Source organism: Erithacus rubecula, assembly GCF_903797595.1.
Source record: "Erithacus rubecula genome assembly, chromosome: 3".
Classification (NCBI taxonomy): domain Eukaryota; kingdom Metazoa; phylum Chordata; class Aves; order Passeriformes; family Muscicapidae; genus Erithacus; species Erithacus rubecula.
In genome coordinates, this window is record NC_136689.1 from 68,789,799 (window position 1) to 68,933,977 (window position 144,179).

At 41.3% G+C, this 144,179-nt stretch overlaps 1 protein-coding gene across 1 annotated transcript; it reads right to left on the minus strand.

Annotated features, from left to right (window-relative positions):
* Positions 1–3,688: 3,688 nt before the first annotated feature.
* On the minus strand, positions 3,689–120,909 carry CDH20 (cadherin 20). Its single transcript, XM_079302451.1, is given in 17 exon segments — positions 3,689–5,305; positions 6,640–6,891; positions 14,043–14,160; positions 16,076–16,197; positions 18,701–18,837; positions 22,197–22,450; positions 27,090–27,277; positions 29,110–29,277; positions 32,381–32,500; positions 34,184–34,313; positions 34,315–34,347; positions 34,349–34,381; positions 34,383–34,406; positions 34,408–34,448; positions 34,451–34,484; positions 40,816–41,183; positions 120,824–120,909. Coding segments are annotated over 16 exon segments (2,397 nt in total). The 5' UTR covers positions 41,059–41,183; positions 120,824–120,909; the 3' UTR covers positions 3,689–4,805.
* Between the last annotated feature and the right edge of the window lie 23,270 nt (positions 120,910–144,179).

Genomic DNA, 144,179 nt, shown 5'->3' on the forward strand with positions numbered 1-144,179 from the left:
ACACACAGGAGGAAGGAGAGCAGCAACATAACTAGCTTGCAACAGTACAGATTTCCTCAAGTGCCATTCTCACTGGTTATTGAGCCCACCTGCTCTCCTGAGCTTGATCTAACTGATAGCTAAGCTGGCATAAACAAAGGTGATCTTAGTGATAAGACCCTGGCAGCACAAATGCAAGAGCAACTGAATCTCCTCAACTTTGAATTTCTTCTGGTCAGAACTCTTCTGGAATCTGTGAGGTATCACCTTGTGCCTGTTTTATATGCCTCATTTCTCTTACTTATGGCCAGAACAAGTAAGATGTGGTGCATATGTAGGACAGACTTCTGGGACATATCCATCCCTCAGTTTGTTGGCTCCTGGGAGCTGAGCTCAGACAGCAGGTTCTAGCTTGTGCTATATGAAAGTTGCATCAAAGAAAATACTGGCATGGGCTAATAAATCATATTTCAAGGTGACCAAAATATAACTCCGGGTCCCCCAAGGATTTGTGTCACTATTTGGCTTTAATGAATTGTCTAAAATGAAATTTTAGGCAACAAATGTGATGGTAGCATAAAATGATTAAGAGCAATAAAAGCTGGAGGAGAAATGACAAAATCAGAAGGGGTCTAATAAAGCTGGATAAATGGGCAATGCAGCAGCAAATGAAAGGCAGTGTTGCAAGAAGATTTACGCTAGAAAAAATGATGTTAACTCTTTTCATGCATTCTTGAGTTCTGTATTTTGCTCTGAAGAGATCTGAAGTCCTTGACAGATGGTTTAAAGAACACTGATACTCAGAGCCTAGGTGTGATGACTAGTGCACAGTAAGAGTGCCAGGTCATGCAATCTACCTAAACAAGACAGAGATGAGTGGTAGGAAAAGGAAAGGAAAACATCAGAGGCAGTGGTGTTTGCCCATGATCACTTGTAAAACCAAATGTAGAGCAGCAGGCTTGGGAATGTCATGCCCAGGGCCAGACTGAGCAGCAGGGATGAATCCCTAGAGGCCAGGCCATTAACTGAGAGGCATACAGCTCCAGGGGGCCATAGCATCATACAGATGGCCAGGACGAGGGGAATGAATCACTCTTTGTCTAACTCTGTTTGGTAGAGAGAGAGTTGAGATGGAGTGCTTAGCCCATATGCTCAATTTTTAAGTGGCTGAAATTAGTAAAATGACTTGCATGCTCTGTTATTTTTTCCTCTGAACCACTGATCTGCAGCCACGGCTGAGACTAGGGGATTGTTGCTAGATGGCAAGTCCTTTTGTTTTCCCTGAGAACTAGCAGCTGTGGAAAAAATGTCATCAGAGGAAAAAAATGAAATAAATAGTAGTAAAAGCTCTGTGCACTCAGACCAACTTGGAGCACAAGGGGACTGGGGACACTGATGAGGGCATGTAGGACCTTGTCCTGGCCCTCTGACATGTCTGCCCTTTCAGCAGGGCAGTGGATAGAGTGGGGTGCCATGCAGAACTGGGACTGTCCCTTGGTTTGCCATAGCCCTGTCCCTCCACCATGGTAGCCTGAACTCCCTGACTGTAAACCATGGGCAGGTTTTATGTAGTGCTGAAAATGTTCATACAGCTGGCCAGGCCTGCCCTTGAGCAGGAGGCTGAGGACCTGTGTGAGGACCAGTGTGCTGGTTTCACTGACAGTCTGTGGGCACCCTGCATTTCCTTTGAGCTTGGAGTCTACTCTTTCTACTCTAGGCCTGCTGAGGCCTGATGTGTCTGAAAATGGATCCTTTTCTTATCTCATAAACAAAACCAGAGGGTTCTTCAGTTTTGTTTTTGGCAGTGTGATAGATGCAAGTGTTGGTTGTTGGCATAGAGATTTCACAGACTGCAGAAACACTGTCACCTGTTCCATAAAATGAAAAAAAATAAAGTGCCAGGCTGCCAAGTGCCTACTAAACACCAGCTGGTAAGTGTCACAACACCAAGCTGTGGAGCTATTGACTGTGATCACAAGTTGAGGCAAACCTGAGGACAATCAGAGAGCCTAATGCTGACATGCAGCTTAAGAAGGTGGGCTACGAATTCCCCTGTGGCATGATTGCAAGCCCCTAGCAAAAGGGCTGCTGGGAAGCTGCTCCTGGCTGCTGCATAGCCTGTTAGCAGAGGCTACGTCTGGGGGCTTCTGTGGAGTCAAAGCAGACTATGAGGCAGCTCATCCTGGGAAAACTCTCTGTGCATCCAGAAGGTTGAAGGCAATATGATGCTGGACTGTACTTTTACACCCCATCCTCCCACTCTGCCTACAATAGGAGATTTAAACCATCATGGTTTCAGGATAGGAAGAACAATCTAGAGGCTTTTCTGTTACTGCAGACTGTGACTACTGGGAGAGGTAGTAATGGTCTGAAAATACCAAATCATAGCTCTGTGGAGGGACAAAGCCATTGCTGTGCATTTCAGGCTTGTATGGCTGCAAGGGGTATATACTTATACTTCCCCTGGAAGGCTTTCAGCAATGAGTGTACTGATGCTGTGGAGGACAGCCTAGAAAGCTACAGAGCTTTAACAGCTGGGGCTTTAAGAAGAAAGAGGCATCTGCTTAAAATATGTAAAATTAATGTTTAGATCAGACAGGGAAGTGGTGGATGTCCTCCTGTCCATGTGCTGTGGTATCTGTGGTGGCAGGAGGCAAGGAAGCTCTCAGCCTTCCAACAGCAGCTTTGTGTCCTTTACACTACTTCCTTGAGCATAATGGCTGCAGTTCTAGTTTAATGTTTTAAAATCAATATGACATGTGAGGGTGAGTACTATGGTATAAGTAAAAGAATCACCATCAAATAATTATCAGTGCTCTTTGTGCAATGGTGTAAAGTATGCTCAGGTGAACAACCAGAACCCTTGGCATATTACGTTTCTGAAGGCCCAGATTTTCATTGCATCAGATTAGCAAGCAAGAAGTCACTAAAACCTTTTATTCTTGGTGGGTGCATGGCTCTCAGGATGCATGACTTTATATGAGTCTATGGAAACCAGGCTCCTGTCTTAAACTGGAACAACCTAAGATTAGGCAAAGGAGATGCTGCAATGTTTTGTGCACATCTACAACAGGAACTGAGCACGGCATGCCCACAGTAAAAGTGGTAACTGGGTGGTTATGTGTGCACATCTATTTTCTGGGCAATTGGAGGTGCAGAGAGTCCTTAGCTAGAAATAAACCTGCAATTTCCATTGCAGACTCTTCTGCCTTCAGAGGCCTTTCACCATTTTCCATTAAACTTGTGTTAGTGTAATTTCCCTAGCTCTTCTCATTTACACAGGCAAACAAGAGACAATCCAGGTGAAAAAACTGACTGCAGAGTAAGAATAAATGGATATTTTATCTTAGTCTGTCATGTCTCTGAAGTCATGAGGCTCTATCAGGGCTGTGTAAGTGGTTTCCAAGCCTATCAATGCCCCAGCCTTAATGTTTCAAAAACATCAGGCAAGACTTTCTTTTGACCTCAGCGTGATTCGATTAGAAAAGTATCTAGTTTGGTGGGCTGTATTGGGCTGATTCACTGCTAGGGGCAATGTCCAAGTGAACAATGATAAAAGAAGCAGACAATCTGCTCGATTCTGCAAACTGAAGCCTTGTCTCCTTGACATGATGCTGATGAACCATTTTTTCTTGATGCTCAAGGCGCATAAAGCTGCAGATAAGCACTAACTGCTGTGTGCAAAGCAGTCAATAAATTGCCATCAGACTTTCCCTTCTGTTTAACTTTTATTAAAAGAGGTGCTAAGGTACTGTACTGTATGCAGTACATCATATTTATTACCAAAATTAACAAATATACAAAACTTATACATGTAATTTTCTTACATCCATTTATTGGTCTATAATACTGCATTTGTTCAAGTAGGTTATCTACAGTATGTAAACATCCCTTGGATTGACCTCACACAGATTAGGAAAGCCCATCTAACCCATGTAGTTACCAAATATAGCTTTTTCTTATTTTAAAATTTATTTGGCTTTCATTGGTAGAATCTAATCTTCACATTTGGCACATGGAAGAGACATCTACAGTGCAAAAGAGGCAGATTTTCTGGTTCTGTTCTGAGCAGTTTAGCGGAGTCAGGTTTTAAAGAGTCAAGAATAAATTTACACAAACTTGATAGGAGATGGATTAGTGTTAACGCCAATGACTCACAGATCAGCCATTAAACTAGAGCAGAAATTCAAAGCCTCTTCCCCAGCCCTCTCAGTCACATGGAAAAAAACCCCCAACCTCAGCCTTGTTTCTAAAGGATTAAAAAAGAACTCTGTTAGCAACAGAGGGAGGAGTTTAGTTTACAAGGAGCCCTCTGAAATTCCAGCTTCAATTTTCTGCTTTGTGAATTGTTTTTCTTTTGTTAGCAAGCAATTATTTTCTGTTTTAATGGGGAAAAAAAGACCGCTAGGAAGCAACTCTTCTGTGGTGACAATTTCTCAGTGAGTTGGAGATTACAGCTGAAGTTTACAGATCTTTGAACCCTGATGTATAGAGTTCAGTAAGCTGCCGTGTACAAAGGAGAGAGAAAGGAAGAGAGAGAGAGAGAGCAATGCCATATTCTAGGTGTGGAGCTCTCCAATTTTGCTGTAAGAACCAGGAAAAAAACTTCCTTCCTTCTGTTTCTCAAAGTTTCAAAAATGTGACTTAATTTAACTGAGTAAAGCTGATCCAGAGAGACCTTCATTCGCACCCTTCTTCCCATTCTCATCCAAGCACTGTATTGCTATTTTTTAATGAGGCCTCACCCACGTCCATGGAAGCATCTGATGAGAATGGACCGAGCTGGACACCGTTTGACATGGAAAGCCCTCTGCCATTCCTGGCCATTACCACAGCGCCCCGCTGCTGTCCGTGGCCCCGTACATCTCGGCCAGCTTCTTGAAGCGCGGCCCCCAGTCCGTCAGGTAGTCGTAGCTCTGGTCTGAGTCTGTGGTCACGGACTGTAGGGAGCTGAGCGACTCCGCCACCGAGCCGCTCCCCTCAAACATGTAGGTCTGCAGGGAGTCGAAGGGAGGCGCCCACAGGTCCATGTCAGCTTCGTAGAGCTTGGCCAGCACGTAGTTGTGGACGTTGTTGTCCATGACGCAGGCCTGAGGCACGTAGCGGGAGAGGCTCTCTATCTCGGGGAGCATGTCCTGCCGGCTCCTCACCACCAGCTGGGCCTCCCGCGGGTTCCACATGGCGGCGATGTCGAAGGCCTCCGTGTCCTCCTCGCCGCCGCCCTCGTCGTCGTACCTGACGATGTTCTCGTGGATGTTCTCCTCCTCGTCGATGATGTACGGCTGCTTCCGCTGGCGCCGCATGGAGAGGATGAGGAGCACCAGCACTGCGGGAGCCAAGTGAGACACGGGGCTGTCAGCAAGGAGCAGATCTTGCCAGGCTTCCCACTTTTCCCTAGGTGAGCCCAACTAGCCCGCCTTGGATTTAAAGAGCTGCGGTGTTTGTAGGCTGAGGGGTGTAGAAATATCCCTCTCTCACTCCCCAGTCAAAACTGGTACTTGAGGTCCTGCTAATCTGTCCCCTTTCCCACCTGAATTCTTGACTCTTGGTGACACTTAGGACATGTATATCCAGTGGTGCTTGCCACTGTTAAGCTATCCAGCTCAGAGGTCAGTAACAGTTTATCTGCAGCAGCATAGCCACGGAGATATTCTGTTCCCTGCTCTGCGGGTGAGTTTTGCAGCCTGCCTTGGGCTGGCCACTGCCTGTGACAGAGATGGATGGTGCTAAGGCACCACAGTGATATGTCTGCCTACACAGCAAAATGCAGAGCTACCCCCCTTTAGTCTGCTGCAAAGAATTTTTTTTTTATCTGCAAGCTTCCTGCAATGCTGCAGTGCTGGTGCCCCTCGCCCTTGCTGGGCTTATTAGCTTGGGGAGAAGTGGTCATACCAGCACCAAAGCCTTTTGCTACTGAAAATGTGCCATCACTTGGTGACTCTTTCCAGAGTTAGAACTTAGCAAAGATTTTGGATACTGAAATTTTGAACTGAGCCAGAATTTTTGAAGAGCCAGAACTGAGGCACTTTTAAAGAATTTTTCCTTATCTTACTGCACTGTTCCTCAAACTAGATCCCCTAAATTTCAGGGAGTGTGTGTTTTGAACTAGTATCTCATGATTTGAGAGTGAACAAGGGAACTTTTGATACCAGCAGCTAACAGGGGACATAGGATGTCTGGGCAAGGAAAGCATGAAATTTAATTGTGGAGACAGAACTCGTGCAAGACACTCAGCCCCTTTACTACAGCACAGAAACCATTTAAATTTGAGTCTCAAGGAAAAAGGATGGAGGTGGGGATATCACTCACCAAGACAAAAAATGGAACTGAGCTTACCATTACTGTTTCCTGTGGAGTAGGATGAGAAACTAACCTGCCCCAAGCCACAACTCTGAATACTTCCCACTTCCATACCCTTGCAGAAAGCACGGCCATATCAGATACCTTAGAACACTTGGCATCCAACAGAAATATTTGCAGGCCATAGTTTTCCCCATTCCTACAGTCCAGAGCCTGAAGCCATACGCAGCTGACTACACCACGGGCTCCTTGATTTGGCCCTTCAGGCATGCGTGTGTCCACATGCACATGTATAGACAGATGTGTGTGTTTGGGTCCTGCACCGGAGTCTGTCCCCCCAGGACGCAGGGAAGGCTTTACCCAGCAGGACAAAGACGCAGGCGAGGATGGCGATGAGGGCCCCTCGGCTCAGGCTGACGGGGAGCACGTAGGCCTCGGCGCTGCAGGACATGACGGCGCCCTCGTCGTCGCAGCTGCACACGTGCAGGGTCAGCGTGCCCGTGCTGCTCCGCGCCGGGCGCCCACCATCGCTCAGCACGACCGGCAGGTGAAAGGTGCTCTGCTCGTGCTGCCGGAAGCCGGAGCGCCTCGTCAGAATCCACGCCGTGTTGTCTGGGGGCAGGAAATCAACACAGAGAACAGCTTACGTGCACAGCAAATGCATTCGGCTCAGAAACAATGAAAATAGTCAGTCCTAGACCCACAGCCCGTTTTTTTCTCTCTTCTTTTTTTTGATCAGTTCCTTACTAGTAATTTTGCCTCTGCTTCCCTGTTTCAGTCCTTCTCACCTTAGGAGGTGCCTTTACCCCTTCTGATATAACATGCCCGGAGCAAACTCATAGTGCTCAGATTTAGCTAAGAGAGCTTTCAGAGGGCAAGACAGAAATGAGCAGTTAAAGGCAACTTGTTGTCTCTGCTTGTTTATGCTCAGCAGCTTTTCTAGATCTCAGATGCTGCCACCATTTTGGAGATGCTGGCATGTAACCCTTGTGGACATGTTATGGCACTCTGTGGTTGTTGATACATGGCGTGGTCATCTGCTTGAGGCAACAAGGGAACAAAGGAAAAAACCCAGCTTGCTATCCTAAAGCAGCAGTGAGTTGAAAATTTGCAACTAAGCATTTTTTTCTGTGAAATACGTGCAATTTTATTAGTACTTCTGCCATAGAAAGAAGTCAGAATGCTTCATGTCATCATTGTCAGAATTATTCTGCTTTGATTTGACCATTCTGCTTCATTTAGTGTGACTGCCTGTTTTTTATAAGAACTTAAATCAAAAGGAATCAAAATGATGCTGCTGACAAAAATAGTAAAAGAGTGACCTAACAGCAAGTTGCTGTTGGCCATTTCAAGGGAAATTCCTACCTTTGGGGCTTTTTCCTTCATATTCATAAAAATCACATTCAGCATGATTTTTTAAATGTCAAAATTTACCAGTGGCATTTGAATTCCTATCTCCTCCCTCAAATTACTCAGAATGTGCACCAAGTTTCCTAATTAAAAAAAAGTGGAAAAAAAGGTGGAAAGTGGATTCAGGAAGCTGTTCTCAATTCTCATCTCAGGATGCCAAAGCAAAACTCTTTGGAGATGAGTGTTGATTTTGTCAGTGGTGACTTTGAGCCTTGTATCTTCAGAGACTTTTGGAAATTTGAAGATTGAATGTCTCCAATGTGATCTGGCTCACCAAGGAGTCTAAAGGAACTTGCATAAAAATTGTCTTTTACATGTCTTCAAGGCTTGAGCTAGGAAAGATTAATGGGGAACACAGGTACTTTTTCACTTTGGCCGACCTACAAGCTCTGATTCTGTGCACTGATGCTGTGACACTTTTTGGGAGATGATCTTAATGCAGTTTCTTTTATTATTTAGTTTTGTTTCCTGTTCTCTTGGTTCAAAAGAGGTCATACAGTCTGGTCATCTGCATCTCCTAGTTGTTACCAATATACATTTGCTGTACTTGAAAATACAGGATGCTGATCGGCTATCCCCAGGTGGATTAGCACAATGGGACTGCTGCCTGGGAATGGCAAGATATCTGATCACAAGTAGACTGTGAAAAAACCTAAAATATAAACACAGAAGTTTTCTATTTTCTTATTATTTCTGTGTTCATTCACTGCTAAAGATTTAAATTATAGGTAAGTTTTTTTCAGTGTAGAGACTCAGGTTACATGTAGATAAATTGAGCTATATTATCTACTGTAGCCTGGACACCAAAAATGATTTGATGGCTTTTTGAAGGGAAATTGGGAGCATCATATACAGCCAACTATGTAATATAGGCAAACTCAAGCTAGACTAGTCAGACTTGTCTCGTGGACTTAAACTGTGGTCCAAGTTACAAACTCTGTGCTGCAAATCTTATGGCATCAAAGAGTAAAGGCACACCTAAGTATTGAGATGTCAGGTTCCACAATTTGTAAGATTAATTTAAATCTGTGACATGTTTTTAAAAAGAATCTCAGGGTCTTTTTATTGTACGTCAATGATATTTCAAGCTTTTACTCCAAAAATATAAAAGTGTGCTGCATGTCTGCATGCAAACATACAGTGAAATTGTAGTGTCTTGTTAAATTGTGTGATCCCAAGAGCTGGAGCTTTGAGGAAAACCCACCAGGTGCAAGATGAAATCCCAAAGTTTGATATGCAACGCAGCTCTGAGTATGTGCAGTGGGTATGGAGACATAGGTAGGTCTCTTCCTAGAAACAAACAATAGGACAAGAGGAAATGGCCTCAAATTGTGCCAGGGGAGGCTTGGGTATTAGGAAAAAATTTCTTCACTGAATGGATGGTCAGTAATTGGAAAGGGCTATCCAGGGAAATGTTTGAGTCACCACCCTGGAGACACTCAAAAGGTGTGAAGATGGGGCACTTGGAGCCACGTCTAGTGATGGACTTGGCAGCATTAGATTAACAATTGAACTCAATGATTTTGGAGGCCTTTTCCAACCTAAATGACTCTATGATTCTGGAATGTGTCCCAAAACCCATCAGGGAGCAGTACCCTGTGTCTCCCATGGCTCCTGGGCAAGGGGAATGCTGTGGACAGGTGCCCTTGCCTGCTCAAACCTTTCCCTTCTCTCTCCTGGGGCACATACAAGTGCTTTCTCTCCCTTGGGCTGTTTATGTGCCCTCTATATGTGCTCCACAGCTATTAACATCACATCTGTTCATCACTGGGCCTGTTTTGGCATGAGGAAAAGAATCCCAAAGGCAGAAAGTGGTAAAGTGCCTACATTTATGCTCTGTAATGAAAATACTTGAGTCACCCTAACTGTAGTAATTCGGTTGTTTCTCCATTTCCTGGGTGAAAGATTCACTTTCTTTAAACTGACTTACAATAGCAGTCACAACTTCTATTCAGGTGACAGCAAACCTTAATTTCATGTAAAATTGCTCTTTGTGAGGGGAAAAAGAATTAATTATTCTGAGTTGGTCATACTTAGCCTGTAAAAGAAGTCATGGCAGAGAACCTGACAGAAGTTGTGCAAAATCAGCTAGTGAGAGATCTCAAGGGTTTTTAATAATTCTTTTCTCAGGCCAAAACAAAATTTCTGTAATCTAATATTGAAAGATATATATGTATATATACCTTCTGCTGTGATGCACTGACCATATCATCCAAGTCTTAAATGTTCTTGGTGATTGAATTCTCTTTGTAAGTCCCAGCTCTACATTTTGGGCCTTTTGTTTCATTTGCTTTGTACTAGGCAGGCATCCAAATCATCCCTAAAGAATTGTTCTACCTGTTACTCTCCAGCTGAAATACATTGATGCCAAAGCTTATTGTGTGACTCATCAAAAGTCAATGTGATTTGACGTGCTAGTGCAGTGCGAAGGACACGCTGGAATGTGATGCAGCATGGCACAAACTGGAATACACAATTTTATTCCAAATTTGATGTCTGCTAAGCCCTAGCCATCAAGTAAGAGAAGAGTGCTTGTGAGGACATGAAAGCCCCATTATATTGAAAAAAAAAAAAATAAAAGCAGGCATGATAAGAATGCACAATATTTTCCTCCCATCTTCCAACACAGCATCTTTGGCTCCTAGAGGGCAAGCACTAAGCTCCAACACTGAGCAGAGATGCTGAAAATTGCAGCATGGCTGGTTCCACATTTATGTGAAAACTAGTTTCCCACAGGCATGCAGGCTGGTGTCTTTGTGTGGTTATGAGAACAAGCCATGGAGCACCATTTTCCTGCAGTTTTCTGCCTCACTGGAAATTATGTACCTCTCTGGAGAGGTCAGGGGAATGAACCACAGTGCAGGTCCCAACCTTGAGATCAGAGCTAACCACTGCTCTTCTCACAAGAAAGACTTGGTTTCTTTCTGCACACACCTGCAGAAGAACTGGGGATGATTAGCCTGACAATTCTGTTAGATTTTAAAAATGGATTGTAATAATTATGAAGAGTTAGGAATAATATAAAGAAATATTCCACCAGGAGTGGGAGAAAGAACACAAGGAAGCAGGCAATCTAGACATGACTGGGTTGGGGAAAGAGTCACACCTTTCCCTGAGGATTTTCAGCTCACTGCTTACATGTGTGAAGTAGACCACAGCTTTAGGGAAGGCAGAAATAGCTAAAAATTTTCCCAGGACAAATTTAATTGTAATGCAAAGGACTGCCAGAGGCTTCCAGTGACAGACCTGGTGGGGGTATGACTGATCCTGATCCTGCATCTATTAAAAAGGCTTCTCTCTTCAACAGTTCCTGGTTCTCAAAGACAGAGGGCAGTGATTAAGGTTCAAGAGAAGATCAGCTCAGAATTTAATCTGGAAATGCAATAAGCTTATTTTGTTGCTCATTCTTGCAACAAACCTCTAACTTTTTCCCAGCATAGTCTTACCTGGAAGAAGGTGGAGAGGGGATGGCTTGCTAATGCCCTACAGCAGACACCAGAGAGATGGGAGAATCAGCTTAATTCCCTGCTTCATCACATTTATCCTTTAAGGCCTTGAGAAGCCATTTGTGCCCAGATTGTTGCAGCTACTTAACATGTCTATTTCTGATTTTACTGAACTCAAAGAGAACCCAGCGTGTAAGTAGCTTAATTTCTCCTTGCCCCAGATCCCCATCTATATAGGATTTCTCTGTCTGTAGAAGATATGCAAAGAATGAATGGACTGAAGAAGTTCTCAGAGACTAAAATTACAAGGGCCAAAAAAATATGTAAAACAGCTCATCAGAATGCAAACCGTGATCTATCTGTTGCTCAGTATAAATCAAGGTTTTAACTGTTGCCAAGAAGGCTACACATCTTGCAGTTTCTCTTACTGCTATACTGGACAACCAAGTAATCAGCACAATTGCTAATCTTAACAGTGCCTTCCCACAGCCTGGGAAGCATTCCTGCCTTGTGTTTATGGGCACAGGCTGTGACTAGCAAAGTGTGTTCTGTTTCTTGTCTAGCCACCCTGTGACAAATGGTATAGTTACCCCCTCTGTGCCTAAGTGATATGATTTATATAGTTCTCAGTGGCCCCTAGATGAAAATATAAGCATAAATTATTTTTACTGAAATGACTACTGCACTCCAAATAGCTGAGGCAGTAAATAAACCCTTAATCATAGAATAGGCTGAGTTGTAGGGGACTCATCAGGATAATTGAGTCCAACTCCTGGCCCTGCAGAGGATACCCCAGGAGTCACACTGTGTGCCTGAGACCTTTGCCCAAATGTTTCTTGAGCTGAGACAGGTTTGGTGCTGTGACCACTTCCCTGGAGAGCCTTTCCAGTGCTCATACAGCCTCTGGGTGGAAAACCTCTTCCTCATATACAGCCTAAACGTTCCCTGACTCAGTTTCATGCTGTTTTGTCGAGTTCTGTCACTGGTCACCAGAGAGAAGAGATGAGTACCTGCCCCTCTGCTTTCCCTCACAAGGAAATTATAGACTGCAATGAGATCTCCCCTCAGTCTCCTCCAGGCTGAACAGACCAAGTGACTCCAGCTGCATCCCATACATCTTCCCCTCAAACCCTTCACCATCCTCATGCCCCTTCCTTGGATGCTCTCTAAAAGCTTAATATTCTTCTTAAGCTTAATATTCTTCTTATACTATGGCTTACTATGTGGATTGTTCAACTAGTCAGTGGTTTGATACTTAATATTTTTATTTCAAATTAGTAAATAATAGTACCCTAAGCTTCTTGTGAGATATATAGCTATACATACACATATCTATCTATCTATCTATCTATCTATCTATCTATCTATCTATCTATCTATCTATCTATCTATCTATCTATCTATCTGTCTATCTATCTGGAAAACTGGTATTTTATAGAGAGTGGGAAACACAGCCATTCAGTCACTGCTGTCACTATAAATTATTGCAAGTATGGCCTTAGACAGAAAAAGTGCATCTGATGCTGGGAGTTTTGTGAGTTTCTTTTTTTAGAGCAATGCCTTGAGGATGAAATGAGCTTGCTTTACCAAATGCTTTAGCAATTGTTGTGTTATATTTGTTCATTTATTTTGGCAATATATACTCACAAATAAAAAAGACGTGGAGAGAAAGAAGGAGATAAAAATGCAAGAAATTGTGTGGGGAGGCTTCAGGGGCACTACAGAAAAAAATTTTTTTGGATGAAACAGCATTAGCGTGCTGTGAAGGACAGCTCCAGACATTGCAAGTAGCATGTTTTAAGACATGTTGGTTAGTGAAAGCATGGGATTCTTTATAAGACTTTCTGTTGCTCTTCGATATGCCTGGAGAGGCTCAGATAGGGGCTTATGGAAGCAGGTGTGACAAGTAGGCATGCGTGGGGAGCAAGGCTAGGCTTGGAGGCTGGCCATGGATGCTGCAGGTGGCCAGTCTTTCTCCCCATCTATTCTGGAATTGCTTGCTGATTTGTGGTATTTTATGGACTAAACTCACACTGAAACCCAGCCCCTCAATACTGACTTTCAAAACTCTGCACCAGGTCACTCAAGGTCATCCCTCTTTCCTAATGAAGGCTAGTGTGGACCTGATTTTAGACCTTGTTGGCCCATGGAGATCATCTATCAACAACAGACGTGCAAAGGCCTGCTATGGCAGGACTTTCCTGCAGGCTTCAAAACCACCAAAGCTTTCCCAAAAGAATAAAATTCCACTGGTTAGAATATTCAAATGCCAGTGATTTTCCATGAATCTTTCCACTGCTGTTTCAGTTTCTACTTAGGTCATCTTACACAGACCTTTAGCTGTACACCAAGTTACCTCCCTAAGGGTCTGTGAGTCCTCCCTACATCCCTCTTTCTCTAGGGAGATGAGGATGTGCAAGGAGAAAGAAAAAAAAATGCTTGGGGAAAAAGACTGGAACAGTACAAAAACCTTCCCTTTTTCTGTGCCTGGGAGAAAACATGAAGAATACAAAAAAAGAGCAATGTAATTCCCTTCAGATTTGTCTTCTAGTTCCAGTTACTATCCTACCTTTAAGCGTCTCCTTTTGAGCAAATGCAATTTCCACTCCGATAATCCGAGATGCCTGCAGCCTGACCAAAAGACCTGAATTTGCACAAAACACTGGCACATTTCCTTGAAAAAGAAAAAGGGGCCTATTGCTAGAGAATATTTATAGAGAAGAAAATATCATATAACCTTCAGGTGTATTAAATAGTATGTCATTTTATGATTGCCTGTAAGGACCAGGTGTCACTTGGTATTATTTGAAATGGCAGTCTTATCACCCACTGTAAGTCACAGCTTCTCAAATCCAACTCAGGCATTAGAAATTAGAGTAGCTAACTGTCTGTGTCCACTCTGATTACCTTGATTGTCCCTTAGAGTAAAGTTGGGGTTGTTGGCTGCCTCTGGAGCCAGGCTGTAGTAGAAGTGCTGACCCTCCTGTGGGTCATCCCTGTCGATGGCACTCACTGTCTGAATCAGCTACAGAGCACAAAAGAAAAGTAGAAACAGGTGAGAAGCAAGATATTTATAATATAAACAAGCAAACAAACAGATAACGTGTATATATATATATGTATAAATATAAGCAACTGGAGCATTTGAATAAAATTGCCTTCCAGAAGTACAATCTTCTCTCGAGAAGAGACTCAAAAGCTTGCAGAGGTCATCTGTTTTGCTATGGTCATGCACATCACTTTTAAACAAAGGAGGAGATACTCAGTTTACCTCAAATAACAGATGCTTTCCTCTCATGCATCCCTATCTTCTGTTGCACATTTCTTTTTGTCTTTTGGGGGCCCAGGTTTTTCAGAAGATTCATTGTGCATTAGAGAGCTTGTAAGAAAGATCATACTTACTTTCAGCTTCATTATGTGGGTAGAAATGGACTTCAGGTTGATTATTTTGCCACTCTTTTAGTTTTAAATCAATAAAATTCTTCCCAAGATGTCAGTGAAAATGAGAGAAAAGCCAACCATGCAGAATGCATATGCAATAAATAACACCAAACTAAAGAAACGAAGACAATGCGAAATCCAGAAAGAGGATTTGTTACTTCACTTATAGAGGCTTTGTAAAGTAGGTCTAACAGCTTAAAGCACAATGAGCACTGTCTGAATAAACATGCTGGCATCTTTTTGAACAAGGAATAAATCTTCCTACTTTGTTTTTTTTTTTTTTTAACTTGAAAGTTATTTTGGGACTCAAAGGCAAATGTCAGGCCCATAAAGGCTCTTCCACCACCTTAAAACTGATTTCAGAACTTTTTTGAAATGTGGCAATAAAATCTAGCATTCTCTGCTGGAGGAAGCAGTCCAGATTAGCATTCATAATAATATTGAACTTAGCTTATTACCTAGGACACTCACCCTTCAAAACCAGGAAAAAAGGTCTAGGCAATGATTTCTATTGTCTGTATTATTAAGGACCTCTGTAAATTGATGAGACAAAGATATCCTATATTTGATAGTTGTAAGGACAGTTACCCCAGCAGTGAGCAGCGATTTCATTCTGCTTCACACAACTGGGAGAAGCTTCAGCAAACACACAGTAATATTACTTGCATAATTTTTCATTCACAGATCATGAGAAGTGTGTGTATGTGTTTAAATGCTATTAAAGCTAGTCAGCTTTGCATGAGGAGGAACCAGTCCCCACTGTGGACCCTGGTGCTGGAGCAAGAAGTGGCTCCCAACAATCAATCAGCAGCAGAGCTTGCAGCAGGTCCAGAAAGGGAGAGCTCATGTCTGTCTCTGGCACTGGTGACCTTGTTCAAGGGCTTTGATGGGGTTTTGGAAGGGAGAGAAGCAGAGTCTTCACTGCTTGCTTGAAGGTGCTGGTTTAGTGTTTGCAATGGGAAGTCTTGTGTTGCTTTAGACTCTCTGTCATCTTCAGTTCACACCAGAACATATTTTGCTTTGCACCCCTTTGAACCTGATGTAGTAAGTTATGTCCAGCTCCCCTAAGTCCAGGTGTGCTTAAGGTTCTTAAAACATTTAGTAGTAGATCTTGTCTGTCACACGTGGCCTGGGCTGATTCTGTGGCACTTCTCATAACACTTCTCCTCTCTTTGATCCTGCTACAGGACACACTGGCTGTTCGCCTGCTGGCACATGCCTTAGGGAAGGCTTTATTTCAGCTATAAAATGCAGTGAGCCTAGAATCTACTTTGGGAGAATAAAAGAAATGCAGGAGAAACAAAAGAGGTGCTATATGTGGTGCTCCTTCCAGTGCAAGATGCTTGTTTTTGGAATGAAGCACAGACGGCTGCTGTTAGGAGTTCAGATGAAATGTGTGAGTAGCTGAGCCCTCTTTCCAACACTCACCTTCCTGGCATGCTGTCTCCATGTAGGACAGCATGCCCTTCCCAACCCCTGGTGTTACAAGCATTTCTCACCTGGCCTGCTTTGGCATTTTCACAAACAAAAGTTTCGTAAAATCTTGCAAACTCTGGTGCATTGTCATTCACATCCAGGACTTTCACTGTCACAGAGACACTGCCCACCTGTGAGGGGTTATCTGGAAGAAGAAGGTTTAATGTAAAGAAAGGCAACAAATGGCAAGGGGAACAGGCTGCTCCTCAGTCTGCTCAAGAGGTAAAGCAGGTTTTCCACTACTAGCTTGTGTTCAGTCACATTTTCCCATGGGGAGCTGTGGTGGCTTGAGTATTGTGTGACTCAGAGTGAAGCTGCAAATGCTGCTCTCTGTCTAGCCTGCCTTCCCATCTAATCACATATTTTACAAACAAATCCTGTAAAAATCTTCAACCTGGTTCAGTTCAATGAACTATTTATTGAGCAAAGGTTTTAGACAATGTCCCTTATTTTTTTTACTGCCCTTCAGCTGGGCAATACTGTTTGTTGAGCTTCCCTACTGGCAGCATGAATTAGGAAGGTACCGTTTTAAGGATAGACTTGTTATTTAGAACCTGTTAAAAATGGCAGTTTCTATCACCAGTTCAGATATGCTTTTGCTCAGAATTTATGTTCCTTGAACTCAAAAATAGTGTCAAGTCTTTGATACTTTGTACAGAAGGGTTTAAAATGTAATAACACATGAAATTGTACAGAAAAGCTTTCAGTGAAGCTTAAAATTGCAATGAAAATTTTACATTCTGCATGACATCATTTGTGATGTTTCTGTCCCACTGGTGCATTAGGTTTCTTTGCCAGTAAATCCATATATCTTTTCACATATCTTCACAAATTCCAAACTAAGTGGCTACAGAATAATTTGCTTTTCTTGCTGTGCTTGTCTGCCTGAAATCATCTTCTCCCCCTGCCCCAATTTAATGATAAAATGAAACTGTTATCAGAAAGAAAAAAAATTAAGGGATCAGAAGAGGTGCAAACAACAAGAACATTCTTTAATATTAGTATTCTCATCTTCTTTTCAGCTGTAGCACTTTTTACATTTATCTCCAAATATATCTCCCTTTATAGCAAGAAATTATATATTCATACAAACAATAGAGAGTTTACATAAACTCTGGAATTTTCTTAAATGTTCACTGTACTGTATTCCACAATGTGTCACATTGTGTCGTTGAGATAATACTCAAACTATGTTGTTTCTCCCTGATTTGTAATGTAATCCCTTCAGCTTCCCACATATGCATACATACCTCTTACTAACACACCTGTTCTTGTGGCAGATGAATACCTGCATTTACACTCTTAGAAATAATTGATCTAACCTTTAGCACTAGGGCCCCTATTCAGGAGTGCACAGCTATGACATTTTTGAAGCTATTCACTAAATTAAAACATTGTGCTGCACACATACAGAGCAAAACTGACAGAGGATTGATGGAAAGGGAACCAAAGGAAGACTTGCCTTCCTATTGCCCTCACCGTCAAGTGCTGCTACAGGGGAAGCTTTTACAAACTCATGGAATTGCAATGGCCATTGGTGGCTGGAAATATAAGTAGTGTCAAAATAGATGGGGGTGAAATCCCATCATCTCAACCCTTCTCACTACTTAAAAGGGCAGAGAAAGGCATAATGTGCTGTAATAGCTTGCAAACATGTGGCAGAGTCACTCCAGCTTTTATGAAATATTCCCCCTGCTTTCAAACTGGTCGACTGCAATTGGGGCAAGCTTGTTGAAACTTTTTTCCTCTCAAAGTGCCCCATACCTCTGGCACAGCCTAGCAGGAAGCTTTCTGAGACACAAGGAATGACTCAGCTATTGGCACCAAGCTGCAGAAAAGCTGCTGCCCCTCATAGATGAACTGAGATCCTGAGCAAAAGCTATGTGAACTGAAGGAATTTCAGGTGAAGACTAGGCAAACCTTTTATTTGCATATATATCTGATGCTCCTTTATGAAGCTCACATCTGTCAGTATTTCAAACTCAGCTAAAATTTCATACTGACACTATGAAATGAGCATCTTCTTCTTCTCACAGCCTTGAGAAGTACCTGGCACAGATGAATCCTGAGTTGAGTTTTAGCTCACTGTAAAACCCAAAAGCATAATGAGTTCAGCACACTCAAAGATCCCACAGCACTCTGCCCCAAATTATTTATGTAGCAAGCAGATGGCGATGTCATTTACTTGCTGCTGAACCAGAGCAGATTTCAACTAGTGACCTAGCAGTGTGTAGGATCACTGCTGCCTACCAGTCCCTGCACCCCTCAATCCTCCCAGGCAGGACTGGGAGCTCTTGCAGCTGTGCAGCTTTTGCATTATTTGCTTTAGCTGCCTAGCCCTTCAGAAGTGAGGGTACTCTGCCACAAACACACCAGGAAGAATTTTAAATAAATCTCTGAGATGCTAATGAATTGAAAAAAAAGGACTCTGCATTTAATTCCCATCCTCTATGCCTCCCACCACCCTGTGAAAATGAGCATGAAAAATAAATAAAATGCAGCATTCACTTGTTGATGTCAGGGGAGCAATTCACTTAATGCGCCCTCCCACTCAGTGCATAACAATATGTGAACTTTGAATTCAGGTCTCTCAGCCTGCTTTGTCTACTGTATCTCTTTAATCTATGCACAGTCTGCATTCTCCTTACTCAGCTCCATGGCCAGCACAGTGATGTTGTGCCAAGAAATGTCCTCCCGGTCAAGAGGTCTTGCAGTCATCAGTGCTCCCGATGTAATGTCAACATAAAAGAACCGTCCCGGATCACTGCTCCTGTCAATCGAGTATCTGCAAGAGCACATAGGAAAAATATTATGCAACCCTTGTGAAAACTGTGTGTTATAGCCAACAAAGTATCCCAGCAATGGGGATAGTGTTCTACAAGGCAGATCCACATTCTTCCACAACACAGTTATGTGCTCCTTTGACTTGCATAGGTCCAGAGTGAGATGTTGGAAAAAGTTCAGTGGCTAATGGCATTAAACAGTGAGTACTATTTGAAAGGAGCTGGAATACAGGAAGATTTTGAGGAAGAGGCCTCAAAATAAGGCACAGATCAGTGCAGGAACATCTGCTTTACAGAGAAAATTTGCCAGTGAGGAGTGTAATTTCTTTTTCTAGGAGAAATAATAATTATGTCCTGTCCCTAGGCAAATTCAGACAGGATGAAGAGGGCTCCAGATCAGTTCATTCTCTGAGCACCTAGGCTGATAAGGAGGAACCATTCCCTTCCTTGTTCTTCTGTACTCTCTCCTTCTTCAGAGGAATAAACTCCACTCACATCCTGAAGCATGCTACTGATGGAGCTCTGTCAGCATAAGGGGGATGATGCGTGGTTTGCTCATAGCACCCAGTCAGAAAACCAGCTCCCTCTGTGAGGCTGATTCATCATAATTACTGAACCTGCCTGACCAATGTCATGTCAGTTCAGTGCTGGGAATCAGCTTCCTGCACCAGTGAATGGGGGATTGTGGTGGTGCCTGCAGGCCATAAAACCTGGGAAGAGAGGCAGCTGATTGACAGAGGTCAGAGCAGTACTGGTCAGAGGGAGGATTTCGCAGGGTGTATGAAATACTCAGTATCCTTCACAGGCATCACCTTGCTCTTAAAGGCATTTGTGCAAGCTGCCTTCCCAGCTGACTGTTAGCATGGTAAGGGATATTTTGGCCAAAACCACACACAGGCCTAGGTAAATGTCACAGCCTAGAGCAGAGCCCAGACTTACTGTCCTTTTTGTTGGTTCTTTTATCAGAGTGAGTGGGAATTGAAAGCATTAGTCACAACAGACAGGATGAACTGAACAGGGCTCATTCTTCCAAATTTTCTCCTTTCAGCATGAATGTGTTCACTGGAACAAGCATGACAGCCTTATCTTTATATAGGCACTTATTAAACCAGGATATAAAACACTATTGAGATATGTTGTTGGGAAATTCTTTTATACTCTTTTTCAGAACAATCAAAGAGGAAGGGATGGCAGGTTTGTATCCCTTTCCTTCCCAGTCCTTTCTATCTCTTCTTAAATAAAGAGGATTCTCAGGCATTTGATTTATTTAGACAATGACTCTTCCTATATTTTAGTATAATAATTATTCTTGTATGAGGGTTATAAAAAGAATTTCTCTTTGACATTTTAAGGCCAACAAGTATCTGAAATTGAATAAAGCCTTATGATTAGTGGTTCAGAATTAAGCACCGGTATCAAGGTGGATCTTTTTCTATATTCTCCAGCTAAGTTCTCTTGTTAATAGTACCTGCTCCTGCACAGGAGTACTTGTTTCCACTTAGATAATCTTCCTGAATCATTTAACAGCAATCATGGCATATTTCCAGCCATCAGAATTTCACAGTGTGGGAGCCAGGTACTGAATGCTGGGAAAGTGAGGATTTGAGCCCAATCACAGTTTAAATTTCAGATGATTTTTAGCTTGTGCAACACAGTATGTATCTGGGATTATTGTCTTTCTTATCTTGCCTTGCCCTGTGTAAAGTGAATTCAGTGCAAGCTTAAAACATTGCCAGACAGATACTGCACTGAGTTGGAATGAATGGAGGAGCTACAGAAGAAGCAAGAACTATTTCTTAGTATCTGTATTTTAGATAGCATTACAAAGGGTATTTATACTTATTTTTAAAATTCGTTTCTTTACCTCAGCAAAGGGGAAAAGGAAGGAACAAATGAGGGAAGAAAGGGCAGCAGAAAAGGAGGATGGTGGGGAGAAAAGAAGAAGGAAGTTGTCAAGGAACAGAGTTACAAAATACTTGGTGGATGTTTACAACACTTTTTTTTTTTAATGTATCATTGTTGATGGATTCTGTGCTTTATAGAGTGTTGTTCATCAAGGGCAGTCACTGCAAAGTTCTGGAAAAAAACTAAGAAAAACCTCATTAAAAATAACAATGATCAATTCTGCCCTCTGATAGTCTTCAGAATTATTCTTATACTATTTTAAGCAGATTAGCAGAGAGCTGTTAGCATTGCAGGATTTGGATAATGCCAGACAGTAATCAGCAAAATAGGATGCGAGTGGAAAAAAATTTAGGGTAATGAAATTGCAATGCCGACAGTATAATAGTTTTACTGAGGAATTTGAGACAATTTCATGAGAAGTATGATAACCTTATCATAATGTAGGAAGAAAAGATAGGTATATTAAAGTAGCAGAGATGAAAAAAATAATTAGACCAGCAACACAGAGTGCAATACCATTAAGAACAGGCTTTGTATCTGCTCAGATGTCCTAGCTGAAGCCCACAGAATTGCTCATTTAGATTTTACTTTTTAAAAAACATACTAATACTCAATGTTTCAACTCCCTCATGTATTTCCCAGGACTGTTCCTGAACACAGGTATCTCAGAAGCTGGACCAATGCATGGGTAGTGAAACAGCAGCTCAACTCCCAAAACCCTCAGACGAGAGGAGCAGCCAACCTGCTGGGATAATCAATGTGCAGTCACTAGTTGCTTCTGCAGGTAGCGAAAATTTCTGTGTGGGCTGGCCTTGGAGAAGAACAGCCTCCTCTGCTAAATGAGGCTGGCAGTGGCTGGCAGCCACTATGCAAAAGAGTGCTATGAACACAAATCTGCTCCTTTGGCTCCTTGCTGAGTTGCAGCTATGAACCCCCATGACTGTAAATACACCTTTACCTTTCTTACCACCTTATGGGAATATCTAGCTCTGCATTTTTGACCAGACACTAGATAATTTAGCAGTTCTTGAATATTTATTAGCATGTATTCAATCTACTCCAAAAGTACTTGTGTGTTTGAGCTTGTTGACAAAGGCAAGCTTTGAAAGAGAAGAGAGAGAAAGGATGAGCAAGTTGATCACCTTGCCATCAGGATGGCAGTGGGTTCTCAGCAATGCTGTCAGGTTTTGTGCCAGCAAAGGCAAGATTCTGGGGTTTATTTTTCATGTAGACTATCAGGACATGCCTGACTGGCTCATTGCAAGGCTTGATGCTGATGAACAGGGAGAGCTCCTGCATTGCTTTGACAGAGCCCTCAGTGTGTGAGGTGTGGTTTGCTAAACCTACTGACCACTGCTACAGGCTGGAAATAGAGAGTCCCTCTCACTTATCAGTGCCCCACCAACCAAACGTACTAAGGAGTGCTCGTGGGGCAACACACAAAGAGAGGACAGACCTGATGGAGTTGTTGGTCACATCTGGGTCCTTGGCAGAAATGATCTGTATGGTGGTCCCAATCTCCACATCCTCGGGCACTTCCACGAAGTAGATGCTGGGCTCGAACACAGGAGGCTCATCCACATCCTCCACACTGATGTGGACGGTGGTGGTGTCACGGAAGGGACCCAGGTTCAGGAACCGCATTTCCAGGTGAGGGTTGGCACCCTCTACTTTCAAGGTGTAACTTTTCTTGCTCTCAAAACTTAAAGGCTGAGGAGGAAAAAAATGTATCTATCATCAGGCACACTGAGCCATATCATTATTACTTTTAATTTCAAGTGCAACAAAGATAAATATTTGCAGATGCAGAAAAAGCATTTCAAGACAGTAACATTAGAAATGGTACTGTCCACTTTTTCATTTGATAGTTTAGCTGAAAAGGCCAGGAGAAATACTTGTAGATCACTTCAAAATGCATATTCTTTCGTTCTTCTTGCTAAATGAAAATATAAGCAGCCACTACATCATTGTGCTGTGATTCATACAACCTATTTTATGCCACTTTGCAGAAAATGCATGAAGACACACACAGTAATGGGAGTACCTGAAAATAAGGTAAGATAGTTGGTCCCTCAAAAATGGGCCTAGTGGCAGGAACAAGGATGCTCACGTGGGAGACAGAGGTCCCAGTTAGCATATTTTTTTCCCTGAGGATACTGGAGTCTTGTCTCCAAGACCCCATGTGCCAAGCTGATAAAGGGCTCCAGTGGGAGCAGGGAACATGGTCAGCCTCTCTTGCAAGTTCTTGTTCCAGTTCTTATCCATGTTCCATCCTTCCTAGAAGTGAGGTTTTTTTTCACCTCTTCCTTTCAGTAAGTATCCTAAATATGGGTTCATCCTCCAGGTATAATGAGTGCTAGGATTTGAATCTGCTCCTTGCCCAGAGAACAGTTTCATTTCAAAGCAGTTTAATTATGAACTATCCCTGAAATCTTCCTGTGGGAACTCTTTCACTTCATATGAAATGTGAAATATTAAAAACTCAAGTATTGTTTGAAGCAGGGAGTGAGAATGGTTACCTTTTCCCTCTTCCCTTTTCCCTTCTCCCTTTATTTTCCTTCTTGAGACAATGGATAAAGGAGGCCATCTTCCTCTGTTAGTATTACATAAATTTGATTTCCTATTTAGATAAAACTACTTATTTGGCATACATGGATATAGAAATAACTAATGCTGACACTGAATCTCTCAATAAATTATTTTTTAATCTCCCATCTTGTTTTCATAGACCCCTGAAGAAAATAAGGTGTCTCCAAAACCTTCTTAGAACTGAATGAAAAATTCCATATTTAATGTGCTTCTTACCAGACTTGGTAAGAGATAACTGTAAGGATTTGATGAACTAGAATAACAGTATGGAAGAATCAGTCCAAAATACAAAAAAAAGGGTCACCACATGAAGTACAGCTCCCAGAGGACAGAGTCACATTTCTCAAGTTACAGTCACAAGTTGCAAGCAATTGTGCTGCAGTTAAATGATCATAACCTTTTACTTGAATAATCTGGGGAAGTCTGATGCTGAAAACCAGCAGAGATTAATTCCCTTAGCTTGCAGAGATTTTGAGCAAGACAAAGTTTGTGCCAGGAAAGAAATGGCTAATCTTCGGGTCACCCAGTGGGGCACATCCCTCTTTGCTATATGAATAGTTTTCAAAAAGAGTGTCTTTATTTGGACATAAGGCTTTGAGCCTCATGTGTGGAATCACCACACACAGCAGCAGTTCATCCAGACTGCAGTGAGATGTCTGCTGCTCCCATCTGACCCCTTTGCTTCTTCTATTCAGCTCTTTCTATTTGAAGAACAACCACCAGACTGACACATAGGAATGGGCAGCAAAACAAAAGAGAAGGAGAGTGCCAAAGTAATTGGAAGTCAAAGGTGCAAAGATCATTACGTGGCAATAAAGTTCTCCCTTGCCAGTCATAACCCATTTCTTTCCTGCCATGCTCAATGGGGCAGCTAGCCAGTTCTGCAGCCATGAGGTGTGTATTGGTTTACACAGCATCAGCAGAAGATTTCCATGCTCAGGCATGGCAGCAGTGTTTACTATGGGCCTCAAAACACCTCCTGAATTTAATCAAGTCTCCAGCACTTCCCTGCTGCTGCAACAGCTTCCTTCTTCAGAAGTGGGAACGTTGCAGTGACATATCAAAGCTCATGCTTTCACAATAAATTACCAGTACTGATATCCTGCACAGGAATGCCTGACTAAAGGCTGGCCTTCTTTAAAGTATAAAACTGAAAATCACTCAGCATTCAGTAAAATGAGAGTGAGGAATGAAGACTGGAATGGGAACTGGTTTCTTGTGCTGGGGATATGATGGTCCAGTGTTGCTGGAGATGCTATGTGACTGAGGCAGTACAAACTGTGCAGTCTGTGGCAGCAGCTGCAAACAGGTAATCTGAAACTTGCTCCTGCTGCCTTTAGTTCCACCTGGTACATCAGTGACTACTGCAGGCACAGCACTTGTCAGCAAGGGTTTGGTGAGGTCTACAGATGTAATATCTCTGGCTGCAGAGTCATTATTGTCTACCAGTTGAATATTTATGCACTGTAAAAGTAGCAGTAAGATATTCACAGGACCAAGCAACACTTATTGTCCATCTGCCAAGGAATGTGCAATGCAAAGGAGGCTAAGCATATACTAAGAAAGACGCCATTAGATTTATTTTTTTTCCCACGTAAAGAAAACTGCATGAGAAACACTGCATGTACACTACAAAGCTAAGTTATAAAAACAAGTATTTAAATCACAGACACACTTAACAGCTATAAAACCCAATTACATTATTAAAACACATGATCACCCTAGAAGTTTGAAAAATGAGAAAAATCAGACAAGTATGCTAGACTATCACATTTTTGATGTTCCTGTTTGCCTTCATTGTCAAAGATGACTTTCCCTCCCATTTCTCTCCTGTGCTAATGCAACACTACTGTCCCCCTCATCAGATTTGTCTCCCACAGGTGCATTCAAACTTCTTCCCAATGCTGGTCCCATGGGCAGGGCAGGCAAGCTGCTTTCGCCTGTGAACTTAGCATGCTGCAAAACACAGCCAAGAGGAGAGGCAGCCCATGGAAAGTGCTCCTTGTCCTTGTCCTTGTCCTTGTCCTTGTCCTTGTACTCATTCTCGTGCTGACACAGGCACTGAGAGGTGGCACCATGCAGGGGGGAATTTAGCAAGACCCACTGTGAGAAAGTGATTGATCAGGAAATGTCAGGGGAGGAAGGCAGGACAGAACAGGGCTCTCTTGTGAGCTGTGCTGTCTGGGTAACCCACTGCCCTGCCTTCCATGGGCAGTGCAAAAGGGAAGGCAGGGAGAAGAGAAAGGTAGGGTGAGCATCAGTCACCCAGGCAGGGAGCTTGGAAGGACTGTAAATCTTCAGGAGGTGCTCAACATTTTGTGGGATTAGTAGGCTGTGATAAGTAGCCACAACACCACAAGCAACAGTCTTGTAAGTAACTGCAAACTGTAAATTCTGGCTTTCTGGCACCTGTTAGAAGTCCTAATTATTTTGCTTGGGAAATCTGTCAATAAAAGTTAAAGGGAAAATTTTGCTTACTTTAAAATAGGATTTCATTCTTGTTTTAGAAATTCTCTCTCTCCCCATTTTGATATCCTTTTGTATCAACACCAGTTAAATGTTCTTTGTTTCTTGAGTAGATTCAAAGGACAACTTTCCCAGTGTTTGGCTATTGATAATCACAGCATAAAGGTAGAGACATACATAAAATATTACAAATGTTTATGTACAGCAGGCGGATTGAGCAATATGTACCTGATGCCAGTACATGTCTGGTATGATTGATACCATACATTTTATAACTCCTCTGGACATACATGAACATGTAGCAAAACTGTATTCATAATAACAAAGGTCAAGCTTATTGACACATTTTCTCCAAAGAAACTGTTTTCTTTCATTGATAAATGAGTGGAAAAATACATTAGAGTTTGCATTCAAGATCTATTTCATTTCAGAAGATATGCTTAACTTTGGGGACTAATATGCACAAAAAAAGAGCCAGGGAATGGTGACCATAAATACACGCTTAAATGCTTTGCTGTAGGGCATAGAGGCTTGCAAGGTCAAAGCTCTCCCCTGTATTGTTTCATTTTAGTGCACAATTTAATCCCAGGCTATTTAAATGGAAACTACACTTCCTTATTAGTACACTAGATATGCTTAGGCAGAAATATGGTTACAATTTCATACCCTAGAAACAGAGTTGAACTTCTAACATTTATGTAAGATTGTAGAATAAATATCCCATAGCAGGGAGCCTAAGCAAAATACTCCATGCCTTCCTGCATAGCCTGTGGTACAAAGTACCAGCAGTTTCACAGCTGCCATTTTAGAGACAGCTTCCTCTAGCCTAATTAGCATTTATGGATCTTCAAGCAGCAATTAAAAAAAATACCACTGCCTGGGTTTTATTGGTTTATAAATAATTCCTAGGCATGCTTTATTATTGTTTGTGGAACACCAGAGTGAAAAATATGTACAGTTCAAATGCAAATATTGATCTAATTTCTTGCATTGTAGGATAATTAAGCTACAGAGAATATTTAAATAGATAAATAGGGAATCAGAGCATTCCTCTGGTGGGAAAAGACATGTTTATGCTAATGCTGTTCCCACTTTATAAAAGTTGTTCCTAGGAATGCAGCCTGCTTTCATATTTTAGCAATAAATGTTAAAGATATTGTGTTTTACAGCTGGAAAGGGGCTACTGTCACATAATGGGAACCAAGTTGCTGCAGGCATAAGGGAATATTCCACACATAAAGTGTAATCAGGACAGTGAGTCATATAAATTACTATAAAAAGGAAACTTTTTTACCTTTCTCACAGTGATGATGCCAACTTGGTAATTAGGATCAGTGTTAATATCAAAGACATCCAATCCATCTCCATCCACAAGGCTGTATTTCATCTCTGCATTAATGCCTTCGTCCAGGTCTTTAGCAACCACACGGCCCACGGTGGAGCTGACAGGAGCAGACTCCAGCACACTCATCTGATAGTGCTCTGGCACAAGCAGCACAGAGGGAGAGAGGAGAAAAAACAGGCTGTGAAGAGGAGCCAAAACACTGCAAAGCAATGCAAAGAGCTGATCAGGGAGGCCATGACACTGGCCTACAGAGTCTGTAATACCTGTCCCAAAGCTGTGACAGCTGTGTGATTTCCTTTAAAAAGCCACAGCCCAGCCGAATTTCCTGGGGAAGTTTTATTTAGGCGTTTGTTATAGCAACAGGTTTGTTGAATGGGTTTTTTTTAAAAAACTGCATTACGCTTGAAGATACAAACTTCAACTAGAAAAGTAGGGCAATTAACACCAGTGATGCTGCAGCCACGATACAAAGCAGGATATGGAACAGATTTAATAGGACAGGCCTCTTTTTAGTAGATCAGTTTGTACACAGGAATAAACGTAAGTTTTGAGCACCACAAATCCTTCCTCAAGTCCCTGCAAACTTCTTTTCAGCCCTGAAGAAAGCTCAGGAGCTTGTCTGTTTCTTTCAGATTTACCAGTTATTCTATTAAAATGTATTGCCTCTCCCTATAAACACTGTCTTGAGCACATTTGTTGCATTCCTAATTTGCTTAGCCACAAGACTGGGGAAAGAACAACCTGCTGTTTTAAAAGTGTGTTTTGAAAATATAAATGTTGTAGCTAAAATACATCTCTGGCATCATGCTTTATTTTCAAACCTTCCTTGATGCACCCCTTCTGTTGACTGCACCAAATTTACAAGGCAGAATAACACCAAGGATGAGGTTTGATGAATTGTAATTTTTCTTAAGAGTCTGATATCAGTTGCAATTCATGCCACTTTCAAAACACAGTTGGCAATGGTGTGCTCATAAGTTGCTTTAACAGAAGAATAAAAGTGGAAGTTGAGATTTCTTGCTGATCTTAGTGGAACACTTTGATTTAGCAGTACAACATGCAAAAACAGATGGAGAAGAAGAATACCAACAAAAAGAACTGGAGGAGTTTGCATTACTGAGCTAAATGAGAAAACTGTCAGAAACAAAATGGCTTGAGATTGATTTGTACCACTAAAAGAATCAGTTTTCTTTAAAACCCCAAATTACATCCCTTGAAAGATTTAGTCCAATAAAAAACTGAAAAGCTTCTTTCAAAATTTTAATGACAATATAGAATTATGTAAATAAATGTGATAAAAAATTCTTATAAACAAAGAGCAAAATATTGCAAATCTTGTTTTGAAGTTCACTTTTGCAAACACAAAGTAGTGTTTCTGATAAGAGTGGAGTCGCCTATTTTTGCACCCATTAAGAATGGCTGTTACATATGTTAGGGTTTAACTGTATATTGCCAAGGTTTAGAGGAACCTTTCCCAGAGAACAGCCTGTGTGACAACCCACTCCACACTGGCAGCACAGCTCCCAGACGCTCCCCTGCTGTGGCCTGGCTGGAGGGTTGAATGAATTATCTTTCAACTTCCAGCACCACCACATGTCCCTGATTTGAGAGACATCCTCTGGAGATAGGATGAAAAGACAATCAGAGCAGCAATTAGTAGCCAAAGGCAATGGCCATGAGCAGTCTAAACACAACAGTTCTTCTTCTTTTTTCTGTAAATTAATTTCTCATCCTTTAAAAAAAGTGTTGTTTTTGATAATTTTGGAGGTCAGAAACTTTTTTCTGAAAGGCAAGGTGTTGAATAATTCCTTTTGACATTTTTCTGAAGGAGAGTTCTGCATCGAATCTGAAATTCTGCCCATCTCTGGTTGTCACAATCCTGAGTTTGAAAATGGCTGTCATGAGAGCAAACATCAGATATAAAACTCAGCTACCCCTTCTCGCCTGTCGTGGCACCACGGGTACTCACTCTGTGGAAATCTGGGTGGATTGTCGTTGACATCAGAGAGAGTGATGTTGACTGTGGTTGTTCCAGCTAATCCTCCCAGCTGTCCACCCATGTCCTTGGCCTGGATAATCACTTCATAATATTCTTTTGCTTCTCGGTCCATGTTCATTAGCGCTGTTCTAATTAAGCCTGAGATTGAGGGTGGAAAGGCGTTTGGGGAACAAAAGAGAACGGCAGTTAGAGAATACACAACGAGGGCGGAGGGCTCTTGTTACTGTGTCCCATTCCCTGTGTCAGGAATGAGACCAGGCTCTGCACTGGGTCCCACCTTTCCTGGCAGAGTAAAACTCACCCAAGTGGAATCTAGGTTAACAGAAGGTGTGAATTTTAAAGAAGCCAGTTAAAATGCATCAGCTCTGGGACAGGCTGCCTGTTCAAAATTAAAATGTTGCCTTCCAAGAAAAAGCTTTTTGGGAACAGCGCGCTACCTTGAATTACGGCCCTGCTGAGGATGAGTATCTCTGCACAAAAGCTGGAAGCGATGTGCTTTGCTAAAAGATCCACCAGGACAAGTTTTCCAGAGCGTTGCTGCGCACGCAGTCCTGGAGACCGCCTGGCATGAGCCCGCGGGCTTTGCTCGTGTCCTTCGGGACCCGGGCTGGAGCTGCGATGCAGAATGTGGGGAGACGCTCCGGAGGGGCCACCCTGCTTCCCCAGACCGCAGGGCGTCCCTTCCCTTCGGGGTAACACTACTGTGAGAGGACATGAGGTGGCAGCAACACTTCTCTTATGGAGGCTGCGAGCGCCGGCCGAGCAGCGCCGCCGGTGCCGCGGGATGCCAGGAGCTCCCGCTGCTCCCGGCTCTCCGTCCTGCAGCCTGCCAGCCCCTGCCAGCCCCTGCCAGCCCTCCAGAACCTCCAGAGTACTCCATCGAGCAGCCGGCAGTGCAGCCACGGGATGGATGCGCTGCCATAGGATAATCCCTTGCTAGAGACGTGTTTGGGATACCCTTCGAGGTGGGAGCAAATGTGTCAGCCCCAGGCACCATCCCAGTCACATCGCACTTGCACATCAGGACACTATTAACCTGATTGATCTGCATTTAGTCTTTATTTTTAGCAGGAATACAATGTATGGGTTTAATAAAAAAGCAGTAAAAAGATATTGCGTTGGTAATTATCACTGTGTGTAAAGGGAAGAAATAGTGACCGGTACGCAGCAACTCGCAGTGCGTTACTTTAATCTTCCTGCATGGAGTCCTTCTGAGTCCCATCCTGCAAAGCTGAGTGCCTCCTGTGAAATGCTGCAGTTCCTCAGCTCCCAGTGATATATAAATAAGGTATGAAAATACTTAGCATTTTGGGAAGTGTTTTGTCCATATATGAACACTTTGTAGGGAATTTCCACTCCTGCTTGACCTAAAAAAGACATCAGTGCCTAAACCCCAGACTCTGTCATGCCTATCTTTGGGACCTCCAGTCCCTAGAGGAGGGCTAGTACAGGACACCAAGAATCAGAGCCAGATCAGGTACCCTGAGGTGCAGCAATGCAGAGCATCTGATTCTGCTGCACACAGTCAGCAAAGAAATGCTAAGGATGGTGGTGAATATAAAACCCACCCTTAGGGCTATAGGAAAGGCTATGGGAAAGGTTAAGATCCTCAGATCTTCCAAAGAAATGTACTGGAACCATTTCTTTCACTAAACTGAGTGAGGTTTGTACTCTTCAGAAAATAGTAAAAGCAGAGGTGATGTCCTTTCTTTTCTGTAACAGCCAGATGGTTTCTTAGGAAGTGGGAGAGTTCTTTTATCTTCTAGGGGAATATGATTGTGGTCAGACTGTAAAAGTACTCTGGAAAAAGAGAGGAGGAGGCTCTCAACTTTGCTTTGAAGTTGTGCTTTCACATAGACACTTGTTCAGCACCTTGAGGACAGTGACAGAATAGGAATAGGAGCACACCTCTGGAACCAAGAGGCCGTGTTGGGAGGTAAATGGTAAGGACTCCAAGTGTTACTATAGGAGGACTGCACTGAAATGAGTTGCCCACTATTGGATGTTTTAATCAGTATATATCAACACAAAGGAGCTGCTGGTCACTTATGCTCTAGCTCTGTTTTAGGAGAATGTCAGAGTGACAATTGCATTTTGTGAGCTACCAAATCCCATAGGTGAGTTTGCACAGGGGAAGCTGATTACAGTTCTGTGCTTATGATAGGGAAATGGCTCCTGGCTCACAACAATGCTTACTCTAAATGTCAGTCCAGCTGCCTGAGGCAGCTAAAGACTGAGACATCTCTGAGCCTGTTCAGAGATGCAGATCTAAGTGACTGGGAAATTAATCAGAGGAGAAAAAGACTTTTTTGGAGTTAAGTACTGATAAAGTACATGATTTTGGACTTATGGGCCTATCTTCTGTATAAGCTGCATTCTAGTGGTTAAATCTGGACTGGATCTGACCCTGAATATTTCTTAGAAAAAATGTGGTACTCAGCAAATCTCATGATTATACCCTTATTTGCTGGTGGTTGATACCTGATTACAAAAGGAGAATGAGTAGTTTATTTATATCATAACTATGAACAAAGCTGAGAAAATAACATGCCACAGACAAGTTTGTCTTTGGCTAGAGCACCTATCCTGTAAACTGCTAACTTTAGAAGAAGTTTATTTAGTATTTTTCCTATGTCATCCCCTAGGGCTCTGCAGTGACTTGTCTCACGAGTTTCTGACCTTAGCACTGCAGATGCCCTTTAGAAACTGTCAAAATCTGTCAGATTCCACCTTTGAATATAAACCTTGGATATATAGAGAAAAGAGAGAGAGAAAGCAAGCAAAACAGAGAGGGTGTCCTATAGATAAATGTAAGGTTATTAACAAGGACACCCTTAGGTAAAACTACTTCAGATAACTGCATCCTTTAGCTTGCACTTTCCAGTCCTGACTGGTTCACAGATGGTTTTTCTCCCCGCTAAGTCTTGTTATCAACTAGATCTGTTGAAGACATTTTTCAGTGATAGAAGCCAGCAAGAGTATTTACAGCACCAAACCGATCCAGATCCTGAGTAGCAGAATATGGTCATTCAGAGGAATATATCACTGGAAAAAGCACGTTCTTCTTCTGGAGCTCACTGCCACAGCATTACTTTACTGCTTGCACAGTGCTGCTCTGTCTTGGCTCCACGCCACAGAAACACATTTCTCTGACCACAGCTATGATGCACTGCCCTTTTTTTCTGCTTGCAACTTTTTCTTTTGGTTTTCACACTGACTCTTTCCCTGTGAAATAACGTACCTGTCCGAGAGTCCACAGAGAAATATGGTTGTCCTTGGAGAATACTGTACACGACTCTCGCACTGTTCCCATAGGTTGGGTCATCAGCATCTGTCGCTGTCACCTGGATAACAGAGGTGCCTGAAAAAAAAACCATCAAGGTAAGACCTTGTGGGATAAAGAGCTGGCAGGAAAAGTACACAGTTCAAAGTACATTGAAATGGCTAACAAGAGCTTTCCCAAACCTAACTTTTTCACTTCATGCTCGTAGTGCTTGTACTTATTGCTCGTACTTGTACCTCATTAGCACTAAGGGAATTAGTAGGTATTAATTTATCATGCTTCTATAGGAAGCTATAAAAGAGCAAGTACTCTATGGACCACAGTTACAGAATTGCTGAACTAACAGTACTTTGTTATGGTTGGCAAAGAGATGGTAATTATATACTGCTTGCTTCTTTTCCCCTTGTCTGGATTTTAAATGTTATTAGGAGGCAGCTCAAAGAAGTTCCACAGCTCTGCTGACATAAATCATGAACTGTTGTAGCAGGCCCATAGGTGCTGTAAGTTGACTGAGGGATGGAAATTGTACACAAACAGTGAGCATGAAGGGATGTATCTCTAAGATAATCTCTCTGTTGGACTGCAGTTTACATTGCATGGCCTAGAGATTATACACTGCTGAAGTGCTTTTGCAACCCACACAGAGGCATATATATTTCTTTTTTCAATTGGTTTCCAAGGTCTGTTTCCTCTGAAGCTAGTAATGGCTTGCAGGTGATGTAATTTATCAAGAACAAGGAGAAAGCGAGGTACAACTGAAATATGTGTGGGTTTTGACTCCTAAAAGTGTCAGACAATGCCTTTATGAATGCATCTAGCCTTCTACATAATGTTTTGTGTTACAAACAAATCTGATGTTACTAGATAAGCACTTGAAGATAAATCCGAATTCAAGCTAGCCATTACCATTAAGAAACATTATTTCTGACTGAAACTTCTGTATTTGATGCCTCTCTCTAGCTTTATGTCAACATAATATTGAAGAATGAGAAGTTGAAGCATATATGTAACTTCAGGACATGAAATTTATATGGTATCTGCAGTGATGTCACAGAGCCAAAAGGCAATAAGCAAACAAAGACAACTCAAAAACAAAGAAAAGAAGTCCAGGAAAACCAATATTTTATGTGATTATTTCATTTCTTGTATGGAAATAATTTCTCCTGACTTGTGTAAGGATAGGAAGATAGGAAGGCTGCTGTTTGTCTTCTGCATCGCAATAACAGGAGTGACTTCTACATGATCCCATTTTGTAAAAGTGGACAGCAAATAGTACCAGAATCTCAGGATTCACTGAACTTTGTTTAGTGCAGGCTTACATGAATTAGAAGGAGTGAATGATTGTTTTCACGTCTCCACGTTTTCAAAAGCTCCTGGACAGTAAATGAGCAACCTGATTAGGCTGGAAACACTGTGTTATTTTCGGGATGGTAATGGCAGTCTAATGGACATTATTATTCTACCATCTGATGTCAGAGGAGAAGGGGCATTATGTTACTACAAATTGCCTGAACATGGCATGCTTGAATCACACCTTTTTTCAGCTCTCAGGCATGTTTGCTTTCAGAGGAGCTGATGCTGATATAAAGCCTGTTGTCTCTTTTCTACAGCAAGCAGGTACCCCAGGATAAGCTCCTCTGTCCTGCAGCTCCTGTGCAAGGGGCAGAAGCTGAGATCAAGGAGTCAGGGAGTTTGTGTTTTAGTAACCTGATAAGGTTAACCTGCTGATAAGGGAAAGAGACTCCACAAAATCTGTCTTACCCACAGGTGACATTTCTGGAACAGAGGCTACGTAAGGTCCATCCAGGAACTTGGGCTCATTGTCATTGATGTCTTGGATTTTGATGATGAACTCTGACTCTGGCTCCATGGGCCGGCCCGTTCGCAACTGTGTCCAGAGCCTGCGCTCTGAGCGTGTACTGGGACCCTTTCTTCCCGGTCCAGCCGCTGAATGGCATGGGATGTCCCCTGTCGTGTCGTCAATCGGTGAACACAATGCCACTCCCTCTCCCCGACAGGATGTATTGATAGAACCATCTCCCCTGTCCATGTCAGAGTGGAGCTGTGGGAAGGAGCAGGATTCAATTAGACCACGAGCTGGGAAAGCAGCTGCTGAGAAACACCAAGCACGTGATCATCCCGAGCACTCTGGTCTCACTGCTGGGACTCGCAAGCCGGTTCTAATGAACTCGCTTTCCTGAAAGAGGCAAATAGTAAAGTCTGTATCGCCTAGCTGCAATTAAAAACCCTCTCCTGTCTTCCTGTTTCTGCACCCACAGCTGTGCCAAAAGAAAAGGCAGAGGCACCCAAACAGGAACAGGCTCTGTGCCTTTCTGGAATCTCACTCAACACAATTATTATATTTTGCCTTGTCGCAATGGCCACTGAGAAGGTTTGGGATAAAGTGAGGTCAGCAAAGCTGCAGACTCTGATTGCTTACATGGCTTAAGAGGAGTCAAGTTCTACAGGAGTACCATAATATTTGGGCAAATATGGCAAATCTGTTTGGGATCAAGGGGAGAGCAGAACTGAAGAGCTACCCAGGAAGTGTTATGATTCAGGAATATATTTTAATATTTTCCCATTAACTTTTAGTAATAAAGTTGGTTTGGATCCTTACATCTTCAGGAAGGAGTATCGTCAAACAGTAGGTAAGGTAAGCAGCAAGAAACAGTTGCTTATGCCCATGGCAGGCTATAGAAATGGGAACCATCCCAGATTTTATAGGAAATTAGCAAATGTATTTATTGCATGACTGCTAATTAGTTCTGAGCAGCCACAGATAGCTGTGAATGCAACAGAACAGAGCAAGAGTAAATGCAGTACTAATTATAATCTAAAGCAGGGAAACAAATCATTCTGGGAACTACACTCTGTTAAACACCTGGTTCCCATGAAATACTGGAATGATTATCAAAAACAATCAAATGGCTTAATTTCACTCACACTATGAAAATCCACAATGGTATGCTCATACTTCCATGGTTTTGAGGAACAGAGCATAGAGACCAATGCCCAGTGGCAGTAATCATTCAGTACCAAAAGACAGGAAGGCAGTAGACTTGAGGTGCAATAATCAAAATGGTTCAGATATGAGTACTGTTTCCCAGTGTGATTATCACTGTGGGAAATGAATAAAGGAAAAATAATAATTTTTAAAAAGTAGTGAAAATGGGCTGGATTATATCAAGCACATTTAAAATGTATATATGAGCAAATAATCTTGGAAATATGGACTGAATTAGGTGTGTGCTTAATGATGTGATGAGCTTAAAGGACATATGGGAGTAATCTTGGGAGGATGGGGCAAAACATGGGTAAATATCTGTACTGGGGAGAAAAATCTTAGAATAACAAATTGAATATATGAACACAGGATTTGAAGAAAGAATCTGAACAGAAATGGAGAATTTGTCAAAAAGCAGAAGTTAAACTTTGTACAATTGATTACAGACTATTCTCTCAAGAAAGAAAGAAGAAATCTTGTCTCTGAGCTGTTTACAAACATAAAAAACCTATACAATAACTTATTACATAGGAAAAAGTTTAAGAGGAATGTGGACAAAATGTCACATCTGACTTAAGCAGTAGTGCTAATGAAGCAGCTCCTCAGCTGTTTTAGGGCATGAGATCCTGTTGCCTGGGAGAGGAAAGAGCTTTTTCCCAGTGAAGGGTCTGGTTTGGTCAGGAGAAGCTCATTCTCTGAAGGGTGTCTCCCTTACTTGCCTCCCAGGCAGGTCACACAACCTATGCAAAACTTGGACCCACTCCTGATTTTAGGGCAAGAATGCTTTCAGCTAAGGTGGTATCCACATGGCATATTCAGCCTGCAGACAGGTCTGTATGGAGGTGGCCCATGGACTCCAGGCAGCTGCAGGGACAGCAGCACTGCAATGTGGCTGTGAGAGCTTGTGCAGGTTGTGACACAATCTGTGTCAGACCACTGGTATTTCACTTCCTCCTCCTTTGCCTCCATCCCTGCAGTGGCTACTGCAACTGAGAAACAATGATATTTTGGAGAAAAGCTGACAGCTCTCAGGTAATGTATTAACTGCACAGTGGAAGAACAAGCCCAGAAAAAGTTGGCAGTGGTAAACAGTTAAATTTAGATGGCTGCCAGGTGTATTAATTCACATGCAGGCACCAAGACTGCAAACTGGCATATCTTCAGGGAACACCATCTTGTGATTAATTTAAAAAAAGACAGTGGTTGTCACTACTTACCCTAAACAGCCATAACTCAGAGATTATCACTGTAGGAGCTAGTAAACAGATACTTCCAGAAGGAGGACACTATTATAGCTTTTCAAATTGATTCAGAACCACTAAGCTACACCTTGGGCATTTGTTTCAGTGCATTAGTGCATCAGTGAAAGAATGCAGCTGCTGAGACAGATACAGATGTTAGACCTGACTGGGGAATTAGAGCTGGGCCTGATGGAAGAAAATGTGTTTTGGAACACCAACAAATCCTCATTAAATAAGGAAAAGAAAAAAAAGAAAAAGAGAAATAGGAAGTCAAAGTCAAGTTAGAAGTCAAAAGCCAAAAATTAAACAGAAAAGAAAAACAAAAAAGAAGTGAAACAAGGAAAAAAATGGAAAAGGGAAAAGGAACAGGAATAGGAACAGGAACAGGAAAGAATAAAGAAGAAGGGAGGAAAAAGAGAAAAAGGAAAAGAGAAAGAAAAAAGAAGTATTTTTGAAATAGCAGTAGGTGTTGTGGAATTTTCAGAATACTTAGAAGCAAATAATGAATCAAACTCATGGGTTAAATTACACCTTCTGTCCAAAGTCCTATTTGGAATAAATGCAGTTGTGAAGGGAGGCAAACAAGGCATGAACATGGCATGCTATTAGAATTTGGGAGTACAAGAGGATCTCTGTCTAACTGTGATTTGTTACAAACATTGGGTCTCAAGCAAGACCAGGCACTAAGAAATGCTAGCAGCACTTTTGCAGCTTCTTGTATAACCTGCTCTTTCTAGACAAAGCAAAAAAGAGTATAAAAGACATACCACTGCCAGACTGCAATAAATCTGAAAGAATTTGGTGTCTGGAGGGACTGAAGCTCTCACCAAACCTAATATCAGGATGCTGTAGTTTGGAGTGTCAAAGTCACTGTGTTGGAAAAGTGATCTAGTTTTAAGTTGGCTCCGTTTTATGGGTGGTGCAATAAATTGTGCTGCCATGTGGTTGATACAGAGTAGGAGGAATTAATTTGTACTTTCTCCTCCATATTAAGGAATGGATTATTGGAAGAATAAAGCTGATAATTCCTGAGAAATTTTTAACTGTGTCAACCCGCGTTGCTTCTTTTGATGAGAGGAGTACAAAAAAAAAAAAAGGATTTTACGTCTGCATTGGATTGACACATTTCCTGGCAAAGGGCATGTGGAAGAGAGTAGTGCTGCAGTGAGCAGCTCAGGGGAGAACCCACAGAGTTCTGCTAACCAGTCTGTGACACCATCCTTGATGTGCTTCTCCCTTCTCTGCTTCCAGGGAGGTAGCACCTGCAGGGGATTTTTATAAGGATGCATGAGTGAGTGTGGCTGATGTACATTGATAGTCTGTGAAGAGGTTGCATATTATTCATTAATTCAGCTGCTATGATTCAAATGCTTCATTGAAACAGGGGTAGGGACTCTCCAATATGGCAAAATGGTGAAGTGTGTCCCCAGTTCAATTACTGACAGAGTGTAGGCTGCTCATTGAATGTGGAAAATCCTGCTGTAGCAAATGAAGGGGTTTTTGTTTCCCTGGTTCACCCTATTAGCCAATAATGACCACCTCTAGGAAAACTGAAGCCTTGTATTTGTCTGTGACAGGACCAGGAACCCTCTGAAGCTGAAGTACTTTAAATCACTATCATGAGCACTGGAGAAAAGCAAAAATTGCACTGACTTCACATCAGGAAGTTTCTTGTCATTTCCCTGTCCCATAATGTTTTGCACCTTGCCTTAACAGCTGTCTAGGAACTTAACACGAATCATAACAGCCTTGGAAATCATATTAAGCTAGCCTGGACCTATGGTTCAAGTCAGGGTGCTTTTTTGGGTGCTCCAGTCGTGCAGACCCAGCCAGAACCAGCTGTACAGCTGGCTCCTTGCTGTGCATTCTTTCTCCTTCTGCCAGGGGCTCGGAGAGAGCAGATGGATGAAAGCAAGGCTGGCTGTGAGGACGTTTGGGATGTTGTGGGTGGTATCAGTTAGGAGAGGCCCTGCCGGGCTGGTGTGGGACCAGGGCTGGTGTGGAGGGCTGGTTGAGCAGCCAGCAGCAGACTGAAGCCCTGTTGCACCTCTGCCCCACTCAGAGCGAGCCTTTACAGAGCTATTTCTGAGCCAGCCTGGGGTGACTTGGGCTGCCAGAACGATTAATTCACCCCACGGTCTATTCCCTGCTGACCCCTTTCCTAAGGATCCGCTGTGAGCTGAGGGAGGCGCTGCCTCTCGGGAGTGCCTGTGCCTCGGGCCGGGTGAGCGAGGGAAGCCTTTCCCTCAGGGAGCCCCCAGCCATCACCACCGCTGGCCATGGAAGCCCTGGGCCCCACAGGCCCTTCCTGGAGCATAGCTCCCTGCCGAGTTTGGAGCCATTCCGGGGGATCCAGCCGTGTCAGCTCAGCAGTGCGTGGGACTAATTGGCCCTGTTAACTATGGGAGGTGATTAGCCCCAGTGGAGCACAGCCAGCGCCCAGGCAGCCTTGGAAAAGCGCCCTGACGGCTTTGGAGCCATGAGGAGCCATGTCCCTGCCCTGGGCACAGCTGAGTGTGGCAGGCTCAGGAGTGCTGCTGACTGTGCCCAGTGTGTGCGCTCCTAACCACACCATCAGCACTGAAACATGAGCTGCTTCCTCCCCATACTTGTTCTACCTACGTTTGGCTCATGAGTGGATGCCTGAAGTCATTTCAGATGTAACTGAGAATGTGAAATAATAAGCCTGGCCCTTGCTCCAAAGCTGGGAATTGCCTGAAAACAAATATTAATTTCTTTAATCAATAGAGATATCAAGAGCTGGAAAGCTACGTGCACAGATGAATGAAGACTAATGAGGTCTCATCTGGAGGCAATCACTAGTAATGCCATTGCTGTGGGAGGAAGGAGAGCATATCTTGCCGTCAGTCATGCAGGGATAAATCAGGAGGAGGTCTTCTAAAGCCCGTGGATTCATTTTGATTTATATTGGTGTGACTGAGAACACAGTTTAGCTCTATAGGGATGTAGAATGATAAATATGAGTCCAAACTGGGCCTCTGGATATGTAATTTTTTTTTTTTTTCCTGGAGACGCATAGCTTGTAAGGAGAAACGGAGCCTATATCAGATAAAAAAAAGCAATGAAATGTGAAGGAATTCTATTCTGACATCCTTTCTAAGTTATTTTTCATATATACCTATGTGTAGTCTCCACTTGTCATAGCTGCATCTGATATTCTAGGCACGTAAAAACTTGATTGTATTGTTCAAACACCTAAGCACATTAACTCTCCATATTTTTGTCCAGATTTGTCACCTTGGTGTAAAATAGAAGCAATGGATGCTGACCGTAAAACATTGAATAACAGGGTCAATACAGGGTCAGTGATTCAGGGTCTTTAAAAACAAAAAAAGGAGGATGGTTACAGTGAGACAGATTGTGACAGTAGATGTCACTGGATGGATTTCCATCAGCTTCTTCCTCAAAGAGACACAGAAAAGTAAATGTAAAATGATACCAAGTACAGGTATAAGATGAGCTCAGGAATACATTTTACATATATCTGTACTGATGGGTAGGTTCTTGGGGTATAAGGGATCCAAAAATAGGACCCTTCATAGTTGGAGTTAATGAGGTGTCCATCTACCCTTCTAGATCTGGATCGGCTTCTCTGTAGTCCACAAAATTAACCTGCAGTCAAGATGTGGTAAGCCAGAAGATACGACTCTGAAGATTTGCAGAAAACAAAACCTGAAATGTCAGTTTTCAAGGGAAACTGGCTATTTAATTTGATTTTGAAGTCAGCTTCTAGCTGACTTGTTCATGGACAGAAGCATGATCACAAACTCTTCCTTTCTTTCCTAATCCTTATATGTCAATATAACCTTGCTTTGCCTTGACATTGTAGGAGTCCCTGGAAAGAACACTGCAGATTTTCTAACACTACCTCAAATTGCAGATGATGATTGATGCAGCAGATCTCTCTGAAATAGGCAAATATATTGACAACCCCTTGAAACAGAAATTCTTCCCAAACAAAGGTGACATGGGGCAAAAGCTCTTGGGAGCAGAAGTGAAATTAATGCAGATGAAGTCACTGCCAGAAAGAAGGCAAAGGCACTTGAGGAAACATTCCACATTTCCCACAGTCTGCAGATAACAGATGGATGCACTCTTAGACATTCTCCCTCTGTGGGCCTTACCTTTCCAACGTAGAGAGGGTCAGTTCCTGTGTATTCCTCCAGAACAAAAAACTGGTTCCACACCCAGCTCCTCTTCATACGCTGATGCAGCTTGTCTGACAGGTTATCTTCTTGCCCTTCAGTGAGGGGCCTGGCACTTCCTAACAGCACAGGTGTAGTAAGGTCCATCAGTCCCCAAAAATACAAGGAGACACCAAGTCCAAACAAGTTCTTTGCATTGCTCATTCTACCTGAAGTCCACATCCGTATACTAGGACTGATTTAAAAGTCCAAACACAGTTACTTGGGTCCCTTGAGAAAAAGGAAGGTCCTCTGTGTAGTCCTTTGAAATGTCCAGGAGAGATTCTGGTTCTCAGAAATGCAGTATCCTGTAAAGTTAAAGGAAATTCATAAGAGGATGCCTTTTTCCTCAAGGCAAATGAGTTTTCTCCACAGGCAGATATGCTATAAAGTATTTAATCCATATAAAAATGTATGATCAGGATGCACACCTTTTGAAAACAGAAATACTATTACCATATAAGCTGCAGACACGGAGCCTTAGGTACAAGTAACATCAGGGTTTAGTCAATAAGCACGAGTTCTCTACTCTGCTAATTTAGCTGTAGGGTTGCTTTATGATATTGATTGGCATGAGTTAAGTGCACACTCTTTAGAAATATTTATGACCAAAAGCCCTTAGAGAATATTTAAAAACAGTTCAATCTGGAAAATTATCATAGCTGGAGAACAATATTTGGCAATCATATTTATGTTTGGAAACTATGCCATTGTCATTACACACATGTCCATGCACACGTCTACATAAATACAGATATTATTGCTATATTGCAAACCTTGAGTATAATTTCTAGAAGCTCCAACTTATTTCTTGTTTTAATTATTCTTTAAGCCTCTCTGCAGCTTGAATTCAGGTTTCACACTCTGTTGCCTCCTCTCTGAGGAGCTGATTGCTGCTACAAATGGAACATTTCTAGATTTTGAATGGCCAGTTAGTTATTTTATAATCCACAAAATGTTTCACAGTGCTGATGGCCACATACTGTATGTCCAAACAAGTCATGCTAACCAGTTTAGGCAAAGGAATGCTGACCTCTATCAGAGGACATTTTCTCATGAGTCTAGGGTCTTTTGTTGTCATAAAGTCAGTTTAGGTGGTGAGCTCACTCCAGGCTATGGATTATAGCAAACCTTTCCTTTGCCATTTTGTTGAACTTAATGATCTAGTGCTGCATGCAAGTTACTCTGTTGAGTTACTCCATTCATCCTCTGTTGGTCCAGTATTTTTGCTGTTCCTAAAAATAACACTTCTTTTCTCATGACAAACAGACTAATTAGGAAAGGCGTGTGGAGCTCTGAGTCTTAAGCCAATAGATAGTTCACTCTTCCTTTTACTGCTGTTCTACACTTAGGTGTTTAGGCTAAATTGATTGTTTTATCTTGTGGAAATAAATGTAGCAGGGGATGTCTGTCAAACATTTCCAACTGAAATCCTTGAAAGATTTCAAGATAATAAAAAGGATTTTATACAGGTGTATGACTTAGAGACAGACAATGCAATGTTTTTAACAGAGGAATGGGTTGTAAAGTCCCCAGCATCAAGGCTGGTACAGCTGGAGAACTGGGTACACTTAGAAACCTACTGAAACTGAAATACAAAAATTAATCCAAAAGTTGGCTGAAATGTGAAAACAGCAGTGTGTCTGGAAGTAATGTCCACAATGGGAGTAGAGACAAAATGATCATCTAAGACTAATTTCTACACAAAATAATATTTCCAAGTATAAAGTCCAGAAGTAGGACCAAACAGTGCTGCTAGCCTATAGAGCTGTGAAGTGTAGCAAACTAATGAGTCCTGTACCTTGAAAAAGTTAACAACCTAAGCCTGAATAGATACAACAAAGAAAGTCAAAACTATAAGCACAGAACATAGTAAAATTCTTCTAAGCAGAGCAATGTCCAGAACTGCTGGTTGTTTAGACACTGGCTACATTAAGTGTTTATTGTCTGCAGAGTTGAAGAAGGGGGATTTGCCTAAGCAGTACAAGCCCAGAAAGACCACAGGAATCTCTGCGCATCTGTCACTTTATGAAGAAGTTGGAAGCTGTTTGTGAGAGGCAGGGATGTGGCTCACAGTCCCTGCTGGATGCCCACAGTCAAAGGAGTCCAAGAACTCTGTGTGCAGAGCTTACCTCTCTGTCCTGTGACCCCTTTGCTCCAAACCTCCAATAAAACCTCTGCACTGGGGAAAGCAGGTTGAAGCCCTCCGCACATAAATACTCCCAACATGCTCTTGGCATGTTCTCAACAACAAGTTATTCTTGGCAAAGTCAGGGGGACATTATCTACAACCCATGTTTTGCTGGTGAGTAAATGTGGGGGAGAGCTTCCCACCACCCCCAATATAGTTTGAGGGAGCACACCACTGCCTCTGCCTGCAATGGGAAGAGAAACTGGGTGCAGAATATGATCCAGCAGCTAAGGTCCTACCTGTTCTTGCTTTAAGAAATTCCATCTACTGCACAGATCAGTTGCATTTTTGTTTATGTGGCAAAGAGGTGCTACAACGTGATGGATCAGTTCCTGTGGCAATCAGAATTGTGTTTGTAGGTGAATTCTCAAATCACAAATTCAAAACTAATGGTGCTAGATGTCTCCTGCAATTAAGTTCAGCCATCAAGGATCAACAGTGCTTAGGCAAGGTATCAAGACATTGTTAAATGAACTTGCAGAGTTACCAGTATACCTGTAATGAGGCAATAGCTAAAGAAATCTGATCAACAGGATGTTTTTCATCCACAGGTGCATTAAATCAGCAAGAAGAAAGGTAAGTAAAAGCAGTGAAAAAAGTTCAAGAGGAGTAACATAAATGTTTCCTTCTCTCTGTGAGAACACCTCTTGTCATGTGAATGTGCAGTTCCATGAGGAACCTTTCTTGAAAACACTGTACAACTCACTGGTCCCTGGCAGCAATATCCCTAAGAACATTTCTTATTCCCACTGCAGTCTTATTCTGGGGTATGGCAACTGTCAGGAAACTTGCCATTAAGTAATGTAAAGTCTCATAAAAAGATGTTCCTTCCTTGAGTACCAGCAATTTCCCCATTTAATGCCAGCCCATGGTGGCATGTTCATATATTTTTGTAGAAATGGTAGAAGGCAGTAGTACTGAAGTGGAACAGACTGTTTTTTTCCTTTGTTAATAGCAGAGTTTCTGGTTTCTCATGCCTTTCCAAAAACTATGAGCAAGCAGGCTCAAACTCATTGCATTTTGCTCCTCACCTAAAGGCAAATTGATACCATTAATAACAATGTTTAGTCCACAATGGTTCCTCTCTGAGGCTGAAAGAGAATGAATTTTTTTTTCTGTTTCAGATCCTTTGCTGGTGTTAAAGGGATTAAAAAGACCTTCCTTAACTCCTGGGCTGAGATGCTGCTGATATGTCTGGGTCTCTTTTCCTGCAGCATGACCAACCCCAGGTGTGTACTCTTGGCTTCTGCATCTGCAAGGCCTGCAGGCCAAGGAACACATTTCTCAGCAGCATACAAAGGCACTCATGGATATTTAGGGTTTGAACTGTGTGGTAGCACAAGTGATGGCTGAGCTACAGTTAAAGCCATGGGTAGCTGAATCTCTCAGAGGACCCATGCACATGGCTTCAGCAGCTGAGTGTGATGAATGAGTACAGGGTCACTTCAGCTGTAAACACAGCACTTAGTTAGGATAACAGCCAGATGCTTGGGGTGTATTAGCTTGGTGGGATTCTAGACTTAGATGATCCACAGTGGGTTTTTGCCACAGATGGATGGCTCAGGTTTCAAGGCAGAGTCTGTTCTTTGCAGGCAATCAGGCATAGGAAGGGCTAGTTGGCATTACTGAGTGAGGCAGAACTGAACTTTTAATGTTCCCTTAATGCAAATTGTTTCTTGGAGCCCTTCAAGATGCATTCTTAAGGAAATCTGCAAAGATGGAATGGATGAGCCTCAGCTTGCCATATGAAATATATTACAGAAACAAATGTCATGACTCAGTATGGGGATATGCAAGGAATTTGAAGGGGGTAAAGAGAAAGAGATCTTGTTTTCTGTGTTGAGACACAAAAATTACTGAGCTCAGGAAAACTACATGACCAAAATCTGTGAGATTTCTGCAGAGGGTGCGTAATTTTTCAAGAACAGCTGAAATGTTTCATTTTGTTTCTCAGATTTGTCTACTCCATTGTAAAACATTTAGGTATATCTGTACAGTTTATATACCTGATCCAAAGTGAATGCCTTTTTTGCCCCTGCTTTTGTGATGAATATTTAATTATCAGCTTGGTGGTTTAGGTTACTTTCCTTGCTCTTGCCTTGCAAACATTGCTGAAAATCCTTTTTGTTGTCAACAGTTACAATTATGACTTTTGGCTTCAGAAAGACCCACGAAGATCTGATTGATCTTTGTGCTACTTGTGGACTACATATGGTACAAAGAAGCTACCTAATTGTTCTACACAAAATGAGTGTGCCAATGAAAATACTATTTTCTCTTTTAGCCCATATTGCAAATTAAAGTAGGCATATTCCAAGTGTGAACTATTCTTCATGCTCCAATTCTACAGACATTCCCCCCCACCCCTGCCCAGCACATATTTGTTCTGTCATTAAGTTGTTCTTAATTGAATAGCTAATTCTGTGCAAAGATGAAAAGGAAAATGAAATAACTACCAGAACCAACTTCTGGCATTTATTGCAAGTGACCCTTTTATCTTGTTATTCTGAAGAGAACAAGACTTCCAACAAAGGATAAAAACATTAATAGTTTGGATGACCATATGAGCACCCAGAGAGTTCCACTGGGATTGAAATGTATTGTTCTCAGTACATATTTACATAAATGCCAAGGATTTTATAGTCAAAAAGCTCAGACTTGAAAAGCTTTACTGACATGCTTACTGTACTCATCACAATGAGCAAGTGGTCTCCCAGAAAGTAAAATTAATTGCATGCTTATATTTTTTATGCCTGGTCCTTGCAATGGATTTTGCTGTGTGGACTCAGCACTCTTGTAGAATGCTACAGACCTCAGTGGAACCTGTGCAAGCACATTGCTTGAGCAGAGGCAATTTATTTGGAGGGGATGTATTACACTGAGAAAGTGGGGAAGAGAGACAACCAGCTTTAAACTCTCCCTTCCATTTTCTCTGTATGTGGATACACAAATACATGTGACACTTCTTAAGTAAATGTTTCAAATATGTTTCTTAGCAGCATGTACACTGCACTATGAATATGCTAAGGAAAATGATTTCTGTGTTTAATGACATATTTAAAGATTTTTCCCACAGTATTTTGCAAAAGAAATTTAAAATATTGGTAATGACCACTGTAAGAAGAAATTAAATTTGACTGAAAGGACTTATTCAAATGAACTATTTACTTTGTTCCTTGAGTTTCTCAATTTTGATATTTTAAACCAAGGTGGAGGTAGGAATACTGTGCAGTTTTTTACCCACCATGAAATGGATTATTCTTTTATGTTTTCACAGATTAGTTCATAGGGCTCCTGTACCCTCATTTGCTGCTTTGATATAAGACACCTCTGCAAGAAGCCCACAGGAATACCAGTCAGTAAGCAGCTGTAGGCTCTATTCTGCACTGGACATACCACCACACACCAGGAATGGAGTCTCTGATGATCCATAAACTAAGCGTTCTTAAGAAATTAATGCCATAGTTGTCTCCTTTTCAGCCCTAGTGAGATTTTATCTTGGACTGTTGTTTCCAGTTCTGGGCTCCTCAGTACAAGAGAGACATGGAGCTCCTGGAGCAGGTCCAGCAGAGGGCAATCAAGATGATCAAAAGCATCTCTTTTACCAGGAAAGGCTGAGAGAGCTAGGCCTGCTCAGTCTCAAGAAGGACTGAGAGGACCTCATCAATGTCTATAAGTATCTGAAGGGAGGATGTCAAGAGAATGGGTCCAGGTTCTGCTCAGTGGTGCTGTGCAATAGGTGGCAGTGGGCAGAAACTGATGCACAGGAAATTCCACCTGAACACGAGGAGGAACTTCTTTACTGTGCAGATGACTGAGCACTGGAACAGACTTCCCAGAGAAGTTGTGGAGTCTCCCTCACTGGTGATATGCAAGAAATGTCTGGTCACAATTTTGTGCCATGTGCTCTAGGATGACTGCTGGAGCAGATGACCCACTGTGGTCCCTTCTGACCTGAGTGATTCTATGATTCTGTGATTATATTTTAGAAATCCTAATGCTTGCAGTACCTAAGTTAGTTATCTCTAAACAGCCTGCATAATTATAGTCCTAAATATTTCTGTACTGCTTCCAGAATTTCCTATCTCTGGCCCAGAACAGTCCTACTGTTACTGTTACCTGTTGTTACACTTTCTGGGCGAGTTTAAGTTAAAAGGAGAAATCTAGAGACACTCGTTACTTTTCTGGAAAACAGACTAGGCCTAAACATGTATTTTTACTTTTACTTCACTTTATTAAGTTCTTCAAAAATACAATGAAACTTGACAATGTACCATATGGTGCATAAACATTAACTCCAAATACAATCCATTGTCATAAAATCACATTTGCAGACTAGTCAACAATCTCTCCTGGGACACATCAGTGAACTCATTTTACTCAAGATCTGAAGTCCTTCAAAGCTTTGGAGTGTCTGCACAGTGAAAAATCCCACAGAACGACAGAGGGAGTCCCACTGTATAAATTCCAGCCCTATGGTTATAGATGCAGAAAAAGATCAAAAAGAATGAAAGACACACACAATCACAAAGTAAACATTTCCAAATAGAATTATGCTGATAACGTGCATCAGGGGAAGATTTGATTCCCAGCTCTTACTCAGTGTGAGGCACTGTAAGTACTACTGTAAAGAGCAGTACAGCACTACAGGATGGTTTCTAAAGTTCCATGTGTGTCTAACTCTGCTGAAGTCAACTTCAACAGGAACTAAGTGTAGCATTGCAAATACACTGCAAAATTCAAATAAATTTCAGATAAAACAACCCCTCTTTCATCAAGGATGTGCAAAGATACACAAAACCTATGAAAATCATACTAATTATGCTTTCATTATTAAGCAAAAATTCCTTTTAATTCTCACATCCTGACTATTTCTGCCATGCTGTCAAAAACCTTGTACAAATAACTCTAAATTGTGAATTGATGTTCATATAAAGTAGCACATATGATGATAAAGATGATTTTTTAAAAGAAACATAAAGGCCTTCCTCTCCTCAAAGTGTAACCTTTCTTTGCAGCTGTACCAGCAGCCTTTTGCTCAGACTTGTCTCAAGGCTCCTGAGCAATACAGGCATCTGCCATTCATCTGCTATGGGATAGAACCTGTTCCTATTGCACACCTGGAATGTATTTTGAACCTGAGGTGTGCCTGTCTGTGCTGCATGGTGGCTTCTGTAGCAGATCATGTTCTTTAGCTATAAAACATTACATTTTGTGTGTGACACAATATGACATATTTCCATGTAGCAGTGAAAAATGGTCTCTTTCTTATCCCACAGCTGCTGGATAGTTGACAAGGCTCTCTGATAACCCCAAATGCCAAAGGCAGAAAAGGTATTATCTCCTATCTGGTGGCAGATATGAGAAGCAGCTGTCTGCCTGCAGCAGGTAAAGGTAATATTTATTCCCGTGCATGAAGATCAAAACCAATGATTGGGAAGGGCCTATGTGCTGTTGCTGGTGAAGAGTACTTCCTAGTTTCATTGTGACTGTGTTCCTTGTTAATTTGGCATTTCATACAGCATTTTGTCAAACGAGAAATGGACCCCAACACATTTCCAAGAGGAAATGTTGAAGATGAAGTGAATGGGTTTTCTTTTCCTAACAAGAAATCAATATTTTGCCATCTCATAATTACTGCATGCACCCACTGGCACTTAGTGGGTAGTGGGCTTTTCTGTTGTTGTTTTTTGTTTGTCTGTTTGTGGTTTTTTATTGTTGTTGCTGTTGTTGTTATTTTATTGTGTCTTTTCATAGGGAAAATTAACTTAGAAAGTGGCTTAAGGTATTCTAAAGGTGAAAATCTTTTCTCTATTTCATGTTTCTTGACTCTGATGTTGTTCAGCATTACAACACTGGCACCTGCACCTCCCTGATCTCATTGATTGCCTTGTCTGAGCATGAGGACATATGCTACTAACCAACAACTTTCAAATCATCTCCTAGCTACAGTATATGAAACCAAACTAGCAAAAGAAAAAAAAGTCTTACAGCCTCCATCTCTGCCTGAAATACTGGAGCCTACCTTGTTTTTATCATCTACCTTCAAAGTATTTCTAGAAATACAGAATACGAGTGCTTAGTCTTCACAGGACACTTTCAAGCTGAAAGAATAAAGTATGAAACAATAAATATGTGCTGACCTCATTTATCCCAGTTCTAAGACAGCAAGCAAAAGGTTCATAAAGCCTGAAAAACAGCCTCACATGCTTTGCATGCCAGCCTCTAGGTTTTGCTCTTCAAACTCAACTGTTGCAGTTTCCACAGAGAGTGCATGTAATGTATTATCTAATTGTCCTCTATAAATGTGACATGCTCTAACAACACCAATCCCTCACAAAGAAGTATGTACTATATATTTTCCATCTTCTTAATAATCCACTGTTGGGACATGTTTCCAGCGTTCCCAGTGCCTCCCATTTCATAAAATGAGTATCCTAAATGAAGCAGTTCCTCTGCCTGGATTGCTTAATGGCTAAGAAGAACTAGCATTTACTAGAATATAAGGGATTTTTTTGTCTTGCTGGCAAACTCTTAGCTTGTCAGTTTGTTACAGGTGAATCGTTCAGAGAAGACTCCAAAACCCTGTGCTCCATCTGTTTTAGTATTCAGTTTGTAATGGTGATGTAATAGCAGCTTTTGTAAGAGCTGAGGTATTCTTGGCCAAAATTCCCATCCTTACATTATCTGCTGTGAGCCATCTGGTTGCTGTCCTTCAGAGGCAAGAGCCTTCTGCAGCTGTTTTGAGTCTGATTTCCCAAAGAAATGAGTTTATGTAGTGATATAATTGCACTGATATTCTACTGGCATTGTGAAAGTCAGAGACCCCAAGGATTACCGTGTTTCATAGAATCATAGAACCATTAATGTTGGAAAAGACCCTAAGATCATTGAGTCCAACTGTTTGCCCATCATTTCTGCTGCTGCCTGGGGATTAGCAGGTTTATTAGAGAAGGGAGAACCAGGTTACCTTTCCCATCCACTGAGGAAAGTAGGGGCAGTTATACAATCTCTTTCACTAAGGGATCATCTTGCATGCAGTTCTGGAATAGTAACTGAGGTATTTTAGCAGATGTAAGGAGCTGAAATTATTGTGTATGAAGGAAGAGATATGAGGGAAAGACAGCCATAATAAACCAGGCTTTGTAGCTCTTTTTGTCTTTACTTGTTTGTTAAAAGTCTTAGAGAAAAAAATTATTTCCATATAAATTCTAGGGGCCTTCCCACTGATCTAAAATCTCTTCAGTGATCCAGTAGAGCACAGCAGTGCAAAATATGGACCTGAAAGTAAGGTATATCTTCCATTCACTGTTACTGGTGGTCACTAATAGGTCATTTGGTGTCTCTTTAATATTTAGGCACACCTTCTCTTTAGTCAGGGAGATATTGGTGGTGTACAAAGAACTGATGACCCAGAACACAGCACATGAACACGGAGAAACCCTACAAGCAGCAACTGCAGGGTCATCAAGGCCCCTTTCTCCCACTGCTGGCAGCCACTTCATGTAACCCCTCAAATAATTTGAAGATCCTTTCTTAGATCTGTTGGTGTGCTTCAGCAAAAAAATTCTTATGTACTTTCTAAATATATTCCTTCTTACTTACGGATCTGCATTTTTATCAGCATGTTCTGTGCCACAATCTTTTGAGATACCAGGATGGGCTTGTCAAACTAGATCTCTGCTCTAGTGTTGAGATTTTTGCCCTTGGAAGTCGCCAGTAGCTGGTACTTCCACATAGTTAAGCTCTGTCTTCACATGCTTGGGAAGAGATACTTCAGAAATGAAAAAATTCTGACAAAAGAAACTTGACATCAGCTGTGATATTATCTGTGACTAATAGCAGCAAGGAGTATTACACCAGGAGGCTGGAAAGATGGTACATCCCAAGTGCAAATGCTGTGTTCTTCTAGTCTGACACAAGTGAAATCCTAATGAGAAAACATGTAAGACAAGGAGAAGTGGTATTTTTCTTGGATATTGAACTACAAATTGCTGGAAAAATGCATATGATGTGAAAGTACGCATGCATACTTAAATAATTTGCCTGAAAGATTGTTAAACAAGGAAATTTTGCTTCAAGTCAAAGCTGAAAGCTACACACTTGCTGTAATTTGTTTCTTCCTCCTTGTTGGGGAATCTTATTAATTAAATATTTTGTATTTGATGTTTCAGAGAGGGGAAGAAGAAGTGGAAAATAAAGAACAATGGGAATAAGCACCAGTGCTCAATGTTGAGGTCAATAATGTGAAACTGCTTGATACATAATCTTTAGTTAACCATAAAAAATAAGACTGTACTGCTGTGAGATGATAGAAATGGTGAGAACAATTCCTTGCTGACCCTTGTAATCAGTTTATGCACTGAAGCGTGAGTTTTGATTTCTTCCTTTTGACTGAAGAATCGTTTTTTTCTCTTTAAAAAATATTGCAGTAGAAATACTACCTTCAGTTTCTCCCACATTTTCAGCCTTTTTCTGAAACTTTTCAGCTTCTCTTTTAAATTTGGGGGAAGCATGAAGAAATAGATAGATCCATTTTTACTTCATCAACTTCATCTTAGCCAAAAGACAGGTACAGTGCCCAGTGAAAATTGATGGGATATTATATATTATGTTCTGTCTTCTCTCAAGTCATATAACCTACATTTTTGAAATCTCTTGTAAAATTAATCAGTCCACACTGAATTTTCCCTCAGGTACTTCAGAAACCAGCTAAAGCAATAGACAAAATTAGCGAATACCTTAATGTGATTACAGAAGATAAGTGAGTTCCTAGAGGATTGGCAGAGAAAAACTATTATACCTATATTTAAGGAGAAAGGAGCAGTGGGGAAGAGGAACTAGTGAATTACAGAACCTTCATTATAGCTTTAAAATGTGGAAAGTTACTGGAACCAACAACCAAATTTTCAGCATCTAGAGGATAATAAGGTGCTAGAGAATAGCAAACATGTATTTATGAAGAACAAGTTGACAATAAAACCAGCCTGATTTTCCTCTCTGGTTCAGATAACTGGCCTAGCCTATGTGAAATGAGAGAAACGCACTACATCCTGACCTTTGTAAAATGTTTCCCACAACTCCACAACTCATTGTCAAAGGCAGCATAGGGCAGGAAGACCCAGGTGAAATGACAGTGACAGGCTGGAAAACAACCTGAAGAACCACTGTCAGCATCTCTGTGTTAAACTGAGAGTCAGCATCAAGTGGTCCTGCAGGATTTTGCTTCATGACCAGAACACTGATTGGTTATGCTAACAGTTACGAAATGTGGGAAGGACATCAGGCTGGGAGATTTTGAAAGCACTGGGAAGACGGGGGTAGAATTCAAAATGATCTTGGTAAACTGGACAAATGTTTGGAAATCAATACCAGAAAATTCAATAAGGACAAGAGAAAAACACAAGCCTTGGAACAGCAAAATCAAGTGCCCAGGCACAGAGAGGTGAGTAACAGCCTATGAGTCAGCATTGTAGGAAAGGAGATGATCACAAAATGAATAAGAGCCAACAGAATTGCATGGGTTGTTCCAAAGGACGAAAATGCCACTGTGTACTTTGTCCACAGGATGCTGGGCAGGCTGCTTGTGTCACATCTGTGGAGCATTTTTACTAGCAACCTCAGCATAAAAAAGCAGCACCTCACAGCTGGAAAGGAGACATGGACAGACTCCCAAACTGCTGCCAAGAAAACAGCAAGAAATTTTAGCAGAGGTCTAGAAAAACACAGGACTGGTAAAAAGGTTAAAAATTTGTATTTTCTAAGTCTGGAGAAACAAGATTTGAGTGAGGGCGTAAAAAGAGATTTTTATAAAAGTAATGCTTATTAACAGATATAATAAGAAGAGTGAAATAGGCCTACTTTGAAGCAAGAGGAATTTAGGTTACAAGGAAGCCAAACCTGTAAGATGGGTAGAAATTGGAATGGTGACTGATAGAAATGGTGAAATATCATTTTTTTTTTTAGCTTTTAAGAAAAGGGGCTTGAGAGTAATCTTGGAAGTTGTTCAGGTGATCTTTGATCTTGCATCAGAAACAAAAGACAGAAGTAATTTTAAAAAGTCCTACACTTCTATAACCCTGAAATGCAAATAAAAATCACATCCTATAATGTAAAATAAAAGGTCTGAGGACTCATTATGTCTAATCTACTCTATCACTTCTTTGGGTCTTTCTACCTCTTTGTCTCCTCCTCTGCTAGGTTGAATCCACATGTTCCAATTGTGTTTAGTGCATAAGTACTCAAAAAAACCAGCTGATTGTACTGTGTGGTAGAGAGAAACCTCATCAGGCATGGATAATAGGGTTATGTGAACATACCAAATGAATCCTGGAATGATCAGTGTCTCTCATGATAATTAGGAAAAAAGATGAAGAAAAAAAATCCCTCATGCTTTTCTTGATCATCATAAGAAACGGATCTTTCCAGGAAAGAGATGATCAGAAGGTGTTTGTCCAGGATTGCCATTCTGTGGGGCTAATGGGGAATAAAGCATTCACTCCACCTGTACTTTGTTTGGTCTGGAGGGTCCCCACTTCTGTAACAGCATTAATTTCATGACAGACAAATCAGATCCAGAGCTTTGTATGCTCAAATGGTGTTTCTTTTAGACTATCCTGTCAAGCAGGAGGTACAAGCAGGAGGTTGTACCCTTGATCCCAGCATAAGGACTTTTGTGTTGCAAGCTACTCTGTAATCTCCCTAACCACACTGAAGTGCTGCCTTACTTCATAAAATGACCATCAAATGATGTTCTATTGATTCAGAAGGGATTCTGATTCACACTCAGATTCTGCATGTGCTAATTGATACTTTATTAAAGTCTAAGTTAGCATACAAAAGTGCTAACTAGGCCAAACTCCCCACAGCTTTGTAAAAGACCATTATTCCCCATTGCCTTTTAAATCCCGATATGAGAAGATAAGGACTATCTACTCATTTTTCTCATTGATTCCCACCTCTGAGAATAGGTTCACAGTCCATATATCCAAGCAAAAATAATTAACTGACCCCTCCTATTAAGTACAATGTATTTTCAATAAAACAAAGTTCACGTGCTAGTGACTCCATCCTAGCTTGCTGTACAGCATCACGGGGCACAGCAAGAAATGCTTCTTTGCTTTAGGTGGTTAACATACAAAAGAGACTCTAGGTATCTCTGCCTTTTAAAAATTGATTGATGCATTCGGTAAGAGTACAAATGTTCTTTGTCATCTCTTCTAAACTCACTTTTCTGTTTATTTAAATCCACTTGAAGCTGACATTGATTGTCTTACTTTTGGCCTATGTCTTACAGTGATGCTCTCTACATCACTGCATTTGATCTTGGTCTTGCCATGTTTCCATGTGAAGGGTTTCAATATGTACAGGAGCCAAAATTCCCTCCCCAACCAATTTTTTTTTTTCCCCAAAAAAGCTTCTGTCCAGGTCTCTACATTTTTACAGACTTTGCTCAGGGTAAATCCTACTTGCTTGGCTCATTTGCACCTCCCAGGGTACTTCAGTAAAAATATTCAGTAGAGCCATGAAGATATGACCTATAGTTCTGCAGAGGCATTTAAAAGACATAAAAAAATTACAACACCTACTTATATACTTTGTAGGTACACCTGTAGGATTTGCATTGAAATGGCAGAATTAAATGCCTGTATTATATCATTAGCCTATTAATTGTCTCATTATCAACAATGAATAATGGCAGGCACAAAATATGTCTGAAGAAACTAAAATTTTATTCAGATACTATTTATACTACTGTGACATTCCTGGGGATGGATGTGCAATATAAATTCATAGTATTACCTGTCAAAAATCTATCACCTCTTCTCCAGCCCCTAGAATATCTTTCCTTCAAGAAATATTCTTCTTGCCAATCGCATGATAATAAGCAAAATGCAGCCTAAATGAGATTTTCTACTTTTTAGTGCCAGAATGATCTCCAATTCCATAATATAAGGGGACTGAGTTTCTAAATATTTCACTGAAGTAGAATTAAATAGTATCATATAATGCTATATAATATAGTATAAAGTGATATAATATAATGAAATATAATATGACACGTATGGAAAGCACAGTGTCCATTTTACCTAGCAGATATGTCATGCTTATGAAATTGCATCACTTGATAATACCAGGAAGGGCAAACCCAAGATGCATTCAGCTCACGTCCTTAAGTGCTTGGACAGCTCTAAGGCAGGGGCATATGAAACACCTTTAAATCCACAGTTTGTGATGCACTGAAGAAATGATCAGATTTTATTAAGTCAGATGCTGATAATTTCTAGTTAAATATTGAAGGTAGAGTAATAAACCAGTGAATGTGATTGACTTGGGAAGCCTCAGCAAACAGCTGCATTTTTAGAGGATTTAAATAGCGAAGTGGTACCTTACAAAACTGATATAGAGAGAGCATTGCAGTGTGCTGGAGTGACACAGAGAAGTGGGGAACTGGGCCACCCAGTTCTGCACACAGGCAGCCTCGAGCACCACCAGCAAAGGCTGAAGCAAAATCCTTCCTGCATACTTGTTGAGCCGTGGTTTGTCCACTGCACCCAGTCTGCCTGCCTGCACTTCCCACCCATTCCAGCTGGCAGAGACCATACCTGGGATCCCAGCCTTGAGAAGCCCCTACAGATGGCTCTGGGCAACCAGTGGGTGCCTGGCTTGCACCCTCTCCAGGCATTCTGAAATGGGAGATGAAATATCCCATAGTGCTGTCCTGGACGGAAGCTCTGCACAGCTTGTACACCAAAAATCAGGCAGAAGAAAATCTCTGTCCCATGGCTTGCAGAATCTCTTCTTGCTCTGGTCTAGAGAGATCTCAGGCAACCCCTGCTAGAGTGCCACCCCACTGAGGATTTTAACAGGCATTTACCTGTCTTTGCAGCCTTTTTTTTTTTTTTTTTTTTTTTTTTCAAAAGGAGGAGTTTAATGGTAATCTTCACACAACATTAATTTCAGAGAGTGGACTCTGTAGCAGTGGTTCCTGGTCATTTTGCTATGAAGAAAAATGGAATCAACAAGAAAAATGTGAACAATGTTACTTGGAAAAAAATATGCCAAGGCAAATAAAACTTTTGATTTTTGGTTTAATATTCATTCAGTATTTCAAGAAAAAACATAGCGTCTGTCCAACACTATTAATTAGCGTGAGCTTCATTCACTGTAACTCTTCTTTCTCTTCAAAGAAACACATACATTGTTATATAGCCCCATTTTGTTTTCCCACAAGGCCCATTTCAAAACAGCTTGTGTTGTTTCTGATGCAATACTATATCAATCTGATTATATTGTACATAATAAAATATGCCCTCAGACAGAGCACTGCATGGATTTTTATTTAGAAGGACACCTTTGATGTTGTGTGAACTAGGAAATTTTAAAATTCTACTGAAATAAAAATGAAATTCTGTGTCACTGTAATCAATCTTGATCCACTTTAGAAGTCTGGGCTCTTCATAAGTGCCAGTCTAATCTACTCCCAAATATAAGCTTCCAACTAGACAGTTAAGACATGCAGATTAAGCTGTTTGAACAGGAATTTTCTGAAAGTACAAATAGAAATGTATGTGCCTAATGCCTATTTTAGAAATCATCTTTTCAATTAGAAGAGTTTTACAACTAGTGTAAGAATAATTTGTCCATGTCACTGTCACTTTCTGGTGATGCCCAGGTCTAAACTTCCAGTCTCCTTGAACAGACTATGAGGAGCAAACAATGGAATTATTCCAAACCTCTAACATGGATACCAGTGAGCACAGCAGACAGCTGCTGAATATTTCTGAAATACTGTCTCAAACAGTTTGTCCATATATGAGAGAACATAGCATATTAATTGTTTCTTACCAACACAAAAATTACAAAGCTTTTCAAATCTTTCCTGGTTTTGAGCAATACACTGCATACAGCAGGAAGTAAAAGAGAAATTGCACTTTATGCCACAGAGAAAGAGTAATATTACAACATACCTTCCACTATGTTTGCATTTCTCTGTTCTGTCATTTGCTACTGCAGCTCACTTTACACACTGCATTTCTCTTGTACTCTTCCAGGCAATGCATGCAACAGGTTGCCTCAGGTCTGCCCTCTTTTTAACATAACCCACTCCAAAGAACAAGTCTGTACTACAGCATGCAGCAACTTTCAGGAAAAAGAAAAGACATCATCACAAACCAATCAGACGCTCTTTGTCTGACGATCTAGCCTCTTTCTCAACTGATGCACCAGCGTGTGAATGGGACCAGTAACCCAGGAGGTGAGTTATACAGACACCATTCACTGGAAAGGGTGCCTGGAGAACATAAGCTACATGAGTGGACAGTGGAAACAATAGCAAACGTTTCGTGTTGAGGTGGCTGGGGATGAATAATGCATGTGCTGGGGAAACAGTTGCCCCATTCTGGTGTGGAGGGCATGGAAATTGTGGGCGTGAGAGGTACTTCCCTGATCATGTTAGCATTTGTCATTAAAATCATCATCTGCACAGACCCAGAAGACACAGTATGATGAGAAAACAATGTGCAAACTTCCAAGGGGGGACAAATTCCTATTACATGGACCCACAGACAAAGTATCTCAGATGCAAATACAGTATTTTATGTAGGCAAGCAGGCACTCACAAGTGAAACCAAAGGACCAAGAAAAATCTTAGCAGGTGACAAGTTTTGATCTGGTATTGTTTAGATATGCCATATAAAAGAATGCCTCATCTCAGAAGACCTACTCTTTCAAATTATTGTCAATTAAGTAATAATCCCTGAGAAATGTGTCATTACCAACAGTTAGGAGCAACTTTATTATGCTTTCCCCAGGCTATTAATGCTCAAACACAATGGCCACTAATTGCAGTAAGAACTAATTTCCCAGGAATTACACATGCACTTTCTAACTATCTGGTGGCAAAGATTTTACTTTTAAACTTTGTTTTTTCAACTTGTCTAACTAGAGCATTGGTCAGTCATAAAAATTATTCTCTAATCGTCCTGCACAGAAATTACCATTAACAAAAAGAAAGCTGATCTTTGCTACCTTTGTACATTATAAATTTTTTTTTTTTTTTTTTTTTTTTTTTGCAGACAACAACAGCAAAGGTCATAATCCCTATAAACAATGCATCAGCTCTAAGTTCAGCAAAGCCAGCAAAAGCATTTTCAATCAGTGCAGTGAGCTTTGGATAGCTCTCGACAGTTTCTTTAAAAACAAGTGGGGGGTCTGCTGTTTTCTAAGTTTACATTACAGCTCTTCTTCTGAAATATGTTATTAATGCAGTAAGAAACAATTTCTGGGATGCCAATGACCAAACTTTGACATTTCTTCTTGTCAGCTGTTTTCAGCATAGGAAAATTAGGTGGCCATAAGAATTATTATTATTGAGCATTGTTAAAGGGATAAATTGAGAAAATTAATCTGGAGGCATGGCAAAAGAAATCTACCTGGAATTTAAAGTGATTTTCTCCACAAACACTTTCCCCTTGGCTCAGAAGCAGAGTATAAGGAAAAAGCCTTAAAGAATAGCTGCCATTGTCATTACATTTTAAAAGCATTCACATGACAATTTAAAAAGAACTGCCATTTCAGCTATTTCTTAAATAACTTCTTTCTTCCTCTATAATCATGGAATATATTTCTTTCACCTTTTGACTAGCACTTTGGTTTTTTTAATAAACTTACACACTCATTTTGCAGGAAATTATATTTAAAAATGCTCCTTAGAGGTGTTTTATCATAACACTTTTCATTTGGGTTGAATTAATGTTTCTGATTTTCAGAAATAGAGGGAGAGGAGGAGAGGAAGAGAAAGAGAAAAGAAAAAAAGCTTAGCTTTTACCCCAGCTCCAAAACACACTTATCTTCAGTTCGCATTTCTAAATCAATCTTAGCATAACCTTTATCTGTAATAACAGAATTATTCTGATACTTCTGAAACAGACAGCAGCAATGTAGTTATCTGCTGGACTAGCCAGTCAAGAGTTTTTTTCCCCTACTCTCTTCACCAGTGCACAGTTTGTTTTCAAGCCTTCAGTGCCACAATGTCAGTCCTCGCTTCACAGTTTTTATTTCTTTTTCTTTTTTTTTAGGTCCTCGTCTCTCTCTTTTCCCCATTAAGATGCGAATGGGCTGGTACCTCAGCCAATATGTCTATCCATGCCTGAATAGACTTGCAGAAAAGCAGGGTCTCCTTTTGTCTGCCCCCGTAAGGCTGTATGTCATTCCGCACCGACAGGCAAGGGCTCCTGTCTCTGTGGGAGATTTCCAATAATTGCCAGAACAAATTAAACTGGGGCTTATCTGTTCCTCTCCCTTTTCAGCTTGAAAATGGAGGAACAAGACCAATTTTAGCTGGTGACAATGCAGCATAGAAATAGATTGGATACAGCTCATGTGAAGTCATGCTGTAGATAGCAGGGGCAGGACACTACTTTGAGGAGGGAGGTGATGTCGTGCTACATGGACACAGTGGATCCTTGTGATGTGACAAACAGGAAATGAGTTGGGAGGTTAAGAGCAGTCTATCCATTTGCCATTGTCACAGGTGAAGGACTATTTCTGATAATCTAGATGTGGTGCTCAGGGACGTGGTTCAGTGGTGGACATGGCATGTAGGTTAATGGTTGGACTTGATGATCTCAGAGGTCTTTTCCAACATAACCATTCTATATTTCTGTACTGGAGGGGACTGGGCAGCCCAGAAACACAGAATGGACTGCAGATACGTAGGCATGTTTTGAAAAATAAAAATGAAGTATACAATAAATTCTGGATATTTCCCCAGATAAACACAGCTTCTTCCCTGCCTTTGCCCCCCACCACTTACATCTTGTTCTTAGTCTATGTGAAAACCTCATAAAGTACAGACTTAACCTGTGACAGATCAATGGGGAGAGTTCTGCCTTGTCTCTGTAGAGTATTTGGAAGTCTTGGGCTGAAAAGACTGTAGTAAGAGATAGTATAGTTATCAGACACAAATTTTCTATAGCAAAGAGCTGTCATCTTCCTTTGCAGATGAGATAAAATGAGCTCAAAGTGCTTTCTCCAGGCAAAGTCAGACTGGAAACCACACAAAAGAATGAATTCGTTGACAGTGTCTGACAGATAGAAATCAGAACTACCAGATTTGAAAGGGACCCTTAATTCTTGGGGCTGCAGAATGCCAATGAGAAATATTAGTATCTTCTCTTGACCAACATGATTACTGCTATCAAATGAGACTATGTCAAACACCTTTCAGCACGCTGCTGTCAGTCAAGCTCTAAAAAGCCATCAGTCACTGTAAACTATCTTCTCAACTACCACTCTGCCTCGGTCAGACTCCTCCTGCCACAAAGTCAGTGAGAAATTAATAAAGAAAAGAACTCCAGCAGTTCTTAGTGCCGTCAGCTTTCCAGCTCTTTCCTCTCAAGCTTTCATGGCTTTCCTGAGCCGTGTTAGAAAACCAGGAAGGGAGCTGTGACACAGCAATTAATGAAGAGGAGTTAACTTCAGGTTACTGGAACTGGATGGAACATCTCTTAGTAAGGTCACCCTCTTGTCCTATCACAGGACACCAGAAAGGAGAGATCACCACCTCCCTGTCATGAGAAAGCTGTAGACAGCAATGAGGTCACACCCCTGTCTTCCCTTCTCTAGCCTGAACAAACCCAGTATCCTCAGCCACTCCTCCTAAGTCATGCCCTTTACTCCTTTCACCATCTTTGTTGCCCTCCTCTGAACACATGCTAATATTTTAATATTCTTATGTTGTTGAGCCCAAAAATGCACACTGTACTAGAGGTGAAGTCATGCCAGAGTTGTAGAATAATTTCTATAAAACTTGGAACAAATGTTTGCCTAACATAATAAAGTACTAGAGTCTTGCTTTTGTCTTTTATACAGAAGAGCTTATTTTAGCAGGACACACAAAAAGTAAAAACTTAGTAAAAGAAGTGAAAACACTGGGGAAAAACCAGACAGATTGAAAAAAAGTAAAATGCAAAGCCATATTTTCAAATTATAGTTTCAATCCTAAAGGTGCCCCTTTGACCTTAATAACTTCAGTAACTTGTGAATCTTAAATAATTTTGTTTCTTAAACAGTCTATGACTGAAATAATTAACTAAAGACATGACATACTTTTATATGATTTTTAAGTATCTCTGGAGGAAGTTATGCAAAATTCAAAATAGGTTCATTCTCTGCTAGATATGCACAAAAAAAAGGAGCAAAGTGGAAGTTTTACAGTGTGATCTTTAGTTCTAAAACCTGTGAACAGTCAGCAAAACTGGAACAGCAAGTCCATTCTGAATTGACTTTTTTAATAGTCATAAGCCAAACAATTCAACCTTTTCAGAACCATGGACTTTAGAGAGTCTTCAGTATCTTAGTTTCATGCATTTTTGTTGCCAGCTATTCTTTTTGGTCAGGTCACATATGAGCAAGTCAGCATTCAATGGACAAATGCTCACATTCAAAAAGGGTTTTTTAGGGTGAAGACAGAACTCAGTTTTCACTGTGTTGGACCTGCAACCTCAACAAAGTGAATAAAACCTACACTGCTTCCAAGAAAATATGATCAAGTTCAACCATTATTTATTGTCTAGAAACATTTATTAGTTAGGAGGAGTCAGTAAAGGGTATTCCACACCTATAATGTGGGGTAGATTGTCATCAACCTTAATTAGAACCATGCTGGAGAAAACTGATTACATGGAATCATCAGTTAATAAATAAAATAAATAAATAAAATTGGAATAAAACTGTCCTTTCTTTTTATAAACAGACAAATGTAAAAATGAAAATGAACTTTTGCAGAAAGATAAACATAGTGTTTAAACACAGTAAGTGCACGTCAGGATGAAGTTAGGGATGACCTCTAAAGCAGTTGCCAATGCAAAGTGAAGAAGTGACAGCACTCATGGGAGGAATTAGTACCCATCTGCCAGCCCACTGGTGACCCCTCCTCAGAGCCTTGGGAAGTGAGGGCTGACTTTACTAGTTGTTGCACTGAATCTGCCTGGTCTGATACTTTAAACAGGAACAAAATCAACCACTTCAAAAGGTGCCCTGCCAATCACCCATGAGTCTGGGCAGGGAACAAAACTTTCCCAAACCAATCACAGCAGGATTGGCATCTGTTGGACCTTTATTGGCTCATGGTGTCTGTCACTAAAGGCTTAAAAAGCCTTGCTGCAGTCACTGTGAGTGAAGAGGGGCCATAAGAAGGTTTGTGGGGGTGGCTGCTCTGCTGCTCCCCATCCTTGGAGGCAGACATCCCTATCTGAGGGCTCCCTGGATAGGGGGTTTACTCCATTCTAGTAGTCCTGGGAGAAGATGCCAGATGTCCCTGCAACAAGGCAGAATGTCCAACCATGCCAGAGGGGACTAGTGGGAGAGGAACTGGTGCCTGACTCACCCCTTTTCCACTTCCCCTTGTTACTGATGGATCAGATAATTTCTTATAGGCTTTCCCTCCAAAAACTGGAGGCAATGACTCAAGTAGAGGAGCTTTCATTTGGATTAAAGCTGGGGATCCTGACTGTATGGCAAGCAGCAGCCTTTAGTGCAATAGTGGGTGCTCCTGAAGGGTCGGAGCTCTCCTGCTCTTGTGACTGAGCTGCACATCTCCATGCATGGCTGCATGCTCAGCCAGCATCCATGCAGCTACTTAGTTAATCAGCAGTTTGGGCTGGTTGAATATCAGGCAAAGAGGCTTGGCTTTCCCTTGCCAGGACAAGCTAATCCTGTGTCCCATCTATTGAGGACTGCCTGTTCTGCAGCTTGATGCACTGGGGCAGAAATGATACCAGGTTGGTCTCCACAGCTTTTGTGCTGCCAGCCTCGTGCTCAGAGCCAGAACACTACAATGGCCACTGCAGCTGCTCAAGTTTTCCCTTCATACACTCTTATTTTCCTGATTCAGCAAACCTCCAGTGCCCCAAGAGAAAACAGAGCCCTTCCTAGTGATGCCTAGAGAGGCTACATGGAACAGAAGCTAGACAGTATTAAAGGAATAAAGGTATTTATTAAAAGCTCTTCAAAGGATACAGCTCAGCCATGGCTACACCCAAGATGAATCCAAAATGGACCTAAGATGCACGGCCTGTCACGAGTTTTCACACTTTTATAAGTTTTGGGCCATTTACATATTGGGGTTAATTGTCCAATTACAGCTTCAGGTTATGAAGTCTCATCCTCCCAGATTGCTCTCCTCAATTCACTGTTGTTTAAACTTTTTGGGCCTGAAGTGCAATCGTGTCCTTGGTTCTTGGGCTGGAAAAGAATTGTTTTGTCCAACTAAACTGTGAAGAGAACTTGCTAACACTTTATATTATGTCTCACACACTGAGGCAGTACAGAATCTAAAAAATATGAAAGCAAAAACTTAAGGCATCACTGGTTTCAACCTGCAGTAGCTTTTGAGCACTTATGTCACTCTGCTTTATGATTCCCCATGTTTTTAAAAGCTGGAGAAGGGCTGGAAAAGGTGGTGAATGGGAGATTCCTAAGGAACATCCTATTGCCACAGAAACTTCTTGCTAATTCTGCAGATGGTGTTCTTTCTTCTGAACAGGACATTAAAATAAGTTCTTGCATATGTGAGGCTATTAAAAGAGGCAGTATTCTATTCAACAAGGGCAGTAGTGAAGTCTTCTGTCTCCTTTACAAATACCAAATCAGATTAATGATATGAGAAAGGCACTGTGCAAAGCCCCATCAGTGGATGCTGTATTTCTGCTAATACCTCCTGTCTAAGTAAACTCCCTTTGTTGTTTCATCTGTGTGTGGCAGTCTTCTTCAGTGCCTACCCTGGACTATTTGAGGGTGTACATCCTCTTTTACTACTGCTCTTCTTTATTTCAAATGTAGTCTGGGGAAAAATGAAATGATTCTTGCCCACTTAAAATCTTGATGAAAGATTTTATAATTGTATGTTAATTATTCATCACTGGTAGTATTACACATACTAATGTTTTCCTCAAATTATAGTGTACCCCCCTGAGCCATAAACATGTTAAAGAGCTGTAGCTCCTTAAACAAATTTGGCACAGAACTCAAATGAATTTCACCAAAGAGGTAGGATCAAAATCAGGTTTTGTGAATAGAGAATCACTTCATCACCTAGGGAAAATTTCAGAGAAGGAAACTGTAACAAAGAGCTCAGAAATGTGCGTTGCTGATAGCTTATAGTGTGCCATGAAGCCTTTACATCAGACAGAGCACAATTCAGAGCCAGCCACTGAAGCTCATCACCATATGCACAGCAAAGACAGTGAGATCTCCCCTGAGCACAGGAGTGCTTAACACCAGCTTCACAACTACCCTGTAGGCTGTCCAGCCTGATTAACTACGGACATCAGCAAAAATAGTGGCTGGAAATTCCTGCAGCTAAATATATCTTTGCCCTGTAAAGCTGGTTTGGGTCTAAATACAAAGTTGTCTGCACAACTGTGTGTAACAATCAACTACCAGCAGCAACCCTTAATGGCTCTGTTCAATGTAAACTGTGCACTTAGGAGTGATTGTGGTGTAATTATAGAAAAATACATTAACAAGTAAAGCTTTAAAGAAAAAAAGCCCCCAAAAATCAAACAGTAAGTTGGAAATGATGTTATGAATCTCAGGTAAAGTCAATACAAACTGCAGTCATTTTAAATAGGGATAGCAATAAAAAAGCACTGCTAGTAGGTTGTTATGAACGTATTGCTGAATGTTCTGCTGTTTTGTTGCTTTTCTAAGTTCAACCAACAGATGCAATTAAAAGAAAACAGGATTAAGTTCTAAAAAGGAATCTTCTACAGTGGTAATCACAATAGACTTAATGACTGCCAGCTCTCTATTTCCAATAGGAGGCAGCTAGGAACTTTCCACTCAATACAGGTGTATAAATGCTGGAATTTTCCTTTCCTCTCAAGCCTGACAGAGCTCAGGATCACTGTGAAACAATGGACTACAGGCAGTGAAAAGTGTGGAGAGAAAGGATGTTGTCCTGTTTTTAGATGGAAATGTCAGAACAAGTAAATGCATGTGTATCTACATGTAGATGGATATACTTTTTCATTACCCTACTATCTTTCTATCCAAGAAGAATCAGCAATTCCCCAAATTTTGGCAGAAAAGGCAGAGCAGGAAGCTGCTGCCAGCCAGGGGGAAGCCTTACCTGTGGTGCCTTGCATGGACCCAGGACCTTGCTGGCCTTTTCACTACCGGCGACTGGAAAACACAGTGATTGCTGCAAGTGGGAGGAGAGTGCAGGCAGTTCAAAACTATTCCATGCTTTTTGGCTGTGGCATTGCACTGACATGAAGGAAGTCTGAGGAGCTCATACTCAATTATTTAGATTTGTCTCATCTGTCCAGACTGAAGAGCTGTGCAGGGTCGCAGCACTGTTATCTCGTGTCTCTGATGTCAACAGATGACAGGATTTTTGTTACACAGGAAAATTGCAGATATGTACATCTTATGTGACTTGATACTACACAGCCTGCCTGCACTCTCCAGCAGTACATGAAATATGCAGCCCATGTCAGCTTCTCAAAAGGCACGTCCCTGGTGAGCTGCAATCTCATCAGGAAATAAGATGCTATAAATCATTAAATCAGCACCAATCAGCTACCTATTGCTGTGCAGAAGAAAGGCTCACTCAACAAACATTCCTAGGAAGAAATAACCATTAACAATGAGCACTGCACTAATTTCTACATTATCTAACACAGGCTACAGTACCCAAAAAAACCCCATCTCCACTGAAACATTAGAATAATGAACAAGCATTAGAATAACATACAAAAAGCTATTTGTAATTCTATGTTTGGATCGATAACTGTGCAGTCATGTAAGGGCCTTCAGAAATGGCAGCTCCCAGTGACATGAAGCATCCAGAGAGACATTAACTGACCATGTTTCATGTGAAATTCTAGGGATGATACAGTGGCAGACAACTTTGCTGTGAAAAACCTATTACTTTATAGCACTTTACTCTCCAGTTCATGTAATTGGAAAACAAAATTTCCCCACAGTATAACATGCATTTGCAGGAGTAATTTTCAGTTGAAGCAAGCACTTTCCTCCAGGTTTCCCATAATAAGTGAAGTCTGTAATTTTTTTTCTTTTCTTTACCATTGGCTGTTGGAGAGGTCAAGGACAAGCAAAGGTAGAAGAATTTCAGGTTTCTCAGGCTGTCTTGAAAACACTAGACACAACCTACTCTGGTCTGTACAAGCACCAAGTTGCTGCTCTGAAAAGCTAGCTAGAGAAATATGGAAAATTTCTCCTTGACCAAGGGAAGAAGGAAGCCATGCTCATCTTCCACTTCTAGATCCTCTTGTGCCCTCTCTACCATCCAAGGCAGACTCTTTCATCTCCCTTGAATTCTCAGTCTGAGAAAGATGAGGGGTTTATGCAGCTTTTTTTCACCTTTCTCTGAATTCCAAAACTTTTGCAACTCTTCAGTGCAGACACAAATGTTCCTTTCCTTTGTCTTTTTTGATCTCAGAGTTCACTTGACTTGCAACGCAATGGGGGCAGTGACCTATTCCTGTAAGGCTTGCATGAAAAGTTTGCTAGCACTCATTTTGCTCACAAGCAACCTCCCTAGGCTCTGCAGATGTTAAAGAGCTCAGGGATGCTCAGGACTCACTCAGGCAGCAGAAGAGCTGCCTCTGATATACAGCATCTCTATAGCCTGCCATGATTTGAAGCCTCAAAATTCATCTGCATATCACATTGCTGGGAGTAATACCACTTGTATTGTCTACCAAGAGAATAAGGATTTTTAGCTGGATTTCCCAAAGAAATGGGTGTATAGTAGTTTCTTTCTGCCTGTCAGTCCTCATCTAATAAAACTGGAATCCATTTAGCCAATTTCAACACTATTTGACAGAAAAGATGTTATGGTGTATAGGGAAGAGGATTATTTTCAATATACCCAAAGGACTTATTTTTTTTCACAGAAAATTTTGTATATGCATGCATTTGGGCTGAGAGCAAGCTCTTCAAGTATATCTGCTTATTTAATATGCCACATATACACTGCTTGCATGGTTGTCTAATGGATGTCATCTTTTTAATGTGTATTTACAGACAGTTTAAAATATGCACTGGGATCTTAATTTGGAATGAGAATGATAGTATGCAATTAAAATCTGAAATGAAATACAGCAAGAACATTGTAGGTTGTAATTGCAATTATTACCAGTAAAAAGATGACATGCCTGAGATATGGTCTGTCTATCATTCTGTGAGTGAAAGTTCCTCAAGGAAAGAGCTGCTATTTGTTATAAGGTTGTACCCTGTCAGTAAGAGAGGTCACCTTGATCCTCTCTAACATAATAAAGCTAAGCTGGATTGAGTTGAGTCACGTTAATGGAAGATAAAACCAGTATCACAGGTGACCATGAGTGACACTAGAGTACTTTCCCAAGTTTTAGAAGATGGTGCCAGCACTGCATCTTTAGCAATCCCTGTGTGGTAAAAGTTAGTGACCTTTTAATGGTGACAGTTATATGAAGTAGTTTGAATAATTACTCATGCAAAGATCCTTTTATATATCTTTACAGACATCCTGCAATGAGATGCTCTTTTGTGGCATTTTCATTTCCATTCTAAACCATATTAACGATTCACGGAGTTGGAGAATCAGATGGGGAAGAAAAAAACCCAAAACAATTTGCTGCTTTCAGTGCTATTGCCTGGAGGCTCTGCCTCAGAAGCCGCTGAACACTCTCTGCAGCCAGGATGGCTAAAGGCTCCTCACCATAAGCAGGAAATTTGGGGCACTTTTCTCTCACAGCACCTTCTCCATTACAACTGCTACCAGGCAGATAATGGGGAAAGAGCATTGGTAACAGCTGCAAAAGAGCAGTAAACAAGCTGCAAACAAAACTGCTTAGGGAAATTATTATTTGGTGCGGCTGGCTTTAAAAGCTGCATCTGTAAGTTGGCAAATAATTGTTTTACTTAATTCAGTATACAGCATACTGCAACACAAAAAATGCAGGAAGGAGGAGGAGATGAAAATTGGAGAGAATGAGACTGTGTAACAAGTAAAAGGAGAGACCTGAAAGTTATAAAGCAGTTTAAAACATTGGAGGGTATTTTTTTGTTTTTGTTGTTACAGCTGTTTTCTTTTTTTTTCTAACAGATGTTCAAGGAAATATCTACAGGCTAGAAATATCCTGGCCATAGAGGAAGGGAATAGAAGCTTGATTTTATCTGTGTTCTTTTGCAAGAAATCACTGAGGTGATGGACTCACTTGTATTAATTTCATCAAACTCTTCTCCATTATTATTAGCCTCCAGTAAAGTCAAGCCTATATAGATCTAAAACTCCTTCACTCAAAAGACAGATCCCAAATCACTGCTCCTTTTCTATTCTGCATTTTCCACAGGGTAGACAGAATAATAATAATAAAAAAAAGTTTAGCAAGTGGAAAGAGGCCCCAAAATACCCACACAGACCTGTACATGCTATGAAATGGACTTTAGAAGCACTTTATGCCATGTTCTTTCAGTTTGTTGCTGAAGCTTAAAACAAAGGTGATGATGAAAATAACAAATATTTATCTCCTCAGGGAAAAGTACCCTCAGATCATTATGAAGCTGATGATGAAATGTAGTTTTGTGAGATTCAGAGGTGGCATTCTCAGAAGACTTAGGGAGTCTCAATCAATCTTTATTTTTCTCTGAAGTTTGTTCATGGCTGCAAATGATCAGTCAATTTTCTAAGATCTGTTGCAGGTGGAGACAGTTCCACTGTTCTGAGAATCCTGACATAAAATGGTTTAGGGCATCAGAAATACAAACCTATGGAGCAATCAGGCAATCAGAGCTTTCCCAAAAGCTGAAATATTCTGGTAAAAACCACCCTGACTGACAACAGTGCTTCAACATCAACTTTCCACATATTCTAGTTGGCTAATTCTTGTGAGAAACAAAGAAGTCGGGTAGTAGGAGGGAAGGCAGGATTTTTTTTCCAAGGTCTAAGCAGCTGTTGCAGAGAACATGAGAAGCACAGAGCCTGAGACCTCATAAGAAGACGATCACCTTAGGTCCTTTCTTGAATTTTTTTTCCCCCCAATGAATATTTTCACAAATTCACTTGATCTGATACCTTCTGTCTTCAATTAAGATGCTGGCAGGTATGGTTTGCTTGAATTCATGCCAGAGGATTATTCTAAACTCCTCCTTTTATGATATGCTCATCTGGAGGAGCAGAAAAAATGGTTCACCAGTTCCTGTGAAGGGGACATACATACTCTTTTAATTGTGCTGGAAATCCCTGTGAACCTGGGCAGAAGAGAAACATTCAGAAGACATAACCCCTCAAGAATAATCAGTATTTTCTGTCTGCTGTGGGCTCTGACCTCCTGACTTGCAGTCAGCAGCAGTGAAGTCACTGAGTGGTCCCATGGAAGAGTGTGTTGCTGCAATAGCTGTAGCTCAGGGAGAACACTTTGGAAGGTCTGAGGCAAGAGAGCAGAACCTGCTCTATAAGTCATAGTCCATATTCATCAGAAAGTCAGAAATGGAAAAAAAAAGTCAGTCTAGACTGTTCCTAACACAGCTACTCAACCAGAGTCAAATTTGCCATTGATGTGTATTAAGAAAGTATTTATGGATAGCTCACAGAATGAGGTATCCGCATGAATACATGCATAGCAAACTGGCCACAAGCAGGGAAAAGTGCTGCTTGAACAATATCCAGTGAATATGCTATTCAGCTGATCTGTATGGGTTTTGTTTAAAAAAAATCAACAAAAACTCCTCCTCTCTTCCCACTATTCAGATTGCTCTCCAGAAATGGTACAATATGTTCCTGCCATTGTAAGCAACCAGCAGCCCAACCCACGCTGACAGTAGAGCTCTGGCACAGCACATCCTACAGTGAAGGGCTCCCAGTGTCCAGGAACTCGCTTTCAATGCTCTTTGGACCTGCTATTGATAGAAAGGACTCAGAGGAGATGCCCCCTCTCCCTCACCCACCTCTTTTTCCTTCATACCCTGCTCCACACTGGTGATGTTTGATGAGATCACATAGTAGTACTGATTTTTATTTTCCCATTTTGAGAGCTGCAGCATTTTTCTGCCCCCCTCTCCTTGGCTCCAGCTCTACAGGGTACTTGTTAGTAGCCTGGCTTACCTTTGCAAGCATAATGGAAGGCTCTGAGGGTGCACCCAGCTGGTGATGGGCAGAAAGAGTCAGACTAGCCCAGCAGCACCAACATGGTACTTGAGGCCCTCAGACTGTCTCAGGACTGAAATACCTGCCTTTATCAGAAGCTGTGAGAGTTTGTCTTTAATTAAAGTCCAACAAAGATACACTGGGGCTCAGTAGGCTCCTGCTTTTGCTCTAATGTAAGAAGGTAAGGCATCACTCCATTCTGTTTGCTAAAATGAGGATTCAGCATGAACTGTGTAATTAAGGGCTGAAAGGAGAAAAAAATGAAATTGAATTAAACCTGACAGCATAATGCGAAGAATCAATAGCTTTATTTGCTGCTTAATGATGATGATACTGTTCTCATTTCATTATGTGTGAGTCACAACCAGCTTTTTGTTGGCTTAATTGTATTATTTAGCAAGTAAACTGAGGCATACAATTTACAGCAGCAACACCTGTTAAAAAAAGCTTAAGACTGTCATCAATTGGTCCTGAGCAGTGAAATGAATTTGCTTACCAGCACACTAAATTATCAAGACAAGACATTATTTGTCTTTTTATTTTTCTTTTTTCTCTTTTTCTTTCTCTTTTTTTTTTTTTTTTTATTTTTTTTTTTTTACCTTTTTCTTTTTTTCTACAATAACATAATAAAGGCGTCTTTTGTCTGACAGGATAGAAAACCCAAACATCCTCTGGCAGTGTATCTTGTGATCTGAACCCTACAATGACCTGTTTCAGTTTTCACATGTTTGGGATTACAGAGTAAATCCTAGATCACTCTGTCTCTGTGAAGTGACTCCAGATTTTGGCAATGGCTGAACAACACTGTAGTTTTTGCCTTTTCTTTTCATGGCCTCTCTACCAAAAATATAATGTAAAAGAAGCATAAAGAGGAACAGAAGTGGGTGAGAAAAGAACTCGAGACAGCTGAGGAAGGAATGACTGTCACAAGACTGAAGGCATTGTAGGTGTTTTTAAGCAAAATGGCAATGGGAAACACTCATTCATTTTATTCCAAGGTCTTACAGAGTCCTTCTGCCTCAGAGAGGTTTGGTTATGGTGAATCTGGGAAGGGACAAGCTGTAAACGAGTTCAGTGGACTGCAGATGGAAGGAGGCACTGGCAAAATGAGAAACAGATACAGGGTAGGTAGTGACCAGTTTTAGTTTTCTCCTCTTCTTCCCATCTGTTTTGCTCATGGTTCCTCTTTCTCCTCTGTCTCTCTGTTGATCTGGGTCATTTTAGCAGCCTCCCTTTCCCCCCCAGCATCTTGGTGAGGTCCCTGCGGCTATTTTTCTTACAACCTGGGTGTGCAAAGTCAGAACTCTAGAGGCATCTGGGCACTTGGGGAGCCACTTGGGGTGCCCTGTGACTGCCCCAGACCCAGCTGAATGCCCAGAGGAGGGTGAAGGTGTAGGCACAGCCACATCCATCCTGGGCTGAGCTGCTACAATGGGCAGGTGCCAGGGACCATTCTGGAACACATCCCACAACAAGGACAGGGGATGCCAAGTGCAGCCTCTGCTCCTCAGATTTGGCTGGAAGTGGCAGGTCTTTCTGACTGAAATACATTAGTTTACTTTTGCCAGAAAAAACTCTCTTTTCCCTCCCTTTTGTGCATTCTGCAGTGTCTGTGCCACCACTGGACATTCCTGTTTCAGGGCAGCAGGGGGACTCATAATTATTACTGCCCTTTTCCAGTTGCCTTGGCTTCACAGGTCTGCCCTTAGCTCTGGTCTCAGTTACCAGGGATTGCTTATTTCAATATTTCTCTGAACTGCAGAAGTGAGGAGCTTTAAACAGCTCAACAGTCACATCACAGCTGAGGCACAATATTGTTTTCCTCTAATCAGAAAATCTTTGCTGTGGAGAGGTGTTGAGGTGGCCCTGACAATGGGGTGCCTGCACAGAACAGACAGATTTTCATAGGTTTTATAGAAACTGCAGATTTCCTTGGGGACCGAATGAATTAAACATTAAGCCAATGTATGTTGCAGTAGATACAATTCCACGATTAAATTCTGAAAAAAAAGTAAAAAGACAACTTTACATGATGACCTCCAAGACCTCTATGTCCCACAGCATAACTGGGAGTGTTAAAATGCAGTGTTCTCCTAGGAAGTTCTGCTACAGCAAAAATCACATTGTGCATGTCTACAATTATTATTTAATGTGTGATTTTCTGCATAGCATACTTCAGCTTGAGAGTAAAGTGGACATTTGTTTCCTGACTGCAGACTTTGCAAACCATATGTACACCTGGACCAGCAAAGTCTTTTGCACAGCTACCAAGCATGAGTGGCTAATTGGCAAAACTGCTCAGCTGCTGGACCTCGTGCAGTTCTGTTGGCCTCACTGCAATTAGTCAGGTTGCGACTAATTAGCTCTGTAAACACTTCTGAGGATGATGCTTATGACAGAATAGAAAACTCAGCTCCTGTCTGCCTGTCTGCATCAAGTCTGCAGGACAAAAAAAGGGGAAAAGCAACAGGAGTAGCTCAGTTTAGTTAGACCCCCTGAGCAAGGAGATGCTCTTTTTATGTGGTAATTTTTCACAGTAAAGTTACATACAAATGGAACAAAATCCCCCTCCTCCCCTGTCTTTAGGCTGGTGAATGCCTTATTAGATGCTTTTCTCCTAGAGACAAGAAATCCCTGTCAGAGGACTATCAGCCTCTTGGAATGATAATTCAGGATCTTCCCTCCAAGTTCATGAGCCCTTTTCTCATACACAAAGCCAGGAAGAATTTTAAGGGAACTGCAAACTAAAATATGTTGCCCACTTCTTTCCATGATAGCTTCTGGGAATAAAAAAGGAAAGTGCTTTGTGAGCTAGTGGTGTCCATTCCCTTCCACTGCCAAACATTCATTGTCTTCACATTGCTCATGGCTAATATTTGCTACTTGCCTTCTATGAAAGCAGAAAATGGAAGTAAGACCCTCATCTATTTTTAAGGAAGCTGTGAAGATAAATACAGATAAAGTTTGTCAACAGCTTGGGTGACTGGGGACCATAGAGCTGGAGACCACAGACCTCTGTGCTGTGTACCCAGGAGCTGATATTTCATGCTGGCACATGCCAATCTTTTTTCACCTGGAGGGGAATCTGACTCTTAAACAGCCAGGATTAATTCTGAAGGTCTCTCTGGCCCTTCAAATCAAGATATTTTAGGTGGAGGCCCAATGTCTGATTAAATAATATGCCAGGAGTGGTTTTGCAGAGATTTCTGTTTTGTGAACTGTTTAAGTTGCTTTAAATACAATGGAAAGTAAAGGTTACTTTTGTTTTGTTATGTTTTTCTTCTCTGAAACCTTAAAGAAATGATGAAAGAATTGCAGAATTAGAAAGAACCTTTACATTCAAAACAAGAGGCTTGACTGATTTTGAATAAGTAATAACACTTTCTGTGCTTAAAGATCCATTAAGTAAAATCAAATTGCAAGGTCCTGATTGTGATGAGATAGCTGCAGTGTGTTAACAGTCTTTGTCTGTATGTGAGTGGGAGTATGGAGAGGGAAAATGCTTTCATAGAAAATAAAGCAAACAGCACTGTTGTGTTTGCAAGGATGTTAGGAGTCTGCAGATGAGGGAGGTAAACAATTGGTTTTATTAATAGCAGCAGATCAATGCCACTAGATTAGCAGAAACTGGGAATAAAGTAAAAAAAAAATATTTTTTTCTAGTCACACCCCTTCATCTCCATTGCTGAGCACGATCTCGAGCTATGAACAGAAGTAGTACCATACCCTCCCAAGTATGGGCTCAAATTTTAAGACCAAATAAAAAATTTCTCCAGATTTAAAAACTAAACAGAATGTTTAGTGGCTATGTGCATACACTGAGGATGCTACATGTACAGATGGAAGAGCAGATAAATGAGTAAATGGCTCAAAAAGTGCTCCTCTTTGTCTCTCCAGTTTTCTTCTGGGAAGAATAAACTAATCCAAACCAAGAGACATTTTCTTCCTGTCTTTTCTTAGCTAGGAAATAGCTCCAGTTCCAGCTGCTTCACCTGTACCCATGGTGGGAGGCAGGAGATGGGAAGTAGGAACTCCTGAAATTTCTTTCAGGCTGGAGTCAGAAAATGATCAGATCTGATGAAAGAGCAAAGGTGTGGAGGCAAAGATGTGCATCTGGGACTTCTGAAAGGGTTCTGGGAGGTGATTACCAGGCTAGCCAGGCTGATTAGTGCTGAGTGCATGTGTGGGTTATCTTTGGGCTTGTCTCTTCAACTCCTCAACAGTGCCTGAACATGAGCCAGCATGTGCCCAGGTGGCCAAGAAGGACAACGGCATCTTGGCTTGTATCAAAAATAGGGGGGCAGCAGGACCAGGGCAGTGGTTGTACCCCTATCCACTGGGGTTTTATGAGGAGCTGCTGAGGGAGCTGGGGTTGTTCAGCCTGGAGAAAAGGAGGCTCAGGGGAGACCTCATCACACTCTACAACTGCCTGAAAGGAGGGGGAGCCAGCTAGGGGTCAGCCTCTTGGAGGTAATAAGTGACAGGACAAGATATAACAGCCTCAAGCTGCATCAGGGGAGGTTTGGATTGGATATTAGGAAAAATATCTTAATGGAAAGTGTTGTCAAATGTTGGAGCAGGTGGAGTGACCACCCCTAGAGTTATTTAAAAAATGTGCAGATGTGGCACTTGGTTTAGACATGGTTTAGTGGTGGACTTGGCAGGGCTGGGTTAATAGTCAGACTTGATGATCTTAGAGGTCTTTTCCAAGTGAATTGATTCTGTGATTCATTGGTGTTGGAGAGCTGCAACCCTCACAGGCTACAAAAGTTTGTATGAACCCCTGTCCTGACAGTGTGTCAGTATAAAAGTTTCCAAATAAAAAGGAAAACCAGAGTTTTCATACCATAGGCAGTTTAATGGGAATACAGCCACAGCTATACCAGAATTTTTGCCCATGTATTTACTAGAGAAAGTCTCATACTTCTCATGGTCTACACAATTTTGTCATTTGGAAGAAAAGTGCAATTTACCATATTTTCTCCACAAATATTTGAAAAACTCTTTCTATAAAATTAGCAATAAGAATTAAATTCAGAATTTGTAAAAAAAAAATAAATGAATGGTCTAACTTCTGAAAATTTAAGTTCAAGACATTGAACTAATAATTATAAAATTATTCTCTAGACAGTTCATTATATTTCGAGTATTTGTTTTTTAATGTCAGCATCTAAATGAGATTAACATATTTGAGAATTTCCATTTGTTGTTGTATATATATATCACTGCAGTATCAGTGACAAAAGCTTAGCTCCTATCTGGGTCAAAACACTCACTTAATGATTTGATACATTTCTGTATTTTATCTTTCCTAGAAGATCAATAGTCACCAGCTCCTGAGGGAAGTTAGCTAGTCAGATCACACATTTCCACAAGACTTGCCAGATTCTGTGAAAACTGCAAAAGAGTTTCTGTTTTGCAAATCCACACACAACCAAATTTTTCAATGCCGCTAAATATTGTCATGCAGTCACAGATAATTCAGATTTCAGCACGGGATGTTACGATTAGATGATTTGCTATTGTAAGAAATAATGAAAGCTAAATTACACTTAGCAAATGAATAACAAGAGTTATTTCCCATTATCCTCTTTATATTATCCTGGTCATGTGGTATATCACAAAATTCAGTCATTCAAAAGTGGTATCCTATTTCTTATTTTGCACTGAACGTAATTTGAGAGAGGAAAAGTAAGGGACACCCTTTATTTGGGTTAATCAGCTGTACATGTCTTGGGAGAAATAATTTGCAACTTGCAGTTCTAGGGAAAAAAGCCTCAGAAGTTGTAATGGATCCCACACACCAAACAAGATTCAAAAATATCCTGCAGATACAAGGAAAGGAAACACCATTTTAGAGCTGTTCAAATGCTGTTAGCACTGACACCCCTGTCCCAGGCTCTCACCTGTGCCAGTGGTTGGCACTGGAAGTTTCCAAGGATGTGCAAAAACTATGTAATACAACAGTGGAACAAACTAGGTGTCAAAAATGTGTTAGTATTTAGCTTCCTTTTGGAAGATTATGGCTTTATGATACAATGCCTTTTTAAGCTGACCCAAGGTAACAACAGACATTCTCAATGTACATATACTTTTCTACCCTTTTATAATTTTTACTGGATTATTTGCCTCAGTGGTAGCTAGTGGCAGTGAATTCCATATTTAACTGTGCTTTTGGGTAAAAATATATCCTATCTTAGCAGATAGTTATGAGTTATAAAGAAAAAGTAATTAGGCGTTCCCAAGTTGCCTCCTCTACATTATTCATTACTCAGTGCACTTCTATCATGCTCCATGTTATTTATTTAATCTCCAGGCTAAGGAGGTTCAAGATTTTCACTATCTTTTCATACGGAAGTCTTTTTGTGTCTGTAGTAATTTTCATCACTGGTCCCTGAATCATCTCTGCTGAGCAGCATATGCAAATCTCTTTTATTCCTAACTGAAGCAAGGGAAGAAAATGCATGGGTATTTTTTGTTTTTCTGGGGGCAGGGAGGGAAGATTTTATGTTTGCATTTGTTTTCAGAACATTTTTTGCATGGTTGATTTTCCACAGATTTCAAAATATATGGCTACAGTGGAGGAATTACAGACAGTTCTGCAAGTTTGCTCTGAACTTGGGAAGCAGTGCGTGCAAAGCATATTGATTTCTTTGTCTGTATTGATCCTTCTTCATTACTTAAGTCTCAAGCCATAAAATCTGCTAGTAAGAAAAAATTCTGATAACCTATATTTAGTTTATTAGAACTTCTGAATATAGGTGGCATGCATTCTTCCATTTTAAAAGCGTAGCAAAAAATTGAATTTGAGATTATTTTCTCTAGTAAAATTTAATCAAATTAAATATAAGGAAATACAGAACAACATGCAAAGCACTGTATGCTCTGTTGTGCTTGTCCACAATGTATGAATGCGACCCTTGTATTTCTTGTCCTTGTCCTCTATCTTTTAAGAACTCTGTGGATTTTTTAACCATGAACTGTGTGGCGCATGATGATAATAATCTGCATTTTTGCTTCAATGCTGCACTTCTGCAAATTGCTAGCATGAGTGAAGCCTTGACTCCTAATAGGCAGACAGAGGCTGAGGAGACATGGCTGCACCCTAAACTCAATGCCAGCCCCAAACCCTCGCTAGGGGAGCTGACTGGCAATCAAAGGAGCACAAACCTGACCCCTTCAGCAGAAGTAACAGTGACAGGGGGGGTTGATAACATCAGGGAGGTGAGGAAGGTTCCCCCAGGCAGAATGCTGTAAGGACATCTTCAGGAAGAAAGTGAATCTCAAGCTTCCTTAGAGCACAGTTATGTCTCTGTAGGGCATTGAACTCTGCCTTATCAGGCAGCAAATCAGGGCATTTAAAAAATGACAGTGTTACCACTGTGAAAAGTGATCAGCTGGGCATACTCACTTTATCTGCCTTCAGGTCTTCCTGCCACAGAATTATAGCATAAAAGATGACATTTTGTTCGAACTTTTTACTGATTTGCATTATGGTTAGAGGTAGCCACAGAATTCTAATATCATCTATGGGTTGCCTGGTATTTGAGGGCTTATGTCAGATCTTTTGGGTTATATGAATATTTTCTTTGATGTAATGATATTTTCTATTCTTGCAAGATCTATTTAAAAGACAAAGAAAAATCTCCCTTCAAAATGTGTAGTTAATGAAATAGCAGTCTGTGTCACCTAATGCACTGTGCATTTCATAAATATATATTACAAGTTAGGACAGCCAGCTTTCCCATGCTCATCTCAATCTAATTCTTTGAGATCTTCTGGGTCACGGTAGTTTTACTTGAGAAATACAGACATAGTTGCATCTGATCAGCCTTTTGGATATTACATTAATGCAGATAGCCCATAAAGAGAGCAGATGGACTCAGAGCTCCCAGCCTTTGAGTACTAGAAATATACAAGTATTAATTTTATTTGATAATTCATGCATCAAACTACAGTTTATGACATATTCCTGTATCACTGGCTGCTCCTTCTAAGCCTCTATAGACCCATTATGACTGTATGCATGTTGGACTGCAACTTCTGAATATTCATATCTGGTAGGGTGGTTTTTCTTCACTTTATGGTGCTTTATACAGTAATAGAACAAGAAACTAGTTTTTTTCCTTGCTCCCTAAAGTAACACTAATCCAGTTCAGTCTGTTGCACAATATTTGTCATAGGAGTCAGCAAAAGTTATGGAGAACACAAGGTGCATGACTGGTAAGCCCAGCAAATCTGACCAGCAGGTATGAGAATATAAGATCTTGAGAAATCAAGGGTATAGAAACAATGTGCTGAGAAATAAGCTAAAAAAATAAAGAGTGGACATGCTACTCCAGCTCTCCATCGGGAGAGCTCTATTTGGAAAGTTGATTGGAAGAAATTATAGTGAGTCTAATACAGGTATGCAGACTTTCTCTGATCACAAAAAGCACCCTAATACTGCGGAACTTCACTTTCCCTGTTCCTGGAAAATTATATGATTGAACTAAGCAAGCATCAGGGGGTTCTATAGGACATGAGCAAGATTTTTTTTTTCGCCTCAGAACTACTGACCAAGATCTATTGTGCAATGAATGAATGCATGGTTCTCTCCTTTCTTTCTATGCCATCTCTTTATTGTCCATCTCTATCCCTATTTGTTTCTTTTCTATGCTGTTTGTTCTTTTTCCATACTATTTTTTTTTGTGTGTGTGATTTGGATGTTCCTACATACATCTGTGTGCTTTTTGCTGTGTCTGTGTCTTTTTTGTGTGAATCTGAACTGCTTGACTAAGGTGGCAGCTTTTGTTGCTACATTGAGCATACCATCAAAAAGGGAGGCACCAGCAAGTCAGCCCAACACCAGTACAAAGACTGAATGGGCTAAGAAGACTAGATGTGGTGTCTGCTGTTCTCTGGGAGCACTGATGCAAGTAAGAGCCAGTCTCAGAGTCCAAAGCCAAATTTTTCTGTCTTGGATGCTCTTTGTTCCTTATTTAGCACACATTTTGTCCTTCAGGGAACCAAGATGCGAGAAACCAGCTGCAACCCAGCCCAGATGACATTTTATCTTTTCTTTAACAAGAGCAATTACTATAATCTCTAATATCAGTCAAATGGTTGCCAAATGGTCTCTCTACAGCTAAAGTCTAAGGAAATATGGCATATTGCTAAAAAGAAGTTACTTCACTGTTTATATGTCAGAGGCATTAATCTTTTTCTTTTCTTATCCTGTATCTTTAATAAAGGATGATAGATTTTTAAGCTAGTTGTTTACCATGGTATTAAGCAGATTGAGATTTCTCTGTCAAAACCATAAATGTATTTAACTGTATAATGTTCTGAAATGACAAGGTTGTGCTAACACCCCTAAACCCATTGAAACCAACACAGAATTCAGCTGCTCTTCCCTTCATGCCACTCTGTGTCCTAGGAGGCCATTTCCAAGTAGTACAGAGAAAGTACATTTCCATGAAAGTACAGAGGCTATTTCCAAGGCAAGTTTCTCCCTGCGCTCACACCAGATAATTTTCCCCATCTCCCCTCAGATTGCACCTGAGTTATGTTTTCCCACTGGCAGACTGAGCATCTCTATCCTTCTCTCCTGCAAAGCAGGCTTTGGACATGACACGAGGGCTGTTCCTCCTCACAGGTTCCAGTCAGAGCTTCCAGTGGCTGCCTGTTCTTCCAGAGGCATGGAGGTCCTGTCCTTAGAAGTCCAGCCTTTTGACTCATCTCTGGACCACACACTCTTCTTGCTTTTCTGGCTTCATGTGGGAGGCCTTTGATGCTCCCCATCAGCCCCCAATATAGGAACTGAAACTCAAAACTAAGGCCTGCACCCTGGATGATCTGAGCTGCTCCTGTGTGATGATGCACCAAGCTGGGTGCATGATGGAGCAGTGCAGGAACTCTGGACACAGCACAGATGCACAGCTGCACTGCTGCATCCACTGGGAAGGGAGCTGCATGGGAACAGAAGCTACAAATCCAAGAGCCTTTGTATTGATTCTGAAAACATGCAGTCTGTGCTACCACTGGATTTTGAGTGTGCCCTGGAAAAGTCATCTCTGGGATTGAACTGTTAGGCTGTCTTAACCTTTAATAAATTAAATAATGGTGCCTGGGCAGTGGATGGTGGCAATCTGTCTTTCAAGACTGTCAGAACAGTCCTCAGTCTCATGGAATGTTTCATGCCTACTGCTCTCAGTGCTAGACAGCAGTCTTAGGCATGTTTAATTAACTAGGATGGATGCAACCCCAGGCTGCTTTTATCATCTGCTCAGATGCTGACTGGATGCATTTCTGACTCTCAGACCTGATTCTGCTACTGCTGAGCACCTGAATATTTTCACTGGCATACAACTGCTGTCCCTCATAGGACAAAAACCAGCCAGCAATACCTAAACTGACCAAAATTTGCAAACTGATAGAAATAAACAGCCAAATGTGACAGAGTAATTTATTCTGTTTGGGTCTGCATCTGTGTGTCTGTGTCTTCTGAAACTCCCTAAACTCTCAATAAACCCATGCAGTCATCTTTTGTTACCTATGGTTTTGTTAAAGTACAACTTTAAATAAAATGTGCCAGATACTGTAAACCTGAGCTTATGCAGATGTCAAACCTACTTTTTTTTACAGATAATATTGGCAGGTATATATAGCCTATCAGTTCTTAACATGAAGTGATAATACTTCTGTATGCATTTAATGGTTCTGAAATGAAAGCAGCTAATTCATGTGCTCTCGCCAACACTCAGATGTTTCCAACTTAGAAATTGTAATTTGAAGAGAATAACTAAAAGAGTTCATCTACATTATTAACTAATGTTACACAACATTTCATTTTGAAGAACAAAATTTTTAAATTATAAGGATCTTGAAAATAGCCCAAATTAACTAATTCCTATTTTCACACATTACAACCGACATGAGAAAAAAATTTACCTGAGGTTTTTTTTTTTGACTGCAATGTCTTAACAGCATTAACAGTGCAAAATTAGCACTCTCTGATGGACAGGAAATAACTGATGAAAGGAGGAGTTCTACTACAAAACATCGACAACGTTGCAAGCAGTCATCTGACAATAATGTAACTTTTTTCTTTTAATACTCATTATAAATACCAGATCAATAACAACAGAAGCAGAGCACTGCTGACTCTATCCAGACAGTGAAACCAAAGGCTTTTGTCACCTACCATAAAAACACATCACCTGTGCATCCAATTGAAAACATTCAGTACTTTTTCTTTAAGATTACAAAGAAGGTTATGCCAGCTGAAAAACTTGAGGGTTTTTTCTTATTATAATATAAAAAAGCATCTATAAAACATAGCTCCTGAGAGGAAGGCAGCCAAACAGCCCAAACAAAGCAAAGGAGAAGTACCTCAAGCCACATTTGTTTTTTTGGCTCCTCACCACTGAAATGGACAAAAATTAATCAAAACATCCCCACTTCACTCTTCCTCCTCCCATTCTTTTCACTTTCACTGAAATGAGATTTCAGTGCTTTGTGAAGTTTTTGGAAGGAAAAAAATAGTAATCAGTAAAAATTAAAGCTTTAAAAGTGAACTTTGGATCATTCTACACATACTTGAAGTAGGAAAACAGGCTTCAAATCTCTGCTTTGAAACAGGGAAAGAAGAGGCATCTCAGATTCGAATTCCAGAGCTGGAGGGTCATAAGAAATTTGGTTATGCATTGCTTTTAATCTCTCATGCTTATTTTATGCCACTTTGCATAAATAATTAAGTGTCCATGAGAAGAAAAGAGAAACGAGAAGGACTTTATAGCTCTGCAGTTAGGATACTCACCTGAGAATATGGGAAGCTGCTTTCAATTTCCAGTCAAAATAATATTTGTCTGCTTCACACAGTGGAGCAACATTGCTGGGATGCAGAGCAAAGATGCTGCTGCCTGAAATATCCGGTATCCCATCTCAGGGTCCAGAGAATGCAGGCTTTCAGGTGGAAAAGAGAATTGACTGAGATTGCTGGGATCATCTAAGTGGGCATCAGTTGCAGACCTCCTTCCCTTTTAGCTAACACACTGCCACATCCCATTTCTGTCCAGCCAAGCCTAGATTCACAGTTATGTCTGGAAATGACATATTTTGGAAAAGCATTATTTTATATATTTGAATAGGCAGATAAATTTTTCACCCTAATTTTCACCAATCATTTTTGAAGACAGAAAAAAATCGTGATTTTGAGGTTGGCTGGTTCTATATACTATATTGAGCACAGGCTAATCATTTGCCATTTTCTAAGTCATGCAGTAGACTTGGTTAAACTTTAGGGAGTAGTTCTATGTGTAGAGACTTACTTTTAAACTGCTGACACACTGCAAACTGCAAAAGCACCATTAAAAAAAAATTAGCATTTCTCAATATAGGTTTCTAAAACACACACATAGTTTAAAATAAATTGACTGAACATTTAAACCTGCTTAATTTTGGAATCAATTCCACGTTTGAAATAATCTACAAGTTGAAACAGCTGAAGCATAAAATGTATTTGAAACCGAACAAGTTTAAATATTGAATCAATTTTGACATAAATGTGTTTGCATATTAAGGCATTAAAAATGAATCCAGTTTAAATACTAAGCTGATGAGAGAAAAAGCTGTGCTAGGGAAAAAAGATTAAGGATGACCACTAAAATTACAACACGTTCAAATATTAAAAAATCCTGCAGTTTGTTATTTAATCTTAGTGAAACAGCTATGGTTAAAGGAAAAAGAAAAATCCACTAAGCCTTGGTATGTAAGAGAGTGAGTAAAGCATTTGAGAGCACAGGTGAGGAGTTTCTTACTCAGATTTTACTCAGTGTTTACCTGATTTCAAGAGCCACCCTATGAAATTGCCTTCCATTAGCATCTCTACTTTGTTTTTAAAACTTTGAACTTCCCAAAGAAGTGATGGAAAGGCCCACAAACCTCACCCTTCTACTCAATGAGAGTACTCACAAGCCATAGTCCCTTGTACCCACAAGCCATATTCTTTTGATGGGTGAGCTGTAGGCATTGGTCCTCCTTTGGCTGTACCTGCATGTGCAGGATGCACTCTGGGGCACATGGGGAGGAGGTGAAGAGGGAAGCAAGAGCAGGGTACAAAGTTCTGCAGGTAAAAGTAAAATAAAGGCAGTGGGGCAAAGGTGCTCAGGCAAAAAACCCCCACCCCAAACCCCCCAAAACTTACATGCTAGCATAAGCAATTTCCTTAAGAAGTCAGGCTACATTAGGGCCCCTGCCTTGGCCCCATCCAGCTGCAGGAGGCTGGTAAGGCTGGCAGGAGGGAAAGCTTCTTCTGGCTCACCAACTTAGAGCTGCTAGAAGCAGCAGCAGGTTCAGTAGCTCAGTCCACATTTTTCACCTGAATTCAGATGACTGAATATTGCCAGATTTCATGCTATTTAGTCAATTACTCACTTGGGCTGCTCGTCCTCTGTTGGGAAAGCTGCACCCACTCTGCTCTCCATGCTGCTCTCTGCAATCTGCCTCCAATGTTAATTCCTCAGCCAGAGGGAGATGATTATTGCTTAACCATTTCACCTCTGAAACTGCCCCTTTCTCCATGCCACTGCCCAGTGCTGGTCCTGCTGCAGAGAAGAGCAGAGCTTAACAAGATGTTCTGGATAAGGAGTATGCTCAACAGGCAGCTCAACAGTCTCTGGAAAACACCCTGTAACCACCCTGTAACAGCTCTAAACCCTCGATTTGGCAAATTTTGGTGCTCACCAGGTCTCTTGAAACCTGCTTGCCATTTCTGCTAGACTGCACAGTGCTGACTTCTACTAACCTCAGTGGCAAAGCCCATACATCACCACCACATCTCTCCTTCATGTATGTAAGGAGGAGCGAACCTAGGGTCTAAAGACTTGCATATCTGTAATGCTCAGGTCTATATTCACCAAAATAATTATTACTGCAAATACTAACAGTCTATGGGTTAAATAATTTCTTGAAGAGAAGGACCTCTGGGATGGAGTCTGCTTGCTGTTTAAGTTTCAAAGAGGATGGCAGTTTTATTCCTTTGCACTCTCTGTGTGGAAATCTCAAAGAAATTATTTTTTACCAGAACTTCATTTTAATAACAGAAAATAAAAGTTTAGATAATAGAAAAGTTTATGCATGACAAAAACTATTGTCTGACAATGTGAATTCAAAGACCATTAAGCTGTGATTATTTGTGCTGTATTTGTGCAATGCACATCAAAAATGTTGTCTTCAGAGAAAAGAAAATAATGATATTTGACAGTAGGAGGTTTAGAATCAGCCTCCTGCCCCACAGCTGTGGAATTCCCCATTGTAAGAGCAGCATCCTATCACTCCTATCTATATTTTAGCTATTTTAGCTATTTGTCTGACTATTTTAAATAACAAACATTAGAACTTGAATATACATTATTTTTCACTTCTATAGGTTCTCCTCTTGGTCCTAAGAATGGCCAGTTTTACTCTGTGACATGTTGCATGTCCCTTTAATAGGCTGACTGGAGTTTACCCATATTTAGTTTAGGGTCACAGAAAGATTTACCAATAATAAAGAGTGGGAGCAGGACCTCAATAACTATATCAGCTGCTTAACAGTATTTTTTTGTTTAAATGACCTGTGACCCATGAAAATGGATGATCCACTGAGTTGCTCCCCAAAGTCTTATGAATGCATTTGCACCATTTGACCCAAGAGCAGCTCAAGTAAGGGCTGCATGGCCCTGGCTGCACAGGAGCACAGGGGGTCTGGAGGGCAGTGAGACAACTCCACCTGTTTTGCACCACAGAGAGCAGGTGCAGATGCTTTGCACATGCTAAAAAAACTCCTCCAGAGCACTCTACTGTTTCTTCCTGAGACAAAGGTGCTTCTGAAGCACATGCTGGTGAACTGTATCTCTCCATTTGCTTCTGTGAGAAAAGTCCCAAACACAGCTCATGTTGGGGATGTAAAGCAATATCCTTTACTCTTTCAAGTGTGGGGGTGTTATCATTAACTTTATTGGGGGTAAAATTTAATGCAGCATTTTTGTCAGTCATAGTTGTTGGACAACTGTTGGACAACTCCCCAGAAGCTCTGGAGGACAACACCACCTCCTTCTGCATGAATTTTCTTTAATTTCCTTCATTCATTCTCTGACAACCTTTCCTTTGCATGTGAAGCATACTCTGCATAAAAGGAGTGAAGGAACTTGATCCTGCTTCTTCCTATCTCAGACTGAATAGGTTAAATTACCATGGTTACCTCTCCTGTGCTGTTAGGCCTTGAAATACATCTCTATTTCAATTTAGCTTTCCAAGCTCAAAGCTGAGCTCTAGACAAATTTAGGAAGACTTTTCATCAGGATATTAGCTCCCCTCCTAGAAATCCCCTTTTGGGTTTTGTTCATGCCTCCAGCTTCCTTCTGTGCCTGTTTAAACCAACAGTTGCAGCAAACCTCCAAATCAACAGCCTTGTCAGGATGAATAATCTAAAATTAATGTGCACTTGTCGCCATGCATTACTGCTCCTGACAGAGATGTGCTGCCTGGCTGGCTGCAAACCGACAATCCTTCAGAAGGAGTTTGCTCACCGCAGACCGAGGGCTGATGCAGAGCCAGGATGGGGCTGGCACTGGGATTTCAGATGATAAGTACAATGGCTCCTGACATATAAGACTCAGAGTGAATTCACCAAAGACCAGGCTGCTTGCTTTTTTTTCCTGCTGTTTGCTTTATTCTCACTGGTGATGGTTATCACATTTATACAGCACCCCCTGAGAAATCATCTAGATGGGTTTTGAACATCTTGTTTTTACCACCCTCAATTTCAAGTTGTGGAGCAGAAGCGTGAATAATCCAGCACACCACCACTGTTACATTATAAACACATACTTTAACTTTGTACCAGGTGCTCCCACTCCCACCTCTTTTATTTTCCCTATCCTTAGCTCTTGCAAGCCTTTCTAGACAGCCAAGTGTGCTCTTTTGCAGTGCTGTGGGCAAGCTGCAGTGAGAGATGGGGGCTCTGGACCCAGAGAAATCCCATTGTGAGACCAGTTTAAGGTCACAGTGGTTAGCACTGCATCTGTTGAAGCAATACAATCAACCTGAAATGAAAACAAAATAAAATACTGCTTTGATATTTTTTTTTAAGTTGGTTTTTTTTTGCCCTTTTTTACATGGCTCAGTAATCAGCATTCAGCATATTGCTGCATTTTTAAAGTCAACTGTTATGGAATTAATGATTCTTCTTCATGAATACCAAAGGACTTGGTCTTTTGCAATTTAATAGGTAACAGAGTCGCTTTAAATAAACTGTCTCTTAGCTTTCATAAGTCAACACGGTTGTATGAAGATTGAGAAAGGCTTTTATTTTTGGTTTTGCTTAAACTTTCTCATTCGCCCTCTCTGCTAAACCACAGCTTTGGCTGGATTCCTTTGTCTTCCAAATCTTTTCATTCCAGGATGATCTGGCAATAATGGGGTGGTAGTTCACATGAGGATGACCTTGGGGGGGGACCCACAAGAGCACTTTTGGAAGCCTGGAGGCAAACGGTGCCCTTTTGGTGGGATGTATTTGGGGAAAGAGCAGGAAAGAGAGCAGCCTGGCTGCTTTGCTGCCTTTAACCAAAGGCAGCCCTGGGTGTGCAGACTCACCCAGCAGCACCCTGCTCCTCCCAAACCGGGGATAAGCCAAACTGAGACAGAGGTGACTGGCTGCAGCCCCATGTCCATGCCTTACACCTGCTCCCACCTGGCTCTCGTTCCCTGGCAAGGACACCACGGGGAGGAAAATGGCCTTTCTGTCCTCTGTGCCAGCAGGCACCAGGGAGGAGGCACAGATGCTGACATTTTAGTGTCTGACTTCCTGGCTGCTCAAGGCACTGCAGCTTCCACCTTGGGAAACACTGGCCAAACGCCTGGATGCAGCCGGATGAATCCTCGGCTGGGAAAAACCTGCCCCCAAGAAAGGCATCTCAGGATGCTCCCCTGAGATGTCCTGGCAGTCTGCCTGCCCACTCCTGTGCTCATCCAGCCACCAGCAGTCTGGAAGCATCTCCCTGACTGGCTGCTCTGGGTGGCAGCAGGGGCAGGGTGTTGGAGAGGCAGATCCTGGCAGCCAGAGAGGAGCAGCCTGCTCCTTGGAAAGTGCAGCCTGCCTGCAGGGAGAGACGTGGCTGAGGGACACAGGGAAAGAGCAAGCAGAGAGAGGCTGCAGAGGTTGGGGAAAAGGCTGAAAACATCACAGGCAAGTGATGGTGTGTGAACAGCTTTGCAGGCAAGAGGAGCATCCCCTGATGCCTTCACTGATGCTCTTCCTAAGGGACGATTCTAGGTAATTCCTGGGGAATTGTAAATTATTTTTCATTATTGTTTTCCTCTACTCTCCTTCCACTTTTCTAAGAAGAAAATTACCTGGCATTTACTAAGCTGCACAAACAGCTGGTTGGCAGCTTTCAGCATATTTGGAAAAAACACTTCCTTGGCAGAATAGCATACAGGTTTGTAACTCTGAGATGACATCACAATAATGCACCAAGGGGCTCAGACTAACATCCCAGCAGATTAATCATAAAAGAGTTACCAGCAATGTCTTCTCACAAGGGCCTTACTGCCTTAGAAATGCATGTTCCTGGCTGGTACTGAAGAACAAACATCTCAGCAGCCCTTGGCTAATGATGTGTGGCCCACCTATTCACCCTTTGCCGACTGCAAACAAAACAGGTTTGGACGTGACGCAGGCTGAGCTTTGGATGTGCAGCATGCCATTCCTTGCTCTTGCTCTGGGACTCCTGTCTGTCCAAGGAAATGCAGGCTGAAGGAGATCTGAATTTGAGCTAGGAGAGTTTTAGGGACTGGAGCAATGAGAGATCATGTGGTGGAGAACCAAGAGCAAGCCATGAAACTGCAGGAATTAGCTCCCATTTTACAGTGAAATTTAATGTCTAGGCACACTCATTTCTATTGTGAATGTTCCTACAAAAGCCCTGGAAAGTTGAAAGCTATCAACATTTTAATAGTAAAATAAAAAAAAAATTCAACTTGTGCACCCGGATGAACTTTTGTCTTTAAGGTTTCAGTGGACGCACAGGCAACAAGGTTCAGGGAACTGTGTTTATGTGTAAAGGGAAAAGGGTCAGCTTAAACCCAGGTGGGCTCTGAGTGCTGCCTTGATGGGCCCTCTGAGCCTCCAAATCATTGTGTCCAGCACCCAGGTAACACTGGGCTGGAAACAGGCTCTGGGCTGCTGCAGGCTCAGATGTTTCTCTGCACTGTCTGTTCCCTGCCCTGCAGGTCCTGGGAACACACAGAAAGGGAGAACAAAATAAAAGCAGTCCCTGACAATTATTTTCCATGGAGAATATCAGGGTCTTAATGAACCATACAGTGCTGGTTTTGTGTATCTCTCCATAGGAGCTAGGCATCTTTTTTTCCTTTTTATTTTCCCTCTTACAAAACTCTCTTAAGACAGGCTGCTGGGAGGCATCATCAGTGTACTGACTACCTGCTGCCTGTTAGAGAACAGGTTACATCTCATCAGGTTATGCTGTGGTATGTGCCTATGAAGACAACATGAGGTGAGATCATGTCACAGAAATTAACAATGCAGAAAGACATTTTCTTGATTCACAGCAAGGCATTAACTTATACATCTGAGTAGTGGATTAAAGGCTTCCAGCAGTGAGGTGGGGAGGAAGTAAGAGAACAAGCTGCCAACTGGTAAATATCCACACTAATTTTGCAAATGCAGGTATTTCATGTCTTTCCTAATCTAATCGTGAATGCAAACTGGATTACTGCATCCAACATGACAAGAATAAAATAGCACCAACAGACTCTTGAAATTAGCAGAGTGAGTTTGCTGGAGGAATTACATTGCTGACACAACTCACTCTCATAGTAAAGAGCACTCCTAGAAAGGGAAAAAAAGAAAGTTTGAGCCAAAATAAAAGCAGGAGTAGGCAGCCTTTTCCCCTATATGAGACACAATTAAGAGGCTAATTCTTTTTGCACTAAGAACAGACAATTTCCCCTTCAGATGCCCACTGCATCACAGATATTGGTGAGACCATCTATGACCACTTCACAGAAGAATATAGGGAAGGACATTGAAAATACCAACATCAGTGGAAGCAGATTCACAGGGAATGGAAAACATGGGCCCAGCAGAGATTCCTGCAAGTTCAAGGGGGAAATCTTTGAAGTGCAGAGGTTAAGAAGAAGAAAAGCTGTAAGCAGGTACACATCCTCCTCAGAACAGTGCTAAAAGGGGTCTTGCCTGACTTTCTAGTGCCCTCAGCTTTGGGCAGCCATATAAATTACTACAAAGTTACTCTAAAGAGAAAGCACTCAAAACTAGTTTTATTTCTGGTATAATGTGCTACACAGAAGTGCAGAGGAGTAGAGAGTCTTGCTCTGAAATCTACCTTTTATTTCTGTGTCATTTTCAGGTTATTAAAAGAACCTTTACTGGCAGCAAACTGCTCTGTTTCTCTAAGCTCATATCTTCTGTATGTAGCACGACTGAGGTGGTCCTCAAACTACATAAATCACGTGCCTGGAAGGAGAGAAGATGCATCTCAATCTAAGCTGCAGGCTGTTTTCTGTCTCTTACAAGAATAAAACATAACCAAAGAGTGAAAACTTGTTAAGAGAGTGGTTGCATAAAGAAAAGTTCTAAATCAGAGAGGGAACAGAGAAAAAAAACAAGCAGGTTAAAGAAAGTTAAAGTAATTTAAAAAAAAAAAATCTTTTACAGGTGCCTTTTGTGGAGAAACTGGGCTGAAAGCCAAAATGAAAAAGCTGTGACAGCAAGGAGGAACAGATCCCACAGAGACAAAATAGGAGAGGGGACTGTCTCTGCAGGAGTGGTGAGAAAAAACTCAAACCATTAAAATTGCTTTGGAAAAAAACCCAACAATTTAAACTGAAAAACTGAAGGAGCAGAAGTTATTTTTTCATAGGCATTGGGATTAACGGGTCTCATAATCCCTCCTCTTCCCTGCCCCAAACATGGATGCACTGCCTTTGGTAACAAATGAGCAAGGCTGGGGTTGAGAGGCTGCTTTCAGGGAGCTTTGTGCAGTACCAAGGCTTCCTAGAGGAAAGCTGCTCCACTGTGGCAGGTGGCAGGAGGGCTGCTTAGAGCCCTTCCACTGGGGAAGCTGGACCAGCTGCCAGTGGATGGCAAAGAAAATAGTAGGACACTGATCACAGCCTGCAGGCATGTAGAACAGGGAGCAGCAGTGATGGAGGACTTGGGGGTAGGAAGAAGACAGTGGCAAACACTGTGAAATCACCATCTCCAACCTGCACTGCAACCCAGAGCATGGAAAACCTGCCTTCAGGAGTGAAGTGCTAAAGAAAATGTTAAACAATCAAACTAGTCAGGTATGAAGAAAAGAGAAGAGAAAAAGCAAGAGCCAAGGAGAAGATGGAAAAGATTAAGACTTGAGCTAGAAATAAATAAATTTTAAGCTACTGAAGACAACAATGAAGGCAGGAAACAGTAAAGCACTGGATATAATTAAAGAGAGCCAAGTGACCATAGCAGCAGACAGATCTTTGTCCATCTTAGCTGGTCTTCAACAAAGTTTGCCATAAGGCACAGCAGAACACTTTGGTGTTAAGAGCTCATTCTGGAGTTAAAAACCAAAGGTGGTTTGAAAGGAAAAACAAAGCATTATGAGCAAAAAGCCCAAGCATTAATGCTGGTTGTTCCCCATGGTCATCTCCCATGTCATCCATAATCAAGTATTCACCTCTGTTGCATCTGTCTTTGCCTCTGTCCCAGATCACAACAGCACTGAGGCAGAGCAGGTATTCTCATGTTGAGGTACCATGAGGACTAATTTGCCTTGGCTGAAAATGTTGCTGCTCACTTCTAGTTTTGTCTCTGCTGGCAATTTCTTAACTAACTACATTTTTAGCTTGGCTGCAGCAAGCCTCCAGTTAAAGTTTCTCATCCTAATATGTCATTGTCATTAAAAATGTCCTTTCTATCACTATAATGGAGAAAGACTGCACTTTTGGACATTTTTTTTCTCAGAAGTAAAGCCTGAACTCATTTCATTTTAGTCACACAATTGATTCTTACATCTCCCTCCTTGAGAGCCTTCTATGAAGCTGTTATGTTGTTTTGGGGACATGTTTAGGAAGCCATGCCTGACATTTTAGTCCCCCATTTGCCTAGCAAGAGAGGTCTGTCTTAACTAACAAGAGGGAGAAGGAACTAAAGCACAAGGAAATAAATCAATAGTAACATAAATGTGAAGCTGCTTCAGCAGCCTTGTTTTATCTCATTTTTTTGAGAAAAAACCTTGCCCCTAAACTTTCAAGGCATAGCAGAAGAACTCTTCCATAGCTTTTTTCCAGATATTAACTAGGATTTTGCCCTACTTAGAAATTTTAGAGATAACAGACAAGAGGCTGTGTGAGAAGACCCTGCTTGAGCAGGGAGGTTGGACTAGATGACCTCAGGCATTTGCTTCCAATTTACCTATTTTGTACTTCTGCAATTCTGTAACTGAGCTTCAGTTCCTGGAAATCATGTTAGTTTTGTTGATATTCAAATAATTCCCTAGATTTTAAAACCAAGGAGCCAAGAAAAGCAGCAATAAAATGACTGTGCCTACATAGGAAGACAATACTTCCTACTCTATGCCTGCCACCCTAGAATTAGTCTGAAAATTACTGAATGCTCTCCTGAGCCACTCGTCCCACTGGGTGGCATGACATGGCCTCCAACAAATCTCATTCTTGCTTTTGTCCTTTCACACCTCACACTCTCAAATCACAGAAAATGAGACATGCCTTTCCTTCAGACCTTTTTCTTTTGGACTAATGAGAAGCCAGAAGCCTGGAACACTGAGAAGATGGCAAGTGGATTTTTGTCCTAGAGAAAGAAGTCTTCCATGACTCTACAGAAGATGGTTGTGCTGATCTAAGTAGTTCTTCCAGCACCCTTCATCCTCACAGTGACTGAGAAACTATTTTGCCCAACAAATTTCACCAGTTAAATGTTCACTAATGAAAAAATAATGACAAAAAAACAACACACAAAGGTTATGACAATATTCTGACTTTTGTGTAGTCTGCACTTGAACCCATGGCCATTAAGTAAAAGGCTCTGTGTTTTCTCTCAGTCTCTAGTTACCCATGTAGATGTACTGACACTTGGTTTGATTTAATAAAAAGGGGAATAAAAAGAAAGTGTAAGAGGAAGGGAGAAAAGGGATGGGGAAAGGGAAAAGGCAAAAGGAGAAGGGGACAGGGAAGAGGGAGAGGGAAGGAAAATCAAAACTAACCAAGTTAAAATTAGCCGGAGCCTGCACTCTCCAAATAGATGCTGCAACACAATTATTTCATGCTATCATCCTAATTTGAACTTATTCTAATTTGAACTTTGTCCTGTTCTAGAAAGCCCCTATTGGGGCTTTGTGCCCAATGCAGTAACAGAACTACTCCTATCTCCATTGAAAATCCATCTCTGTGCCCTGGCAGTCCACACATAAGGAAGGTGAAGGAGAGGGCCAGCCCATTGTCTCTCCAACTGGCTGCTCCTGCCCATCGTGCGGCGCCGCGGCACTTTGCAAAGCGGGTTACTGGATGATGCCAGATGGAAGCATGACAAGGGCAGGACATAGCCCAGGTTGGGGCTGTCTAGCAGTGCTGGCTGCAGTTCAGAAGCAAGCAGTGTCCTGCTAGCTCACTGATCCCAGCTAAGGGCAAGGCCTTACGTGGCACTGTCCCCGCGGTCGCTGGGGGAGGACGGCCAGCTCACAAAAAGTCCTTGAGGAGGCACCAGTGCAGAAGCAGCTCCGCCAATAAAACTTAGAGACCCAGGGACATGCCACTGATCAGACAGAGCAAGTTAATGGAACTGATTTAAAACATTCTTAATTGTATTATTCCTGGCTAATTTTTTTTTCTAGTGGGAAGGAGAAAAACTGAAAAGTCAGCCAGTCAGAACTAATGAAGAAATATTTCATGGTAACCGTTTGCATTAGTAATAATATGAAATGCTTGATGAATCAGAATGGTACAAACACAGGGAGTTAATTGCAGGTTACTCATTACAGATTCTGAGACTAATGCACTAAGTGGACAGAGTCAAATTTAAATATGAAGTAGCATCACTGATTACCCTGAAGTTTTCAGTAGCATAACACAGATCCAGATCTGACCCATGGTCTTCATTTTCTATTTGGTCTGCCCTATTTGGACAGGTAATTAGGTCAGCTGAATACGCTATTCTTTGACTTCAGCACATAAATGGAAAGGCTTTGTTCACTAGTTCATTGTGAGCCTCACCCCACTGAAGCAAGAGCCCATTCAGTCATTGACTCCAGAAGTTAATGACTTTGCCCTATATTTTATGGGAGAGGGAATTTGGCTGTTCATTTGAGGAGCAAGGCAGGTTCCTCAAAAGAAACTGGCAGGGGACAGGCTAAGGTGAGAAGTCTGAAAAAATATTCTGTTGGTTTGGGATTATTGGCATTATGGGTTGCACAGTTTCTAGGACATAACAGCAATTACTATTTAAACTTTTACAAGCATTAGATCCAAGTCAGGGACTTGGGCTTTCGTCTCCAGGACAAATAACTACAAGGGTTAGAAAGAATTTCTTTTTCTCTTCCTCCTGCACCTCCTCCACAATATTTCATAACTGAATGAGCCCTTTAGAGGAGTTTTGCTTTGTTTTGCTGTTTCTTGGAAGAGGGATAACAGACTACAGGATTGTTCAAGTTTTAGAAATGCATGTATTTCATTACAGAAGTTTATTTCAGCAGCCCCTAATCAGCACAGAATTTAATTTCAGGTAAGCATTAGTTATATTGTTATTCAATAGCTATAAGTAAATAAATAAATAAATTTAAAAATAATAGTGTTTCAGCCTTTTACCTACATAAGTATTATATCTCCTCAATACTTGTAATGAATGGAACAGTTCAAGGCACATTCATTTCTAGGGAGATATCTTTGTACTTGAGATGATTATCTACTTCAGAAGTGGATTACAGCAGGTACATGGGGACTTTCTGAAAGTTAAGCAGGTACTTAACTGCTGTCCTGCAGTGGGATGGACTTCAGCACCATTAAATTCACCAAGGCAGAAACGTGCATCTTTTCTTAAGCATGTCCTTAACTGAATAGAGGCAGTGCCAGAGGACAGGGTGCTACTGAAAAACAGGGTCAGGCTTATGTCTCAGTTTTAACTGTGGAAGAGTTGCATCACATTCATTTTTAAATTGGCTGGGTCCAAATTCAGTCCATTTTAGAACAAAAAAAAGAGGAATATTCATTTGCAGTTTAGGCTGGGATTTTCGTGCTTGGCCAGAGAATGCCTCTGTTCCCTCCTCCATCTGAGAATATGATCCCTCCCAGTGACTGCACCATTTGAGCATGGGGTCAGAAAGAAATGAGCTAATTTTGCCATCCTTCTGTCTGTGGCAGAGCCATCCTGTGAATACTGAAGGACAGTGAGGACTGTGGGCCTCAGAGGTCCTAGATAAATACATACTAGATAAATATATACTACATGAGGGAATGACTCTCCCTTGCCTGTGGACCAGGGTCTGGGAAGGCACACTGCCCATGGGAGGTACAACCTCCCTGCAGATGCTGTCCAGTACACCAGATTTACAGCCCACATCCAACTTATCTGCAAGCAAACACCAGTTGGTTTCTGGACATGCTGCAGCCTGGAGTGCTGAGGATGTTGTTGCCACAAAAACACAGAAAATAATCTTTCCTTCAAAATGTTTCCCTGTCTGAGAGCTGAGATTGGACTGCCTATACAGGAACTGAATAATGCAGGATCATCTCTATTATCAAGCACAATCCTAGCACAGACTGATGGGTCTCTAGAGTCTTTCAAGGCTGGGGCTCACACACTGACAGCCTGCCCCTTAAGACAGGGCTCTTGCTGCCTGTCTGTCCTGGCTAGTCATAATTAGTGTAAAATCTGCTGGCCTATCCCAATCTCACTTTTTTCAGCCAGTTTTAGCTGGCTTAATTCAAAGCTGACAGCAACAGAAATCATCAGGGCCCTACACATATTATACAAAACTGCAACAAAGAGAAGAAAGAGCCAAATGAATATTCCATGGAGAGAAAATCTACAGCAAGCTCTCCTCTCTTAATTGTAGTCCTGGCCTTGACCTCTGCTGGACAGCCTGGGGGATTGGCTGGCCAGCTAGCACATGGGTGTCTTGGACCTTGTCATCAAACAGATCCCTATAGCCTTGAAAAAATCTTTAGTTTTGTGTGGACACTGATAGGGCATGGGGAGGGAAAACTGAGATGATGTTGGGGTGACTGAGACAATAGGAACGACAACAGAGGCAATAAGGCTGCTCCAGAGGAGGCATCCATGGGTATAGGAAACAAATCTGTATGACTCCAGGCTTCTTAAATTGTGCTGCTTCTGGAACAACTTGTTAAATTTCATGATACTGACTGTATCTCTTCTTACTTCTCATTTGTAGGTTATTTGAAACAAATCCCCAGTGAGCTTTCACATCTCACTATGGGATAGAACTCAGCATTTAAGAGTCAGGAAATTTATTTTACCTTTGTTGTCCCTAGTGACTTCAATTCTTTTAAGCCTGATTTCTGCTGCCTAAAATATTCCATAGTCATTTGTCACCATTATCTACCACTTTTAATAATGTTACTTAGGTAAATTAATATAATCTCAGCAAAAAATATTTTAGTATTTCCTTTACAACTTTGTTTAAAGCAGTGTTAGAAAAATTAGATTAATAATACATGCGCCTTTCAATACACTTCAAAGTAACTTTGGCAAAATATGTGCATGCCCATTAATTCTGCAGAAACAAGCAGATTGTATGAAAGCTAATTTTAACCAAATAGTCACATCTTCTATTTCTCTTGAAAATCTCCCTGTAATGTAAAGGGTTCAGCTCACCCTCAAAATCAAGCATTTTGGACACTGTTAACAACATACTTCATTAGGCAAAAGAGCCAAAGATTGAGATATATTGGGTTCAAGGGTCATCTTTCAGTCTAAACATCCATAACTGTTCTGCTTCCTTATACACCTTCCTTGTTCTGCATCAGCACTGCTCCTGTTCATCCACTGGCCTGGGCCTTCACATCCTTTGGTTGCCCAAAATCTGTCTTCATTGCCCTTACACAAAATGGTCTCTAAGACATGCTGTAGTTTACAGTCTTCTAACTCCTGAAGGCTCACATCCAGTTGCTCTTTGGCATTTAATAATGCTGAATTAATGTACAAATTACTGTAATCTGTTTATTCTCAGGTAACTACCTTTGAGAGCAAAGCCATTATGCTATCAAGAACTACATTACTGATATTACAATACCATTACCATGACCTTTTGCTGCCTTAACTCTTCCCTTTCCACCAGGCTCTCAAGTTGCAGGAACATCAACCTTGCTGTTTTTGTCTGTTCCTCCAGCACACACACACTGAATGCTATCTGAACTTAATAACAATGAACTTAATAACAATGCAGCAATGCAATGGAAATCTAAATGAAGATACAAGACTAAGATTGTGTCTTCTGCAGAAATTCTACAGCAGTGCTATTTTAAATTGATCCACAGTACTTACTAAGCACAGTTTTGATGTCTTTATTAGAAGCAAAATAAAACAATGCACAATACTTGAATGGCATTTAAAGAAAGTTTACTAAGCAGGGTAAAAAAAAATGAAGAAAAAAATACTACATTTCATCTACTCTCTTGCTTTTGGAAAAAAAAAAAAATGCATCACATCTTTTCTGTGCCATACAGAACCTGACAAGAAGATCTGTGACTAGTTGTTGGTTGGGTCAAATACAAAGGAAAAAAAAGCTTGTAATTTTTGCAAAAGCTTTCTACAGAGACCAAGACCTGGACCTTAGAGTTTGAAGTCCTCTGCTGCATAAGTTGAGTCTTTCCACACATTTCTGTACCCTAGTACTCAACACTATTTTAGAAATGTCTTTTAATAATAAATAACAGCAGTGTAAGATATAGCTTAGCTCCTTTTTTATCTGAGGTCTACTGATATTGTCTACCCTTTGCTATGTGCATTGATGAGCCCAATATTTCAAAGGAATTCGGTGCCAAAATTGACATTAATCTCAGTGATATTGGATTCAGTCCTGATACTTAAGATGCATTTGATAATTTTTGTTCTACCTTCATAAGCAAATATTTCATGCTTGAAGCCTGACATTATAATGACTGAGATCTGCTGTCAGAGACATCTCTGCCCTTCCACAGTCTTTTCCCATAACCTTTCTAAGACATGCCTGTTCCAGAGCAGGGGAAAGGCAAAGGAAGAGGGAACACATTTGCTGCAGGCTCTCACTGATACCCTTCTGCAGCAAGCACAGCCCACTGCTCTGAACTGGGCAGATCAGGGAATGTAACTATTTCATTTAGGCAGATGAGAAAGGACTTTCTTTTTCTTGCAGTCTACCAGTCACTTTCATGAAATAATTGGTTTACTAGCATCCGCTGCAATGCACTCCATAAACTGGGAAGAAATATTCCTGAAGGCTTGAGGCAAGACTGAACACAATTTCAGAGGCCTCTTTCATAAATGAAATCAACAATCCATGCTAAGCTATTATTAGAAGTTCAAGGTGAAATTTCTATCCTGGATAAAAAAAATGATTTGAACACTCGTGTTTCAAAGTCCAGGAAAAAGGATCCCATCATTTAAAAAAGCTTTATCTCTTTATAGTTGTTCTGCCCTGCCTTCCTCACCCTGACATATGTGAACAAGCTCCCCAGAGAGGGATTTCAGTGCTGTTGCAGGAACTTGTCAGAAGAGTGCAGTGTATGGTAACAGAGCAGTGCTGATGTCACACAAGTCTGGTGAGCAGAATCAATATCCTTCATTGGACAGCCTGAAGCAAAGTTCTGGGTCCAAAATGTGGCCCAACTTCACCACCTGGCCCAACAAGGGTTCCTGCCTCTTCTCACTCTGCTCCCTTTGCTGGTCAGAGGTGCAGTGAGCACCTCCGTGTGTGAGGATGAGCTGGGCTTCCTCTGTGATTCCTGGTGAGCTGGAAGCACACAGAGCCACCTCCATCTCTGGAACTCTGTAGAAATTTTACAGCAGAGTACATCTAATGGACACCAGCAAAAGCAAACTCCACTTGTTTTGTCACAAGAAGTAAATAGGGTGAACACATCAACTGTATTTAGGTACTTACATTCTGCTCTAATTTTAAAGTAATGTACTTAGTATATAATTTTGTAGCCAAGAAGTGTAATAGAATGTAGTCTACTAATGCATAACACTTTTCACCCTCTATACTGTAGCCAGACAGCTTTTTACAATTAGTAAGTAATACACATATTCATTAAGAACTACAGTGTAATACACAGGGTGCCCACAGTTCTCATCTATCTTCTGCATGAAGAAAAAGAAAAGAAAAAAGGGTCATCTAATGTGACTAGAAGATGCATGCATAGCTAAGAATGAATAATAACTGTGTGCTCAAAAAAACCTATTAAAGCATTAGGAGGAGGCATTAGTAATCCAACACTGTGTACTTTAGAACAACTCACTGCCAGAAAGAAAGATAGTGAGGACAAAACTAAAATAAAACAAACGAAGCAAAAAAAAAAAAAAAAAAAGAAATTATGATTTCTTCATACAAGCTAACTGAAATATTTGTAGCAACAATATGGAACTATTTCAGTCACAAAACAGTTTGTGATTGAATGATAATCAAATTAATTATCTACATTTACTGAACAGTTGAGAGCCCAGGTTGAAATTTAATAAACCACACTGCATGAGGATGCTTAAAGATAAATCACAGCATGTGACTGTGAGCATAATTTATTCTAAAACACTGCACTGTTTCTGCAAATTGCATTTATTAAAGCTATGCAAAATCTTCAAATCCTTTCAAAGGTGAGGACATTTTGACTGTGCTGGTTCTTGTTATTTAAGATGTGCTTCACAGAATCACAGAATGGGTCAAGCTGGAAAAGATGCACACTAGGTCATCTGGTCCAACCTCCCTGCTTAAGCAAGGTCATCCCAGAGCACTTGGCACAGGATTGGGTCCAAGTGGCTTTGGAAAATCTCCAGTGAGAGAGATTCCACAACCTTTCTGGGCAATCTGTTCACCTGCACAGTAAATAAGGTGGAACTTCCTGTGCTCCAGTTTCTGCCCATTGACTCTTGTCCTGTTGCTTGGAAAAACCAAAAGCCTCTCCATCCTATACTTATAGACACTGAACAGGTCCTTTCTCAGTCCTCTCTTCTCCAGGCTGAAGAAGCACAATTTGCTCAGCCTTTCTTAATGAGAGTGATGTTCCCATATCTCAGTCATCTTTGTGGCCCTCTGCTGGACCTGCTCCAGGAGCTCCATGTCTCTCTTGTACTGAGGAGCCCAGAACTGGACACAGCACTCCAGATGTGACCTCACCAGGGCTGAGCAGAGGGGCAGGATCACCTCCCTTGACCTGCTGGCTACAGTGCTCTTCCAATGCACCCCAGGATACCTTTGTTCTTCTTGGCCACAAGGACACACTGCTGGCTCATGGATAGATCATTTTCCACCAGGAACCCCAGCTTCTTCTCTGCTTTCCAGCAGGTCAGACCCCAGCCTGTCCATGGGGTTATTCATCCCCAGGTGCAGGACCCTGCATTTGCCATTGCTAAATTTCAGAAAGTTCCACTCTGCCCATCTCTCCAACCTGTTTAAGTCCCTCTGAGGGGCTGCACAGCCCTCTGGGCTATCAGCCACTCCTCCCAGCTTTGTGCCATCAGAGAGGTTGCTGAGAGGGCCTCAACCCCTTCATTCAACTCACTGATAAGTTAAACAATACTGGGCCAAATACTGAATCTTAGGGAACACTATCAGTGACGGGGCTCCAACTAGATCCTGCGACAGTGATTACAACCCTCTGGGATCTGCTGCTCTGCCAGTTCTCAATCCACTTCAATTTCTGTCCTCTCCAGTAATTCTTGATGAAATTTATTTGGCAGTCATTCTGGGAGGAAAAACATGGATCCAACCCTTTGCACAAGTTTGATCCCATCCCACCTTTTCCTATTTTCTCTCTTGAGCTCACAGTCCCAAACACATTTACTCCACCTATTCCCCTAAATGCCTGCCAATGTCCCAGGCACAGGACCCTCTGTGTATATGGCTACTCCTCATTTTCATTTGCTGTCCCTATGCTAAGATGTCCAGGGCACAGTCAGCTTGGTCTCAGCTGCTGGGGGGGCTGGGGGTGAGGGGGTCACAAGCTTGTGCCTTATGCAGACACACCCAGCTCTGCCCAAAATATGGGATGGAAGGTGCCCAATGGCTGCTATGCCACATCCTACCAGCCAGGACAACTAAGAGGAGCGAGGCCAACCAGACTGTGACACTGTTTCCCCCTCCTCTCCCAGCTGGCAAGTCCCTGGGCACAGGGATTGTGCCAGGATGGGAGGTGTGGGAAATCCTGGGGTGAAGGAAAGCAGCCTCCCACCCGCTACTCCCACAGGGTTTGTGGGACAGCACAGCAGTACCCAACAGCTCTGAGGGTACCCTCCACCTTGGCCACTGTGGGATGTGGGGCAGCAGGGCTGGGGAAGGGTGGCCTGAGGGCCAGGTGGCCCCTGGTGGCCCTGGCATGGGAACCGTGCTCCTGTCCCACGCAGGGACATGGCACCTGTGCACACTAGAGTGACGTGTGTCCTCAGGACCCACAAGGTTAATTACAATGCCACCTGTAGGAGGTACTTTGCCACAAATACAAACCTTCTGTTTTTTCCATATGCTCCCATATGGTCCCATTTTTCTTCATATGCAGAATTATACTAGACCTAAGAAAAGACAGCAAAGCTTTACTTGCGTGCCTGTAACATCAAAACCAGAAGTCACCTGACTTTGATAAATCCAGGGTTTAAAAAAAAAAGTTAAATAAATTTAATCTTTTCCTTCAATACTCTAACATAGGAATAATTTGCATTCACAAGATACATGAAATTTCATAGATTTTTGTCATGAAACATTTTCATTTGTGCCTGGCAAGAGGTCAGTGAGAAGACTCAGATTTTCTTATCTTGGTGTCTTCCCTGCAGCCTTCTCAGTTTGCATCCTCACTGCAGTCCAAATATGCCCTGCTCTACACATGTAGAAAACATTACCCAAATCAGATACAATCTCTGTGAATGTTGGGAGGAGCAGAAAAAACAGTTTGATTGTGAGGCACTACAAAACACAGAATTAATGAGTAGTGTACTACAAAACCTAGTATTAATCTCTCAAATAATAGCAGAATAAGCACAAATATTCTTAATTTCTACTAGTTCTTATCAACAATAAGGAAAAAATCAGATAATAAAAATGCTTGAAGCATTTCAGGTTTCTCCACATGGCATCTGAAAACAGACTTTGTTAGCAGATTGACTGAAATCTCTCTGGTTTTAGAGATGTGTGAATGGTTGTGAGAGGAATGCCTGAAACGAGTCACTTCTAGAGAAGCTTTGAACAATAAAGAGCCTCTGTTTGCCAGTGAATTGTGCATATGCACACAAACGCTCATCCATAATGTGAATTTAAAATAATCCTGATGGGAGTGAGAGGGGGGAGGCACACATGGAAATAACTAGGCAGACTTTGACCCTTTGTGTCAGAAAACAAAGACTTGTAGTTCAAATCTGAGATAGGAGCTCCCATTTGACATGGTTCCAACAGACGTAAACGCCTTCTGGCTTAAGCCTGTCCCTAAAGGATACTAAGACCAAGCAAAGCTTGCTTGCAAGCCACCCAACCACAACACGATGGTTTTAAGTGGAAACAAATGAATGGAATAGATGTAATTAAAAGCCCAAACTGAATTAGTCAAAATCGCTACAGCTTCACTTTACAAAGTCAGTGAAGGGCAGGAATGGAGCATCTGGAATAGCTGTTTGACACAGGGTCACTATGAAGATGAATTAGGGTTAATTTTCTACTGGAGTATAGGTCAGGCACTGTGCTATGGCAGAACACTCAATTTACTGGGTATGTTTTGGCCTACTTAGAACTTTAGAAAATAAATATTACAATGTTAAATTAAATATGCTCTGTGACAAGGACTTGCAACATTGGGAGAATGTGATTTATATGCAATTGGCTCATATATACCATCTAATATGATATGCACAGTGTAATGAAAGCTCAAGGGTCTGATCTGCAGTGCAGAGATGCTTTACAATCTTCTTTCAGGTTGTACATTGTTTTTTCTTCCTCTTTTTTTTTTTAATGACTACATGAGTTAATTAGTGGTTATGTACTCTGTCTCTTTCCCTGGCCTAGCTTATCCCTACTGCAATAAATCTCTTTCCTTTCACTCTCCCAAGGATCATTACAACTTTAGCCAGCACTGTCAACAAAACTAATTGAAAGCCACCTGCTTTTAGGATCACCTTAATAAAAAATGAAGAAGTTGAGAAACAAAATTCAATCTACTTTCTAATAGTCTTTAATTTCCGATTAATTCACACAAGTGCAGAGGCAGAAAACCCCTCACACTATCCCCTTTGTTTTCACTACTGGCCTTATCATTCAGCTCTCCTTACATCTGTAGAATTAGAAATTATTATTTTGTAACCTAAATCTCCCATCATTCTTTAATGCGGCACAAACAGTTTTACATTTCCTCATTTAACTGCTGCTGAACAAAAAAAAAGAAAAAAAAAAGAAAAAAAAAAAGAAATGTACTTGCAAGTATCCTTCATATTATTTTTGCTAAATGTTTGGGTTTTTTTTAATTAGGCAGGTCCAGATTCAGCAGAACTTTTATAGATGTCAAAGTCCACTTAAGCACTTACACAAATGATCTAAATCATTGTGCCTTTGATGACATTCAAGCACCTGCAGAAATCTGAGGAGAAGGCTGAACATGCAAGACTGAATAGATGTGGATTTTGTGAGGGAGGGCCTGGCATGCAAAACCTCTGGGCACACCCTGAACCTCAGGCAGGTGACCAAGGGCTGTTGAAGCTGATAGGAAATAAGCACATGTGTCAAGGTAAGCCCTTTACTGCCACAGAGCAGGAACTCACATTTAGTGGAGAGAGAAGGAATAAAGGAAACATCCTCGAGAAACATTCTCTACACTGTTTCTCCTAACTAGTTTCACTAGCTCATCCTTAATTGTGGAGAAATAAGCCTGGAAAAGGATAAGAGTGGCTGATTTATTTCCTTCAGGTCAGCCAGAGCAAAATCCTAAGAAAAAAAAAAACACCGAAGGGGAACACGAGACAGATGGGACTAACGACTGTTTGTGCTGCAGCAAAGCTTAGATGTCCCAGTAAAGCCTGGGATCCCACAGCGAGACGCTGTGCAAACATGTCAGTGAGGGTGCTGGGGAAGGGGAGCTGCCTATAAACACTGCATGGGGAAGTCCCTTTGAAGTCAGCAGAGCCCAAGCATGCAAGGGGTTTGTACTGCCAGGCCACGCGTTTCAAGCTGCACGATTAATTGCTGTCGGGTGTGCCAAAGCAGAAGACAGGCTATCTCATAGGTTGGCCACCAAAGATATGATGAGCTGAGGAATAAAAAAATTAAAGTCACAGATAATATATTGGTTTTATTTAATAGTCCACTGTTTACTTCCTGTGAGTGTAAACATATCATTGTTTCTCCTACTTCAAAAGAATAAAAATTCTATTTAGATGAAATAAGTATAAAACAGTGCAGGTGACACGCAGTATGGGATAAATGTCACCTTTATGCAAATGTAAGCTTCTCTCATTGATTATAGCAATAAGATATGCAAAGAAAAGTCAGAGGAATACAATTTGATCCTTTCTGGAAGCTACTCTGAAATCCATGCTGCATGTAGTGTGTGCATGCACAGAAGAGGAACAATAGCGAGGAGTCACAGCACTGCAGAACCTCCCCAGAGATGGCAAATTCCTGCTGCTTTAGAAGTGAACTGATGGCTGCAGAAGGTCAATGGATGTAGAAACAAGGTGAGCCCCCAGTTTGTGAACCTGCAGGTTCAATGATGCAGTCATTTCTACAACATGCAGAAAAGGCTTAAACACAAAGGCATACAGAAGAACGAAAGGAAGGAAAAAGTACCAGTCAGGAATAATTATCACAGTGTATAAAACTTTCCACTCCTTTATTATCATAAATTGCAAAGTTTTATTGATGCATATTTTATCACAGCACTCTTGCCATATGTGATCTGAAGATTCAGAGCCTGTCCCCGGGGACAACGGTACTGATATAGATAATCAAGAATTCCTTTTATGCTCCTCTCAACACAGCCACAGCTCAGATTGAAATTAACATCTTTTACAATGAAACACCAGTTTTCTGCCACAACTCGACATGACAGCTGGAGAGAGAGACCTGCTTATCCAGTTATTCCTTCAAGTCTCGGTTTCATTACAGCCATGAAGATGTAAACTAAGTACAAAGCAGTGCGGACGGTCACTGAATACCAGAAAAAGGAATCTGCATGCAACCTGCCACATGAAGAAACGGGAAGAGAAATGCTTCCAAACAAATCCAGGGATGAAAAGCAAAGATCAGACGCGGTCCCTTAAAAAAAAAAAAAAAAAAAAAAAAAAAAGACAAAAAACAAACCAATGAAGAGGAATCCAAAAGCTTTGAACTTTTACTGTGTTCACTGCCTGGACTAGACTGGGTGATGCTTGCACATACTCATGTGCACACAGGAGTGGAACCCACGGCCAGAAAGAAACCCAGCACAGGGCTCTGTCCTACTTAAATCCTCCAAAGCAAGGATTTGACCTAGTGGAAACATTAAGGCTGCTTAGTGTTGGTACTTGTTCCTGGTTATTTTTTTAGGTTGACTGCTTCCACCTGCCCATTGTCCCTGTCTCTCACACTGCTGAGGAGGGGGGCATGGAAGTTGTTTTACCCTGCTCCCCATGGGGTCAAATATCACTCTAGCATCTGACTGCCTTCCTGTAGAGCATTAAACAACCAACATCTGCCATGTAGGGTTCTCCCTCTCATCCTACTCCCAAGGGACAGCTGGCTATGCATCGTAGTGTTTTGTTTTGTTTTGGCATGACTTTGTTTTTTGTTGTTTTAAATCTACATGCTGGGTATGTTGGGAAGCAAAACAAGGGCAGCTTGTGAAGCTTGCTTGTGAAGAAGGTGGTGGGGTTTCAAATGGTCATTGGTTTCTGAGGAAGTTAGTGCCAAAGTCTCAGCCTGGTTTCCCAGAAGGCACAGCTTCCTGCTGGCTGCTAGAGCTGATAGAAAGGTGCAAACTTCACAGACTGCCACAGGCAGCTGAAAATGATAATGCTCTGGAAAATTGCATCTGCTCCGTGTGTAAAAGCAGTTCAAGTCCAGCTTTGAGCACTTGCCTACCTATCACAACATTTCAAAGGAGCCTGTTGCTTGCTATATTACATGCTGGGACAATACGTAGCAAAACCTACTCCATTGATCACTGGTTTTTCTTTTTTTTTCCTTTTCTGATTAACATCCTACAGCCTAGGGGCCATCTCCAAACAGGAAAGCATAGAAGAGAGGTCATCAATGTGTTCTGAAATACTTAAGTGGGCAAATGTGCTGTTAGAGATGCAAGTATGCTCAGGAAACATTTAAAGGCTATTGCACACCTTCAGGTTAGATCAGGAAAAAAGTACAAAAGGGAAGGCACATACCACTTTTCTAGCTTCGTCTTCATTTTTCTACAGACTGCAAAAAGAAGTACTTCTACATTTCAATTCTGTGGATGTGCTCAGGCTAAAAGCACATGTAAAAGCAAGCCCACTTTAGGGTCACTATCAAGTAAGACAGGGAAAGCGAAGGCTATGAAAGAAGACAGATATGTGGCAGAACTGCAGTGTAAGGATCTAATTTAAATCATCAGCAAAAAAACCCAGCACAAACACATTAGTTGGATGAGTCTTCAGCGAATAAAAAATGAGAGGGCAGGACCTCTCACCCTGCATTAGGAGACTGTCATTGTCACTTTCCTTAACCAAGGAATGTTTGGAATTTCCTGCTCCTCATCCCACTGCAAGGACTCATCTCACTGGGAAAGGCTGATTCCCAAATATTTAAAGCCTTTTACATTAATGAAGGAGATTGTTTTTTGGTTACACATTCTGCCTTTCATTATATTTTTAATTGACACATTTCCCATAGTTCAGTCTTACAAAATGCTGGCATTGGAAGGATTTAATAATGAAGATATTCTTCTGCATGAAGGACACTTTGGAGCACAAGTTCTGATGACCAGGATTCCTCCAGTCTTGTACACACACAGAGTGATGGCTGCAACCTCACTGCAACTACGATGTCTAGATTAGCTAAAACTGTTTGAGAGAAATGTAACATTACCTAATATTTTTCTTTTACAAGATATTTAAGACAGAATATTTACTATGATCATACAATTTTTATGTCAGATTGAAAAACAGAATTTCCATCTTGCAAGAAGTTATAGCATTTGGCATTCCTTCCAAGTCAAGCTAAAATGCCCAAATAGCGAATTTTGTATTTCCATGGAGTTCTTATAAATCAGTTAAAAAAGGCAAAAACTTTAACTTCTGTGGTATGATACGGATCGCCTTGAAGTTTTAGAATTAAATGTTTAGTGCTAAGGAGCAAGAGTGGTGGGGTGATCGTGCTCCTTCACTCCAAATTCAGATGGCCACAACTGACAACTGACATATTCTTGACCCTCTTGTCTCTACCCACCTATGGCTCTCTCTCCCCAGACAGAATTAGGACCCTACCAGATATGAGAATCTTATTGTGTGGCTGTTCCCAAGAGGCTTCACACCAATGCATCATCTATCCCAATTACAAAATATATATGCCAGCCAGATTTCCTGTGGAGAATATTACAAAAAGGCTAGTTTTCACTGTGAACATTTCAAATTTCATGAACAACAGAAAAATACTTAATTGGATACTTTTGTGATCAAACTAGTTGTTTTTTCACAACTTGTTTTTCTGAATCCTTTGAGTGGGACTTTCAAGGTAGAATATCAGGCAGGAAGACTAGTATAAAACTAGAATCTCAGTGTGATTTCTAAATAAGAAAGGACTTTGAAAATCATTTGAGATCTTTCTTCATGGCCTCAAGTTTTAAAAGTATGCTTTATAAGCAACTCTTTTCATAATTCTTTTCATGGCAATATTGATTTTAAAAATTATTTTACATCTGGAAATCAAGAAGCACACTGGAACACTTTCCTATAAAACTTTCAATAAGATGAAGACCTCTGAAATCTGTGCAAGATCTATCATGATGTATAGAATGACCAAGCCAGAGGGTGATGGGGTCATCTTTGCAACAGAACAATAACAATAAATTCATAAACAAAAAAAAAAAAAAAAAAAAAAAAAAAAAAAAAAAGAAAAAAAAGAAAAAAAAATCAGGGACAGTCAAGCAATCAAAAATCAGTTGCCTACTACAAAGAAAACTCAGACTGTCTTTGAGTGAAATGTATTTTCATTGCAGCACCATAACCCTATTGAAACAAGTGAGCTTGCATTATGGTATTAAAGAGCACAGTAACAGAGACATGCTATGTTGTAAATGATTTTTACATCTTTCTTTGAAATAATGACATGGGTCATTGTCCCAGACACCAGTCTGTCCTTACATAGTAAATCCTGAATCTTTAAGATAGATGGGTTGTAATTAGAATTTAAACATGGCCTAAGGGGAAAGATATTTCCCCACCTAAATCACATTGTTTTCATTGCTGTACTGGTGTAAATGGTATTTTTATGTATGTGTCCAGAAGAAAACTCAACTGCAATATTTCTTCTCTGCTGCTGAAATATTAGCATTAGAAAAGCAGTATTTTACAAAAGTCATATAAACACAGTGCTTCCAACACAATCAATTTTGTTGGAATTATTTTACACCATCCTTCATCCTTGAAATTATATCCCTTCCTTTGTGGAATGTTTGAAAACTTAAAAAATTCTAAACTTACTTGAAGTAAGATTTAACAATACATTAACTGGTAAAAATCAAAGTAATTTTTTTTCTCCCCAAGCCCAGAAGAATTAATTTTGTTGCCACTAAAGAAGAACAGGCACCCAACTTTTGAACAGAAACTGACCTAATATTTCTGAAAACCCTGCATGCAATTAGCTTCTTGTTAGAGCCATCTTTCAAGCAGTCTTTTTCTGCCTCTGAACTCCAAAAGCTGCTCATGAGATCCAGCAAAATTAGGATATTAATAGAGAACCATTTATCAAGCTCGATGGCTTTGTTAGAGGCACACTTGTCTAGTTAACCAACACTGTCAGGGTATCTTTTAAAGCACACAATACTGTTAAGGGCCTCCTTATTATTCCTGCTCCAGGTTTTCATAGGTGTCTGTCCAGCAATGGAAGCAATGCTGCCCTAGAAGTGGTGCTCAGACAGCAGAGGGTCTCCCCAAAAAGGGAGCCCTCCTTGGCCACAGGGTGATGTGGCAGCCTCACCCCAAGATGATGAGGTGTCCAAAGGGGCTTCTGGCACAGCGGGGTGTTCACCTGCACCCCTCAGTGCTGTGAGCCTGTGGAATCACTGGTGGGTGTCCAAGGCAGAGAGGGCTGCTGGCCTCCTGATCCCGGGACTGCAACCCATTCCTCAGAAACTTTGGTCTAGGCTGAAAAGGGAAAAATGGCTGGTGAATTGGGATGGCAAATTCATGGTACAGGACTGGGAAACAGGGGCTGACCTCCAGTCTGGCTTTTCTCTTGCCTTTCTCCTTGGTGGCCCATACTGTTCTCTGGGCTTTTTTTTATCTTCACTCTGCCTTGTGTTCAACAGCATTTTGGTTTTTGAGATATATTCTCTTCAAGTAAAAAAACCAATTTTTTCCCCCACCAAAAACATATGAACTTCAACCTTTTCCAGGAAAAGATTTCTCAGATCAGGGCTCCTTCTTGGCACTTTGAGACACAAATCACAATCCTGACCTCTCCATTACTAAGTGTGATTGCTCTGACAGGTCTTTTGTCTGAGCATTTCCTAAAGGCATTGGTTTCCCTCTAAAACATGATGATTTTGAAATCTAAGCTTTGACAAAACAGAGCTGTGATCTCCCAGCTCTGGTGCTTGGACTGCAAGCACTGTGATGGAGCACTATGCCCTTCCTGTTTGTACTGCAGGGGGATCTGCATATCACCTGGCACCTGCAGGGACTCTAAACCACAAATTATAAATAATGATAGAAGTTTTACCTTTGTCTGGTGATTCAGTCTCACAAACCTGAACCTGATGTATTTCCTTAAGCACTCAAATCCACTATGTGGATAGAAGCTACAAAAATCCCTGTTGTATCAGCAGATTTGGAGCTAAACTCAAACATTGCTCTTATGTAGGCACATAATCCCATCAGATTGTGAACCTTTGGCTTTGGCAATAGAGTGTCCAACAGTGGCAGAAGTTGTGCTAAGGCTGGACACTTATCCCATCCCATCTCTGCCTCCTTTTTCACTCAGACTGGCTGCACTGGCAGCACTCATTTACTGGAACAAGCACTGCACAAGTTTCAGATAAAGGAGCACTATTTTCCACAGTCCTATCCCTTAAACATTTATTGGCACATCTGTGATTTTTTCTAGTATCAGGGTTTTATATAAGACAGGAACATTGAGGTTATCTGATCAACTGATGTTGACAATACCCCACACATGGCAGAGGACAAGAGGATAAAACACTTTAAACGTGAATTTTGTGTCTATCCCCCTTTCCCTTTTTATTTCTTCTAAGCATTACTAGAGAAGAATGTACTGCAAAGTCATAAATAAAGTATACTTGTCAGAAGCTATGATCTTAAAATATTCTAACGGTTTGTTTGTGTTCTCTCCATAAATTGTTTATTGGTCAATATGGACAGAATTTGCAAATGCATCCTCCTTTGCAGTTCACTGATATTATCTCCATTCTGAATACTTTCATCTAGTATTAGACTTCCAAAAAAACCCCCACTTTCTACCTTTCTTTCATTGATGAGAAATTTTCTAATGCTGAACATTCAATTATGCAACATACCCTGTGTGTCTTATCCTTAAGGAGATGGTGAGTATTAAAGGACTGTATGATTTTTAGAGGTAGGGTTATGTAGTTGGGGGGATGCTTTTGAGTGGTCTCTATCTACACAGTAAAACAAATAAAAAAAGAAAAATCTTCTCTGTAGAAAATAAGTTTCTAATTTATATTTTGACTTCTTTTTGTCATGGCAATGTTCTTCAAGGAACAGGCCAACACTGTCAAATGATACCCTGGTGAGTAAATTATTATAGAAGGAAGTTTATCAAGGCAGTGATTTCTGTGTCTGAAAAGCCCATGAGCATACAGAACAGGAAAGATCTCTTTAACCAGAGAAGACTAATCTTTAACACAGAAAACAGACATTCTTCTAACTCTCCTGGAGCCCTGAAAAGCAGGGTGGTCTTCCAATAAAACAATCACCTCCATAAGGTGATATTTTAAATGAGAAGTTAAGTGGTTCAGTCCCTTCTAGATAGTTCCTAAAGAGGCAAAAAAAAAAAACAAAAAAAACAAAAAAAGACTACTAGATTTAAAAATTCTTTTAAATGCATATAATGGTTGATAGATTGGCTATTTACAGCTAGTAAGTCAAATCTGTTATGACATTTGGTAATTGCCTCTTCAATAAATAACTCGATAAGTTCCCAGAGAAAAGAAGGCAATTTATCTCAGAATAAAAACAGTTTTGGTCCACCAACTCTTTGAAGACAATTTGGTAGGTAACTGTAACTACATGGGGAGTTTGGATTCTCAGTGATCATTAAAAATAATGGGAACTTAAGCGTCCAGATCCTACAGCAGTTTCAAAACTCTTAGCCATGCTCTCCTGGGACAACTACTTTTTGCCCACTGCAAAGGTATTAACACTTAAACACTCAGAAAAGAAAGAGAACAAACTGCATAAAGCCCCAGTGTCAGATGGTTATCTATGAGCAATTTACCTATGTTTTACTAAATTGGCACAATGAAGAAGAAAATGGAACATCTTATCACAGTGTTTTTGATACTGTAATTATTGATGTTTTAACAAAAAAAAAAAAAAAAAAGATGTTATAGCCAATGGGTTCATTGGCAACAGATTTTAATACAAGGCATTTTTTTGAGGCTAGGAATTTGTAGTAAAAAATTATCACCTACCTGCCACACAAGCATGTATGTTTGCTCTGCATAAACACCTCTACAGCCCAGTAGGGGATTACAGAGGTAATGCAATGGAGCTGTTCCTCTCAACGGTGAGAAGCAAATGAGATGGAGATAGCAAAGAGTAGTAGGGAAAAGTTATTAGCTATAGTGGGTATCATTGCTGTTAGCCATGGTTGATTCATTGCCTCACTAACAGTCTCCTATTCAGCAGGCTGTAACACAAATGAGTCTTTAATGGGAGCCCCTTCTCTTGCACAGAGCAGCAGGACAGCAAATGGGGCTCTTGAAGAACTGCACAGGCCAAATAGGCAAGGAAAACAGACAGGGACAGACAGCTCAGTTTTGAGCTGCTCCCTTTGCTTTCTCTCCTTTGCTTCAATTCTCGCTTCTACACATTTGAATCTAGCATCCAGTTCCTTTGTCCTAGATGTACCCTGGGCACGAGACAGCAGGAGCCCACCTGGAAGAGTGGATCCTCAACCACACTCTATGTAACACAGTGCCTTTAGCAGCACCACTGAACTCACCCTCATGAAGATTCACCTTCCCCAAGTCCATACTACACAGAAAAAAAAGGTTTAGCCATGGTTCTGACCAACATTTCTATACAATGGTTGCATTTTGTATATAGCCCTAATATCTACAACATATTACTGACAAACACCCTTCTCTTGGCATTTTGATGAACTACAACCTCAAACCACAAGCAAATCTAGGAACATGATTTTTTTAACACCCCCCACTAGTATTCTTTACTCACCCCAGAGATTTATTATGGGATCCAGATGCTGTTACTCCAATCTCTGTCTGTTACCACAAACTCCTCTGCTTTCTACCGTGCTCATTTACAACCCTGTAGAACAGTTATTTGCCTTCTTTTTGTCTTTCCAAACCAGAGCCTATATATATATATATTTATATATATATATATTTATATATATATATTCTATACTTGCCACCTGTCAGATCTGTCCTTTTTTGCTTCTGTTACTCTATGAAGACATTTGTCATTCCTTTCTCTCTGCCTCACCACACAAATCCTGTTTTTTGCCCTCCTGCAGCTTCTTTCTCTGTTCAGTCTCCTCAAGGTTTTGTTGCTATTATCATCATTTTCTCTCAGCATGCTCTCTGTCCTCTTGAAGGCTGGTGTGACAGATCCTCTCTTGTCATCTGCTTGAAGGCTGATTTCAGCTCTTCCTTGCAGCTCTGTGCCTATGTGCCTCCTCCGCTACAAGTGTTTGATGTGGAGCTTGTTCTACCAGAGCTGCTCCTCGTGGCCCTTCCTCCCGAGGAGCATCTCCAAGACAGGAGGTGCACAGGGCTCTGGGCCACAGAGCTGGTCTGGTAATGTCAATATGTGACTTCTCCCTTTCCAACAGGCCTGGCAGCCCTTCCCCTTGTCACTATCAAGGACGTGCACTAGTCATTTGACAGGATCTCCTCTGGGTGTCTGTGGGGTGCCCAGAAAAGATTGTGTTTAACCTTGTTGTTAGAATAAATTTACCAGCTTGTGCTCACTCCTCATGCACTCTTTGCATGGAGACTGTCCATTTCCATATCACTTTCTGAAGGAGACAGAGCACCAGCTCCTCTCAGGAGGTACAGTAGTTTGCTTCATGCAGCCCTCCTCTGTCATTCAAAGAGAGTGAGTGTCCAACTAAAACACACAGGCACCACTGATACACAGTCTTCCCCTGTTTCCCTTTCTGGAAAAGCATTTTTCTGTCCTTCAGAGGTCCTTCACTAGGCCTGCAGATTTCCTCTTTATTTCTCCACTCTCTTCCTTAAAAACATCTTTTTGCTCTGAAGCCTTAATATATTACACCTGTAGGTCAAGTAATACATAATATTTACTTTAATGGTTAATGTCCTCCAGATTATGCATGGATTGGAGGATGCTTGAGGCAAAACTTCAAATTTTATTTGAAGGAAAATGCATCTTTTCTTTAAGGAAGCTCCCCTTTCCAGAAGTCAGTCTTCTAGTTCACAGAGAGAGTCACCATAAGTTCACCTCTTAAAGCCTGTCTCTCCTCTTCAAAAGTATCTTAAAATTAAAAAAATAGACTAATTTCAGCAATGGGCTAAGCACATAGAAGGTACTCCATAATCTGGTGAAGTACCTATATTATTCTTAAGAGATTTGCCAACTAGCGATCTACTACTGCTATTTTAATTTATGTTACATCGTGATTGCAATTCTAAATTAAACTCATACAGGCAAGAAAATTTATAGTTAAGCCTTTCCATCAATCCTTAACTTCCTTCGCAGTAACAAAGTGACATATTGCAAGGGCTCTCGACTGTGTCTCACAATACCTAGGCATGTGCAAAGGTTAATTGCTGTACTGGATTTGAGTGACAAGGTTTTGCTGGTGGGGGGGTTTAATGTGGTTTTATGTGAGAGCTGCCAGAATTTTCCCCATGTCCATTACAGCCAATGTGCACTGGCACCAGGATGGACCCACTGCTGGCCAAGGCTGAGCCCAGCAGCAATGACAGCACCACCTCTGGGATAACTTACTGAAGAAGGGGAGGAAAAAACCCTTGTGCAACAGCAGCCAGAGAGGAGAGTGAGAACATGTGAGAGAAACAGCTCTGCAAACACCAAGGTCTAGGAAGAAGGAAGGGAAGGAGGTGCTCCAGGCACTGGAGCAGAGATTCCCCTGCATCCCCATGATGAATGAAGCAGCTGTGCCCAGCAGCCCATGGAGGAGCCCATATCAAAGCAAGTGGATGCCCAAAGGTGGCTCTGACCCCCATGGGAAGCCCATGCTGTAGCAGCTCCTATGGATGCATGCAGAGAGCCCATGGTGAAGGCAACCTAAGCTGAGAGGATTTGACATTGATCCTGCAGGGGACCCACCCTGGAGCACTTCATGAAGACCTGCAGCCCATGGGAAGGACCCACGCTGGAGGAGTTTGTGGAGAACTGAGTCCTGTGGGAGGGACTCCATGCTATAGCAGGGGAAGAGTGCTAGGAGTCCTTCCCTTGAGGAAGGAGAAGCAGTGACAGTGTATGAGGAACTGACTTCAGTCCCAATTCCCTGTCCCCCTGTTCCATGGGGAGGCAGAGAAATTTGGAATGAAGTTGAGTCTAGAGAGAAGAGCTGTGTAATAAATTAAACTGATTTCCCCAAGTTGAGTCTGTTTTGCTGGTAACAGTAATCAGTGAGGAATATCCCCTGTGCTCAACTTCACCTGTATTCTCATTGTATTTTGTCTCCCCTCTTCAGCAGAGGGAAGGGATAGACTGGCTTTGCTGGGCACTGGGGTCCAGCCAGGGTCAACACACTCCAAACACACTCATCTTTTACCTCTGATTTGCTAAAAGGAATCATGTAGAAGAACACAGCCCCAAAGTGCACTCCTGAAAACTCTTAGCACCTCTTGGGCTGCTGGGCACTGCTCAACAGGGCAAACCCTAGACATTTCAGTAAGGGCTTGTTCCATTGGGCATCTCCACAGAAGCAGGAAGGTCATTAGTCCTCCTAAAAAAAGCAAAATGATTTACAGAAATGTCTTGTTGAGAAACAAATCGCATATTTTCCCTAGGGGCCCCATGGTGGCCCTAGCCAGCCCTATTTGTTCCCTCTTTGTTGAGGACATGAACTAGTGGCATGGGCACACAAGAGCATCCCAATGCTGTCACTGCTAGAAAAAAAGAAGATGACACAGATGGCAAAAAGGGGAAAACCAAGAGGGAAATTCAGAAGGCAGCCCTATTATTCAAATACCTCAACGTTTCATTATTTCCAGCTTAAGCTGGGGCTGGTTGTTTTTTGGGGTATCAACCCCTGAATGCTCAGGTTTTTGAAGTGCCATTACAAAAATCGTCACCATCAAACACTTTTAACATACAGAATGCATTTAGTAGTGTACCTTGAATTTATTTCTTAGTATAAGAAATTATACTTATGCTTTTCAAAGCAAAAGAAGTAGTTTAAAAATTGGAACTGCCTGTGACTGCATGAAATGCTCCTTTCATCCATTCATTCTGTAAATGAGGACCCAAATCAACTCTTCACAACAGTTACGGTTTCTCAAGTCTGCAAACACTTTTCAAATGTGGGCTCTATCCTTTGGAATGCCATCAAGACATGCTTGCTAGTGTTGTAGCCGGTGAATTTTAAGTGTTTAGCTTTCAGATAAAATGTATGTAACTATGTTAAAAATTCCTCTGGAAAAAGTAGGTCTTATACATGCATTGCTGTCAGTTTTCACAGTTCTATCCTTTTTTTAATTACCCAAGGCATTCTGATTACAGAGCTACAAAGTAATCTATTTAAAGCTGGGTTTTACAGTGATCTAATGTGCACAAAAACCATATGGAATTAGAAAACATTTACTTCTCTTCCCCTTCTTCTTATATTGCCAAATATGTTTAAATCAAACTTGTTTTAAAAACAAATATTCCCAGGGTAAGGACTTTCATATCAACTTCTGGTTGTTTCTGTTGAATTAGAAACCTCTGGCAATATTTTTCCTACTGAAATGTAAATGATGACATATCGTTAACTAGCAGCATTACACCACTAAAATACTAGGATGTCTTGCTTGCCTCAGACTTCCCTTTCCTTAAGTGCAATGCCTTAGAGGCAGCAGTGTTTAAATGGTACAAAGTACTCCACTAGCACCAGCCTGAGTCTTTATTTAGGAGAACAAGCTTCACATTCTTCCCTGCTAACACAGTAGATGGGCATGTTCAGCCCCTCCATAAAACACACTCATACACTATCACTGTCTAACCCAAGGTACAGCAGTGACATGACAGATTCATGTTCCCAGCTGTGACATAAGGGCTCTTTGACAATGCCACAGTGAAAGCCCTATTAAGAAAACATGTGCCGGACAGTGCATCTGACGCAGTCAAACGCTATAAAAGGTTTTCCAGGTGTTAATGAGCTGCACCAGTAGAATGAAAATGAGGGTGATCCGTGCACTTGGAAATTCTCAAGGAGCAGGACCCAGGCTCTCAGAGAGCTGGACAAACAGTGCTTTATGAGCACCACTGGCCACACTCTGCACCTGACCATGCGAGGTGATGAGCGACCCCGACGATTCACTGGGGGAACTGTTCATTGAGGATCGTTTGCATGGGAAAAGACAGACTTCCATGTCTTCCTGCAGTTTACTACATCCTTTTTACTTTGCTCTATTTGGGAAAAAGCACTAGTTATTTCCCCCCTTTCAAGCACATTTTATTTGTTCTAAATAGAAGGGAAACATTATGCCTGTTGCTTCTTGTTCCTAGTTTTATGAGGTATTCAGCTTGACTCAGTATAGATAAAAAATTGTCATTTAGTTCATGTTCAAATATCACTAAGAGTTTATGTTTTAAAGGACAGACATACAGTCTGTTGCACACTTTGAAACAGCAGTGGTTGAAATTTTTCAAGGCAATGTTGAGGCCTAATATATATTCCTTTAAGATAAGTATAAAATCCTATGTATGGGCTGCCCTGAGAGTTTCAACCACTGATACTTCAGCGTTTGTGCATATGTTATTTTGTACAACATCTACCTACAGGAGAATTGTTTATTCATATAATCTGTTGACTTGATAGAAGATTGTTTAATTTCTTTAGCATGTGTGAATTTTATGGTTACTCTCCTTAAGGAGGTAAACTTTGTTTTATCTACATATACAGGTACAATGAGGGGAAGGCTGCAATGCAGATTTTTCCATGCTGCTGTGACCACAATCTCAGTCTTAATCCTGACATACAACTGTATCTAGGAAAAAAAGATCATTTTTTTCACCATGCTAATTTCAGCCTGATTTTCTGAAAAGGGGAAGCTCCCAGTAATATGAGAACCAATGGAGTGTTTCCTCTCAGAAGTTAATTTAGAACCACCCATTTTATTTCCCACAGAAAAGTCAGTACTATTTTATCTTTCATTTCCAATCTAATATCCCAAGTTGTCTACCCACTCTTCCTCCGCCCCAACAGAGTTACTTAAATTAACCTGGAGCACTAAATTTTCTTAAAGGTGTAAGAAGACTAAGTGGAGAGGATAAGCAAGCCAGTGTAATAACACATTGACACAGATTCTTGAAATTCATGTCTTAAGGGTTAAATTCCTCTGGCTTGCCAGGTGTTCTGAGCAAATGTTGCATTTGTACACTGTAGTATCTGACCATTTAACCATATGTCAAACAATCTTTGCTATGACAACCAGATGTAGACATTGCCATGGAATGAAATTATCATTTTATTAATTACCCTTTAATTAGTTGATACAGGAGAGAACATGCAGTAATTTAGTCATAATTGGCCTGACTGAGACTCAATACTTAAAGGGATGGAATCTGTTTGTGAGGTTACTTGTTATGAATAACAATTATGTCTGTGACAATGCAATTTTATTATGAAGATGTACTATGCATTTCAAACAGTATAAGTTAGTATTAAGGATATGCATAAGACAGCATTCAGGATTCTAGCTACAATTTGATGGAAAATATTCCATAATGAATAAAAGTGTGTAATCCTCTGTGTATTTTGCTACACACCATAGCAATGTAAGGAAGACCCAATGTAAGGAAGACCCCTATCCAACTCACTGTGATGAGGTGCCACCCTCACTTCAGACTCTTGTCAAAATCTTTTTGGCAATCTTCAAATTATTCTAGACTTTAACAAGGTATTTGTGCAAGGGGTACACCATGCAAGTTTTTTGAAACACTTTTTGACAAAACATTGTAATCAGAAACTTGAGCAGAGTCTCTTATGTGATCACTTGTCACCATACTTTTTGGATTTTTGTAAGGAAGTGGAACATATCTAGGTTTCTCGGACTACATAGGTACAAATAAAGTTAGCAGCAACCCTCTCTAGACTGTAACAATAGGTAAATATCTTGAAGACATTTTTTCAGCACAGACTGCAGTTACATCAGGAATACTCTTCACAGACTAAGTATTGAGTATCACTGTAGTAGGACAGAGTACATTCAACAGCTTAATAAAAATGCTTGTAAAGTGGATCTTAACATTGGCCCTTACATACCCTGTTGTTAGGAGATGCTTTTGCCATTCTGGAGCCATCATTCTGTCCTTGCTCTTCTAAACTCTATGACCTGAGAGAAGACTGCAGTGTTTATATTAGTTTTGTACTTTTAGATGGACAACATGCCTCATGTTCTCGCCTCTTGTCTTTCCACAAAAATCTCAGAAAATGCAAGTCAAAACCTTCAGCAAATGCAGCTTCAACACAATATAACAAACTGCTTCCCTTTTCAGAGCTGAATGAAAGCTCCCTCCTCCTGTTTTTTTCTCATGATGGGTAGCTCCTAGTTTTCTGCATGTGCAGTGACAGAAATTATACTTAACTGAATGACTTTTAAAACCTCGTCCAATTACAGCACGTTTATTTATTCCTTTATGATGGATGTATAGGCGACATAGATGTCTCCAAGCCAAATGAATCCTTCATGTAACTGCTGTAAGGTCAAGGAAGTTATACAAATGATAAATCTGTTTCCTTTACAATTAGACTTTGAGAAATCCTTCTACCTTGCTTAAATGACTATGGATTGCTTTCAAAGTTGGTTTTTATTTTTCTTTTTAAGAATAACGTCCTTCCATCCTTTCTGATGGTTAATTCACTATTATGCTTCTTTAGCACAAATGTGTATACATATATATGTGGAAAAGCATGCCATATAGGAAAGCAAAACACCTTTTGCCTAGGATACCATCTTCCAGTTAATATCAGTAAGTCATATTCTGTTGGTTATAAGTGCATCTTGCTTAACAACTTATCACCACCTCCAGTACAAACACTCGCAGGTTGTATCTTCCTGCTGTGTCACAGGGAATAGCTAACACAGTGTAACAAGAGATCATTTCATTAGATTACCATGAAAGCATCACCGCTGCAAGCAACTTGAGCTGAACAGGGACACAATCGCAGTGTTAAAAACTCAAAACAGTTTAGCATTAAAACCTTGTGTGACTGCTTGAGAAATGTCTTAGAGCAGCACAAAAGCTGGCACCATTAGCTTTCATCCCTGCTGAGTTGGCAATAAAGTGCACACATAAGTAAAATGCATTAATTGGTATTAGTCAATCTAGTTAAGATGTTCATTCTCCAGGCATCTTCAGATTTCATTTCCATAAAATAGGATTTCTTTAAGTCTTATAATTTGATTTTGTCCAGCCCAAAATGATATTGACACAGTGGCAGCAAAAGCACAATTACATCCCAGCTTTACAAAGGTGCTCTCTATCTAAATAGACTGGGACCCACGTGCTCCCAGTCTCTCTCTCTCTCACACACACAGAGAAAAAAAGCAACCCACATAAAAAATCCCAAAAAAACCAATAGCGGAAGAGGAAAAAGTGGTGCATTTTCCTTTCATTTTCCTATTGCTATTTTTCCTGCCTTTCCCCCGTATTTTTCCTACTGTGCACTACTGATTATTGCACTTTAAGATCAGAATGAGCAATTAACTGCCTAATTATTCCAGTCACACCAAGCCACAATGAAATCTTTATTCAGTGTTTACAGCAATCTTTGGCAGAGACTGTCTTGCTGTTTTTAAACCAAGAAGAACTGCTCCCTTTGGCTCCCTTCAGCATCAGCTGCCTGGGTTTCAGAGCTGGATGCCAATAATCAGCCTCCTTTTTCTCTTCCAAAGTGGCTATTTTTTTTTTAAGGGTGAAAAGACCTATTCTCATCAACTCCCCATATATTCTGCCTGATTTATGTCCCAGCCACTGAGTCTCTTCCTTCCGTATCTTTTACCATTTGTGTCTCCCCGCACCCCCTCCGCGCCGCTCCCGCAGCGCCCGCCGAGCTCCCGGACACTCCAGGAGCCCCCCGGACACCCCAGGACATCCCTGGAGCACCAGGACAGCCCCGGACACCCCCGGACAGGGGGGAGCTTCGTCCTCGGGAGCCCCGACGAGGGGGCGGGAGGCGGGGGAAGACAATTTCCAGCTCCGGCTGTACAGCATCCACACACATCCACACACGCACAGCATCTCTCGTAGTTTTTTCTCGTTCTGTGGAAATCCCGGAGGAGGCTCCCCGCTCCTGGAAAGTTGTAGGGAGCCGCTCCATGCCCCGGGCGGCTCTTTCTGCTCCCTCTCCATCCCGTCCCCGGTTCCCATGGGCAGCGGCGCCGCCGGGATGCTCCGAGCCCCGCTCCCCCGGCGCTGTAGGAGCGCCTGCCGAGCGGGGGAACCTCGTCCCAGCCAAACTCCAGAGCGACCCGCTGCGGGCTCGCTCCCTTCCTCACCGCCTCCTCCTCCTCGCCCTCTGACTGCGGCTGGACAGCCAGGGGTCGGGGAAAGAAGAAGAGAAAAAATAATAGGAGGAACAACAAAGATTAAGAGAATATTAAAATGCTAAGGAGAAAAGGGAAGAAAAAAGTAAAGAAGAGAGAAGAAAGAAAGGAAACAAAAATAAAGAAAACGAGAAAAGGAAAATGAGAGGGAGAAAGAGGGGGGGAAAGGAAGAAAGCAGAAGAAAAAGTCCGCGAAGCAGAGGTCGGGTTACCTTGCAGTGTGCAGGAGCTCCCGACCGCCTTCCTGCCGACGGGACCTCCCTCCCCGCCGGGTGCGCCCCTCACATGCCCGCGCCCCCGTTCCGCGGCGCGGAGGAGCTGCGCTGCTCCGCGCTCCGCCGGGAGAGGCTCGGGCTGGGGGCTGCGCGGCCGCGGGCGGGGGAGGAGGAGGAGGCGGAGGAAGGAGCCCCGCGGCCGCCCCGCTGGCCAGAGCTGCCCTAGCTCGGCTCGGCTCGGCTCGGCTCGGCTCGGCTCGGCTCGGCTCGGCTCGGCTCGGCTGCCCGCGGGTGTCGCTGGCGCTGCCGCGGGGACCTGCGGGCGACGATTGGCGCCGGGGAGCTGCGCCCTCCCGCGCCGCCCCCGCCCTCCTGCCGGGGAACCCCCGCCCCGCCTGCGCCCCCCGGGCTCCCGCAGCCCCCCGCGATGTCTCTGCAGCCCCCCGGGGTGTCTCCGCAGCCCCCCCGGTGTCCCCTCCGCGGGGCTGCTCGCGTCTCGGGAGGGTTTCGAGAGGAGGATGAGCTGCCGAGGCAGAGCAAAAGTCGCACCGGAGAGGCGAAGCGGTGCTTTATTCAACTGAAAGGGTGCGAAGATGAAAGCTGAATTTCTTTGGAAGGCTCGATTTTAGTTAATGCACATGCTGAGACCAGTGTCAGAGCTACTTTTATGAGGGCGAACAGTAGAGTTTCCTAGAGGGTTTGTGTAAGACTTTGGAAAAACAACCAAATAATAAAGGGGCTTTACATCCACCTTTAAAGATCATTTTAGTGTTCATAAAAACTGCCAGGCTTGCTGAAATACTCCCCATCCGCAGAACAAGGCAGCAGCAGGACAAGGCATCCTTTCTGCCAACAAATTCGTGTCGGTCTTGACCTGAAGTAACCAGGAGGGCAGGTATTTCTGCACAGAATGGGAAGGCTGCAAACTTGCACCAACTTTGATGATGTGTATGTGTGAAAAAGAGAGGGAAACTTGCCCACTTGGGTATGAGAAGGTTATTACCTCTCTAATAGCTCCCAGTAGTAATAACTCCTTTTTGCTGCCATCACACAGCCCATTCCCTGCCTCAGTTAAATTGGTAAATCTCAAGCAACTCCACTAAGCAGAGCTGTGTCCCATCAGTCTGTGGCAAAGCCAGTGAGTGGCAGTAGGAGACTCTAAATCTCATTATCAATTACCTGGGACATTGCCAGTCCCTCAACAATTCAATCTTGAGATGAAGATTCAGATTATACACTCAAGATTTGTTTTAGGTGGGGTTTTTTTGTTTTCTTTTTTTTTTTTTTTTTTCTCTCTCCAGATTTGCTCTAATGATTATTTGCAGAACCAAGGATTTACTGGCTGGTTTTCTGGCCCTGCATTTTTCATATTGATCGTAACATAGTCATTTCAGCATTACAGAAGAAAAAGGGCAATCAGATCTCTGGAGAGAAGTTGTTGGAAGTTTGAATGCTGGCAAAGTGCCCAAAACAAATGACGAATTACAGCTGTGATAAATGAATACTTGGGTGTGTTGGGAAGCTATGCAATGTTGTCCCAGTTTTCTTTATTGCATCTTTGAGCTCATCCTCAGGCTGATGGAACATTTTAAATGTAGCAGTTGGAGGAGGCAGGAATGGCCTTTGTCAGCATTACTGGTCAGCCACAGAGACTCGGCACACTTCTGACAAAAATAAGGCAAGAAAGATCCCTCAGTACCACTTTTCTCTAACACTAGGATAGAATACTTGTCATAACCTCTGGAAAGTTATCAGAACCCCATTACTTCTTCAAGTATGATTGCAAGAGCAATGACCTCTTGCTAGAATTGAGCTGGTTACTGAATCAATGCACTTACTTCTTGTAGTACATGAACACATCTCCATTTCTCTGCTTCAACATGGTGTACTTGAAATAGGTCTGATTGCAATCCTAAATGCTAAATAGATGCCATTTGAAAAGTTTTCATTTCAGTTTGAATGTAGTCTGTGAGTTTGTTTTTCTCCCCTGGAGCTGGACTGCAGTGGGGGGGAAAAAAGTCAGAATAAAATACATATGACAGCTTTAATAGAATGCCAACTCTAAAGGATGTCCTTTGATTTTTGCATGTACCACAGTACCATGAAAACAAAATGCAGTGCTGTCTATTGCTTAAGTTTATAATTCAAGATTAATATATGGTAGATAAGGCAGCACTCCTATATGACACAGAAATCACAAGAGAATTCTATGATCCACAGAGTAAGCACTAGAACAAATCCATGCATTTAATAAATTAACTCCTCCGTTTCGCATACCCAGCCAAATGGGTTATCCAAACATTTGGCTACACACTTTAAATTCTGTCTCGTGTTGTCTTCTTTCACAGGGACATGATTTAGTAATGTGCCTGTGACTTATCTTTTCTGAGACCTGTGCTACACAGTGAAATAGGAGGAACTTACATTTTCACTGGCTCATGCTCCCCTCCCCAGTACACAGCTGAATCCTGCAATCTGGAGAGTGCTTTCCTGTGCCTCTGAGATTGGAGTTGACAGAATGTGGCACAGAGTGTGTCCATCAGCTCACCTGTTGCAGCTTTGCATGTTTTCAACCACCAGGCTTTTTCAGGAAAAGCAAGAGAAGGTTTCAAACATTCATGTGTGAAATGCACATACAGAACAGGTGGACGAAGAAGTGTCTCACCTCCTACCTTAAAAAACATGAAATAAAATTGCAATTTTAATTTTAAAAAACAGAATCTAACTATTAAACCTTATGTGAACCATAAGAATTAATTGCTAAATCTAGAGCATTTATTAAGCACAGTTGTGATTAAGTGTCCTTACATAAAAGAAGTGAATCTCCTCTCCAATACTTCTCCCTGCCACCATATTGTATATAATTCTAATACCATGCAGAGTAAAAAAAATACTAGAAAATGCAGCATGCTGAGGTGTTTTAAAATTTAGAGGCTTTCTGAGAGATGAAAGAAGCATTTTGCTATCACTGTTTGAACAAGAGAATTTTGTATGCTGCAAGGTATTTACACTGTTCTCCTACAAGGAAGACTTTGAAGATGAAGCATTATATATGGATATTGTTTATGTGTTCATATAGCTTTCTGTCACACAGGACTGAAACAAGACATGAGTTACAAGTTTCCTAAATGACAGAGGTGAAGGAGCAAGAGAGGAGAAAGCAGGAAAACAACTATTTTCCACTTTTATGTTATTGCATGCCATACAACAGCTTTTATGTTTCTCTCTTATATCCCTGCCTCACTTTATCCAGCTCTGTTCATTATTCTTCTGACAAGAAAAGAGGGTTTAGATTTTGCAGGTGTGGACTGTGTGTGGTGTCACTTCAGAGGTGGCTAACAAGAAACACTCACTCTTTACAAATACTAGAATTGTATTTTTTGCACCAAGAAATGTTGGAAGAATTGATATGATGCAATTTTTGTGGCACCTCTGTGACTTTTTAAAATACTGGGTGTTTATTTAACCATTGATTTGCTTTTGTATTTAATTGTTACCTAAATGATACTGGTTTGTATTGTGCAATAAATCACAGCTTTTTAAAATACAGCAATTGTTAAGGGCACTTAAAATAGAATCTATTTGAGAAGGGAAAAAAGTGAATGCTAACTAAAAAGGATTCCATATGCCAAATAATAAAATGAATCCATGACCCAAAAGCAGTAGGTTTCCAAAGCAATAAAACAATATTGCACATTGCTGAAGAAGTGACATAGCAAGACAATGCATCTATAATAAGAATGGTGAAAAGAATATGTGCAGTCATAAAGTCACATCCATCTCTGTAAAATGTTACTAAACCAGTAATAGCAATAGCTTTCAAGTTGTCATGTCCACAGGGAGGATATCAGCTGTACTTGCAGCCAAGAAAGCCCAGACTGTTCCGTGCTGCAGTGGTGAATCCTCTGAATGCTGCACAGTCTGTTTGAAAAGCGTGCGTGCACACACATCCAGTGGAGAACTCAGCAAGACTTCAGCACAGGACACAAAGGTGTGCATATGGCTGTACTTGTTCTGCCACATGTGTACAGATGTACCCCAGAACCTCTCATTCAGCAGGCTCCAAGATTTTCCATTACTTTCTCTGTCACATGCTTTTCTTTTGCCCTTTACTCTCTTTTTCTTCCAAGGAACCAGTGATGTGTCACCAGGCCTTGCTTGGGAGTAAGGCCTGATTTTAATCCTTCTCAAGGGGTTATCTGAGCTTAAAAAACTTTGTAAAATTTTCCTTCCTCTGAAAAGATCCCCTCCTTCTTTGCACTGCTTCTTTTCTTGTTTTGCCTTAATCACTTAATTCAGTGATTTATCTGTTGCTTATGCAGTGTGGGGAAGGCCAATCTGACACAGCTTTCTTCTCAGTCACCTTTTCTTCTATATAAATAAAAGAAAATCTTATTCAAGCATATATTCAAATCTGGTGGCCATCTGAAAGTACAGCCTTGTTTTGGGCTATCTCCTGCTCTTTAAAATAAAATCTTTGTCTCTGCCAGCTCTCCTTAAACTGAATTATCAGTTTATAGTTTTAGTCTTATTTTAATCTGTTGTTTCTTGTAAGGTCTGTAAGATTCAACATCTTCTTTCTCAATGGCTGTTCATAAGGAAGAGATTAAATTGAATATGGACTTCTATCTCTGCTAAAAGACCACGATCATGGTCTACTCCATCAGTGTCTTCAGAAAAGTAATTTGTGGTCTGGAGTCACTGAGGAAAATACTCTCTTTTTCTCCTGCTGAGAGATGCATCAGCTTTTCCTTCACACAAGCCTTTAAAACTCCACAGCAGTGGCATGGAATCCCAAGAGTTGGAGTCAACTTTGGAGCTCTGGACTTTATTAATTTAGTTTGAAACCTGATTTGGTTTCAAGACAGTAGCAAGAAAGTTTATGGAGTCCTCAACATGCACATCTCGAAATGTCACCTCGGATGGAAGGCACCAGGAGACTGGTGTGGCTGAAAGCCTCAGAGGGAGCTGCCAGGGAGCTGCCATGTCACCTTGGCCTCACCCCACCATTTCATTTTGCTTATTTTTTTCAGGGTATGTAGAATTTACAAATGAAAACAAATGAAAAATGCACACAACTCTATTATTACAACTCTACCTACTCTTTACAACATTTCTAATGGAAAGCTGATGAGCAGATTTTCTGCTCTTCCAGGCACTTACTAAGGCAATTCTGAACATCTCTAACTGCACCACTTAGGTAAAAGGAGGGAATTATTTGCTGTGGTGCCTGTACCACAGGATATGAAGTGTGTACTATGGACAAATCACAGGGAGGTTGCTGGTTGGTAAACAAGCAATTGCCAAATTGCAGCTACACCCTTGTCTGCAGTAGAGAACTGTAGGTAATTGAAGGATTGTCTTCTCACCATGCATGATGACAGGGGCTAATAGAAAAGAAATAAAGTGAAGAAGGAAAAACACTTCAGATGTGTCTGCATGAATAGAAAAAGGAACAGGCTTCTATTGTCAGAACTTAATGTCAGTGACGTCTGTGCTTGGGCTGCTTTTCCTGCTTGCTCTGAATGTCACAATACAAAATGCAGCATAACTCTGATTGCCCAGCACTGTTCATGTTCTCTCTATGGGAACTGAGCAGGGATTTTGCTTTGAATATATCATTTACAGCTTGCTACAGCAATTCTGCAAAGTCAATACATATCCTTAGCACAAAGCAGAGAATGAAGGGCATTATGGAGAAAGAGAGAAAGATACTACATTGACAGAGAAAGATGAATTCCACTGCACAAACACATTACAGGTTCCATTCAGAGGAATAAAATTACTCTTTTTTTCAAACAGAAAGTATTTTTCAAAATACATTTAATATGGTTATATTTAAAAAAATCTTGTGTGCAACTTATATGTCACTGCTGACAAACTCAGGCACTGAATTATCATATGATTATCTATTGTGCAAAGAAGATCTATTTATTGATTCGAGTCAGATGTATTTGCAAGGCAAGGTTTGTAGACAAAGGTAATATTTTTTATTAGACCAGCTGATTAGAAAGAAAAGATAGATCAGGAGCACAAGCCCTTCACAGAGTAAAAAAGAGTGGTTTTTTTCCCTAGGTGCTCAAACTGGCTAAATAAAAGATGTTATTTCTCCTGGCAAACTTAGCTGCTGTTACAATCTTATATCACTATGACTGTTACAGTGCTGCTGCTTATGTAATTATAAAGTTCCTCTCTGAAAACCTGGTTACTCCTCTGCATTATTAATAGTGTCTGACATTTTTTCACTACTGTATCGGGAATGCATTTAGACTAAATCTTCTCCTGACCACCTGAAATAATCAAATTGCAGCCTACTAGTGTTGAGGAAAGGTATGGAAAGCAATTTTCAGCCACAGAGTGTCTGTTGTAGTAGTGTTGTGCTGGAAAGCAGCCTGCCCTTGGGCCTGCAGAAGGTGTACCCATCACTCCTGTGTCTTACTCCTGCAGGTACAAAAAGGAGCTGATAGGAGCTGATCTGCCACCTTTATTTTTCCTTGAGATCACGAGCCTTGCTGGGAATGGCTTGGACTCTTCTGAGTGGACTTTAGGACTAAACAGGGAATAAATGAAAGCTATGATGAAAGGTAATGTTTAGGATTTTCAGTGGGTGCTTGCCTTGAGCCTCAGAAATGCACCCAAGCTAATCAGTTTTCTCTGGGAAGGGAACAGAGCATGGGAGATTGCTGGGGGACAAAAATGGGTGTGCTGGATGCCTTTGCAGAAGTGCCTCTGGGTGCTCTGAAGAACACTCCCTGACCTCCTGCTAGCAGTGTGGTGGGAAAAATGCCGAGCTGTCAACTACATCAATTAAGAGAAGTTTTAGTTTCGTCTCACGCCCTCACAATCCCCACTGACAGTCAAAAATTGAACACATCCCTGACTCTAGACGAGAGGAATCTATTCTGTAGTGTGCTGCAGGCATGATCTAGACAAATTGCACCTATATTTTATTTGAACCCATCACAATACAACATAACAAGGCTTTTCAATTACCTCAACAAGCTACCAATACAACTTTATCATTTCAATTTTTCATCCTTTTTCTCCAACTCGGCATTTCTTCTATATATCACCGTAAATCTCATCAGTTCCAGCCCAGTTTAGGCTAATAAATTTCAGTTACCAGCTCCTGCCTAATGAAAAGGGGAAGTTTGCAGTGAAAGTTTGCAGTCCTGTTGCACTCAGCAGAGCTGCAGGGTTGGGCTGCCCCCAGGAACAGACCCATTTGTCCCCCTAAAGCCAAATTTAGGGGATGATTTGAAACACAGGGTGCCAGAGCACAGTCTTAGCTGGCACATGTATAGCCCCAACACAGACCAGAGATGTGATTCAGGACTGGGGCAACATATTTCACCACAGTAACTTTTATGGTCTTGTGGCATGCTATTCCTGTCTTCAAGGAGGAGGAGAAGTTAAGCAGGAAAACACTAATTTGCATATTAGCTGGAAATGCACTGAGATCCCAGCAGACAGAGGGACAAAAAAACTAATTTTGTACCATAATAATGTTTTCTTCTAAAAGACACTGATAAAGCTTAAATATTTCAAAGATTTTATGGATACACAGAAAAGGCAAACAGGCTGAAATAATTCTGCAAACCAGCAGACTTACACATTTATTAATTCAGACTAAAATTTGCCATCTGCAACTGAACATTTTACTAAATAAATCCCACAAAATAAAAATTATTTTAGCTAAGAATCTTCATGGCACTGCTTTTTAAGTTCTGTTACTGAAATAGCTCTGTTGTAAATTAATATTTACAATAAAAGTACGCTCGTAAAAGTTCCAAAGCATTTTCTAGTGACAGTCTGTTCAACTATTTAGTGATTCAAAAGCAAACTCTCCCAGAAAAGCTCCATATCAGCGCAGTACATAAAATATAGAAATATATAAAAAATGACAAAGGCAGTATGTTACTTTTGAGGTGACTCTAACTTGATTGCTAAGCTGGTTGAAGTAGCTTTTCATAAATGAAATATGTCCTCAGTTTTCCTAGAATAGATAGAATAACAGCAAAGTCAACAAAACGTCTCATCTTCGTTTTCCTTTGAAGACATTATTTTCTCTGGAATATAGTAAAAATCTGCGTTCAGTGCACGTTAGCTAATTCTGAGGCACATGTTAACAAGCAGATACATAAGGGGCCAATTTACATACTTAAAGGCAACTGAAACTTTGCTTTGCATATGCAAATACACCTGCCCAGGGTAGGAAGTGGGCTTTCCAGTGTGCCTGGGTGGGAGCTGGGTTTACAGGCACTGAAAAAACAAAGTCTGATCTGCTACTCCTGTCACTGTAGCTGTCATCACAGCACAATTCAGGCAGAAAACCTCAAGACACCTATCAGACCAAATCCTGTGGACCTTACTCAAGCTAAAAATCTTGTTGATGTCAACAAACATTTTCCCCAAAGAACCTGTGCACAATTGAGCCTTTTTTGTACATGCATATTTTAGTATCATTGAATATCTGTAAGTGAAACAAAATAGGTTTTTTCTTTAAGTCAGGGATCAAGACATCAGGAAATGAAAAATAAAAAAGTAACCTTCTTTCAAATCCAGAAAGGGACTAGTTTTATAATTTTAGGATATGCTAGAAGGCTCTGAGTTTTCCAGATGTGTAAAGAGAACTGTTTGAAAAGCAAGTTCCTTTAAAGACAAGTCACAATGGTCAGAAAAAGGAGTATTAACCACTCAGAATTTTCTTTCCTTTGTGGCAATATTTCTAATATGAGAGGTGCACATTTAATATCCAAAGGGTTAAAAATAGCAACTGTTGGTCAATAAATCTGCCCTTTGTGTGCTTTTTTAGGACTCTGCCCAGACCAGGGGCTGTTCTGTCAGAAACATTGTGCCCTTAGGGCATAATTCTAGCTCTGGTCTGTTTGCTGGGGACAACAACTTCAGTTTACACATCTGGCTACCTCACTACCAGATTTAGGGTTTTATGGTAAACAAACCATGATAAAATGGCAGTGGCACAGAGGGTTTCACCCCTGAGAACCCCTTTGGGTCAGAGAGCTGAAGAGAAGATCCCAGTCACCTTCTGCAGAGGAAGGGTACCTGCTAGAGATAAATCTAAGGAGAGCAAAGAGAACATTTTCAGGAAGCACCTTACTGGTAGTCATAGTCAGAACCCTGCAAAAAAATCGTAAAAATGGAAGAGTTTCTAGAGACCTCAGCCTGCTTTCAAATTCAGCAGACAGTTTTAGCAACAATGCAGAGAAGACAGGACATTTTTAAATGGTTTCAGAAATGCTGAAACAGTCCCCAGTCTGAAATAGCACTGCACTTTTGAAGGTAGGATTTGTGTTTGCTTGGAAATGAAAGACTTTCGGGAAAGAAAATTAAAAGATAAAAGAGAAAAAATTTCCCAAGGACTTGTAAATGAAACAAGGCATTTATTTTTAAAGTATCTGTAGAAGAGATATTGCTCTAATAAACTCTACTAGCTATTAATTTATCATAATGTAAATGGTTTAATTAATGTTTAATGATACAGCACTTTCCACAGGAACTGATCTCCAACTATACTTATTTAGAAGAGGGATATGATACTCTGATAAATACATTTATGGGAGATGGAGCAAATGTGTGGTTCATGTAAATCCTTTTAGCTCCAACAAAATCAAGAGAGTTATGCTGGTTTCCACAGGTTTACTATCTGCAAATGATATTACAAATAACATATTACCTTAGTGGTTATCTCATACATCTGTGGATATTTTTCTTGGTAGCTATTTTTGTTTTCTGACAGTATAAACTAACTTTGCAGAGTCACTGAAATACATTTATTGAGACAAGTACATTTAAACTATACTTTTTACAGTCCTACCTCCAATGGTTTTTACTCTGAAGGCAAACCTCAGTAGTCTACTAGTTGATCAGTTAGATAGCAGCAATCATGATGGATAAAATGGAGATACAGCAAGAAAATGCAGAGTACTCAATAATGCTACTTAATAAGGTAACTTTGTAAAGTATTCCCAAAACTCCAGCTGCTAAACTGCCTGTTGACGTGGTAAAAACAAATTCAAAATTATTCAAAAGGTTTGTACCAAGACATATCTGCTCTAGTTGTGCAGCAGTGTAAACACTATGTGTATCACAGAAAGTAAATTAAAGATCTGGGTAGCATTAACAGCTTTTCTTGCTTGATTTAGTATTTTTCCTTCTCTTCCAAGTGTCTTTCTTCCACACAATAGGGAAGCAGTACAAAAGCTATTTTCACTTCCAAGGCTCTTCAAAATGTGGAGTTTTAGATACAATTTTCCAAGTGCTTTGGGGGCTGTGTCAGTCACAGGGCAATTCTTGGCACAGCCATTGGCAATCCAAGAGCAAAGCAGAATGAATTCTGGAGAAAGAAGATGACCAAGTAAAATTCTAACTAGGACTGTAGGAAAGAATGAATAACTCAAACTGTCAGAGTGCTTGGCACAGAAGTGTCTGGCAAGTGGAGAGATACAATTTAATGTAGGTGATAAGATTTTATTTTCTTGAGCTACACCTTTAAATATCTGGAGTTTCTGACTTTTTTTTTTGCTTTGGTCTCTTTCACATGTTAGCTTTTGAAAACTGAGGGATATTGTTTTGAGCTATAGCAAATTTGCTGCTCCTACAGCTGTAGCTCAAACCTTACCTATACTGCTCTATTGCAATTAAACAAAATACTGAGGTTCAACTTCAGCATAACAGTTTTCTGAACCAGTTACCTACATGCAAATTTATAATTTGCTTTCAACTTCTTCACTGGTTCCATCACATGGTACATGTACTCCAGACAATTTAAGCTAACTCAGCAAGCTTGTCTCCTGCAATGCAGGCCCCATTTCCTTCAGTGACAATTTATGTTAATGATAATCAGATGCTTTTTTAATTAACAATGACCTACAAGCATCCTAATATATTTCTCTCTCTCCCTGATGGTATTTTTTTTACAGGACTGTGTCACTCTGTTTCATTTGAAATTTGGGGGCTCCTATATCTGTTCAGACAGCACAGGTCCCACAGCCCCTTAATATTTGCTCTCACAGCATTTATGTTCATATGTCCCTGTCAGTGTGAGTAGCTCTAAAAACAGTGGCATGGTGGGAGACTGAGGGGGAGTTGTGTTGTTCCAGCAGTGCAGAACTGATCCTCACATGTACAGCAGCTCTGCAATTGCCCAGGCTGGCTATACTTCCCACAAATACCTGAACTGGCTGCATACTACATGTATGGAAGTAGGGTTGCCTTGGACACACTACCAAAATGGCAAGGAATAGTCATGGTGTGCAAGACAATCAGCAAAAACAGGGAGCAGAGACATTAGACATATATATATATGTACACAAAAGATTACAGCATAAGATGTAATTCCTTTTATTCCTTGTCATATGTACTTCTAAGAAAAAATACTAATTATAAATTCTTTCAATGCAGAAGGATACAGATATGGATCCTGGTCCCATTTCATTCACAGGAAAACAAAAAAAAAAAAAAACTAAACCAAAAACCAGGTTTATAGTTCTGAATTGTTTATAATTGCTACAGTTTCTTTTCCAGACCCTTTTTTTCCCTGCACTTCTTGTCAGGGCTGTTGCTACCTAAGAAATAGTGTGGACAATTGTCTAAGATAGAAGATGTCAGAGGCAGCAAAAAGTGTCCCCATATTTCAGTTGCTCCATATCAGACTCTGGCATGTTAGTACAATCTGCTTTTCCTCTTTTTGCTGGGGCACTGTGCATGTTGGGCTGCCTGCCCTCCTTGTGACAAACACATCAGCTCCCATGGAGAGCAGGACACATATCTGGCTCTTGCAGCTGGGGCTTGGACATCTGCTGCAGGTCAGAACTGTCTAACAAGCTGTTGGTATCTTTTTGTGCAGTCTGGCTGTAACCTGGTCATGTGGCTAGGTGTGCTGTTCTGGAGTGTCTTGAAAGCAGTTTTCCCAGTCAATGCTCTTTCCAAGCCATGGCTGTATGGATGCAACATTTTTCCTTCAGTAGGACTGGGTAGGATGTGAGATCACTCATGTCCTATGATCAATTTTAACAGGAGAAAGGGAGACAGAGTAGGATGCTATAAAAGGTTGGTAACTCCAAATTTGGAGAGGTAATTTTATTCTCCATGTATCCATGTATCCTTACCCTAGCCTGCAGATCATCACTATTGGGCTTTGGGTTTTGGACTGCTGTTTTGATAACTGGGGCTGTTTCAACAAAACTCCTGCAAATTCACCTATGATAATGAAGGTTGCAGCTGATGTCATACAATCCAAACCACATCACTGTAACAGAAAGACTTACCTTAGCCAAGAGATTTTGGACTATTTCTAGACAGCAATCAGGCTCTGGAGGCAGCAGAAAGATGACTTTTATGGCTGCAGCTGATGCATCATTTTAGGTACAGGGAATTTTGTTAATCCATATGGGAGCTGTTAAGTGCCTAATCTGGATCACAGGAAACAAAGACACACTTGGGATAAAGGATCAGCATTTCCTTGAAATCTGAAGCTGATACACAGTATGTGTGGGGAGACTGTGTCTGTTGTGGGTGCTTTGTAATCACTGGCACTAGCTGATCATGCAAGCTTAGTTGATGATTCAGATAGCACCCCAAGGTTTTATCCCTCTTTGACAAATTCAGCAGTATCCTTCACAGACTAGTGGTGTACATTAAGCTGTTTATTCTTTTAATTTGCCTTGGTGGTCATGGAAGAACTTGCATAATTTGTGAATTTGCGAATAAAAATCCTCTGTTTTTTTTTTCCTAAAGGAAAGGTACACAAACCCAGACTTAATGCACCAGCCTGACAATAATTTTATGTGAAGCATATCAGAAATTCAGATTATCAACAATTGGCTGTAATTGAAATAGAATTACTGCAGCTAATTCCTGGCACTGGGACTCAGGAGGAGGTATTAGCAGCCAGAGAAGGGGCAATCAGAGAACCATAATGACTGAAGATTAAGGACTTCATACTGTCAAAAAGCTGCACTAGCTGATATGTTATCATTTATTTGGAGTGTTTGGGCTGTTACGTGATGAGTAGACCACAGATTTTAATTTTATCTTAAATTCTTCCAATAAATACTTTGCATTTTGTCAAATGACAATAAATTACACAGTTTTCATTTGTTTTCTGCCAGATCAGTTATCCAAAACATACATAAAATAAAGCTATTCCTGAAGAAAGAGCTGAGAACCTGCTGGGAACTTCAGTGTTTATTTCCTGACACCACAGTTTCTTGCCATCCTGAAGGATATAGCTGTTGCTGATGGGAAAGGAGAGGAAGGAGACTATGGACAGGCAGTCCTTGGAAGCGAAAAAGGAAATTCAGCAAACTGCACTCCAACTGAGACATGGCAGCACATTGGTTGTGCCTATTTTCTGTAGCATATTGGCTTTCCCTATTTGCCTGCATTTAGCCCTACTGGAGGTAAACAGAGAGGAAGACATGGGGATGGAGGCTGCCAGAAGCTTGTTTTTGTCTCTATTTTTTCTTGAATTGGGCAACACTGAGAGGCACACATGGGCCTGGAATATTTACACACTTAAATATATTCTCTAGACATTCCTCAAGCTCATCTTTCATCCCACACAATGTTCAAACTTTCACTTCAGCTCCATTAACAGCCAAACACCTGTTTTGGATGACACAAACATTTTGAGTTCTGTTTTGACAAAAGGTGCCAGACTGAATGTACTAGATAAAAATGTCCTTCATGCACTTACACTCCTGCAGTTGCAAACAGATCTGACACAGACATCAAAACCACGTTTCAGTTCACCAGAACCACTCCAGAAGAATAGGGGAGTTTATTCACTCATGTTCTTTCATACCTCAAATAATCAGGAGTTAAATGAACTATGGGTTTAGATTGATTTCTTGAATACCAGCATTTCATTGAGCTGAGATACCAATTCATGGCCATCAGGGGTCCAAGACATTGGTAGCTGGAGTTTTTTTGTTGCAATAATAAAGATTATTAAGGATACTAAAAGCTACAGATGAAATCCAGTTGGGCAGGTAAATATTATACATTAATGTGAAGACATATGAATGTGAAGGAAAGTTATACAATTCACTCCATAGAGAAAAGTGAAAATAAGATTTTGACTTTCTGCCCTCCTTTCTTCCTCCCTTCCTTCCCTTAACACAGACTATTTCAGGTGGAAAGGACCTACAATGATCATCTGGTCCAACTGCCTCACCAGTTCAGGCCTGATCAAGCTAAAGCATGCTGTTGAGGGCATTGTCCAAGTGTCTCTTCAGCACTGACAGGCTTGGAGCATCTACCACCTGTCCATGAAACCTGTTCCTGTGTCTGACCACCCTCTTGATAAAGAAATGTTTCCTAAGGTCCAGTCTGATTCTCCCTGGGCGCAGCTTTGAACCATTTCCATGTGTCCCACCACTGCTTACCAGGGAGGAAGAGATCAGCATTCCCTCTTTACCTCCCCTCCTTTCCTCCTTCCTTCATTCCTGCCTGCCTTCCTTCCTTGCTAAGTAGAAAAAGGACCATTTATGATCTCACCTTTCACAAAAAACCTGAAACATCCAAATTTTTTCATACCTGCAACACTAAATTTATTTCTTCACCTGATCTGTTACACACAGGCTCTAATGAGAAGCAGTTTTGCCTTTGGAACTGGAATACTTTCTTCCCTTTCCTCATGACAAACAAAAGTAAATCACACCAGTATGTATGTCAGCATTTTTCCTTCTACAATTGCAAAAATTTTTGCAAATTAGAGCTTCTAGGAAGTGCTACTGTCCCTTTCATTTGAAAGAATACACAGCATACTGTTGAATTCTTTTGTAGAGATCGATTTACAGGTAGGTGCCAATTTGTAGGATTTTATCCTCAATGGGCATTCCAAAATATCTATTTCCTTTTTCACAGCTAAAATGTAGTTTTGAATAGTTTATCAAACTAATTTTATTTCGTTTTTGAGTTGTTGTACTGTCTTTTGTTTTTCTTTTTTCTCTTTTTAAATCATACAGGCACTATTCAGTGCTTCCTTCCCAAGCACTCTTATGAGGGTACATTTCTCTGTTTACAAATAGCACATGGGCTTACAAGACTGAGGAAACTGTAAAGGAAAAGCAACATGCAAAAAGCAGAAAAAAGTTGGTATTATTTACCTTTTATAAAGATCAGTGGATCTTAGTCCCAGAGTAATTTTCTCTGTAATCCACTGTCTCTACGTGCTGGTGAGAACATACAAAAGACAAGGGTAATTTATTGTATACCAATTCCCATCCTGCAAACATTATTCATGCTTTGGTGGCATGCTTCTCCCTTGGGAAATATTATCTAGTTTTGCTTTGAGGCTCCTGCAATTAACACATCTCTGATGATTTCTGGGGGTTTTTTTTGTTTTTTTTTTTTGTTTTTTGGTTTGTTTTTTTTTTTTTTTTACATTAATAGGGAGGAGGAGCACCATAAGAATTCACTAAGGTCTGCTCTCATCCTCTGCAGTTTGCAGTGTGTCTCACTAGCAGGGCAAATTAAGTCATCCTTGACTGAGGAGTTGTCCTTGGTCATTGAACACTGAACAGTGCTCCCAGCTGTTCAGTCTTTCCATGGAAAACAGCCACCTTGCCATGGATATTTGAGAATAAAAGTCTTTCTCTTGCTCTCAGTTCATCTCAGTTCCCCATCCAATTTTGCTTTTGTTTTAGTAATGGTGGCTGCCACAATATCATCAGGGGTAATTGATACAGAGAAGGCATGTTCTTTACTGAGTTCTCTAATCCCTGCATAGGAATCACCAAAAAAATGTCTCAGTTCCTAAAATTTCTGCTCATTTTGAGTTCTGGGTAAATACACTGAAAAATTGACTGTCTGCATGTTCTTTTACCCACCCAAGAAAACAGCATCAAAGATTGCTGGCCATCACATCACATTTATCCCTGCTACCCTGAAGATCACAAGGCTAGGAGCAAGCATGACACCTATAAATGGAGATTCACATTCTGAAGGCCCTATGGGTCAAAGAGTTACCTCTAGATGTACATGTGTGACTTAAAAAGCAGTGCCCATCTCCATTTTTACTGTGATTTTCTCTCCTCTCTCTTCTGGTTACCTTGTGATGAACTCTGTCACCTCCACAGTACAAACCTTCTATTACCTCTGCCCAGCTCTGCTGTCTATGATGATTTATATTTATTTCATCCTGAACATCACAGATTCTAAAGTCTGCCACGTTGCAGGAAGGCTCCTGTCTGTCAAGGCCAGCTGAAGTGGGATCTTGAGTGAGCTGGAGTAGCAGAGGATGTCCCTGCCTGTGGCAGGAGGCTGGATTATTTGACCTTCAAGGTCCCTTCCAACCCAACTCCTTCTGTGGTTCTGTTTTTTGACCAGTTACCTTTATCAGGCTTGTGCAAGGCAGAGAACACAAGTGCTTCCATTCTTTGCCAGAGTTTAGTGGATACTGAGGTCTGTGGGGTGTGAGTGTGCTTCTCTACATAGTTTGGGTGTTTGAAAGACTCACTGGCACCCTGCTCCCAGTGACCTGTGGAAGAGCATTGTGTTTGTTTCCTCTCAAACTCCCCCACGAGTCTGGGTGCTGGGAGGGCTGAAAATGTGGGGAAACTGAGCCAAGGACACAAGTGGGTGTTACATTCAATTTTTCATCAAAATTGTTGAGATTTAGGCGCCTGTTTCTGAGGAGTGATGCCCCTGGATGCTCCTGCAAGTGAGCACCTCTGCTCTCAAGGAGCTCATGGGCTCACACAGGATGCAACAGAGATGTTGCCCATTTCTGAAAGCATGACAATGCTTCATGTTATTTTTGGGGGGGCAACTCGTTCAAAGATGATACAAAAATATGAAAGAGAAGAATCCAAATCACAATGTTTACTGTGTTTCAAGATGCCAGGTTTTTGCATTATTATTAGTATTCACAAACATCACTACAATTATGTTGATACTGTCTACATCCAGATTGTTTTGAAATAAAGTACCAGAAAATTAAATGCCAGAATTTACATCACTCTAGACCATTTATCATGCTACATTATTACACCCTTCAATTGCCAAATACATGCCACTTGTCTAAGACAGTTTAATGTGACCTGGAATAGCTTTGCATTAATATCTTCTTAGGCTGGGCCTACATTGGAAAATACTGCTGCACAATAGGAAGGGATGTGTAGAGTACAACAGGTGATACAGGGGATGTGACATGTACACATTTTGGAATGGGTGTAATTTGGACTGAGCCTAGTCTAATCCTGTAAACTGAATTCCTGATAGTGTTTGGAGCATATCAGTGTACACTCAGAGGGTATACTTTGGTTTATTTTCATCCAGAAGTTAGCATGTTTTCACTGCAAATATGAAGCAGAGCAGAGTAAGAGTGACAACTGAGAAATTTGCTTGAAAATCTTATTCCTTGCCTGAACTGAAACTTATGTGGAAGCACTTTAGAGACAAATTGGTTTTCAATGTAAGGAATCAAAAGAAATCTGATAGTCAGGGAATCCATACTATGAGACTGTAGCTTATTAATTTTAATACTGAAAGAAGTGACAGGGTCCCATGTGAATTTTATAGTGTAGGTTTTAGGCTGCTGTGTCCACACTTGGCTCTGGCATCCAGATGTGGACAGACAGTATAGATGGGGCCCGTGCAGAACAAGACAGAACACATCTGCACCTCACAGCTTATTTCAGAGAGGGCAGGTCTGGCCAAGGCCAAGGTGTTTCACAAGGAAGACAGAAATTTGGACTTAACACTGAGCATGTCAGCTGTGTAGGCTGCAATTAAGGACAGGCTGTGACTCTCTGTCTAAATGTGATAAACTAATGTGGACTTCTGAAAAGGTGAGAGCTGCCTGAAATATTCCAGCCTGCAAAACATTTGGATTTGGCTGGCAGACAGCAGGGGGAAATAAAACTTTAAAAAACTGTGGTAGAGAAAGAGAAGGAAATAAAAATGCTCTTAGTCATTCCCCAGAGCACCAACAGATGTTCAAACAATATTCTTAGTAAAGATGAGATTTAGAGCTCAGTACATGGGACATTGTAAAAATCAGGGAGAAATTCCCATTTACTTCTATTTCTAATGTTAGAGCTTTGTTGTTGGCTGGCATAAAACCTCATCAGCAGAAGATAACCAAAGCTTCTGGAGTGTCTGATATAAATAAACTTCAATGGGTGCAATAAAATATGTCACTATTATAGTGACATTGGAATTGACATACTTGGTCAGTCATTTCTGAGGTGGAGGCCAACAGAACCAGAGATGATAATGAAAGGAAAACATGCTACCAATATCTACAAGATCATTAAAGTATTGTCAGGTTTATTCTCCTGACATTTCTTACTGCAGTCAGTTTTGGTTTATGCTTCAATTTTTTTTTTGTTTTGTGTGCCTACTCTTTGATTGGGCATTTTCACTTAGCAGGGTGAGCTGTGCACTGTGGCACATAGGTTTTCTAGGATTCACCTATCCAGAGTCCAGCAGAGGATTTTCCATCTGTTTTTATCCGAAAACACTTTGTTATCCAAATATTTACCTCTGGCTTGGATTTGTTTATTAAAATTTGTATTGAGATGTCTATAAAGAACCTTTTCCTGTGTATTCTCATATCCAGTTGTCCTGAGGGATTCTGTTGTTGCACAAGTGTGAAGGGAAACCTGAAGTCTTGATTCAGAAACAATGTGCCTCTTGCTATTGATTTCAACAGCCTTTGGATCATAAACCAAGCAATAAATTCTTGCAGCATCTAAACTGTGTCAAGCACATCATGTAGGCTTGATGGAGCCTCACCAAACTGTACCCCAGTCCTTTCTGGGGAGGCAGACTTGTTTAACCCAAGCGATACAAAAACACTCCCCTCCAGCAGTGCTAGTGACATCAGCACCTTATTCATCTATCAATAGTCATTGCTAAGCAGAAGGCAAACTAGAACTGATTGTCTTAATCTCTACAAAACATGTCCATTGCAGATGCTCCTGCCACTCCCACCAACAGAAAGCAGACCCCAGTGCAACACACTGTGTTGCTGTGCTGGACTGTCATTATAGCTACCTCAGGGGTATATCAGCTGAGCTGAGAACAGCACCTGACTGATGCTTTATGGAAATAAGGATGAAGTTCCAGTTACCTGAACACACTGAAGAGGAGAGATTTCTAACAAACCACTATGCTGCCAATGTTGCTGGTGGCTCAAACACTTACTTATTTTAAATGGCAAAACTTTCAGTTATTTGCTCCCTGTCTGTGTCTTACAACATTTTGCTGAAGTTGTGCTCAATGAAAATGTCGTTTTCTCTCTGTTTCACTCAAATTGCACCTTTCTTATGTCTCTTCTGCATTATTAATTCACTTTACAAATATGGCAGTCTTAAACTTCATCTTTTCATCACTAAACTTCAGAGTTGCTACCTTATTTCTAAAATTATCCAGTAAGTTATGTTAAGCAAAAAACTAGAAACAAACAGACAAAGCTGCTTGTCGTTACCTTTGAGAACCCAAAACAACTTTCTCATCTTTTTTTTTGCACCAGACAGTGACTTAAGGGCACGTTTGTTCAAAACAGGTGAGAGACAGTGTCTATAATGATATAACTGCTATGTAGCACCTGCTTTACTGAAGTACTGCTCCTTGGCCTTTGGCATTTGCAAATGCCTTTGTATCTTCTCAGCTGAGGTGACTTGTTTCCCTTTGGCTCCTGATTCATGTTTGGTATCTCTAAAATCTGATGTACAACTTTGTTTTCACTTCAGCCCTGAACCAACAACTCAGAATATCCTTGTGTATTTATATGAAGCTTTTCCTTTGCTTCTCCATTCCTGCACTCACCAGGGCCCCCAGCATCTGAGTGCAGCCCAGAATCCTTTCTCCATGCTCCAGAATACCTGGAATCCATTCCCTGCAGAGGTGAAGGGGGGCACCCTGCTAGCAGGGTGAGATATTTATTAGATATTCAGGGCTTAAGACTTCTGAGAGAGCTGGCTCCTGGGTCTGTGGCCAGAACCAGACAGCTCTGTGTAACTTCATGAGATTCCCAGTACTTTGCAGGAGCTGTGTTTTGGGAGCTGAGCATGCTTCCCAGCTTTTGTTCCCTTACAACAAAAGTGCTTGCCATTAAAAAGCTAGCCTGTAAATCTTTTATCATCTTTCTCTATACACTGACAGCTAAGACTAACACCAACACCAGGGGCTCAGGCAGGATATGCAGCACTGTTGCTCAAGCTCAAGCTCCTTTCCATCCTCAATGTCACTTGCCCAGGGAGGCAGTGTGACACAGCTCTGACATGTGTGTCCTGAAGTCCCCCATCTCAGGCTGTCATGCTCCCTGCCTGGCAGAGGACTCCTCAGAGGGAGCTGGCTGACCTGAGGCAGCCTCACCTCCTCTCCAAACCTCTGAGAAGGTGACTCCACTGTCTGGGTTGACAATTTCAGGCAGCTGCAGATAACCAGTGGGTCTGGTGATACCATGGCAATTCCAGCCAGTATTTACTGGAGTGGGTAGGTACAGCCTCTTCCCATGAAGTTGCAGTGGCCCTGGGGCCCCTGGCTCTCATCAGTGAGGGGGTTGTTTTGCCTTAGCTGTCACTCTGCATATATGTAATTTCCCAGAGACTCTGGCATCTGTTCCTAACAGCCCGGGCATTCTTGTTTTTAGCAGAACAAAATGTTGTGCCTACGGACTCTCCACTGTCAGAACCGGTTACCTTCTGATTGTCTCTCCTTCTTAATGCACCTGTGGATGCTGTTTGCAGACAACAGGCAAAAGCCTCTCGCTTTCTCCTTGTTTTCCACAATTCCAGGCAACCTCGGGGCTCCCCTATTTTGCTTCTTCCTCTCAGCACAACAATCAAATATATTTTGATTGCTTTTTACTTCTGGAACCACGGGACTGTCAGAGCTCACTTAGTGCTTCAACTGCTTCAGGATAATTGGCTCTGGCCTTCGTTATTTAGGTTGCTCATTATATCAGGAAGAGTTTATGCATTCCTGGCTCTTAGTTACTGGATTCAGCCTGCTTAGGTGAAACTCCTTCAGAAAGAACTGAAGAACTTCACACAAGAAGCGTGAACGATCAAATGGGGAAAGAGAAAGGAAGATGGGAGCTGTTCTCTGGAATTGCCTCTCCCTCATTCTCCCCTTTTCATTAGCTGTAGGGCAAGATAAGGAATGAAATGGGATAGGGTTCTTCCTAGAGCTAACTTAGAGGAGTAAAATGCAGCTGGGTCTCCATTCTGAGCTGTGAGTAATACAGGTTTAGAAGGCTTTCTGTGTTTTCTGGTAGAACTTCTCTTCAGTTGAACAACTGTAAGAGTTAAACACCTTGCTGAATCAACACTTCATAAAAAAGTAAACCTCACTGGGCGATAGAATTGCTTAGGGATGAGGGGAGAGGGTTAGAGGTGCTTTTTTCAGTTTCTCAGCAGCGGTCAGATCTTTGCCAATGAAAAGCTTATAAATCACAATGAACACAAGGTGCACAGGGGCTATTATCTTAGCAAGCATATTACAAGCTTCAGTTAGACTACACAACATATCAGACTTAGTATGTAAAAAAAAATAATGAAAGGTTTTCCTTGGATAATGATAAATTCAAAGAATCAAGCATTCCATATAGCAGAAAGGTCTAAAACTCAATTGCACTAAAATTCTGCTTTTATTTGTGATGTCTTAAGAGAGCAGGGAACTGGTATAGGGAACCTCCTCATGCCTTGACAATATAGAACAATTGAAGAGGAGAGACATGCATCTCACTAGCTGTATGCACATGAGGACAATGCCAAACCAGAACACTAAATGCAAATGGAAAATTGTTGTATTTTCTACAAGTAAAGTAACAAACATTACACGTGCTTCATGGTAGAGTTCCCACCCTGTCAAAGAAGCCTTCTTCTGTCCCAGTGGCTCTGGCACTGGACTCTACAGCCTGTTGGGCTAAAGGAACAGCTTTGTTTGTAGCTGCATTCTTGGGGACACTTGCACAGGGACAAGAGCAAGTCTTCACTTTGCACCTCTCACTTTGGTCAAAGGAAATGCCTCCTCAGAGCAGTGTCTCTGTGACAGTGTCTGGCAAGAGCCATCCTGCTTGCTCCCACGTTATTTGGCACGTGTCAGAAGAGCTCTCTTTTCAGGTTTGACATGCTGCAGCTGATGCCTCTCAGGCTCATAAATGCTGGATGTTGTACCATAATCAAATTCTCATAGGTAATTTGAGACAATAAGCAGCTTTCTCTTCTGTGGTTAAATACCACAGTCAACAAGGTACACACATTGGAGCTCTAGCAATTAATTTGCTGCTGTGAGATTGTGGTTGACCTTGGCCAGCTGCCAGATGCCCACCCAGCTGCTCACTCACTTCTCCCTTCCCAGCAGAGAAAATGGGGTGGAAAAGCTCCTGGGTCACAGAGTTTTCCTGCCAATTGCTGCCATGGGCAAAAAAGACTCCACCTCGGAATATTTAATTTGTTGCCAATTAAAATAAAGTTGGGTTGATAAACAAAACCAAAAAGCACTTAAGCAGCCTCTCATTTTTCCAGGCTGAATTTTACTCCTCATTCCTGACTTCTCTACCACTCCCCTAAACGGTGCAATGGAATGGGGGGCTGCAGTCACATTGTTCCAGTGCTCCAGCCTGGGGCTTTCCCACTAACTGCAGTCGTCCTTCAGGATAAACCTGCCCCACTGTGGGCTCCCCATGGGCTACCACCCCACAAGGCATGTCCACCTGTCCCCCTGGGTTTTGTCCTGGGGCTGCAGTTGTGTCTCAGCCAGCACTGATACACCTGCGCCCAGTACAGAGGTTTACAGATATTCCCCCCTGGACAGAAAATACATGTGTACATTTTGCATGGGTATCATATATATGGCTTAATTAAGTGACTCCAAAAGAGCTGTTTTTCCTCTGTAAACCCTGTGTTTGTTTAGGGAGCAAAGAGGTGCTGTTTCCTCTTTCCCACCAGCCCTCCTCTGATCCTTGGCCAGACCCTGGCTCTCCCCAACTGGGCACCAAAGCAATCATGTCCCTTTCACTGTGCAATCACTGTGCAAGAGGCCTCTTGAAGCAGCACTCGAGCTAGGAGCTAAATCAGGATGAAGTACTCTCCTTCTTTTTGCTGACTACTTAGGTAGCTCATCTAGGGATTATTTGATCAACTACAGACTATCGCATAAATCAGATTTTGGGCTATGAGTTGTTATTTAAGACTGTGTGATCTCAGGAAACTGTGAGTGGAACATTGGTATTTCTGCACTAACACTCCTATCAACACGCCGTACTCCCAGATTGTTATTTTTATCTGCAGTTTAGCTCCATGCTATTTAGAGACAGAAAAAAATGTATTAGCTTATCTAGCATACTTCCTATAAAAGTGCCACAGCTCCC